Source organism: Lycorma delicatula, chromosome 12 (genome assembly GCF_047948215.1).
Source record: "Lycorma delicatula isolate Av1 chromosome 12, ASM4794821v1, whole genome shotgun sequence".
Taxonomy (NCBI): domain Eukaryota; kingdom Metazoa; phylum Arthropoda; class Insecta; order Hemiptera; family Fulgoridae; genus Lycorma; species Lycorma delicatula.
Window position 1 is genome coordinate 76,691,945 of NC_134466.1, and position 131,858 is coordinate 76,823,802.

The window sequence follows — 131,858 nt, forward strand, 5'->3', positions numbered from 1 at the left end:
AAAAAGAAAATTGACGTTTGATGCCACACGATCTGACGAAGTATGATAGACTCAGGCGTGTACTGTCGACAAATAGCACGTTTAGTGCAATCATGCAATGGTAGGTGCTAGCAATTCAAAAGAAACGACCTGAATTAGTCAACAGAAAGGATGTCATACACCTCGCTGATAACTGCAAGACTGCATACATCTTTACCGACCAGTCAGCAACTGAGAGAACATGACTGGGAGGTTTTGATGCATCCATCATATAGCCCAGACCTAGCACCATCAGCATATCATTATTTCTATCTCTGCAACAGTTTCCTGAACGGTGTTAAATTAGTTTCATAAAAGGCCTGTGAAAACCATGTGTCGCAATTTTATGAACAGAAACCACAGAAGTTCTATAGCTCAGGGTATATAGTGTTGATGGAAAAATGGCAGAACGTTATCGAAAAAAATTGTGCATGTGGTCTCAAACAGTTATTTTTCAATAACAATACACATACTCTCAATTTTGCCCTCCAAAGTTTCAATACTTTTTAGACAACCTGATATAAAGGAAATATGAATCACGTAATATATAAGCTACTATAAAACTTTATTAATGGATTGAACATATATTACATAAATGATTCCGAATGATCTCGTTTATAAACTAATTTGTTTTGAATAATGTATACAATAATGTAAATAAAAAGCCACAAACTGCAAATAAAGACAATTTATATCACTCTGTCAACTTAATTTGACTTCATGTAAACGTTTTTAGATAATAATTACATGCAACATTTTGCTAATCAGTATGAATAGAGAGATGTGTTTTTAAACTACTTCTACGACAAAATGTTTTCTTACAAAAATTACAAGTGAATTTCTTCTCACCAGTATGAATAGAGAGATGTTGTTTTAAATTACCACTAACACGAAATGTTTTCTTACAAAAATTACAAGTGAATTTCTTCTCACGAGTGTGAGTAGAGAGGTGTGTTTTAAAGTACTGCTTTGAGTAAATTTTTTTTTACAAAAAAAACAAGTGAATTTCTTCTCACCAGTATGAATAGCGAGATGTTGTTTCAAATTACCACTAACACGAAATGTTTTCTTACAAAAATTACAAGTGAATTTCTTCTCACCAGTATGAATAGAGAGATATCTTATTAAATTATCTTTTCGACTAAATGTTTTCTTACAAAAATTACAAGTGAATTTCTTCTCAGCAGTGTGAGTAGAGAGGTGTGTTTTCAAATGACCCCTCTGAATAAATGTTTTCTTACAAAAATTACAAGTGAATTTCTTCTCACCAGTATGAATACAGAGATGTGTCTTTAAATTACTGCTTTTGCTAAAAGTTTTTTTTACAAAAATTACATGTTACGTTTTTTTTGACAACATGAATAAATAAGTGTGACTCTAAGGTACATCTTCGAGTGAAAGACTCCTGACAAAAAGTACATCTGTGAATAGGAAGATGAGAAGTTATGATGTTCATTTCTTCATCTGTTTTATTAGTAAGTTGCAAGCATTTTTCTTTAAAAGCAAAACTGTTTAAATTACCATATTCTTTACCAACAACATTATCACATATACAGTTATTTTTTAATTTATTGCAAACCACACATTTTGATGTCAGTAAAATACTTTCAGTACTTCTTTCCTCCACATCACCGATAGCTTCTTCACTATCCTAAAAAAATTACCATAAATTTTAAGTTAAAAATCAATCAGAAAACTTTGTTATTTTAACAATTTCAACTACAAATTGACTACTTATACTCTAATAATAAATATCTCATCTTCATATTTAACCAAGCACAATATGTTTGTTTGTACGGAGCAAAAATAAAAATTTCTTTAGTAAAAGCAGTTAAAAATAATTAACAAAATGTAACACAATCCCTAAACTGTGTGCCACATAGTATAGAACTAAAACTAGTCCGACTTTTTTTTTTTTTTTTGTCTTCAGTCTTTTGACTGGTTTGATGCAGCTCTCCAAGATTCCCTATCTAGTGCCAGTCGTTTCATTTCAGTATACCCTCTACATCCTACATCCCCAACAATTTGTTTTACATACTCCAAACATGGCCTGCCTACACAATTTTTCCCTTCTACCTGTCTTTCCAATATTAAAGCGACTATTCCAGGATGCCTTAGTATGTGGCCTATAAGTCTGTCTCTAATTTTAACTATATTTTTCCAAATGCTTCTTTCTTCATGTATTTGCCGCAATACCTCTTCATTTGTCACTTTATCCACCCATCTGATTTTTAACATTCTCCTATAGCACCACATTTCAAAAGCTTCTAATCTTTTCTTCTCAGATACTCCGATCGTCCAAGTTTCACTTCCATATAAAGCGACGCTCCAAACATACACTTTCAAAAATCTTTTCCTGACATTTAAATTAATTTTTGATGTAAACAACTTATATTTCTTACTGAAGGCTCGTTTAGCTTGTGCTATTCGGCATTTTATAACGCTCCTGCTTCGTCCATCTTTAGTAATTTTACTTCCCAAATAACAAAATTCTTCTACCTCCATAATCTTTTCTCCTCCTATTTTCACATTCAGCGGTCCATCTTTGTTATTTCTACTACATTTCATTACTTTTGTTTTGTTCTTGTTTATTTTCATGCGATAGTTCTTGCGTAGGACTTCATCTATGCCGTTCATTGTTTCTTCTAAATCCTTTTTATCGGCTAGAATTACTATATCATCAGCAAATCGTAGCATCTTTATCTTTTCACCTTGTACTGTTACTCCGAATCTAAATTGTTCTTTAACATCATTAACTGCTAGTTCCATGTAAAGATTAAAAAGTAACGGAGATAGGGAACATCCTTGTCGGACTCCCTTTCTTATTAGGGCTTCTTTCTTATGTTCTTCAATTGTTATTGTTGCTGTTTGGTTCCTGTACATGTTAGCAATTGTTCTTCTATCTCTGTATTTGAACCCTAATTTTTTTTAAATGCTGAACATTTTATTCCAGTCTACGTTATCGAAAGCCTTTTCTAGGTCTATAAACGCCAAGTATGTTGGTTTGTTTTTCTTTAATCTTCCTTCTACTATTAATCTGAGGCCTAAAATTGCTTCCCTTGTCCCTATACTTTTCCTGAAACCAAATTGGTCTTCTCCTAACACTTCTTTCACTCTCCTCTCAATTCTTCTATATAAAATTCTAGTTAAGATTTTTGATGCATGACTAGTTAAACTAATTGTTCTGTATTCTTCACATTTATCTGCTCCTGCTTTCTTTGGTATCATAATTATAACACTTTTTTTGAAGTCTGATGGAAATTCCCCATTTTCATAAATATTACACACCAGTTTGTATAATCTATCAATCGCTTCCTCACCCGCACTGCGCAGTAATTCTACAGGTATTCCGTCTATTCCAGGAGCCTTTCTGCCATTTAAATCTTTTAATGCTCTCTTAAATTCAGATCTCAGTATTGTTTCTCCCATTTCATCCTCCTCAACTTCCTCTTCTTCCTCTATAACACCATTTTCTAATTCATTTCCTCCGTATAACTCTTCAATATATTCCACCCATCTATCGACTTTACCTTTCGTATTATATATTGGTGTACCATCTTTGTTTAACACATTATTAGATTTTAATTTATGTACCCCAAAATTTTCCTTAACTTTCCTGTATGCTCCGTCTATTTTACCAATGTTCATTTCTCTTTCCACTTCTGAACACTTTTCTTTAATCCACTCTTCTTTCACCAGTTTGCACTTCCTGTTTATAGCATTTCTTAATTTCCGATAGTTCCTTTTACTTTCTTCATCACTAGCATTCTTATATTTTCTACGTTCATCCATCAGCTGCAATATATCGTCTGAAACCCAAGGTTTTCTACCGGTTCTCTTTATTCCGCCTAAGTTTGCTTACTAGTCTGACAACAGACAATTTTATAATGACAAATAAAAAAATAAATTTATAAATAAAAAAGAATAATTATAAAAAAAATTACTGTAATTGAGTACTACTCAATAATAGAGAATATTGAATATTGAGAATATTACTAGTTAATATTAAAACTAAAAAAATAGAAACCTAGCAATAAGTGTAAATATTTTACAAACTCATTCCTAGATTAAGATATTGTTCATTACATTTCTTCTTGTTAAATGAAACACAGAGAAGAGTAATGAGATCAGTTTATAATTTTTCTTACATTTTAATCCACTGGATTAGTGAATTACATGGAAAAAAAAAGAAAACAGGTTTAGTACTGGATGGATGAGTCAAGTTAATATAAAAGAATTATATACTGAAAATCAAAAATATATAAATTGACCATGCAAATTTCAAACAAAGAATTTTTTTAATTTCTTTTTAATCCATTCTGATACATAAAAAATGAGTGCCATAAGAAAAGCAATGTCAGCTGCAATGAAACTTAAAATAGTTGTTTAGTATTTATGTACAGGAGTGAGCTACATGTCTCTTGAGAAATGTTATGTTTCTAAATCACATATATTCAGATTCTACCAGAAGTATATAATGCAATTTATAACCTGCTAAGGCATAATTTATAAATTATTTCTTTTTTGACAAATTTTGGTTCCAGGTTTTAACTTAATTTCGTGACAGAATGGAAAAGTATACTTATGATAATTGCTGATAATTGGTATAAAATGCTGATAATTGGTATAATTGCTGATAATTGGTAAAAATAAAAAAACTTTACTTTTAGATGTCTCATTTAAAAACTTTTTAAATGTTTTTCTGATTTCAAGAGAACACTACTATGAGTAATAAGATTTAGATCTTTTCAAACATAAAAAAATTAATTAACATACAGCATTAACAATAAACATTTGGTGTTACCTACTGAACATCATTTTGACTCATTTATGGATTTGTGTTACCATCAACGCCGCAGTCCATTGTGTCAGGGTTTGGCAAAAATGTCCTGCACAGTTTTGGCCAAACAGTGTGATAAAACAGTACAACAGCATCTTAGCATGTCTTTAACACCTGATATCCAAATTTTATAAGAAATGATTTGGAAAAAATTACTTGATTATGAAGTTACTTATTTGTCTTCATCAGTCAGTATCGACCAAATTTGCAGTAATGATGAAAGCATAAATAAATTCTATAAATTTCATTGCTAAGCTCCCTAAAATTGGCTAATAGGGCAAACCAACCGCTGAATTGATGATTATGTTTTAGAGTAAATGTTTAAAGGAGGAAGAATTTTTCTCACTCTTTATAGCTTACAGAGAGCTTAAAAAGCCACAGAGATTTCTTTCACAGCTATTTTGGTGACATGATATTTTGAGTAACATGATTAGCATCTTTGTAGACAAAATATTCAGTAATATCACGTTTTGTCAATGTAAATTCATTGCTACCATCTAACCTGAAAATGTATCATTCTAAGCATGAGCTCTAACAGGATGTTTATAAACCAATGCACACCTATATAAACATGATTATAGGTTGAGGGATTTTATACTGTGTGCTATGAATAATGCTTTCACAAAGGTTGGTAATCCTGTATTGCGTGCAAATAAGCTTCCATGAGCCAATCAGGATGTTGAGACAAGATGTGTCTTAACATAAAAAGATGTGATTCTTTGTTGTCACTGTTTGTTCATTGTCTTTGAATGACTGAGGCTGTCTTTCCATGTGCACACAGAACAGTGAAAATTTCTCATTTAATACGTCTCATAAGCATGGAGAGTATCACAGATAGTAAAAGACTAGTATTTTATTAGACTTCCAGGTACACTGGTTCCTAATCGATATAGTGTAAGAACACTAATTGAAGACTTTTGGGAGATTGGATCAATAAAGAAATATGAGTGAAGTGATAGAGCATCAGTATTTGAAGAAAAAACTAAAACGTATTAACTAGTATATGACGTAGTCTCAACAAACCTGTGCAAAAGTTAGCTCAACACAAAAAACAACTGCAACAAGGCAATTTATAAGAAGCTCCGTCTCATCCCATATAAAGCGATTCAAAAGTTATTGTCCAGAGACTGTGGAAAGTGAATTCAATACTGGGAATGGTTTCAACAGTTTCTAGAGGATGTTTATGGACTGCCAACAATTTAAGCACAAATTTAATTTAAACTGGCATTTAAATATGAATTAAAATCAATGTGAAAGGAAACTCTTAAGAGTCTGCCTTATTTTGTGAAAGCTGATGCGCTCTACAGCTTCAAAAAGTCAAATTTTGTTTTCCTAATAAGTAGCGACATTTCAATACGTTCCACTAATTTTCAGATTGATATTATGCAATACTTATATTACGCTACTGAATAGTCATTTTATTATAATTACCGATTATAATTAAATATGCATGAAAAAAAGATTCTAATTAATGAATAATGAAAACCTTAGAGAAATGGCATAAAACGACATTAAAAATTCTTAGGAACCCTCAGAAACCTAATAAATTTCACACTACAAACTACACATCCTGGAAAAGTAGCCTCACGGCTCTTATCAAAGACCAATAGGATTGGCATAAAGATGTATAATATTTCTTACATTTATTTATTTCTGTGTTTCATGGATGTTTCAACAGCAATAATACAACACACTATCTGTTGGGAGATAAACAATTTGTTATGGCTGTGACACATGTATAGCACCATAAGAGATACATCGAAGTAGTTTTTTCTAAGGACAACAATGACAATCATATAGCTGGTTTCTGTGAATAGATTATAAATTCACTTGCAAGAATCTATCAGCTGCATTTCAGTACGTTTGTTATGTGATGAACAACAGTATATTTTGGCACTATGAAGAAGCAAACAAGAAACCTTTTATAAAACCTGGCACGGAATGTTTATTCTTTTTCAAAAGCCATGAATTTTCTGGAACGACTTATGACTCGTATCATGTCAGCTACAATCCTCCACATACTGTTTTCATCATTCTTTTTAATCAAAGTATCTAATGTTAAACAAGAATGCTACATATTAGGTAAGCCATTAAACAGTAAATGAAAATATATTACTTGTATAAATGTTGTCAGATCTTAGAAAAATGGCAAATGATACCTCTGTTGGCACTACAAAGAGAATCACATCAGATGCGACCACTCAAAAGCTTGTTGTTACCGGGTGTCCAATTATGGATGCACTGGATAACAGGGTGCCTGCACTATAGGTTACTGAGTTTATTAAGAACGACTGGCCTAAGAAGGCCTTCAGGAACACACAGGTAGGAACTCCAGATCGGAGAGACAGGGCCTAAACATGGTTGCAGTTATCAACATAAATGGTCTGGCAGAAAGTAAGGTATTGGATTCCCTGGCTCCTTAGTAAGTCTCCAATTAGGGCTGGAAATGTAGTGTTGGCGATGTTGGAGGTAAGACTGGTTGGAGACAAGGGAACAGACGAAACATCGGTCTCCAACATGTTTCATACTGCATGTGTTGATTCTGACGATGGAGGAGACCTTGAACAGGCCCTTGTACATGTATTTGCCAGAATCAAGAAGAACTGTGAAGATCACCTTGGGCCCCTCCAGGCAGAGATCAATTTGCAGGATACTGCCGTATACGTGCGCAAGATTTTAGAGTGTGAGTGGAGGTCGACTGGCCGCTGATGTCACATAATCACTCCGACTGGAAGACTCCCTACTGCATTGAGGCGCGATAACCCGGTAGAGAAAAAAAAGACAGAGATGATCAAAGTAAAGTCTGCGACTACCTATGCAGACTTGATTAAGTCAGTCAGGAAAGACATTGTGATGCTGCCGACTTCTATGATTCCTACTATAAGAATGGCAGACAACAGAATGGAAATTAAAGTTAAGGTGGAAAGAGAAGTCTGGGGCTCTAAGGCAAAATCTGATGTCCATCTTAAAGGGTGGGTCTATCACTATGAAAACGAGGATGGCCATTCACCACATTTGTGATTTGGAGAAAGGCATCCAACAGGGTGAGATTCTCAGGGCGCTGGTGGCGATTGCCGGGCAGGTACTGTCAGATGATCTAAGGGTAGCAGTCAGTCCAGGATATGGGAAGACCAGCATGGTGACGTGCTGGCTCCCGGCAACCATCATTGCAGCTGTTGCTCAGCGGGGACGAGTCAATATTGGGCTGACAGAGTGGAAAGCATCAAGCTCCCACAACGGTGTTATAGAGGCCTGGAGACTGACCACCTTGCGAGGAACTGTGAGGGCACAGACAGGGCGGCCTGCTGTTTTAACTTCGTAGGAGAGGGGCACAGGACAGATAGGGCTGCATGCCCTAAAATGAAGGACAACAAATAAAACCAGGAGAGGGCCCAACATCATTCTGGAGAGATACTGCAAGATGGTGTCCTTGATTTTTCGAGATCTGGTTTGTCGTCGACCTGCACTGCTGGCGGGAGATTTTAACACCTGGTCGGCCTCCTGGGATTCAACCTAAACCAACGCCCATGGCACCACCCTGAATGACGCGGTGGCGGCGCGCTACAGTTGTCTAACTGCGGGGGCACATACACCTTCAGGAGAAGAGAGTCAGGATCTGTGGTGGATCTCACATTTGTTACCCTTGATCTGGCTAGCAAGGTTTCAGAATGGAAGGTATTGCAAGGATTCACAGCTTGTGTTCACCAGGCTGTTATTATGGTGATGCGGAGGTTGATTTGCGACGAGTACAACGGTCTGGAGTACCAGAAATATGGATGTGGAGGCATTTGACGGGGTGATCAATCTTCGGGGAGTTGCTGGACTCCCGATAGCCGAGGAGAAGACGGCCTGTCTTGTTTAGTCCCTCACTAGCGCCTGTAATGAGACACTCTCCTACAGGTACCCGGGGGGAGACCACGCATTTCAATTAACTTGAAACATCAAATAAATTATAGAGAACATAGAGATATAACACATCCTTTATTGTGAGTAAAAAGTAGTTCAACATTGTGGACATCAATTACAAAATGAATACCACGAATTGTATTCATTATCAGGTCTATCTGTACTTAAAAATTTCCTTCCACTCTTTTTTTATGTTTTTATCAACCTATTAAAACTATTATTCAAGGGGAGAAAGTCTGTACTGTTTTCAGACTGAAAGCAGTGAAAAAGCCTCATAACTTTAATATGGCCTGCATTCATTCATTTATTGCAATGTTACACAGAATCTAAGAGCCCAAAAACATCTATTTTTCTTAGTCATAAAATAAATTGACTTCCACAGAAATAACTCATCTGTATGAGTGCTTACATAATAGTATGCAACTGGCATCTTTATGTATATAATGACATTTGATAGCACCAGAACACAAATATATTGCAGACATTGGCATTTATTAATCGACCAATACAAAAATGTTTGCACCTAATCACAATCTAAATGGCTTTGTATAAAACAATGTCACTGATGGAAACATAAAGAAACACACCAAGATTATTGGTAAAAAAAAAATACACTGACCTAGAATAAAGATTACCAAAAACTATAATAAACCTTCTCGTAACTGAACATACTTCACAAAGCAAGGATAGCTTTGTGCTCTTTTACTATCTTTGTAAACAATTTTGAATCTGGGTATAAAATGAATAATGTTTAGGCAGCTTTGTTTATACCATGAGGCATCATCTCACTGTATTTTCTTCATGTACTGTTGTAGAAGATGTTTATCTACCATAAAGTGTTAGGGGCAATCTGTTCATCATAGCTATTTACCTCCCTATACTCCACTAATAACTATATTTTTTATATTATAAATAAAATATCTCATGTCAGACAAGAATGCTACATGATATGTGGGCCATAAACACTACATAAAAGTATCCTGATGAATAAAAAATTGAGAGTTCTTACAATAACTAGATCTTATAACATAAACCAAGAGAAAATAAAAAAAAAGGCTTACATGTTTAAATATTGTCTGCTCATCATCTGTCTTTGCAAGAGGTACAAACAAATATTCTTTTTGCTCTGTTTCATGCATGTTTTCTTTTTTAACGGGCAAGGATAATGGATCTTCTTCCAAAAATGAATTACCAGTTTGTGCATCAATATTCTGCAAAAAATATAAAGTAATAATAATATTTTATTATAATAGTGGGACTTAAAATAAGTGTGGTTAATGAAATATTACTGAAATGTAACATCTGATAAAGTCAAAAGCTTGGAGCTAACTATGAGGGCAGTTAAAAAAGTAACTTACATTTGTCCCTAGCATGGAGACTGATGGGGATAGAGCTACCATCCTGGCGTCAAAACGTTTCTATACTCAGTACGCATCAAGCTGTGTAGCGTGTGAACTGTGATTTTTCTTTTTTTTTTATTGTGAATTATTGAAATGTACTCTTGAATAGAAATCCTGCAAGTTGTGAGCTGCGTTCAGTTATCAGGATTTTACTGGCAAAAAACCTCAAAGCAATTGAAATTCATCAGTCACTTTATAAGGTGTATGGGGATGGAATAATGACTAACAGTGCAGTGAGACAATGGTGCATTCAGTTTAAAAATGGTCACAACAACGTTCATGATAAGGACCGCAGTGGTCGGCCTAGCCTTGTGACTGATGAACTGACAATTAAAATCAACGATAAAACTCATGAAAATCACCATTTTATGATTATGAAACTATTGCTCATTTCACCCAAGTTTCACGTAGTTTACTGCAAGAAGTTGTAACAGGAAGTTGGCTATCACAAGTTATATGCAAGATGGGTGTCAAAAATCTTGAAAGAAGACCAAAAAAACAGCGTCTTGCTGCATCGCTGAATTACCTCGAAGCCTAATACAAGGACAGTAATGCACTACTTGATTGTGTCATAACAGAAAATTAGAGATGGGTAAAGCATGTCAACTGTGAAAAAAAAGACAGCCCATAGAATGGGGGGACACTGGTTCTCCCAGAAAACCAGTAAAATGTTTTCAACCATTATCAGCCATAAAGATTATGGCAACAATGTTTTGGGCCGGTGAGGGAGTGCTTCCGTTGATTTCCTTGAAAATAGCAACACAATTAACTTAGAAAGATATTGTGAGACATTGATAAATCTATGGAGTGCGATACAAAACAAGCGTCAGGAAAACTGAGCTTAAAGTGTTGTTTTTTCACAATGCACATCCACACACGGCTAATTGTACCCGATAGCTCTTGGATGGTTTTGGATGGGAGGTGCTTGATCACCCACAGTACAGTCTGGATCTGGCACTGGGCGATTACCACATCTTTCCAGCGATGAAGACCTGGCTCGCAATGCAACAAAGCGCTTTGACAATGATGCAAAACTTAATGCAAGTGTAAACCCGTGGTTGAAATCTAAGGCAGCAGATTTCTGCAGAAAAGGAATTGAAAAGCTTGTGCATCAATTTAGATGCACTTTAATTAAATGCCTCAATTTAAATGGCTACTATGTAGAAAAACAGTTTAAGATTGAAGATTGTTCCTATCAAATGTATATAATAAATTTTTGTTTTTACTTGGATGGTTTTTTATTTCAAAACTTAAGTTACTTTCTAGACAGCCCTCTTATAATGTCAAAGATAATTCAAGACATGTTATGGATTTAAAGTGTGTTCCAAAGCAACAACCTGTGTCAGTTATGTATGGAAATGAGTTACTATAAAAACAGTCTATGTTTGTAACAAACACCACATGAAAACCAGAGGCAAAATGATCAATGAGTTTCTAAATCTCAAAAAATACACATGAGTAGGCAATACCAGAAGAGGTCATTGTTTTTTATTACCTAAAAAGATAAAATTTTTATAGACTCTGATGCTTCCTCATCGTTGTTGCTGAACTTTTTTCTACGTAATGCCTCCTTGAGAGTAACAAACAAATGAAAATCCAAGGGAGCCAAGTCAGGAGTATAGAGAGGATGTGGTAGTATCTCCCAACCCATCTTTCCAATGGTTTCTTGGGTCAGCTATGCGGTGTGACGGCGAGCATTGTCATGTAAAAATACCACGCCTTTTCTTTAAGATCCGCGATGTTTTCTCTCATTGCTGGCTTAACATTTTTCATCAGCATGTCTGAGTATTGTACTGATTATTGTATGCTTATTTTCCAAATAATCACAAAAGACGACTTGCGCATCTCAAAAGACGGTCAATATGACTTTTCCTACTGATGTTTGCATTCTGAATTTCTTTCGGACAGGTGAGCTGGTATGCTTCCATTCCATGCTTTGTTTTTTAGATTCTGGTTCAAAATGGTGATCCCAAGTTTCATTACACATTAAAATCTTGTTTAGAAAAAGATCACCTTCCCTTTCATAACGGTTTTTTCAAATCAACACACACTTTGAGTCTTGTTTCCTTGTGGCATTAACTCCTTCAGGAACCACCTTGCACTTGTTTTGCTGTACATGAGCTTGTTACTGAAAACATTATGTACTGTGCCAACACTTACTGCAACTATTTTTTCTATTTGTTCAACTGTAATATGCCAGTCTTCACAAAAAATGTCATCAATGCAGGTTTCAAGCATAGGAATTGACAATTCAACTGGCCGGGCAGGAATTGCTCTTCAGTAATTGAGGTTTGACTATTTTTTAACTGTTCTACCCACTTACAAAAATATCCGCGGTTCATACAACTTTCACCATACTGTAAAATTATTCAAGAAAAAACTTTCACCTTCTGAAAACAAAAAAACAGATCACTGAACATTCTTTAACTAATGTGGAAACTTCAAGTGGGCACACCATTGTTAAATGCAACTTTGAGGTTATAAACAAAACAATTTTTATCCATCACCTGTTCTCAAATCATCCCAGTGATGCCAACCTAAAGTCATGAAAATACAAAACTCCTCCTACAAACTGTTTCACTTCTACATCAATTTATCTCTTTAATTATTGAATATCCCCCGTATTTCGCTTTCAGAATCATTCTGAATATCTGTCTGTTGTTCATGACCAATTTCCTGTTTGCTAACAGGGCGAGTCTGACTCTGTAGTAGATGAGATTCCATTATTTCATTAAAAAATACATAAGGTTTACTTAGCTCCTAGCTCCTCAAATATGATTAATGATTAAATGGGTTATTTTAGAAACTACTATATTATTATTTTTAAATATATTAATATACATAAAACATGGAAATAATGCACACTTATCTCACTCTGTAAAAACTGTAAACATAATCTTAATCGCTAACAAACGCAATCTAACAGAATAGATTTCATATGTTGGTTACTAAGGGTGTCAAAAGATGACAGCCCGTGAAAGGAATGCATATTAGTATTCCTACTGTGCTACAGGGGTGTTCATAATCATACATCACAGTCCACAATATATGTAAAAGCAATGAATAAGGCTGAGTTAGCAACCACCATGGATCCTGAAGGGCTGTACTGAACAGTCGTGTGAAGAATCAATGAGTTCCTTGCGACACCTAATGTGTTAATTACTTTATTGTACTGGTTAGAGAATAATTCAAAAAAGACTTATCAAATATATTGCTTGAAATTTTCTATACATTCTATTTGAACAATGTAGCAAGTGATATACTTTTATAAAGATCTTAAGTAAATTAGTTACTAAAAATTAATTTGAAAATTCAAATAAATTATCGAGAAAATAGTAGTCCTTTATTGCATGTAAAAAGTAGTTCAACAATGTGGACGTATAATGAAAAATGAATACCACTAAATTGTATTCACTTTCGGTCTACCTGCACTTAACACTATATAAGAATTTTCTTCTACTGAATTATCTGCTACTCTTAACTTAACTCTCAACCTATTAACTTCTATACAATTATTCAAGGGGAAAAAGTCCGTACTATTTCCAGAGTAAAGGAAGGGAAAAAGCCTCATAAGTTTAAAAAGGCCTCCATTCATTATTTGCAATACTATATAGAATCCACAAGCCCAAAAACATCTATTTTTCTTACAGTCATAAAATAAACAGATTTTCACAGAAATAATTCATCTGTATGATTGCTTCCATAATACAATGGTGATCCAGAAAGTAACTTACATTTGAGCCTATCAAGGAGATGTTAGGGATAGAGCCATGATCTCGGCGTCAAAACATTTCTACACTTAGTACGCATCAAGGTGTTGTAACCTTGTGGACTGTGATTTTCCTACTTTGTTCATTGTGTATTATTGAAATAAGTGCTTCAGTAGAAAATCCTGCAAGTTGTGAGGTGCATTAAGTGATTAGGTTTTAACTAGCAAAAAACTTCAAACCAATTAAAATTCATTGACTTTGTGAGATGTACAGAAATGGAATAATGAGTGATGATGGAGTGAGGCAGTGGTGCATTCAAAAATGATCGCACCAATATTCATGATAAGGACCTCAGTGGTCGGCCGAGACTTGTGACTGAAATTTGTGAAAATCACTGCATTACGATTACAGAACTGTCCCTTTATTTACTCCAAATTTCACAAAAGTCTACTGCATAAAATTATATTGAGAAAGCTTGCTTATCATATGTTTTGGGCAAGATGGGTGCCAAAAATCTTTTCTTTTTTTTTCTGTCTTCAGTCATTTGACTGGGTTGATGCAGCTCTCGAAGATTCCCTATCTAGTGCTAGTCATGCCAAAAATCTAAGGCAGCAGATTTCTACAGAGAAGTATTTGGAAAGTTCATGCATCGTAATGATAAAAGCCTCAATTTAAATGGCGACTACGTAGAAAAATAGTTAGATTGTCCCTTTCAAATAGATAACATTTCTTTTTTTTATTTGGTTGGGATTTTTATTTAAAAATGTAAGCTACTTCCTGAACTGCCCTTGCAGTTTGCAACTGGCATCTTTCAGTATACAATCACACATGATAACATTGGAACACAAATATGTTGTAGGCAATGGCATTTATTAATCGATCAATAGAAAAATGTTTGTGCCTAAGCACAATCTAAATCGTTTTGTATAAGAGAATGTCACTGCTGGAAACATAAAGAAACCCACGAATCCTTTTTGTAAACAAAAATGCAGTGACCTAGAATGAAGATTATCGAAAACTATAATAAATCTTATTGTAACTGAACATGCTTCACAAAAGAAAGGATAACTTTGTAATGTATTACTATCTTTGTAAACAATGTTGAATCCGGGAATAAAATGGATAATGTTTAGGCAATTTTGTTTGTACCATGAGTCATCAAACTCACTGTATTTTCTGTGTTTTGTATTCTTGGAAAAATGGTTATGTACCATAAAGTGTAAGGGACAATCTGTTGTTCATCATAGCTATTTACCTCACTACACTCCATTAATAACTGTTTTTTTCACTATAAATAAAAATATCTCATATCAGACATGAATGCTAAACGATATGAGGGCCATAAACATATATCCTGATGAATAAGAAGTTGAGAATTCTTACAATAACTAGGTCTTATATTTGTAAATTAAACCAACATAATAAGCAAAATAGCTTACTAGTTTATATATTGTCTGACCTTCATCATTTGTCACGGAAAGAGGTTCAAACAAATATTCCTTTTGCTCTGTTTCAAGCGTGTTTTCTATTTTAATAGGAAAGGAAAGTGGAACTTCTTCCAAAACTGAATTACAAGTTTGACCATCCGTACTCTGCAAAAAAATATAAGGTAATATTATTTTATAATAACAGTAGAACTTAAAATAAGCATGGTTAATGAAATATTACTGAAATGTAACATCTGACGAAGTCAAGGTAACAACGAGGGGGCGGTCCAAAAAGTAACTTATGTTGTGTCTAGCATGGAGCTGATGGGGATAAAGCCGCCATTGGCGTCAAAACGTTTCTACACTTAAGGTAGCATCAAGCTGTCATAGCCTTGTGATTTTCCTACTGTATTTATTGTGAGATACTCTGGTACCTTGTGCGTCTCAGAGTATCCTTGTGGTATACCTTATTATCAGTGTCTTTTTGGCTGTCGGTCGTGTGTGTACCTTCTGACAGTATCGAGGTTTGCTGATCCTAAGTCTGTATTCACTAACAGCGCATTTTAAATTAGACTCGACATCTGTAGCTTTGCTGCGGTGTGATTGGCGTGGATTTATACGACGCGTACTCGCCTCAACGCGGCGAAAGGGTGGCAACGACTGCTGGTCGTTAGTCCCCGTGACAGAAAAAAGGCTCTGCCTTTTAGTCCTTCTGCGCTCTTGTCAGAGCGGGGGCCGTTATCAGTGGTTCATTGTCAATCAATCGTTCCAGTAGCGGCGAAGAGGTACGTAGCGTGACAGGAGAACGTAAGGGTCTCCAGCTGCCCGTACTCGCTGCGGGCAGTCGTCACATCGTGGGCTTGCCCAAACCAGTTTATAGGAGACAGCGAGATTTCGTCAGCATCCAATTACGTTAGGGAATCTTCGGCCATGTCGGAGTTCCAAGTTGTAAAGAAGTCCAGGCGGAAGAGGAAACCAGCGCCGGTGCCGTCGACTAGCTCCCCAGAGGACGAGGTAAGCGACGCGATGGACACAGGGGCACCCACCCAGGTGCGGTCCTCCCCTGTAGTAGAGGCTTTTAAGAATTCAAAGGGCAGACCTGGTAGTTCTGTCCTGCTGTTGAAGGTAGTCCAGGAGGACCTGGACTACTTGGTAGATTTTGTTTCTCTTCCCGGCGGAGTCCGCTCGGGTGCGAGGAAGACAATTCTCCACCAGCTAGGTAAGCTGAGGGAAGCTTTTGTGGCGGTAAGCGAGGGTTTCGAGGCCTTGGCCTCCAAGCCCCAAGAGGTTAAGGCTCACAAGGTGGTTATTCAAGCCCCAGCAAAGCCCAGGCGCTACGCTGAAGTCCTGAAGACCAAACGAGAGGCCAGCAAAGCGGTGAAGAAGCCGGAGGTACATTTTGTTAACAAGGCGGAGGGCTCCAAGACCACGAGTCAGGAATTGAAGCGCGATTTCTGAGAAGCCCTTCGTGGCGACCGGAATCGGCTTAGGATTCGAGATAGAAGGGAGACCAGCAAGGGTTTAGTCGTCGTTGCGGATAACAAGGAGACGGTCCAAGTCATCAAGGCCTCTCCAGCGGTGCAGAAGCTTGAGGTCAAGGTGGACCCCAAGCGATTAAGAAAGCCCCGAGTCATTATATATGACATCGAGCGGGGTCTCTGATGAGGAAGTTCTGTCTCTCATTCGAGAGCAGAATACTGATTTGGATGCGGCCACGTTCAAAGAAAGAGCAGTGTAGGTTAGTCTTTAAGACTGGAAAGCGTGATGCCCCTCGGTATTACGGAGTTTTCGAATTAGGTGCTGGTCTCCACCAGAAGTTTTTGTCCGAGGGTAGGGTCTTCGTCGATTTTGCCTCTTGCCGCGTCAAGGAATTCCTTGATGTGCAGAGGTGCTTTAAATGTTGTAGGTTCGGCCATAGGGCCAAATTCTGTAAATATGCGTCGGTCTGCGCGCATTGTGGTGAGGAGGGCCACAAGCGTGACGATTGTCCGAAAAAGAAGGAGGCTCCGGTCTGCGTTAACTGCGAGCGGTTACGCAGAAATCATAGGCACTCCATCAACAGTAGGGAGTGTGGTAGTTATTTAAGAGCGGTTGTGGTCTACTTCAACTCGCTCGATGGTTAGGTTCGGTCAACTCAATGCCCAGGGTGCCTATGCGGTCCAAGTCGAGTTAGGTAACGTCGTTGAAAAACGGAGCCTCGATGTTTTACCTCTTCAACACCCGTATGTTGTCAAGGGTGACCTGTCAGGTTTTTCAGGCTAGAATAAGTTCCATGTAGGTGATAGTAAATCCGCCGTTCTGTGCAGGAAGTCTATTGATAGTATCTTTATACGGCAGGCCTCTGACACGCATCATGTCGTTGTTAAGCTTGCTGTGGATGGTTTCGACCTAGTTGTGGTTAGTTCGTACTTTCAGTACAGAGATCCCACTGAATTACATTTGGAAAGATGGGATAGAATTATCAGGCTGGTAGCGGTTCGTCCTATTCTTATAGGAGTTGATGCGAATGCCAAATCGCTTCTTTAGCAAAGTGGGATCACAGACGACGGCGGAGAATTGCTAGAAGGCTTCATCGCGCAGCATCGTTTTGAAGTGTTCAATGTCGCCGGAAAGTCGGCAACCTTCGCCGGCGCGCTGGGATTGCGGAGGACCTTCCTTGGTACCAACATTGATATTACCATAGGCAAGGATATCTCAGGTAGGATTCAGAACTGGTCTGTAGTAGATGATTGCGGAAGCGACCATCGGCTCATAGTTTTTGAGTGGTTAGGTGGGCTGCGCGATGTCTTTAGGGCGGACGCCCCTGTTCAGCAGGGGCGCTTCTTGCACAGGCGGGCGGATTGGCCCAAGTTTTCAAACATTCTTGCGGCCAGGATGGGGGTGTTCACTCGTACCCTGGACGAGGTCCCTCTAGATAACCTGGCAGAGAATTTCTCCCCTGCGGTGGTTGAAGCCGCAGAACTCTCAATCCCTCGGAGTACGGGTCGAGAGAGAGTAGCTGGTTGGTGGTCTCGGGACTTGACTGCGATAAAGCAGGCCGTGGGCTGACTCAGGAGAGCCGCACAGCGTGCGCGTGATCCTGACCGGCGTGAGGCCTTGTTTGCGGAGTACCGTCAGAAAAGGAACGAGTATTTTCATAGAATTAGGACTTCTAAACGAGATTCCTGGCGCTCTTTTGTTCAAGAGCAAGGGAATAAAGACCCTTGGGGTGTTGTTTATCGTGTGCTTGGTCACAAACGTAAAAAGGACAGTCTTCTGTCGGCTCTCTCGACCCAGGACGGCGTTGTTGTTGAGAAAGATCGTGTTCTATCTCTTCTGATGGACGATCTGCTCCCCGATCGAGGTTGGTGAGACCTCGTATCACCGGAGAGTTCGAGCCGCGGTTGTAAATTTCAATACGGACTCTGTGTCTTTGGAGATTACTGAGGCGGAAGTCCACCAGGTAATCTGTAGCCTTGCTAGGAACAAAGCTCCCGGATATGATGGTATCACGGTGGATCTCCTTGTTCGCACCCTGCCTGTAATTCTTGGCCCGTTGACTAGGGTATTCAATAGGTGTTTGTTTGCCGGGTACTTCCCGGCTTGCTGGAAGCGTGGAATCTTGAAGCTGTTGTTCAAGGGTGGCGACAAGGACCCCACCGTTAGTTCTTCTTACCGTCCTCTGACGCTCTTACCAGTTGTTGGAAAACTTTTCGAGAAGGTACTTTAACTCCGCATTAATAGTAGGCTTACTTTGAATCACTTGCTGATGGACGACCAATATGGCTTTAGACCCGGTAAGCGATTAGCTGGGTATCCCCCAATCGGCATACCACTCAGTTCCTCTCAGGACATGGTGCCTTTAGGGATAAATTGGCAAAGTTTAGGTTGGTTGATTCCGGCTTCTGTCCGGACTGTAGGTTCGATGACACCGTGGACCATGTCCTTCACATATGTCCCCGGTACGAAGCTGAAAGTACCAGAGTTGCTAGGGAACTCGAGAGAGTAAACTCTATTTTGGATCTACGAGTCAACCGGAGGACTCGTAGAGAGTGGACAATAGTTGCTGGCTTCCTTTGCTTCCTCGCCCTGAACAGGGCTGCCGAAGGGATCTAGTAGGTGATAGGAACCTGGGTGGCTAGGGAGCGCCTGGGCAGTTGACTGGCCGAAGGTAGGCGCTTAAGGCAGCGTGCCTCGGTTAGATGTATTGGTGTTATGTATTTAATCAGGCTGTCGGCGCAGTTGCGGCCGTTGTCGGCGGGCGGGATTATTCTTGCCCGTTGGCGGTCTGCGAAAGATGGTGAATGTCACGCGGGATTCCGTGATGGCGCTGTTCGGGAGTAGGCGTTAATTCTCCTCTCCCGGGCAGACCGGAACGGAGTTAGATAGAAACTCATTTTGAGTATTAAGCGGGGTTCTTAAGGGAACTAGGTCTAAATTTCGATGTACAAAACTTTAGTGGGAAAGTTTATTGTTGAGGTTGTTAGTACGGATCTGAGACATTCAGAAAGTGGCTCTTTAATAGTTGGATCTAGGTGCGGGGTCTTCGTTCCGCGGTTAGGTTTCTAGCTTAGTTCCTGAGGGCGACGTGGTAGCTGCAGGTGTCTGTTGTCTTCATTCTGAAGGCATAAACACGTAAATCTATCTCGGGGTGAATTTTTACTGATGTAGATGTCCCTCGGGGCATCTGCATCGGTGGCATCTCTGCGGGGCCTGGACTGAAAGCTGTGTGGCACAATCAGTTTGAGGGCGAGAAGATGTCCTCCGTTAAAGCCACTACTGGCTAGGAACGGAGGGGGTGGTGAGGCGACCGGACACGCTATGAGGTGGGATCTTCTCCCCTCGGGGGGGAATCGAGATGTATTTGTTGTGAATTATTGAAAAGTGCGCTTCAGTAGAAAATCCCACAACTTGTGAGGTGTGTTCAGTGATTAGCTTTTTACTGGCAAAAAACCTCAAACCAGTTGAAATTCATCGGCAACTTTATGAGGTGTACAGAGATGGAATAATGAGTGATGGTGGAATGAGGCAGTGGTGCATTCAGTTTAAAAATGGCCGTACCAATATTCATGATGAGGACCTCAGTGGTCGGCCGAGCCTTGTGACTGATGAACTGACAATGATAACCAACGATAAAATTTGTGAAAATGGCCGCATTTCGATTACAGAACTCTCACTTCATTTCCCCAAATTTCACAAAGGTCTACTGCAAGCAATTGTATTGGGGAAGCTTGCTTACCACAAGTTTTGGGCAAGATAGGTGCCAAAAATCTAAGGGGGCAGGCCAATTTCTACAGAGAAGGATTTGAAAAGCTCGTGTCGTTATGATAAGTGCCTCAATTTAAATGGCGACTACATAGAAAAATAGATAAGATTATCTCTTTGAAATAGATAATAACATTTCTTTTATTTTATTTGGTTGGTTTTTTATTAAAGGACATAAGCTACTTCCTGAACTGCCCTCGTAGTTTGCAACTGTCATCATTCAGTATATGATCAGACTTGATAACACTGGAACACTATATTGTAGGCATTGGCATTTATAAATCGATCAACAAAAAAAGTTTCCACCTAAGCACAATCTAAATAGCTTTGTATAAGACAATGTCACTGCTGGAAACATAAAGAAACGTATCAATGTTGTTTGAAAACAAAAATGCAGAGACCTAGAATGAGGATTATCAAAAACTATAATAAACCATTTAGTAACTGAACATGCTTCACAAAAGCAAGGATAATTATGTAATATTTTTGTAAACAATGTTGGATCTGGGTATAGAATAAATAACATTTAGGCAGCTTTGTTTATACCATGAGGCATCAGCACACTGTATTTTCTTTGTTACATACTGTTATCAAAATGTTTATCTACCATAAAGTGTTAGGGGCAATCTGATCATCATAACTATTTCTCTCCCTATACACCAATCACTGTTTTTTATACTATAAATCAAAAGATCTTGTGTCTGACATAATTACTAAACGATATGGGTTCCGTAAACAGTAAATAAATGTACCCTGATGAATAAAAAGTTGAGAAGTCATACAATAACTAGGTCTTATATTTATAACTTAAACCAACATAAAAGACAAAATAGCTTACTTGTTTAAATATTGTCTGTCCATCATCATTTGTCTTGGAAAGAGTTACAAACAAATATTTTTTTTGCTATGTTTCATGCGTGTTTTCTATTTTAATAGGCAAGGAAAATGGAACTTCCTCCAAAACTGAATTACCAGTTTGTGCATCCATAGTCTGCAAAAAAATATAAGGTAATAATATTTTATTATAATAGTGGAACTTAAAATAAGTGTGGTTAATGAAATGTAACATCTGACGAAGTCAAGAGCTTGGAAGTAACAATGAGGGCGGTCCAAAAAGTAACTTATGTTTGTGTCTAGCATGGAGATGATGGGGATAGAGCTGCCATTGGTGTCAAAACCTATCTACACTTAGTACGCACCAAGTTGTCATAGCCTTGTGGACTATGACTTTCCTACTGTATTTGTTGTGAATTATTGAAAAGTGCGCTTCAGCAGAAAATCCCACAAGTTGTGAGGTGCGTTCAGTGATTAGGTTTTTACTGGCAAAAAACCTCAAACCAGTTAAAATTCATTGGCAACTTTATGAGATGTACAGAGATGGAATAATGAGTGATGGCGGAGTGAGGCAATGGTGCATTCACTTTAAAAATGGCTGTACCAATATTCATGAAGAGGATCTCAGTGGTCTGAGATTTGAACTGAACTGACATTGGCAATCAACGATAAAATTTGTGAAAATCGCCGCATTTCGATTACGGAACGCTCGCTTCATTTTCCCCAAATTTTACAAAAGTCTACTGCAAGAAATTGTATTGGGGAAACTTGCTTATCACAATTTTTGGGTAAGATAGGTGCCAAAAATCTAAGGGGGCAGATTTCTACAGAGGAGGAATTGTTAAACTCATGCTCGTTATTATAAGTGCAATTTAAATGGGGACTATATAAAAAATATTAAGATTGTCCCTTTCAAATAGACAACTTTTCTTTTTTTTTATTAAAAAATGTAAGCTACTTCCTGAACTGCCCTCGAAGTTTGCACTGGCATCTTACAGTATATAATCAGACTTGATAGCATTGGAACACACGTATATTGTAGGTATTGGCATTTAGCTATCAACCAATAGATAAATATTTGCACCTAAGCGCAATCTAAATGGTTTTGTATAAATTAATGTCACTGCTGGAAACATATATAAACAGTCAGTCTTGTTTGAAAATAATTATGCAGTGACCTAGAATGAAGATTATCAAAAAGTATAATACACCTTCTTGTAACTGAACATGTTTCACCAAACCAAGGATAGCTTTGTACGGTTTTTGTAAACAACATTGAATCTGAGTCTAGAATGAATAATGTTTAGGCAGCTTTGTTTACACCATGAGGCATTAGCTCACTGTACTTTCTTTGTTATGTACTGTCGTCAAAATGTTTATCTACATTAAAATGTTAAGAACAATCTGTTTATCATAGCTATTTATCTCCCTACACTTCGTTAATAATTTTTTTTTTATATTATAAATCAAAATATCTCATATCAGACATGAATGGTAAACCATATGAGGGCCATAAACAGTTAATAAATATATCCTGATGAATAAAAAATTGAGAATTCTTACAATAACTAGGTCTTATAATTATAACATAAACCAAGAGAAAATAGAAAATAGCTTACTTGTTTAAATATTGTTTCGTCACCATCTGTCTTGGCAGGAGGTACAAACAAATATTCTGTCTGCTCTGTTTCACGCACGTTTTCTTTTTTAACAGGCAAGGAAAATGGATCTTCTTCCAAAAATGAATTAACAAGTTTGTGCATCCATACTCTGCAAAAAAATTTATGATAATAATACTTTATTATAATACTGGAACTTAAGATAACGTGGTTAATGAAACCGTTATTGAAACCCACGTGTTACACTATAATATAGTATAGAAATTACTATATTATTTTTTGGTACATTAATATGCTTACAACACGTAAATAACAAATACTTCTTTCACTCTGGTAAATCTGTAGGCATAATCTTAATCACTAGCAAACAATCGCGGGATAAACAATACTAATATTAGTCCTATTACTATATATTTAATTTTAGGTTTCTATTATTATTACTACGTTATTATATATTTTTTGAAATTTATTTATTTTAATATACTTACGACACGTAAATAATATACTCTTTTTTCACTCTGTAAAACTTTAAACATAATCTTATACGCTAACATACAATCATGGGAATAGTTCGACTAAAATTAGTCGTACTAGTCGATTATTAAAATTAATCGATTAATTTAAAATTCAATATGTATTAGTCGACCGTTTTTTGAAAATCAGCAGTTGTCAACTACTAAACATCTTATAATATTATTTACAACAACATAAAACATTTAATCTAATGAACTGCTTTTACGTAGAATTATAAATTACTCGTTGGTCGAAAACGTTAATCGCTATAGTTATGAACATTACTGCGTAAGCAAGAACGTACTTAGTAGCTTATTAATAAAAGTGGCTTTCAACATTCCATGCCACCATAACTTCATATCATTACAACTAATTTCACAGGACGAGTTGTATACCTGTATGGTACTTAAATTCTGCGGTACGTTTGTAATTTTGAAAATATTTTAACCGCAGGCGAAAATTTAGGTGTTTGGGTACTTCTACATAACAAATTCTTAGTTATATAAATATATATATATTTTTAATTTATCTTAATTACAAATCTTAAAATTTCTATTTATAGATTAAGTTAAGATAAACAAAAGCAAATTATTGGTACAATTTAATTAATTAATCTGAAATACTAATAATAAAATACAAACAAGAATATGAAAAGCTGTAATGCCCACCTAAGTGAAAACTTGTGTGTGGACTATTTCCTGTATACAAATTAGAAATAAATATTGATTTTTTAAATTAAAAATTTTAGAAATAGTCAAAGTGAATTTATTTAAACGATAAGACAAATATTTTATTAGAACATGAATCAAATAGCAGCTATCATTTTATAACTAAGGAATGAATAATCATGATCACCTTTAAAAATTATATAATGTATAAAGTAAAAAAAAAAATGTATAAGCAATATGATGTGTAAAGAATGTGTGTTATAAAGTATATTATGTATAAAGCATATAATATATTCAAGTAATAAAGCAATTTAAGACTACAAATCACCTTAAGTAAATACATTTAAGTCAATACTCGTATAAGAAACTTAGCAAAAGAAACAGAGAAAATAAATGGTAGGAAGTAATCAATTAACTTCCCAAATATTTTTGTTTACAGTATTACAGTATGAGTTGAGAACAAAATTCTCTCGTTTTCATTTCCAAGCCACAATTTAAAATGTTTTTTTGAAGACATAATATTTAGAACAAGATTTCAGGAAGACAGGAAGAACTTTGATGAATTTACTGAAGATATAGTCAGCATGTCATTGACCAATTCTCTTGTTTTGGAAAGCTGATCTACTACTATTTCTGAGGTCTTATGATTGGTTATTCATAAAATAAGTATTGTAAGTATGCATAAAGAGACATATATTCTATTATATAAAGAGACATATTACATACAGACACTATTATATAAAAACAACCACCATGGATTCTCAAGGGATGTACTGAACAGTCATGTAAGGAACTAACGAGTTGCTTGCAGCAGGCAATGTCTTAATTATTTTATCCAAAAAAATTACAATAAAATTGTAAACCGTATGGTGAGAGACTTGCAGATATCACTTCTACCCCTCAGAAAACAAAGATTTCCGAAATATAAATAATTGGAGAATAAACAATGTTTAAATGTTTAATCATTCCATATAATAAACAAAATATAGAAAAATTTGTTGTAAAATTCTTCCCAGCCCAATTTCATTTATTAAACAGAGAATAATACCTATCACACTTACAGAAATAATGCAATTATTCGTTGTTTAATAAATTAAGTCAGGCTGGTAAGAGTTTTGTAACAAATTTTTCTATTTTTTGCATAGAATGCTTAAATATTGTTTATTACCTATTATTGTATATCTATTGTCTATTACATATATTTAAAATGTATTTTTTTTAAACAAAATTCTAAATAAATAACAGATTTTGATAATAGAAATGTAACGTCTTACTTTTTTTGATATCAATATCATTTGTTAAAAACAGTTTTATTTATATTACAGAAATTTTTGTTTTTAGGGGAAGAAATGATACCTGCAAGACTTTTGGGAGGTTTGACAGAGTGTGTCAAACCTCCCACAATTATTTAATTATTGATTTCCAGTTTAGTTACGATTCGTGGCAATGTTGGAGTCTTACCTTTTTAACACGCAGTCAAACTTGAAATTCTCCGGTGTCCTCACATGATGGTATCTCTGTACACCAACTACAACATATAGGATTTAAAAATCTTACGTTCTGACTGTCAGAGCTTCCGGTGTTTTCATTTGGTGTCACATCTGTGCCTTACCTAAACGCAGTAGCTCATCTCCGGGTCTGGTAATCTCGTACCCCTCCTAAAATAAAGTATGCAAGAATCTTACTTCTGACTATTGTCTTCTGGTGTCATATTCTTGCCTAACCTAAAATAAATCGGACTTTGAAAATAAATTTTCAAAGATTTGTTGCCGTGGCTTGTATTTTTTCCTTGTTTACAAACAACAGATTAACATTGGAACAATTTTTCTGCTCTCTCTCTCTCAGCATTTGTTCTTGTAACACTTTGTCAGTTTTTTTACCAACTGGTATTGGGTGTTCAAGAATGTCTGTAAAGCGCTGACATACTTTCATTCAGATGTGCGTCACACCTACCTGGATAATATTGTTCCATAATGGACAGGACAAAGGTACCTGATTGTGTACAACTCCGTTTGCCTAATTTAACCCCCCAAGAATATTACTTGCGGGGGACAGTCAAGAATGCAGTGTACAGTAAAAAGCCAGTCACTAGTGGAACTACACAATGAAATTGAAATGGCTTGGTAAGCAATTCCTGTGTCTGTAAATAAAGTTTACAAAATCAAATCAAAATTAAACTCTCATCTGATTATTTTGCTAAATAGATTTTTTAAATGTATTTATTTGTTTTTCTATCTTAACTTTTTGCTCTTAATACATAATGTGAATTTGTAATGTGTTATTAAGCATAGTTTATGCTTCAACTTTATTGAATTACCAGAACTGAACTGTTTGTAACTATTTTTATACTATCATTATAACTAGTACTGCTGTTATAACAATGGCGGAGTGTCTCTGAAATTCATTTGGAAGGTTCTGGTTTTGAATCCCAATCAGGCTTGGATTTTTTCTTTTGCATAAAATTTATTATCATTCATCAGTAATTTTTAATGGGTGTCAGCCTATTACTAAATTAAACAAGCATCCTGGTCGCTATATGGTTATTTGCATTTTCCATTGCAGTCAATATTTTTATTTTATTACATAAATCGAAGGAAGGTGCAGTTAGGAACGTCGCACCTACAATAACAGTGGCGGTGGCGTATTTGTTGACCCACCATACTGTACACCTTTGGCACTTTAGATATTCACATGAAGATTTTTACATACCAAAAATTAAGGTGTTATCTATTAGTAAGAATTAAAAAGATATATATATATATATATATATATATATATATATATATATATATATTACTGTTGCTCCAGTTTAACTCTAAAATATGAATTTCAAAAAATCCTTTCTTAGTCCACACTTGCATCATAAGAAAAATGTGTATACAAATTTTTGACAACTTATCTTCATTAGTTTTTAATGTTATTTAACAATAGTATATTGTTCCATTCTCCAGCTTCTTTCTTTTGCTAGACAAATAGCTATTTGTATGTAGTAGAGACAGATCATATCCAGCTTTGTTCCATGCTTACCTGTAATATCCCACTGCAACAGCAATTGAGTATGGCTGTCTTGCAACACTCAATGTCTTATTGGAATATTTGTCTCCTATTGTGAATTACTCTTTTATATGATGTATTCTTAGTGCAAAAAGCGTCGTCTTATGAATATAAGGTTGTAATTAAAAATACAAATGGTATTTTTAAAAATCTTGCATTTCACAACAAACATCTATCTCTACTTTTCTCATAAACATGGCTTACATTTTTCCTTCACTATGTTTAGCAGTAAGGTAAATTATGTTTACCATAAAAAAATGTATATTTACCTCGTACTTTTAATTGTAACAACTGGTGATTTTTTTGACGCAGTCTTTTTTTAAGAGTTTTAATTGTAAAAGTAGCACAAGGCTATTGCTGAAATTGTAGTTTTAGAGCAACCCTGTTCTGCTATCACTATCATTTATTAATCTATGTATATATATATATAGATTAAATGAACACAATTGAACGTTTGATAAAACATTAACGAAATGAACATTACAGTACAACAAATTTAACATTTCCCTTTTTCCGTTTTACCCTTTCTCCCTTTTCCCCATTTTCATTTTACCATATTCCGTTTCCATTTTCCCACTTTCCTCCTCATTTTCCTTTCCTTCTCTCATTTGTCTTTTCCTTATTTTCCTTTTCCCTTTTCTTATTCTCTTTTCCCCTTTCCATTTCTTTTTTCCATTTTCTCCTTCTTCCCTCTTTCTCTTTTCTCTTTCCCCATTTATCCCCGTACCTAAATCGGTCCAGTAATTTTTTATTCTATAGCGGACACACATATCGGAAACACTGAAATGGAATCGTTAAATATTTAGTATAGCGTGTGTTGCTTTTACGTCCAACAGATAGCCCTGTTTTTCAAAAAAAGCATGTTTTTACCTGTCACAGGTGTGACATCTTAGATATATATAAATAGTAGGCATATAAAAACACGTGTATATTTGAATACAACGTCGTGTCAAAATTTCAAAGCAATCGGTGAAGAACGTTCGGATATTTAAGATTTTGAACAAAGGAACGTTTACATTTTATTTATATAAGAAGATATCAGCGATAAACATGTTTGTTAAATTGATTTATTATTTATTAAAATATAGGTAATAAACATTATCCATTTTATTATTTTGTTAAAATGCATTTTTAAAGTAAGCGTAATTTTTATTTCATTAAATAAAAAATACTTGTGTTATTTGAAATTAAAATTATTTTCTACGGCAATTAAAAATTTAAAAGAATATTCTTTTGAATATTTTGTTTCGTAAAGTAATATAATTTATTCTACAATGTAAAATAAGTTGTTTACGATGACTTAAGCATTTTTGAAATACAGAAAAAAGAATAAAAACATGTATTAAATATTCTCCACCAAACGTTAGGTAAAAACAAAATCGTGCTAACACGTTTAAATTTCTAATTAATTTGAACTCCTCGTTTTTATAAAAATAAATAAAATTAAAAAGTATTTGTATTTCACGAAAAAATAATTTTGCAAGGCACTTTCTAAAAGTGAAAATAAAGGGAAAAACATAATATAAATATAGTTCCGAGACCACTTCGTTTTCGTGGTATAAAAATTTCGCCCTAATTTCTGATTTAAGGGGGGTAAAATGAAGCCATTAGAACTTAAATTAAGGAGTAAATGTGATCCTTTCCTACAATGTAAAACAAAAATTTTATTTTTCATAAAATAGCTTGATTAAATTGCCAATTAATAAATAATTATAAAAAATTTTGTAGAGAATTTAATCTATATAAAAATAACGTTAAACTGAAAACGATGAAGATGTTAAAAATAAAAGATAGTTGTTCAGACGCAACTCCGTACAATTCACACAGCTCCTGGCAATCCCCTCTGTTCCTTATGATTCACATAGCTCCTTCCTGGCGGTTCACTCGGCTCCATGTACATTATATAAGCCGACTCCACACTAGATTCCGGCAATCTCTATCCATCATTCAAAGACTCATTTGTGTGTGTTACAATATATCTAATTCTAATACTTTTCAGTCAAAATTAAGTATTCATAAAGTAAACAGGTATATACAGTAAATTATACGAGTATATATTTTTGCAACCTTGTAATACAAAAACAAATTAAATCATAAATACGTTAATATATAACGATTACTATCGCTTATGAAAATATATCCTTTAAAAACAATCGAACAATTTACTTTATTTACTACAAAATATGAACCGGCAAGATCAATACACAGAACAAATACAACCAAGATATGGCAACAAGTTGGTTTTCATTTGACATACTTTTGGTCCTTCAACCGTAGATATTGAAGGTACTTTAATTTACGATTAATACCAGAGAAAGGAATTATTGGAAATACAGAGATACAGACATTATTCATCATTAACAATTCATATTATTTTATCGTTTTAATTTAAGTACGTTTCATTTATCTTTATTAATATTATTATCATCAAAGAGCGATTGCTATATAAAGAGGTAGTTCCATTAACTTTAAAGAAGGATATTGTAAAACTTAACGTTATTTCAACTATTTTATCCAAGTGCTTTTCAGGTATTGTAGAAATAATATTAATAAACTAATTTATAACAATACAAGACCGTGACCATCAAAGGTCATTTCTGCTGTAGTAATTTATGCCGTAGTAATTATTGTCATGTCAGACATTGTAACCCAGAAACAGATATTTCTTGTTATAATCAAATTAAACGACGAGTCAAAACAAACAATAGTAACTTATTGAGACAGGTTTTCTTGCGTAAAACAGAAAAGATATTGCGTTAAAATAAAATCAGGTGTACTGAGAACGGACCGTATAATATCTAATAGTCAGATATTGTTTGCAAATAAGTTTTCTTTAGAGAAATTTAGTTCCTTCAAATATTTCATATTATTATCGTACACCTATTTCAGAATTAAAAACACGGTTTAAATAAAGAGAATAATTTAGAATTTAAACATTTTTATCGAGGTAGAAAAAATCATTTACAGAGAAGATATCTAAAAATGTTAATATCGATTCATTGATTTATACATATGCACAGTCACAGTAAACGGTCTAATTTGTACGTCGAGTACAATTATGTATTTGATATTGTCAGAACACGGAAAAGGTATCAAATTCCATTGATTTAAAGAAAAACTATTAAGGAGATTTTAAATGTTTTCTATCCATTAACAAGAAAATATAAATTACAAAATATTTTTGTGAAAAAATATTATCTAATATATTTTGCAATAAGGTAAGGTTTTTTTTATGGATTACCATTTTCTTTGACAATTACTACAAATATAAATTTTTATATAAAAATAACAAAATGGCGGACAGGGAGAGAACGAAGGAAAAATTTCCATTTTTCGTAAGGATATTTTTTGTTTAATTTTACAAGTAGAATCCGAAAAGTATAGCCAGCCCACCGTTTTAGAAACACTCTGTAGACTTTTTTTTTGCTGTTTCCTTTACTGAGATGTAAAGTATATAAATGCACTGTTTCTTGTTACAAGGAGTTCGTTTATTTGCTGCTTTTCATTCCCGATCGCAGTCTTTCTTATGGCTGTGACGCATGTAAACAATCTGAGTTATTAGAGTTACTCATTGAAGAATACTGATCTTTCCTCTATGGTGAAAACAATGTAGTTGACGATTATAGGACTGCATATTTTCTGCATTTTGGTAGGCTAAGCATGGCGTACCAAAGTACAGCATTAAGTTTGGCTGAATGAAGAAGACGACGGGAAAACCTTTTTTCTTGTCACTTTTCATAGGACGTTTTTAGAAATGAATTTTATTTGATGAATTTTATCTAACATGTTTTGCACGTCGGTTCAAAATACACGAGATTCAATTAATACGGTCTAAGTAGAGAGAAGACGTAATTACTCTGTATATAATGAAAGAATCTTTTTTGGGGTTCCGATGGATGACATTTTTTATATGCGTTACATTCTCAAATTGTCCAGAATCTAATAAAACTTACATAAATTGGCAGATTAGATTAATCAAATGTCTTTGTTAATTTCGTAAAATATTTTTTTTATATTAAAAAAGAAATGTTTTGAACGTTAAAAGATTCAGAATATGTTGTTTTTACAATTTTTCATAATTATTAAAAGCTGTTTTTATTCTAAAACATGTTCGCAAAGATATAGAAAAAGATTCGTATTTTTCTTTCGCGGTTGTGCTAGATAAGATGCTGCAGTGAATATATTATTTCCGAATATTAGGGACTTGCATAGAATTAAAGTCTCCTCATTATTGTTATTATTTGTTCACTACTTTTTTTTTTTAAATAACTTGAATCTTTGTTTATTTATTTATTTTCTTAAATATAAATTAATATAATATTTAGTCACCTTACGTGACCAAAATGTTTAATTTTTTTTCTTCGCTTATATAGTTTTCGGCAGTTTAATATGGCGTGTAAATTACAGGTCCTAAAATATAATTCTTCTATTACCAGAAAGAAATAACAAATTTTTAATCTATAAAATTACCTGTTAATATATACAGAGTGTTTCTAAAATGATGGGTCGGCTATACTTTTTCGAATTCTACTTGTAAAATTAAACAAAAATAGGAAAAATTGCAATTTCTCCTTTGTTGCCCCCTGTCCGCCATTTTGTTATTTTTATGTAAAAATTCATATCTCGAGTTTGGAGAGAGGAATCAGAATAATACTCGGTAAGCATATTGGCAATAAAGTTTTAAAATTAGCAAAAAATCAGGACTTAAATACCTTCGCAAAATTACAAAATGGCGGCCATGTTTATTTTTCAATCCGTTATATTTCCATAAATATCAATTTTATCGAAATTTATATTATTTGCTAAATTAAAACATACCAAATATTAAAAATACACCCTCCGCTGCCTATCCATTTTGCATGGAAACTTTCATGCAGGAAATCTGATACCGACTGACTGAAACGTGCTGGAGCTCCATCGTGGTGAAACCACATATTTTCTCTTAATTGTAGAGGTAGGTCTTCCAACAAATGCGGAAGATTTTCGGTCAAACGAGCAAGATAATTTTCTCCATTTAAACGATTTGGTAGAACGACAGGATTCAAAAGATAGTCGTTAAAAATACCTACCCGTATATTCAGGGAAAACCTTTGCTGATAGCTACTTTGGAAGGTACCACGAGGATTCTCATCGCTCCAGATATGCTGGTTGTGATAGTTTTGAACACCATTCTTGTCGAAAGAAGTTTCATCTACGAACAGTTACCCCGTACGTAAAATAAACTGTCTTCAATTAATGTTCTTCGAAACCGGTTACAGAATGCCAATGTACGTGGAAAATCGTACTAGAATTAACAATAAATAAAAACAAATAATATTTAATCGAATTGAACGTAAAGTGGAGGGCATGAAAACATACACAAAATTACATAATTTTTCTGCCGTAACGGCTATTTATTACCCGATTTAAAAATTAATAAAACGTCATCCGATTTAAAATAAAAGGCTTAATAATAGATATATTTTGATAAAATAATATTTATGGAGGTATAACTGATTGAAAAATAAACATGGCCGCCATTTTGTAATGTGCAAAGATATTTAACTTCTGATTTTTTGCCAATTTTAAGATTTTATTACCAAGACGCTTAACAAATATTAAACTGATTCCTCTATCCGAACTTGAGATATAAATTTTTATATAAAAATAACAAAAAGCAGGACAGTGGGAGAACGAAGGAGAAATTGCCATTTTTCCTAAGGATTTTTTTACTTAGTTTTACAATTAGAATCCGAAAAAGTATAGCCAGCCCCACCATTTTAGAAACACTCTGTATATATACGGTGTATTCTATGACGTGAAATATAACGTTATATTTATTGTACGTGTGAATTTAATATTAGAACATATTTATTTTTTTCGTTAGTGGCCTCAAGGATATACCGATCTACAGCTGAAAACGGGTAATACATTAGGATCTAATTAACAGTATTACAAGTTTTTCATCGCTGAAATTTGTGAAAATTAAATACTTACAATAATCAAAATTTTGAGGGAAAACTTAGAGATCACAGGAAATGTATTTTTAAAGGGAGATTTATTACATCAGAATCTTTGTAAGAACCGGTAATTTTTTCTGATATACGCTGATTTTTTTCTGGTTTAAGGAAGCCAAGTGATTTTTCCTAGGCGTTGAAAGAGCTGATATAACATTTTTGTTATAATTTAATAAATAAATCATATGTAAAAATAAAATTAAAATTCATGTTTATAAAACACCATCTCCCCCAGAAAAAGAATTACCAATATAAATTTTTATGATCTATATACGAGATAATTTCTGTGAATTTATATATATTCCATAGTAATATTTTTATAAAACGAAATAATTTTTTATTAAAAATCGTGGTATTTTTTCCGTTGAGTTACAACGTTACTTTTTAAATAGAGAAATTGTTTAATCGTTTTGAGAATTTTGACGCTTAAAAAGTTTGTTATAAGTTTTCACTTGTGTCTTGCTTCATTTTAATAAATATAACGGTTGAAATGGCTATTTGAAAGCTATGAAACATAATATAAATAAACATTATTTCATGCTCTCTCTCAAAAAAAAAAAAAATTATAATATATCAATATTTCTAGTAGTATATTAGATTTTATAATTACAACTAAAAAATTGAAAAAAAAAAAATGATTCTTATAAATCACCATCAGGTATACTTCAGAAGATAAATAAGGGTGATATGTATGAGTGTAAGTGAAGTGTAGTCTTGTATAGTCTAAGGTCGACCATTTCTGAGATGTGCGGTTAACTGAAATCCAACCACCAAAGAACATCTGTATCCACGATCTAATATTCAAATTCGTATAAAAGTAACTGCCTTTACTAAGATTTGAACGTTGGACCTCTCGACTTCGAAATCAGCCGATTTGCGAAGACGCAAATACCGCTAGACCAACCCGGTGGGTTTGTAGAAGACTATCTAGTTTTGAAAAATGTTTATTTATTTTTTAGTTTAAAGATCGGGAACGAGGCAGCTAGAAAAATTGGAGAGTAAAGAATGTATTTTTCACCACCATTCATTTTTTACTTTTCCATTTATTTAAAACACGTATTGAAAAATAAAATTAATATTCACGAAGTAGCGCGGGGGTATGCTGTTTTGTGTACTTGCTGAGTGTATCTGTACTGTTCATAAGCGTCATATTCAATCCTATGACGTCAAAGTATGAGAATATATATAAGCAATAACACCGTATATGGTGAACATATAATATTGGATTTAGCAGTAGATCTATCTTGTATTCTGAATAGATCAGGTTATAAAATTTATACAATTATTCGTATTCTACGAAAAACTTTTAAAAAGTTTTAAACATGCGAATCTTACTCTATGTTATGAGCTTTTTTATCTTCAGTGCGGAAAATGTTCCTATGGCAAAACGGTAAGTACTTTATAGATCTGTGTGTTTGTGTGTGCGTTTAGAATTATTGAACGGAGAATATTCTTATAAAATAAGAAGTATTTAAAAACGACGTTAAAAAAGTTTAATTCTAAATACCTGCCCTGTGTTTATTGGTTAATCAGAAGGGATACTTCCCTAAAACAAAACACTCAAGATTACTTTGGTCAGAATTTAGTTTGAAATAGGATAGTCTTAATAGATTTAATACTACAACCGTTTAAAATCACATATGAAAAAAGTTTAAAAGAATAAATTAAAAAAAAAAAACTAATTTAAAAGCAATACAAACGTAATAAAAAAAAGAAAAATACTTTTAGAACTCTAATTTAAATTTTGACTATTTTTTAAGTTTGCACCAGTAATTAATTTTTTTTTTGTAGTTGGTGTTATTCAGCGATCTCTTTAAAGAATAAAAAACAAAATTTAAATAAGAATTAAAAAAGTATTTTTAATAAAAAAGACATTTGCAAAAAATACTTTTTTTAACAATTGCTTATTTGAAACCTGTTTAATTTAATTTAAATATGTTATTCCATTTACATCTTTTATTTAAATTTCGGGTAGGCTTGCAAACGTTTAACATAAGTCCTTCGAATGAATCTGATAAAAAATAATTTTTACGTTTCCGGCTGTTGTGAGTAACGGACGGAAAATAACTTTTTCTGTAAAAAACCTATTCACTTCTTTTTTTACATCTATGCGAATCCAAAATTTCTGGAATGATGGCTACAAAAATTTACGTGAAGTATATGTGTTTGAGGGTTGACGCTGTTTCAATTTTCGTGTACAGTTTAATGTACGATAATTATATTATCATAATCTGTAATTATGATGCTATATTAGGAGAATTTAAATCGGGGTATGAAAAATGCCACGCCTGAGCTGGGTTTTACTTTAGCTTTTTTTTAGTCGAATAAAAAAAAAGTCGTTGAAAATGAAGAAAGAAAATAAAACAACTAAAAATTGTTTCTTATAAACCATTATTTTTCCTTAAAAAATAAGGTTTTGGTTAACATTTCTTCTCTTTTACTTGGATGAGGGTTCTCAGTGTACAAAGAATTTTCAAATCTTGTAAAAGGGTTGAAGGTTACTCGTAAAATTGCACTTTACAACATTTTATAACCTTCCTCATTCCATTTTATCAATTAAGTTTTTCATTAATAAACTTTGATTTTTGCTTCCTTGTACGAAGTAAAAGAAGTATTGTGATCGCGATAAATTTCGGTTTTCAGATTTCAACGGAAATATCCATTTTGACTAGTTTCAGCGTGCCGTCTGTACATACGTGTGTATCTCGCATAACTCGAAAACGATTAGCGGTAGGATGTTAATATTTTGGATTTAGGACTGATGTAACATCTACCCCCCTTTGGATTGCTATAGGAAGAATGTTAAAAATCAAACGGGTGATAAAATGACAAATGAAGAGGTGTTGCGGCAAATTGATAAAGAAAGAAGCATTTGAAAAAATATAGTTAAAAGAAGAGACAGACTTATAGGGCACTTATTAACGCATCCTGGAATAAATGCTTTATATTGCAGGGACAAGTAGAAGGGATAAATTTTGCAGGCAGGCAACGTTTGGAATATGTAAAACATATGTAGGATGGAGGGAGAATATCGAAATGAAACGACTGGTAATAAATAGCGAATCTTGGAGAGATGCATCAACCCAGTCAAATGACTGAAGACAAAAATAAAAAATAAATTTTGAACTTTTCTTTAATCAAATTTTTCAAATACCCGAAGTTTGTTCATTTACGGGATTTTTCAATTTGAAGGTTATTTATTTACATTAAAAAATTTAGTATAGAAAAGATAGTCGTTAGATAATTGGTCGGTATAAGGAATTATAAAATATGTTGACAGTCTTTTAAGGAAGAGTCGTTCATCCACGATTTATATATTATGAATCGGTATTCAGTTTATGTATTTTATGTTAAAATATATTTTTTTGAACAGAAATATATTTCTGTTAATATATTTTACGGTTACAGGGAAACAGCAAATGAAATTTAAACGAGAACGTCGGTCAAACAGAAAACATTTTTATTATGTTAATTTTTATAACAACATTTTTTGTATGTAAGCTTTTTTGTATGTATCTTCTGTAGATCCAAATTTCACGGATAAATCGGTACAAGATGAAATATTTTTTCAAAAGACGAGCAGTTTTAACTAAAAAACTTTACTCCGTTGAATAATTATTTCCACTCTCCGATCATAAGTTTAGGTAAACGTTAGGTTTAGGTTCTGACGTTAAGTTTTAAGTTAATCTTTTCACTCGCTGTACTCTGAATCACCATGTAATAATATATAAAAACCTGTTCTACGGAATTCCACGGACCTATTCGTACTATCTCTCCTGATATACGTTCGAATTATTGTGAAATCTCTGCTGCCTACTATTAATTAACGCTTCATATTTAAATAATGAAGGGATTTTCATTACTGATCTTAACATAACGTAAAATTTATTTGATATTTAAGATACAAGGTCTCGCAACAAAAGAATTGAAAAGATATTCCAAATATAAAACTGATATTCAGTATATAATTATTATGTTCAGAATATAGTAATATGTTGCGATGTACGAACAGCGCATGAATCATATTAATCACAAACAATAACTTACATATTCGGTAATCAAAATAAGAAGTCATTACCGCTAAATTTATCATAAATTAGCTCACATAGCCGGCGTTGCTCGGGGTGATAATTTCTTCTAGACCCTTTCAATTCTTTTTTACAGAAATTGTCAGTAACTTTTATCAACAAACATGAATCAACTTTGTATTCCTTCTTTTAGTATTTTTTTTTTTTTTTTGGCTTCAGCCATTTGACTGATTTGATGCAGCTCTCCAAGATTCACTATCCATTGCCAGTCGTTTCATCTCGGTATACCCCCCACAACCTACATCCCTAACAATTTATTTTATCTATTCCAAACGTTGCCTGCCTGTACAATTTTTCCCATGTGACTATTCCTGGATGCCTTAATATGTGTTCCTCTTCTCTTAGTCTTCCTCTTCTTTTAACTATAGATTTCCAAATGCTTTTTTCTTCATCGATTTGCCGCAACACCTCTTCTATTGTAACTTTATCCATCCATCTTATTTTTAACATTATCCTATAGCACCGCATTTCAAAAAAGTCTAATCTTTTCTTCTCAGATACTATGATCGTCCAAGTTTTATTTCCATATAAAGCTATGCTCCAAACATATACTTTCAAAAATGCTTTCCTGACGTTTTAATTAATTTTTGGTGTAAACAAATTACATTTCTGACTGAAAGCTCGTTTCACCTGTGCTATTCGGTATTTTATATAGCTCCTGCTTCGTCCATCTTTAGTAATTCTACTTCCCGAATAACAAAATTCTTCTACCTCCGTAATCTTTTCGTTTCCTATTTTTATATTAAGTTGTCCATCTTTGTTATTTCTACTACATTTCATTACTTTCGTTTCGTTCTTGTTTATTTAAATGCGGAAGTTCTTCCGTAGAACTTCATTCATGTTGCTCATTATTCCATCAAGATCTTTTTTACATTCATCTAGAATTACTATATCATCAGGAAATCGTAGGATCGTATGTTTTAATCGTTCTATTTTTAATCTGAGCTCTGAAATTGCTTCCCTTGTTCCTATACTTTACCTAAAACCAAATCGGTCTTCTCCTATAATACTTCTTCCATTTTCCTCTTAATTCTTCTGTACAGAATTTTAGTTAATATTTTTGATGTATGAGTAGTTGAGCTAATTTTACCGTATTCTTTACATTTATCTGCTCCTGCTTTCTTTGATATCATGACTATAATACTCTTTTTGAAATCTGACGGAACTGCCGCTTTTTCGAAAATATTACACACCAGTTTGTATGATCTATCTATCGCTTCCGCACTTGCAGCGCACAGAAATTCTGCAGGTATTCCGTCTATCCCAGGAGCCTTTCTACCATTCAAATCTTGCAATGCTCTCTTAAATTCAGATAACCCCTTTCATCCTCTTTGACTTTCTCTTCTTCCTCTACAACACCAGTTTCTAATTCATTTCTTACGTATAACTCTTCAATATATTCCACCCACTTATCGACCTTTCCTTTCGTATTGTAAATCGGTGTACCATCTTTGTTTAACACATTATTAGATTTTAATTTACGTACCACACCGTTATGTAAATAATATTTTAAATATAGCTTATTTATTATTCTAAAATAGCATGGATAGAATAAAAACGCGAGGAGTTTGAAGAAAGAACATGTATTTTCCACATTCAAATAAAATACAGTACAATAACTATGAAACTACTCAAATGTGTACAAATGTATTATATACATGCAGCTATATAAATATGTAAAATTAAATTTTTAATTTGATTTAATTTAATTAATCAGCAAAGCTTAGATCCGCTTTGTCTGAAGACGGACGTTCACGTCGGTTCTCAAATTCAATATCTCGCGAAGTGATAGCGTATGCCTGCATTTCTTGAAGACTGCATTCACGTTGGTCCCAAATTCAGCCGTCCGCGATGTTCTGGCGCGTTCCTTCACAGTCTGAAGTCGTTGCTATAATTCATCATCTGTTTCGTCTGCTCGCAAAAGCTTTGCTTTCTTCGCTTTCGTTTGTATTTCACCGTTGGATTTACGTTTCCTTTTAAGCCCGTCAATTAACTACGGTAATTTTATTCACTTCTCAATTTTTTACAAAGTTTTACATAACAGTGAATGATTCTGAATTCATTCCATATCACGAAATTAAGTTTTACACTTCCATCTTAATCTACGCACATTTATGTGATACTACATCCCACACCTCGTTTTATATTGATGAAGAACTTTCGAGATCTTCTCTGTAGCAGGAATAATGCGGAATATTCTACAAACATTTCGAAAATTCAATATTTTCTAACAGTTTCAGTTAAAAAATGTGCTATAACATAAAATAATCTAGAATGATCCACAGTTTTGTACAAACGTTTAAGAAGTCCTAAAAATTTCCAAAACGTGATACTGTTCAAAAATAATAGTAATAATGTAACGTTCTCTTCCCTAATCAATCCCTCAGCAGTTGCGATACGGACGTCTGACAAACAAACATACACACGTACAATGACTTTTTTATCGTGTATGTATCATGAGACAACAATAAGAATAATACATACTTAACCTAATTTATTTACATTTAATATCAAATTAATAAAATTTAAATAAAAACAATATCAAATAACAAAAAATACACTACATATATTTATGTAATTATTCCCATTATTTTATGCATCGTTTAAAATAAATTATCTGATTTTTAAAGACCCAATAGTAAAATAACTCGGTTTGTTTACACGATCAATATTCTTTATCAGTAATTATGTTCTATGTTATGTCACTTATCTTTATTTTCACATGTGTAACATAGTAAGTATTTATTCCTTTATGATCGGTACAGTGGACTTTCTAATACAAACCTTTACCATGTTTTGAGGAAACTATAAGTTGCTTACTGTACAATTATCTTTATACTGACACTTTTTTAGGGTATTATTATTCAAATATAATCTAAAAATTTCTTTTCTGATATCTTTATCTGGATTATTAACCTGTGTATTTATCATTAGAAAAAAAAAACGGTTTGCGCAGAGCATTTGTGCCGATTATTTATGCTTCGAATTACGAACTGTTCAGTGTCCAGTAATCTGTGATGATTATTAAAATTATCTAACATCCATTCCTTTTGTGTAGCTAAAATTTGTTCTCCAAAAAGCTTTTTGGAAGTATTTAATGAGCGCCTGTTTAAGGAGAGATTCCCAACTCTCACAAAAAAAGATTTTTTTGTGGAGCACACCTTCTTTGTATTCCCCAGATGAAGACAGGAAATACCACGTGCCAATGAATACCACGTAACGATTTGAACTCGCCGGAGGAAGTCATGCGGTCGATTCTCTCTTCCGGTTAGGGATGGACAGCGTGATTTAAAAGGGTGGTACAACAGAAACTGATAGAGGAGGACCGCGAGGCGAACAACGGAGATGTCGGTTGAGGGCAGCGATAGGCGCCAGCCTTCGGAGTCGGGTGGCGGGAGTGCCTCGGCACCCGTGGCTCCCGCGGGACGCTTTTCTGTTGTCTGAGGCCGGCATAGCTGTGGTGTATGTATTCTGAGCTGTATTATTGACTGTAAATGTTGAGTGTAAATGGTGTCTGAATGTTTTATGTAGTGTATATTTATATTTTTGTAAATAGAGTGTAAATGAGAGGTGTAAATATTTGTATGAATGTGAGGTGTGCCCGTGACGCGTGTGGTGCTGAGGTTATGCCATCGGCGGCAATTCCAGCATCCCGTTGCGTGAGAGAGTTGTTTTTAGTGGATCCCACTGCAGTACGCGGTGAACCCCACACCCAGTATGTACGGAGGACTAAATTTTCCTACTTGCGACGTAAAAAAAAAAAAAAAACATTTGTTCTCCGTTCCAATCTGCTTGTATTTAGTATTTTCTGAGTTGATTGTAACAATTGTAACGGAGTACATTACTGTATCGATTTTCCTGCGTCATCTGCCGTAGCATAGACAGTCTACCAACTGATATTTTAATTAACCATGATAACAATCTTTTGCATTTGGCATTTCTTAAATGCTGTACTTCCAATTCCGTTCCAATATAACGGTCAAAAATCTGTATTTTTCTTTATGTAATTATTCAAAACATAAAGGTGCGCTGATTTCGGATGCGTATAGAACTTTGACTCCACCATCGAATTAAAAATCGTATTTTTCTTGCAATGGCTTCGGCCTGTAACATTTCTTTGCGAGCTGCCAGGGTCTGCGCTGCAACTCGCGCATGGAGTCTTGCCAAAACTTGAGTTTGGCTTCCTTGATAGCGTGAACGTATTCGTTACGGGCACGCCGGTAGATCCGTTAACGGTAATCCCCGTTAGGGGCGTCGCTGGTATCTATTCCTGGACTTAACCCTACAAGAATTAGGTCCAGGTCCTAACCCTTGGTAGGGTGGACCTAACCCTTTGCGCGCAGCACGCTTAGGTCAGAGGACCACCACTTCTTACCGGGCCATCATCTGCGTTCCATAGACGCCCCCCCCCCCGCGGAAGAAGGGGTCATGACCGCTCCAGGCACGCTAAGATCAGCGGATGGCTGCTTATGATGGGTCCGTCCAGGCCGCCGTAGGAACACATCACAGCCAGTCTTGATGGCCCGGCCGAATTGCTCCGCCATCAACACTTTGGGTCAATTTGGTTAGCTGGCATCTCTCCCGTCACCACTCCATTCGGTCGCCCTAGAGCATAGAACAAATGTTCCGTGCCAAAAAACGGCTACTGTGCCTCAAAACAGATTTGCGACTTCGTTATTCCTAATGCTCCTAGTGAGCTCCTATCTTGCGTGAGCGGTTAAGCTGGGTGCCGTATAGCACCCGCTTACGTGTCCCTACCGCTCACTTGTCAAGTTAAAACTAGATCGGGGAGGCGCACCCCTTGTTACAAATTAAAACTAAAAAAGTTACAAGTTAAAAAGACGGCAATTTATGCCACCACGCCTCGGTCGCTGTCAGCCAGCTAGTGCCTGTCCACCATTTAAAGCGCTTGGAGCTTTTACTGGCTGGTGGCCAGCCATTATTTCGGATAAGGACTTCCCACAGCTCCGTTAAAGGAATCAATAAATCCCATTTAAATTTAAAATCTAACGATGACGGTTGAACATCGCAACCTCATCGAGGAACCCCCACACGGTCCGACAATGCGGCTCTCGCCACATCGACTCGCCGTTTATGAGCGGCCAGTTTTCCCCCTGACCTCTAAGTTCCAGGGTGGCCCGGTCTCTGGCCCCCCCAAGAGCAGGGCAGTCGAACATAAGATGTTCGTTCGACTGGACATCCCCGCAGACACACAACTCATCAGCCGCTAGGCGAAACCTAAACAGATATTGCATCAAATTCACATGGTTGGTGAGCACTTGGGCAACCGACGCCTTTAAAAATGAATTCGAGGCATACCATCCCCCAGATCCTGTATAAATCTATATAGGGATCTTCCCTTATTTGTGGTGTGCCATTCATGCTGCCATGCATCCATCGCGCGGCTCCATAGCCTCTTCCGCAGGCGGGAAATGGGCAACTGAACGAAATTTGGACCCGGTGCATTGTGATAGTCGTTCCGCTCCGGTTCTAGCCCGGCTCGAAACCGCATCCCAAATACCTCGGTTTCCCGACCTCTTCGCAACTTCCACATAGCTGCTCGAACTTTCACCACTAAATCGATTGGGAGAGCCTTTCCCAATACGGTGGTAGCCTCGTAGGAGGTTGTTTTAAAAACACCAGTGCATACTATTAAGGCTCTGCGCTGGGCACTCCTTAAATTTTGAAGCAGTGCTCTATTTCTATTCAACCTATGCGCCCAGACTGGCGCCGCGTATGCGATCATACTCTCGAAGACACCTCGGTACACCAAGTACATTTGGCGACCCGACAGCCCGTAGTCTTTCCGAGCAATCCTTCTAAGTTTGTGCATCACAGAGACAGCGTCTGCCGCAACTTGTTTAATGCGGTTGCTAAAAAGCAACTTATCATCAAACAAAACACCTAGGTAGTTACGAACCCTTACTCGGCTGATTACACAGCCTTTATATTTAATGTGGGGGTTTCGACTGGTTGATAATTTGTCTGCACCCTTCAGAAGCATAAACTTCGTCTTGGGCACAGAAATCTTTAAATTTTGCATGTCCATCCAGCCCTCGGCGGTTGACAAAGCCGCCTGCGCTCTACTTTCTAGCTGCGGTCGTGAATTACCACGAACTAAAAGGAGACAGTCATCGGCGAAAGCCTGGGCCGTGACCCCTTCTGGGAATATCAACCCCAGAAATCCATCAAACACCAGGTTCCACAGCAGGGGACCGAGAACGGAACCCTGCGGGCTTCCCCTGGTGACGGATTTTTCCACAACTAGGTGCGCATCTTTAAACAGTGCCGTACGGTTAGACAAATAGTCTCTTACCACGGCCTGCAGGGCTCTGGGAACATTGCGGCGTTCCAAAGCACAGAGGACAGAACTCCAACACAAGGAAGGAAATGCTGTCTCTATATCAATAAAAATAGCCAAAACATATTTGCAGTCGGCGCTTTCCACCTCGGTAAGAGCATTTAAGATGTAATCCTCGGTGCCAACCCCTTTCATGAAGCCATATTGGCCTCGATTTAGAATACAGCTCATATCGATGCCTTCTTCGAGCCGTTCCACAACCACCCTTTCAAGCAACTTGCCGAGAACCGGCAAGAGGCTGATGGGTCGATAACTGCCGACCTCACCAGGATCCTTTCCAGGTTTCAGGAGTACCCTTACCAAGGCCACCTTCCAGCAAGCCGGAAAGCAGCCCCAGCTTAGGCATCCCGTGAACAGTCTGCCAAGCGGCTCTCTTATGACAGGCAATAGATGGTAAAAAATATCCGGGTCAAGTCGGTCAATCCCCGGTGCCTTCTTCAGTGCCATTCGAGAAACCACTCGGTCTATATCATCGGGTTCCACGGTCCGAACGCCAGGGAATGGTGTTTCACCCGCCCTAACGCCGATTTCCGCTTCACCCTCCGGAGCATCTGGAAACAGAGTATCCAGGAACGCCCGGTAAGTCGCCACAGATGTTAAAGTGTGGTCACGACCACATTCGGGTCAAAGAACTCGTCTCTAAATTCTTCTCCCCGCATTCTTAATCCATTTAATACGTCCAATATCGTTCAGAGAATGAAATTTAATTGCACGCAGTATTTCTGATCTCACTCCTTTGCAATAATTACCTATATTTTTCTTGTTTGAAATTGATTTCTTGTTTTCTGATAAACGCTAGTTATAGTTATAGTTATAGTTACACGCTAGACACTTCCTTATTTCTTATTTTACAGCGACCCTTTATTTTAGTTACTTAGCAAGGTACACTTTCCCAAGTACTTGACTTTTTTCTTCGCTGTACTTCTCCGGGACGAATTCCCCGAAAATTTAAGTTTTGTAACCGTTTTTGTTAGAGTATCCTTAATTATCTTTACTGATTTACTACTTATCGCAACTTCTAATATTTTAAATAGCGATTCACGATTGCTTATCTTAGAAAAGATATATCGGCTTAATCGGCAAGGAAACTTTGTAGTGAAGAGATACGATTGAGTATTAACGAGTAAATAATAAGCGCGTATTTACCGTAACATGTTTATTTTAATAATTGCAATTAAACAAACATTGTTTATCACCAAATCAAAAACTTTTGGAGTTTTTTTTTAGCCCTCTGATTCTGAAGACCTTACATCGGTGAAATGTTTAAACCTACTCCCTATGGATAGCATAAAACCATATTACTTTCTATTTCAGTCATGAAAGACACGAATCCATATTTATTGTATATTTATATAAAAAATATGATTCTGCAATTTTTTTACTTGCGTTTATTTTAATATATAACTGTAGTAACTTTAATAATTAAATCGACAGTAGGATTAAAAATATTTAAATAAAGTCAAAACTTATTTCTCCTACTATTTTATCAAATTTTTAATCGGTCCAATAAAAGGATTTTCCTCGAACTCCCTTTTTATATTTTCAAATAATCCTTTCAGAGTGTACGGTAGATCAGCTTTGGCTATATTTCCTTTTCTTCAATTTTCGTTATTCCCACGCTTTTTCATCCTTTGAGAGTGTTGTTACTTCTTCTCTTAATATGTCCACTTACTTCCATTTCTTGATTTACAAAAATCAAAAACTCTATCGTTATACTTTTTTTTTTAAATTTTAAATAAAACCAAGTTGAGATATCACAAAAATGTATACAGCTTAGGAAAATTTATTCGGTTTTTATTTTCTCCTTGTTACCTATTTATTATTATTTAACATACGGGGCAAATAAAAAAATAATAACATTAATATTGCTGCAAAAGCTAAAGCAGAATTTCTACAATTTTAATAATACTGATTAATCTCATAACATGAAACGAGTTACCATTGAACCGTGGAAAATATTTCTCACGATCATGATCTGATATATTGTTATAATTTCTATTAGTTATATTGGTTACTATTAGTTTATATTGTAGTTGTTGATGATATATTGTATAGTTTCTTATATATTGTTTATCTTGGCAGCGTTAATTTAAGTTATTAATTAAATATAGTAAATATCGATAAAAAAATAATACATTTACTTGTATAAATTTCAGACCGTTTAAATTTGAAAACTACAGTCGTCATGAAAAATACCCGAATCTTCAAACGAGGTATTTATAATATATATGTGATATATATAAATCCATCTGTTCATTGTTATCTATATTTTTGTAAATTATTGTTTAAATTATGGCATCGGCGGTAGACCTTTAAACGAATAGTACTTTCTTAATTTTAAGGTATGCCCGCTGCGATTTAAATGTAAAAAAATGTTCACACAATGTTTACAAAACAGCTTCACATTAAACAGATTTTAGGATTAGTACGTGTGTTTACTTCCGGTCTGTTTAATTTAATTACGATTTTGAATTACATAGTATAAATGAATTATACGAGGGATATCGCTAAAGTAATTTATCCGCTGGTAATTTATCTCCTTAAGGTCGGTGAACCTGTGTCGTGTATGGCCACGCTAATAATGAACACACCGCATTGTTATTTGTAAGTTGTCGCGTTGTAGTATCTTTGTTTACGTGTGAGTTATTACGTTATAAAATTAATAAGAAAATCGATGTTGCCGCCGACTGTGAATTATATGAAGACACGTTTTTTAAACCGTCAAACGGTTAAGTCGGCTGAAATTCATAGGCACTTGGTTGCTGTGTTCGTTGATTATGTAACGAATGAAAGAAATGCCCGAAGAAATAAAAGAATTAATGTGCACGATGATGAACGTTCGGGGAGGCCCTCGATAATCACCGAGGACTTGTTGAAACGGGTCGATGATGAAATCACAAAACATCGTCAACGATCGTTTATCGCATCGTCACGATCGCTCAACGATTTCCGATCTCGCCCTTTTGTTCCTGATGTTTCAAGAGCTGTTCGCATTCTTTACGATCGTTTAGTCTTCAAAAAGGTTTGTGCACGTCGGGTGCCGCACGGCTTAACGGAATCTCACAAAAAAATCCGAACGGTATCTGCTTTGGAATTTTTGATGCGCTATATAGAAAAAATGTGATGAGTTCCATAATTCAATTGTTACCGGCGATGAAACGTGGATTTCGTATTACACGGCAGAGAGAAAACGGCAGTCAAGTGAATGGCGTCATCCTCGATCACCATCCAGACCGACAAAGGTCAAGCCACAGCCGTTTGGACGCAAACTGACGGCCTTTTGGGATCGGTTTGGTATACTGCTGATCGATTTCAGGCCGCAAGGAACGACTCTAAACGCAGAAGCCTACTGCAAAACTCTACGTAAGTTACGGCGCGCTATGAAAAATCAGCGACGTGGACGGCTGACCGACGGCGTCATCCTACTGCACGATAATGCACGTCTACACATTGCACATGTCCACATCCAGAATATTTGCGATCACCCACCATATAGTCCGGACAGCCCCTTCTGATTACCATTTGTTTAGAAAATTGAAAGAATTATTGAGTGGTAAGCGATTCGCGGGGGACGATAAACTTAAAAATGCTGTTAATCAGTGGCTAGATAGGCTGGCGGCAGAAGAATACGATGCGGGTGTATTGAAGCTGATGTATCGCTACGATAAATGTCTTAATCAACGTGGCGATGATTAGAGAAGTAGTATAAAGTATGTAGTTAAAGATAAATAAAAAAAATTTATAAACTTTTCAGATTACCTTTTTTTACAGCGAAACGGTCTTTACTTTAGAGATAACCTCTGGTATAACTAAAATTTTAAACTAATATACATATATAAAAGTTTTAATGTTTTGCTGATGGTACACCTATATATAATACGAAAGGTAAAGTCGATAGATGGGTGGAGTATATTGAAGAGTTATACGGAGGAAATGAATTAGAAAATGGTTTTATAGAGGAAGAAGAGGAAGTTGAGGAGGATGAAATGGGAGAAACAATACTGAGATCTGAATTTAAGAGAGCATTAAAAGATTTAAATGGCAGAAAGGCTCCTGGAATAGACGGAATACCTGTAGAATTACTGCGCAGTGCAGGGGAGGAGGCGATTGATAGATTATACAAACTGGTGTGTAATATTTATGAAAAAGGGGAATTTCCGTCAGACTTCAAAAAAAGTGTTATAGTAATGATACCAAAGAAATCAGGGGCAGATAAATGTGAAGAATACAGAACAATTAGTTTAACTAGTCATGCATCAAAAATCTTAACTAGAATTCTATACAGAAGAATTGAGAGGAGAGTGGAGGAAGTGTTAGGAGAAGACCAATTTGGTTTCAGGAAAAGTATAGGGACAAGGGAAGCAATTTTAGGCCTCAGATTAATAGTAGAAGGAAGATTAAAGAAAAACAAACCAACATACTTGGCGTTTATAGACCTAGAAAAGGCATTCGATAACGTAGACTGGAATAAAATGTTCAGCATTTAAAAAAAATTAGGGTTCAAATACAGAGATAGAAGAACAATTGCTAACATGTACAGGAACCAAACAGCAACAGTAGCAATTGAAGAACATAAGAAAGAAGCCATAATAAGAAAGGGAGTCCGACAAGGATGTTCCCTATCTCCGTTACTTTTTAATCTTTACATGGAACTAGCAGTTAATGATGTTAAAGAACAATTTCGATTCGGAGTAACAGTACAAGGTGAAAAGATAAAGATGCTACGATTTGCTGATGATATAGTAATTCTAGCCGAGAATAAAACGGATTTAGAAGAAACAATGAGCGGCATAGATGAAGTCCTACGCAAGAACTATCGCGTGAAAATAAACAAGAACAAAACAAAAGTAATGAAATGTAGTAGAAATAACAAAGATGGACCACTGAATGTGAAAATAGGAGGAGAAAAGATTATGGAGGTAGAAGAATTTTGTTATTTGGGAAGTAGAATTACTAAAGATGGACGAAGCAGGAGCGATATAAAATGCCGAATAGCACAAGCTAAACGACCCTTCAGTAAGAAATATAAGTTGTTTACATCAAAAATTAATTTAAATGTCAGGAAAAGATTTTTGAAAGTGTATGTTTGGAGTGTCGCTTTATATGGAAGTGAAACTTGGACGATCGGAGTATCTGAGAAGAAAAGGTTAGAAGCTTTTGAAATGTGGTGCTATAGGAGAATGTTAAAAATCAGATGGGTGGATAAAGTGACAAATGAGGAGGTATTGCGGCAAATAGATGAAGAAAGAAGCATTTGGAAAAATATACTTAAAAGAAGAGACAGACTTATAGGCCACATACTAAGGCATCCTGGAATAGTCGCTTTAATTTTGGAAGGACAGGTAGAAGGGAAAAATTGTGCAGGCAGGCCACGTTTGGAATATGTAAAACAAATTGTTAGGGATGTAGGATGTAGAGGGTATACTGAAATGAAACGACTAGCACTAGATAGGGAATCTTGGAGAGCTGCATCAAACCAGTCAAATGACTGAAGACAAAAAAAAAAAAAAAATGTTTTGCTGTTTTAAACAGGATTCAATATTTTCAAAATGGATAATTGACAGAAACATTAATTTGAGGTTTTAAATTAGTTAAGACGGCTACGATCCAAAATGTTGCTTGCTAAAATCGTATGAAAGAAAGTTTTTGCAAGAAAAGCAAAAGTGAAAATCACGTGTCTTCATTAAAATAATAAAGGAAAGCAAAGAAACTGTGTAAAGAGACCTTTAACGCACAGGTAATCCTGATTCCTTTACCAAGAGCTAAACATCTCTGAATTCAAGAATTTGTGTCTATTTAATTCTTAAATTTTCTTAATTACAATTTTTCTTGAATTATCTTTTTAGCATATAAAATATACAAGCATAGCCATACTTAAAAGAGTACATCATACTATGCTTCGGGTAGTGTATCATTATTCTGTAAAATTTCATTAATAAAAAATTAAAATGACGAAAATAAAAAAATATCACTTTCTACAATTTTACAATTACATAAAAAAATTATGTTTATATAATGTCAGGATTAGCTAATTATCCGTTTTCTTTTTTAAGTCATTCTTTTAGTATCACTTGATTTCAAACCGTGCCAAAGTAACCTGAAACGTGAGGTAGTTTGTCGGTGTCTTAAAAATTTTCATTTTTTACTTAATGTAAAATGATGGTAAAAAGAGTTACTTCAAAGTTTGACAGACCACCGTTTTCTAACTAATCGATTTATCTAGCTCTGGTTAGCATCAGTCGTTTTATTTATGTAGCTTTTAATAAATTTTCCACAGTCTGTATCTTTACACTTAAAAATTTCTGATCTTTCATCTTATCTAGCTCCCTATAAACCACGGTAACATCAGATAAAATGATAGTTATTAAGGAAACTATGAAAAATAAATTTGTTATCTTCAGCGTTAAAACGTTAAGGATAAAACTACTGAAATATAAAACATCCATGAATGCATATGACCTGTCAGATTATATAACAAGTTTGTTCACCCTCTATTCGATTTTTTTCCGGTTTACGGAACAACAAATAATGGAGATTTCAATGAATTTACTGTTATCAGTGTACAAATATTACATTACAACAGTAATACCGCATTACAGCGTAAACAGATTTGATCTCCTTTTGACAGAAAATCTATGATCTCAGCGGGAATAGGTGTAAAACAAATTTTATTATTCTGTCCCGGGACGATCTAGTGATAGCCAAATTGCAGACAGTGTCGTTAAAATATTTGTGTTGCCAGGTGTACATTTCCAGTAGTACTTGTAATGCTTTCCAATGATTGACGCTTTCGAGGTCCCACTATAGGGAAACCTATAAATTTCTTCGGTTTAAACTGTTATAAACAAACGTTCTACTCGATTATTAACGGAATCTGACCTCAGGCTCACTGAAAATAGTTAGTGCATCTTCCGCCAGAATAGAGTATCGATATTGTTTATGGTAATATAATTTTAGATTAGCGTGCGCATTATTTTATATTACGTTTTTATCACGTTTTTTATTTTGGTAGTCTGACTTCAATTTTAAAGTACGAAGGATCTCAATATATTACAGAATAAGCTAATAAAATATACTTATTACGTAGTGGTAGCAACATAATTGAAGTTTTATTTTAATAATAAAAATTCTTTCCTCCTTTTGAAAGAGATGAAGGGATGTTTAAAAATACTAAAAATATGTTTATTCTTGTGCTTATTTTATAATAATCATTTAATTTACCATTTATATATTTAAGATCACTTTTTGTTACATTCTGTTGATGGGTATTAATTAATTAAATATTCATTTTCTATCACAGGTGTCATATAGTTGAAAAGAAAAATGGATTTGTAGAGTAAGTATTCAATCACAGATAGTTCATTTTATTTATTTTTTAAACGCACATGAACAAATAATTTTTTTTAAAATCAATTATTTACTTAACAATATTTTAACGGTACAGATTTAAAACATGAAATTCATCGCTGTCTACAAATGGTGATGTCATATTTTATCGTGATTAACATTCAGCTCAAAATCAATTACGTAAATGAGAAAACGATTTAAAGCACCTGTTCTTAAATTTCAATCTCCAACCCTCATTTATTTATTCAACACATTTCTGCAAACTAAAAATAAATATTGCTTATTTTTAAACTCTAAATAAGCTGCCGCAAATTTGTCGTCATCATTTTTAAAATTTCTCCTTCGAAAATTTTTCTCATTAAAGTATTAATCTATTCCGTACTAAAATTTGAAAAAGGTGAATATAGATAATAGTTATTAGCTGTCTCAAGGATCTTTAATCGATTTACCTTACCGCTGAACAGGTTAATGTATTCTGAGTGATTCTCCAACATACAGCTCGATTTAGAGAAATAACACTAGTTTAAAAATATCGATTTGAATCGGTCCAATGCTGCGCGTAATTAAAAATCCATACCTGACAAGAATAAATTATGGTAGGTATGACGGTAGCCTCAAGCAGGCGATTTTACAAACCCAGATTAGAGTAAACCTTTTCCCATTGCACATAATATTTAACAGATTACTGGTTTTGTTTTACTGATAAATAAAAAATATATTACTAAAGCAGGTTGGCATATTAAACTGTACTCGCAGATATGGATAATTCTTGCAAAAACAATCTTTTTGTTATTATAAAATGTTTTTAAGCGTTTAGATCAGTTCTTATGGAACATTCTTTTTTAATATTCATTTCTTTTTTTTTCATAATATTTTTTTTTATTGATTCCACAGAAAAATTTATCAACAGTCTTTATGCTCGTGAATGTAGTTGGTTGATAGTTTCCTTTCACATATTTTTGAGCTATCATTGATTTAAGTTCCCGCAATCAATGGTAGGCCAAAAACTCCAACCACTGATATATACATATATATATATATATTTAAGTTTTAGCATTATTTCAAACAGTCTCATTGGAAATCACCACAGATTATTTTTACTGTTTTGGTTTTACTACCCTCAATTTTTATGAAAAGTTTGGCCGGATCGTATAAACTAGCGATGAAGTTTGTCATTTTACGGTCACGCCTAAGTTGAATAATTTTTCCTGTAATTTTTTATGCGCTAACGAATCCAAAGCGATTTTAAAAACAACAAAGAGGCCAATTAATTGTTTTTTTAACCCTTTCATACGCGCACTTCTATCGATATTGCATCTTTGATTTCTTCTGAAATCCGCCTGCAACTTCGGTATTATGTTACATTGCTCGTCTGGAATTAGTTGTTTATCAGACGAATAGTTGTAAAAATTTTTTTATATGATTTCTCGAAGACAAACCTGACAATTATTAACATTTATTTTACGGTATTTATTATTTAAAAGAATCATTTTTATTTTTACCCGTTAATAAATAATTTACATAAAAATAAATTATTATTTAGTAAATAAATGAATAAAATAACGTCGTGGAAAGCGCCTTAAAAAAATTCAATTCTTCCGACAATGTAGCACATAGATGTACGTTCTATCTGAACGACGAGCTGATGAGCGACCGCAATCGAGCAAAATAATTAAAATGCGGTTTCTTTACAGAAAAAAATTATTAATAATCTTAATAAGTAAATTATTAATTAAAACTTAATTTAAAATAAAAGCATTCTTACGAAAATTTATATAAAGGATAGCGACGTAATGAGTCACGCAATAAAAAGACATTACAACTTTTACAAACTGCCATCTATATCTCAATATTAGGATTTTTATTTACATTTGTCCACTTACTGCAACGTAATAATGATTTTTCCTGATTGTTATATATATTTTTACAAGCATACACTAAGTTTTTAATGATTTTTATTGAAATAGCTGCTATTTTTCAAAGCCGATAGTTAAGAAACTAATAGTGTCATACAGTTAGCCTTTCTTGCATGTGAAATTAAATAGATTAATAAAGTTACCCTTCTTAAAATTATAATTATAAATTACAATATCCGAAAATTTATTTTTCAAAATACATTGCGGCTTGCTTCAGACATTTCCAGACATAAGAAAGGGCTCTCAGAGCATTGTTTGGTGCCCGTGATTGTGAATGTTGTAGACTGATATTTAGTATTGTAACAATACCGGTATAATGGACCTGAACAACGGCTTCCTACCGATTAAAAACAAAGTAGTAGAAAATATAATAATGAGAGAATCAAGAAAGGAGTAAAAGAAACCCTTTTACTAAAGGTAACAGGTCCGTTTAACAATCGTCTTTTGTAATACTGTCCATCGACACACCTGAACAGATGTTGTTCCGGGAGATAAGTTACCGGACTCGGGTTAGGAATGTACGGGAACGAAAGGGCTCGGGCGATCATTTTCACGATTTGAGGTGGGTCCGATCCGGCAGGTAAAGAGGATAGGAGTATAAATACTTCGGGGAAGATCAGTTGAAGTCGGTCCAAGCGAGATGTTATGATGTCGTCTACGAGAAAAAGTTGTAGAAAATCAGTCTAAGCGAGACGTTATAATGTCGTCTTCGAGATGACAGTTTGCGGGATGCGAGTCGCTAGGAGAGTCTGCAAGATAGTGCTACGATAGAGTTATTATTATCTGAGTTGGACGCGATTAAGGTAACATCACAAGTTATTCCAGTATACGAAAACTACCAATGGTTCGATGAGATACTGTAAGATTATAAGTAAAAGAGGTAATGTAAGAAATTTCATTCGTAAATTGTTAGGGTAGTTTTATTGGTGAGCAGTATAGGTATTTGCAGTGAAAAAACTTTATACTTGTCTTATCTATTGTTCTATTGTTGTTAATACAACACTAATGGGTAAAAGTGTTAAGACGGTCATGCTAATGTCTTTTGTCAACGAGACAGAATTCTGCTTTTCATTATTTATATATCTGTAAATAAATCCTGACGATTACTTTAAATTCAGTTTTGTATGTAATCACAGCTTATTATTATTATTACTATTACTATTGTTATTGTTGTTGTTTTGGTTGTGATAACTACAATTATCGTTTGTTAATTATTGATATTTATTATTATTATTATTGATTTGTCTTGTTTTACTTATGTTTTTTAACCAATAAATTGTAATTATATAAACATTTTCAACCGTCAATCTCTCAGTATATTGATCGAGCCGCGAATACGCGACAGTATATTAAAAGTGTTTACTTATTTATTAAAATGTGTTTTACATATACATAAATAAGTTTTTTATTCAGCCACCTCTATTAAACCGGGCAAAAAACATGTTTTCAAATAACTCAACACTATATATAAGATTACGATAAAATGTCTCATTATCCTTCTATTGCAATTTGTAAAAAAAAAGAACGAACCGTTTAAAACATCTTCCCACAGATTTATTTAAAACATAATTAAAAGATTTTCTTTTACGAGGCGGGTACATTTCCCTACGCGGTTTGGGATGTTCCCCTACTCCAGAAGCCGGGGCTCAGTCTTTATGCCTTCGCATCTAGAGGAGACACCCCAGGAGGGGGCGTCTCCGCCGGAACTGCGGTCTTTTAGTGCTCGGGGGCTCTGGAGTACCCGTGTCTAGTAGCTACTGCCCGCCCGTACAAGCACCGGCAAATAGCAGCTCCCCAGGGGGCAATCCGTCACCCCCTCGCTTTCCATTCTTTTTCCCATATCATATTTCTTATGAATCCTGTGATGTAGCTTAAGTTTATTTGTAAGGTATCAAAATGTAATAAAACTCTCTGTCCTTGAATGATGTCTACTGCATGCTCTATTACTTCCTTAGTGTATGACAAAGTGTACTCAAAAACTTATTAAATGTAAATAATTGATAATTGCGTTATCGGATTAAAATATTATTAATAATGATTGTGAATTAATTACAGTTATATAAAGGACAAGTATTCTGGATTTCAAGAATCTAAACTTTCAAGGTGAGGATATATACTTAAAATTGTATTTACACTGTTTTAAAGTAATTATTTTTTATCTCTTATTATTTAATTGTTATTCTAAAAAATAGTTAATAGGAATTTTATCGGTTTGTCTTTTCTTAAAATGTTAAATGGCCAAGGTAGTCATTTTCTGATTAAGTATGATTCAAATATCAATGAGAACTTTCATGCTCTGATGCTAAAATAACTTTAAGATATATATGCATATATATATATATATATATATATATATATATATATATGTGACTATATCACTTGAAGAGCTTATTCGGAAATATCAACAAATCATTATCACAGAAATTTCTGAAAACTATTAAGTAATGGGAGAGTAGAAAAAATAAATAAGTTCATTGGCTTTTGCAGCCTCATCATAAAAAAAGAGAGATCTATTACTGTTCTAACTAAAACAGAATAATTTCTGCAGCAGAAACGCATAGAGTTAGGTCATTAAGTCTGTATAATAGCTTGCAATGAAAAATAATAGTGACATTTACATCCATCATAGACGGTGGATGAACCGCATTTTCATTTTGAAAAATAATGATAATCATGCAAAATTTATGGAGAATATGATACCTTGTCTTTTGAACTAAAAACTGTCACTCCTCAATAGTATACCGTGATTTTAAAGCATAAATTGAAACGGGGAATATTTCCAAGAGTAGAATCACCCCGTTCACAGTTTGCTTCCTTTTACGACAATGTTTGCCTTTACATGCTGAAATTATACGAAAAAACTACATAAGATGGAGAAGGTATGCTACCTGCAATCCATAGTATCCAGATTTAATACCGTACTATTATAATCTCTGGCCAAATTAAGAAACTGTTGAAGCAACTCATTGATGCTATGCGAGGGCATGTCAACATTCACCAGACAGACCTCCTCTTCTGGAATCAATAAGCTTCCTGAGTACTGAATCATGAGCATCACAGTCTCTGGAGTTTGCACTGATAAAATAGTAGTTCACCTCATTTTACTCAAATTGTAGCTATGTAATTCTTGTTTAAATTACAAACCTCACCCTATAATTAATGTCGATATGAACTACTATATTTTCATCATAAGCATGTCAGCCCTGGGTCAGATATTGTACTGCTACCAGATGCAACAAAATTTTTTGGGTGACACATTGCTGATATTTTGTTGTTTTATTATGAACACAGACCCTAAATATTAACTTAATTTTAATGAGATTTCTGCATTTTATTGTTGTTTTTATTTTAACATTTTTTTATTAACTTATTAAAATCGCCATTTGTTTATAATTTACAGACTTAATGGAGAAACTGGACTTGATAAATTAAAAAAACAGTAAGTAGTCTTTATAAAACAATTGTATTTAAAATTGGCTAGTTTATAATATGATGCTTATGTCTCCTTTAGAAGAATTATCTTTTAGTAGGAGGAAACTGGTTCTTTGCATTTCTCCTCTCCCCCTTCTCTTTCATCTCATAAATACAGTTGAGTCCATTTCAAGCTGTTATTACTTTTCTGTTTCCTTTTACATTTTTATTTTAAAAAATTCCTATTTGAATACAGATACATCTAAAAAACACCCGATACATAATTTTCCTCTAGTTTTATGGCTTATTCGTTTGTTTTTTGTATTTTAGTTGTATTTTTATATATATTCATTTATAAATGAATTTTTATGTTATATACTGCAACTTATTTTCGTTGTATTAGTCAAAAAAAAAGAAAACCATAAATATACCTTCATAATATTGCAATATTATGAAGGTATAAGGTAAGAGATAATTCAACTGAATGTACTTGGACGATTATTGCCGTGCATTTTAAAGCGCTTAGTAAATGAATAGTGCACAGTTGCCGGTCGGATAAATAATGAAGCGAACAAAATATTTATAGTTTAGACTAATTTATTTAAATTACTTTATAATGTTTTACAATTTTTTTTTATTTAATATTTAAGAGTCGGTGCACCATATAAAGTTTTACTAGTAAAGATTTGATACGTTGTTTAAAATTTTAGATAGGTTATCTAAATCGTTTGGTAAACCGTTTTAGACTGAAGAAACAAAGAACAACACGATAAAAAATAATAAGAAATTATATGAACACAGGACTCTTTACAAGATAAAAAAGAAATCATTACTTGATTTCATATCTGAACGTAGTGCCCGCCTAAAAATCTGACTTTTTTTATGTATGTTCATCGGTGCTTGTATAATGAAATAAGAAGTAATATCACTCGAATAGATAATCTTGAATAGAGAAAGCTCTTTAAACACGTAAATTATTAAACAAATAGAAACTTATATCGAATAAGTTCTTTAAATAAATAAACCTTGAATTAATAATTAATAAACCTTGCGTAGAATAAGCCGATACCTTGAAGAAGCAAATCACTTGAACCGTTAGAATCATCGAATAAATGATTAAATAAATATTTTGAATAAATAATTTACGCGTTTAAAAGTACATCTCGATTAAGTAAACACATTGGATATAAGCATTTCTTCGTATCTTTAAAACCGGTAACAAATATATGTTGTGTATTCGTCAACCAAGTGTTTCAAAAGACTTTATGACGATCGCAACACGTACTAAATTGTCTGATCCTTTAAATATTTCTATTAAGCCATGTTTTCACTGAAAAGGACAAGTATTTTCATCAGTTATTAATACTAAGTCTCTTTTACAGATGTTCCTCTTAGGAGTTTTCAATTTATTACGTTGTTGCGATCGATTTAAATAATCCTTCGACCGTTAATTCCAAATGGATTGCGTAAATTTTTTCGTTAGTTGCCAACGGTCTAAACGATTAATAGAAATCTCAGTAAAATCGGGGATAGGAATCGAGGTGAAAGGTGATTCAATAAGAAAGTGTCCAAGTGGTAACGGTTGAGGATTCCTCGAATCTGAAGATATGGCTATAATGGACGTGAATTTAAATAATTTTAAATTACTTGTATAATTTTTGAAAATTAATAATAGGATATTCTGTAACAATATAGTTATATCGTTAAGATGAAACTTAAACCCTTTTATGCCGCTTTCCCACACCCATCGAAATGCGGTGATGAAGCACGGATGAACGTCCAATTTATACCTTGTGATGTGGGAAAGGAATGAATATTGACCGGTTTGATTGGAAGTCCTTTGATTTAAATATTGTAAACAATATCCACGGAATATATTGTTTGTAGCCTTAAAAGTTTGTTTGTTATCATAAAATATTTGATTTGGTATACTCGCTTTGGTATACGAGAAATACAGCGCTTTAATGCGGCAATGAATGCTTCCGATGTTAAATTGGATATTAATTCTAAATGCAGCCTTGGGTGAAAGACACATGAATAGCCATGAATAAGTTTTTGGTACGGCTTTTGATCTCTGTCCACCGAATCATTAATTCACCACTATAATCACAGCGCAAAAAGAGAACGGTTTAGATGGAGTAATTGGATAATTGATCAAGTTGCTGATCTAATCTTTTAGCGATGTAACGAAAGCATTTTATACATTTTTGATTAACAGGTCGTATAAATATCTTACCATTGACAATCCAGAATTTTTCACGTTAAGAATTTTGAAGTAATTGAATGACGGCATGAAAAAATTAAAAATCAAAAAAATTACAGTCCACTTTGGACTGTAAATTTTGTTAAGCGTGCATTAGGATGTAAGATAAATTTATGTTTATTATTTGAAGATAGCTTGAATTTTGAAGGCGACCCCCTACACGAAGCATTCCTGATAAAACTACGAATGGATCGAGAGAGAATAATCTACTTTGTTTTGAAATCTGTCTCCGCATTGAATTCTGAAGTATAATATTTTAACTGCGGTAATCGTACATAGGTACGAATTAATCTAAATAAAGATGAAAAATATTTCTGAGTAACGTAGAATCAAACGAGAATTTAATCCCTTACGTTCCTCAGTCGATCACTTAGGTGAAAAATTAAAATTATTAGAGAAAAAGTTATTGGCCCGGTGTATTGACTCTTGTAAAAACCGAAAAGGTCGGTGCCACCATAAATTAAAATTTTTGAAGCTTTACAGGAAACAACCTTGAGACAGGATATCAACAGGATTATCAGATGAATTGATGCGATGCCATTTGGGATAAAGAGTTAAAGTGTTGGATTTTTAAAATGGTATTAGCATCGAATATATTAAACCTTCATGGTTCAATGTGAATTCAATAAAGTGCAATCATGAAGTCAGAATACAAGTGAATTTCATCGATGTGAGTATTTAAAGATGTAACCGCTTGAATAATCCAACGAGTTAATAGTAAAAAAGCAAATAACTTAAATCTGGTGGAGAGATCTGTGAGTGGTGAAACCATAGAGAACCTTGAAGAGATTGGATGAAATATTTCAATTAGAATAAATGGTTCTGACATATACACATCTCGCATTACCTTATACGTTAGTTTATGCGTTGGCAAATCTAAGAGTTTGCCAACGCATAAATGTTAGCCATTGCGTTAATGATGGGACGCCTACATTCGAGGCCAGGGGACGTACCTCTATCCTGGACCTCACCGTACTTGACAATAGATGGAGGAGTCAGCAGTGGTATTGGGAGGTGATACCGCATGATATAGCTAGCGACCATTATGCCACGATGATATCATTGAACGATGTCAGTTTTAAGACGAATGAACAACCCTCGTTGATTAGATTTTCGGCGTACCAAATAGAAGTAATTACAAATAGAGTGGCTACAAGACTAGAGGCGGCTGAACATCTTACGCCAGATACTTTGACCAATATTGTTATGCAAGAGATGGATAGAGAATCGCGCAATAGCCTCAGGAAACACACGGTCTATTGGTGGACAGGTGAAATAGCGCTCCTTAGACAGACGCTACAAACCAGGAGACGTGTAATGCAAAGGCTCAGACCCGCGGGTGACTCGAGATATCAGGAGGCAGTTAGCAACTATAAAGAGGCTAGAAGAGCTCTCAATAAAGCTATAAAGAAAGAGAAGAGAATACACTGGTCGAGGTTCTGTGCTGAACTAGACAGTGACCCATGGGGCATAGCTTTTAAAATTGTTACAAAGAGGTTTGGCAGAAGGCTTCCGATACTCTCCAAGGATTGGGCTGAAACACAAGTATCTAGTCTTTTCCCGCATATAACTGTTGAGGAGCGCAACCCCACTGAATGCGATAGCAGAAGATTTGCCTTATGCGAGTTGCAATGTGCTGGCAGCATGCTTGCGACTAAGAATAGCCCCGGACCGGACCAAATACCAGCTGCATTAATTAAGAATCTTATCAAGAAAGCACCTTGGGAGATACTCGAGGTGGCCAGCTACGGCCTGATTCACAAGACTTTCCCGGAGTGTTGGAAGGAGGCAAAAGTTGTGTTTTTGCCTAAAGGCACAAATGATACAGGACAATTGACATATAGACCGTTGAGCCTCCTCAACACGATGGGAAAAGTGGTTGAAAAAATGTTGGCTGGCCGCATAGTGCAGGAAGTGGAAGATGGTGCAAAAATAAGTGCTAATCAGTTTGGTTTTTGGAAAGGCAGGTCAACAGTTCAGGCAATTAGTAAGGTGATTAGTTGGGCTAACGAAACTAGAAGAGGTACTTGGCGGACAAGAAACATTCCTTTGCTTGTCTCTTTAGACGTGAAGAATGCTTTCGGGTCCATTCCATGGAAACATATTAATGCGGCCATGGTTGAAAAGGGAATTAGCCCGTACTTGAGAAGGCAAGTAGAGGAATACCTCAAAAGTCGCAGCTGTAAAGTCAAGGCGCAAGAGCAAGAGATATCCTTTAGTATGAGCGCCGGAGTACCGCAGGGCTCAGTCCTTGGACCACTTTTATGGGTCATTGCCTTTGATTGTGTGCTTCGGCTAACATTTCCTGAGGGTGTACAAATTATAGCATACGCAGATGATCTGGTAATCCTTGTGCAGGCCAGAACGATCGATGAAGTTAAAAACAAGGCAAACGCTGCATTAGAGACAGTCGGTAGATGGCTCATTGATAGGGGATTGCAGCTTTCGATTGAAAAATGTAAATACATTAAATTCACTGGAAAACGTGTATTGCAGCCAGTAGATATACGAATTGGAGACTATAATATTGAGGAAGTAACAGTATTAAAATATCTTGAAAGAAGTATGGGTTTCTAGTATGTTAGGTCGGGTGGACAGCCTCAGCGGTGAGAGCCAGCATGCTTAGGTGTGCTGGTTTCAATGATCCGCTGAGGACTCCTTGGGGTGTGCTGTAGGGACAAGAAAGTATTATGAAAGTTCCGGGGATCACATCACGACTTGTAGGTATGATGTGGTTCCATAGAGGACATAATAGAGAATAAAAAATCTTAAAAGAGCCACCGGTAGGTCTGACCTGCCATGCCGGTATATAGCCGGTAGGTGGGGAGGGCCTATAGAGTAATGGACACTCCCCTGGGTGGCGTAATACCATCAAGTCGGTCCGGCCCAGGGGAGTAGAGAAAAAAAAAAATCTAAGAGTTTAAAAAGATTTAATAGAATTATTGTTAATTGATCTGTTAATGACAACTAACCTAAACTTATTGTTTAGATCTATCCACTGGGAGAATAAATTATCCCTTAAGCTGTCAATCACGATATCATTTAATTTGCCGCAGTTGTTGAGTAGAATGTTGGCACAAGAATACTATCGGCCCAATCAAGCCTAATGGGTTGTAAATTACAGCAATCATAAATCACTCTTCCATAAAATACCTAATTATCGTTTAATTGAATTATGCTTGAATTATTAGTTAACAATTTACGTATTGGAGACCCAAATTTAACAAATATCTTATATCTGCCTTGTACTTCTTTAATACATGTAGGTTACCAGGTTCTGTTATAAGATTATTACCATAAAAGTCGCTTAATATAGTTTCACAAGCAGCAAGATTATTTATTTCTTTTAAGCGCACAATAAAGTTGCTATCTCAGCGCCCGGTCGTAATATTACTATCGTAAGCAGGTAAAAATTAACTTATAAATTTAACCGATTTAAAACTTTTATTGGATATGAAAAAAGCAAAATAAAACCATGCTATTCACTTTACCACTCATCACGAGCCACCTTCTTCAGAAAACCAACAGTATCTTCAGAAATAACACGATCAATGAAAGGAGGCTGAAAATAAGCCTTTTGCCGCACTGATTGCCTGAAATTCAAATGTTGTTGGGGATCCAACAGAAGCCTGGAGTACACGCCACTAATCGCCTGCAAGGCATTCATGGAATCTGAGCAGAAAAGTACGTGTCGGAATGTCGGGCCAAGTACATTTAAGGCTTTATTAATAGCAAACAACTCCGCAGCGAAAACACCGGTGGTAATAGAAAGGCCAATCATATATGTTCTATTGTAAAACACAAAAGCACAACCAGCAGTTATCGTGTTTAGAGCCGTCTGTATAAACACAATATCATCTGGATTCAAGTTATGTACAATATTGTAGAATGTTTCGCGTAAGATAACCGGATTCATGTATTTTTTATAATATCGGCAAAACTTAAAGCAATAATTCACGAAACAAGGCAGCAAATAGGGGTAATAATGTTGAGAAACTGGAGGTAATTGTAGACTTACAGATAAGAAAAGACGATTAGCTCTAATGCCTAGCGGGGCACTAGATTTTGGCCGTTCCTGATATCGATTACGATATCATAATCGAGTTGTTTGGAGAACACCATGCCAAAATTTGTATGATTTTGTTGCGTTTTAATGCGGGAAACATAGCAACAGATCGTTTGGTTTCGTCTTTACCAAAGACATGGCTAATCGTTGTTGACTTACCCACACGACTTGAACGAAACGAAACTGTAGCTTGCCAGATGTTAGATGAATATATTCACTTGCACTATCAAGTGTCAGATGTGTAAACGTGGCAAGTCGGTAAATCGCGCTACCACTCTTGTCGTATTGGCTAAAAAAATCATTGTAGCAGATGCCATCTGCTTTTCCAAACCCTCATCTGCGTGGCTGACTGAAGCAAATTACTATTACCTACCGAGAGAACAATCGGTCTGTGGTCGCGACAGGTAAGTCATGGAAGTAGGAATGATAAACACGAGAGATCGACGAACGAAAATGTACCTGATGAAGATGGCAACGTGTACGACCCACCGTTCAATAAACAGAGATCTAAGTTCTGCCTCAGTCGATCAACGATAGTGCCTCAGGAAGAACATGATGATGGGGCCCATGAATAGCGATGGGTGTTGAAATCACCATTTTTTAGGCAGGGCAAATGAATCTGTGAAAGCAGATCGGATCATCCTCTCTGACATCGTAATTTGGGGAAGATTCAAGTTGCAAATATTTATTTTAAATGGCACCGATATTTTTACTGAGACTACAGGGATGTATGTATCTAACGGAATCCGCGTGGCCAACACTACTTTATTAAAACAGCCACACTTCGTGCTCACCTACAGCTGGATGATTTCCCTACAGTTGGACATTTCTCCAAGTCGTATCGGCGAAAAGACACTTCATCCTGGGGACGGAAACGAATGGCCTACATACACAATATTAAAGGATTTTCTTCCTTTAGAAGAATTTCTATATCTTCACGCCAAGTATGGAGACCGAAAACATTCCATCGGCTAATACTTGTACACATAAAAAATTAATGTTTCTTGTTATAACTTCTGTGGAAATTACTTATTATTATATGCACGGTTTTTTTAATTTTAAAGCCATTAGGAAGTGCTTCGCTTTTTTGGGCACTTCATCCGACATCATATGCTTGTAGAGGTCTAGGGATGGTTGGAAGCTCGGTAGGACGGAAATGCTGTGCAAGGCGATGATGGTTTTATAAATCACTTAATAGCAAACAGGATCTTAGTAGTTTGCTGCGTAATCGGTGCAGCAGAAACCGACTAATCGGTGGTGCATCGACTGAGCTGAGTTTTTGTAGATCACTACCGGTCTTTCTTGCAGCAGTTACCTTCTTGCCAGTACTCAATACAGCAATAGTAGATGAGAGGGACTTTACTTGTAACAAAGCTTCTACCAGTTTGGTTAGTTCTTTACACAACGAGCATTCTTTTTCTTTTTATACGTTGTTTGAGAGAGCCTGCACGAAACTAATACCAAATTGTATGGGATTTCTCATGCTGAGGGATTTACTATTCCCGACGTGTCACAAGAAAGGACAATTTCTGCTTAATATAGCTTTTATTCCTTATAAAGGGATCATTCTTGGAACCTTGCTGAGTGTGGACCTTTACAGTTTATACATCTTTCTTCTTAAGCACATGTGCTATCATCATGTCCCGTACAACTGCAACGTGCACAAACCTGTTCCATTTTGCAACCGATATTGGTTGCAACCAACCCAGACATTGGAAGCAGCGTCTGGGGTTTGGTATATATAGTTTCACACGAACAGAAAGGTAACCGTTTTTCGGTCAAGAACGGCTGGATTGGAAAAAATCAGAACTAGCGATGATGATGGCACATCAACACAATTCCCCTTGTCATAATTCAGAGAATTATGAGAAGAGAGAATGACTGCTTATGACAGTAAATCCCTTTAGGGCTTTGAACGGAGGGGGTGGAGTGGTGACCGATAACGTCAAAAGGTGGGTGTCTTCGCCTACGGGGCTGAGATGACTGCTTATGACAACTCTTCCGTAATTACCGGTAACTCAACGTCAGCCACGTCACGACAAAAAATCACTTAGCTAAAATTTAGGGTGTTATGGGGCTAAACTATCATTCGGTTAGTCCATGTATACTTAAGGGATACTAGCGGTTTTCGGCATTGTTCTTCCTTAATTACTTTAACGAGCAGGGTGCCACTCCTGAATTTTTAACAGGTTTAGGAGACCCAAAAACTGTTTGACGCTCTTATTTTTTATGAAAGGATAAATTTTTCCAAAAGATTTACCTTCCTCGTATCTCAAAACAAAAAACAGTATACAAGAAAATTTACAAGTCTCCTAACATTTTTAGTTTCCTTATCGCTACTTAAATCTTCGGCTGACAACGTCGATCGAAGTCTCTTCAAACCCTTGTTTTTGTTGGTTTTTCAAACGGTTCCACTACCGGTGATTTAACAAACTACTCCAGTAGAGTGCACGCGTACTGGAGCTAGAGCTTCGTACAACTGGGTTCACACTGTTGTCCAGAAGCGATCGTTTGAAACTCAGTACGTAGAGCCATCCACCCATCGATACGATAGTTTCCACCTTGGATTACGGTTGCGTTGCGTTATGTATCGCAACTCCACCGAGTGTAGGTGTGAGAAGAAACAGTGTAGGATGTTGTTGTGTAGCTGTGTAAGTGTATATGTTGTAATTTGTATAGTGTTCTTGGTGCGGTGTATTTGGTTTTTATGAAAGGTTCAGCAACTAGGTGTCTAGTTTAAAGAAACTCTGCAGAGCATAGGGCCGTGGGGTGCACAAACCCCGAAAGTCTTATAGAGTATAACTCCAGGAGCAGGAAATTGATCCTTGTTGTCCTTAGATGACTAACCCATCTATTAGCCAAGAAGGACGCACTAGCTGAACTATAAGTTACAGTTCGTAATGTATAAAGTTTTAATTCACGGTCAGCGGGATATCGCCATTCTTAGTAGATTGCTGTCTAGGTGTGACCAAAACTTGGCTATACGATTTCATTGTCTCAGTGTGAAAACAATTATGTCGTTTAAATCTGAGAAAAGACTATCGAACAAAAGGATCAACTAGTAGTGTGTCTTTAAGTGATAAAAAAACTTTAATGTTTAGCTGAACCGTGAAAAACATATAAATCTGAAGTTAACCAAACATGTAAATTCAAACACACGTTCTAAATTTAAGTTTTCATCGATTAAGTCAAGATAATTTTTATTGAGAAAAGATTGACGTTAAGCTTGCTTTCCCCAAGCTTAAAGATCTTTGCTTGTTGTTAAGAGAATCGACTAGTTTCATTGTTAGCTTACTTCGGAATATTACAGTGAAACTTGCATATTCATTTTTAAATGTGTTCTCTGAGAAGAGGTTTTTGCAAATGTTTCACGAATTAATAAATCATGTCTTTCCAAAAACATATTACACGTGTCTTTTCCGACACATTCCTTGATAAAATGGCCAAGGTGTAAACAATTAAAATATTTGTTTTTTCTTAAATTCCTTGCAATCATCAATAATTATTTCTGAATGTTGTTTTACGTTTATAAATATAATGACTTGAATTGCACATATGACAGAAAATTGACTTGATATGATAACCATGAGCTAGTTTTTATGACTTCATTAAAATATTACGGTAAGTTGCTTTGGTTATCCTTTATAGTAACGTTAAATTTATGTGAACTACTGGATGCGAGTGAAGCATGGTTTTGAAATCCGATTTAAAAGTTACGTTTTCCAATATTTGCCTTATTTTTTTTTAATTTCTGAATTTTTTGAACAAATTAATCTTTCCTTCCACAACTTATCTACGATAGGGTCTAGCTTGGAAGTTAGAATCTGTTACGATAAGTTCAACGTCAGTTGGAAAATTCATGGCTTTAAGTGGATTTACGGATAACTGATCATATTAATAATCAGAAAAGTATTAGAAAAGACTCTTTGAAATGAATCTCTACAGTTTCTCTACATGATGAATGGCTGTAAGTTATTACTAAATCTACTTTCGAATAAATTATTTGTCAGTAGACAGTTCTCATTTGTGACGGGCAAATTTTTTATCGTGTCAAATACTGTATTTTTAATGAAGAATAAAGATAATGTAACTATTAAAATAAGAGAGATAACTTGTAGAATGAAATAAATCGTTAAACATAGCAAACTAATATTACCGCAACAGAATATTACTTTCAAATGATGGTAATTTGATTGGTGGCAACTGAATAGGATCGGCTAAAAGCGTGAGATGTATTTTGACTTGAGTTTAGGTTATCACAAATATATTTATTAATCCATTTGGTTTACATTCTAAGGTACATAAATTATCTTCAATCTGAGCCTATTATTTTCAACACCTTCAACAAAATTTAATTCTTCAATTTAGATTGAGTAGTATCATAGTTTTGCGACATCTCGCAAATTCCTTAACCAAATATTTAATGTGTAGCTGCCATTAATTTAAGGGTCAATTGTTCTGGATTTTTGGAGGATCAACCACAACACTTTTTTTTAAAATTAAAAATATAACAAAATAATTTCTATTCGATTAAATTAAAATTATTTTCAACTAATTATCTTTAATTTGTGTAATAATATTTGATTCATAAAATATAATTTAACTTAAAATTCTGATTTATGAATCGCATCTGTAGATATAAATCCAGTGAAAATGCGTTAATGTAATATTTTAGCAACTTTATACAAATTTGTTAATGTTTTTCATTTAACTTTAAAGATGAAAATTTGAAATTTTTTTTATAAATGGAACATTATATGATGAATTTAAGGGAAGCTATTTTTATATTTGCTGTACATTAGGAGTATTTTAAGTTCAGAATATATTTTTTTTAAATCTCCATAATTTAATACGATTATTGTAAGTTATTCATTTGAGCAACTGAAGTATGTAGATTATAACTACATGACACCACTTTCATTCCTATGACTTTGTGAGAGTGGTGATGTAAAAGATTCCAAAACATTGTATTCGCGTATTAGTGTGAACATAAGTACATCAGTTTTTTATTTAAAAAAAAGAGTGAAATTAAACAAGAGGATTTTCAGAAAATATTAATTGTAGACGTACGCATAGTTATTGATCTGTTAGATTTTTTACGTTATTCATTATTATTGAGGTTTGGATCAAATTATTTTATGTATTTATTTTTGTAAGGTATTTGTTTTTATATATTTTGTTTGTTTTGCAGTAAATATTATAAGAGTGATTTGTAAGTACCGATACCATTTATTTTTCTAATATATAGACCTTAAAAACTCCTTAGGTTTACAAATATTATATCATTTGTTATTTAATCAATTTGTACATTCTGTAATTTACAAAAGATTAGTATTTAGGTAGATTCATAATAAAGCTACCTATTATAATGGGTACCATGATTCGACTTCCGAAAAATTTCAACTTATCTTCGCGTTTCACATCCCCCAAACCCCAAAACCACCGTCAGTTCAAAAGTTTATATATATTTAAATTTCACTTTCTTATGGAAACGATAACTGCCGTAATTTTGCGCCAATCACTTTAAAATTGATACATAAAATATAACTACCAAAATCTCGATCAAGTACGTTAACGGGCAAGATCGGAGCATGGAAATGGGAGAGATTTTTCGAAAAAAAAATATCGCTATAACTTTCTTATTAAGTAAAATATGAGCGAGTTGTGACTTCTCCACTCCAGTCTCCAGCTGGTGTTTAATTTCCGCCGCCGTCGCTGATGTGCTGGGCCTCGTAGCCTGGGTGGCCACCTCCACCGTATCCCGAGGCGTCCACTCTTCTGCCAGTCTCATCACCACGTCCACACGTTTATCAAGGACCCATACAGACTCCTTAATTTCCCGTTTCGTGGTGACGGTCTCCTGAATCAACACCAACAGCTTATCCATTTCTTCTCGCAAGGCCAGCAGATCCTGGTGAGTAGGGATCAGCGCCATTTCCACTTCTTCATCCTCCGGACTCTTAATTGGAGAGCTGCACGCCTTTTCCTGGCTTCAGGGGCATTCATTAAAAAAAAAAAAAAAAATACCTGTAACTCGGCTTAGAAAACTCCGTTGTAAAAACTGACCAGGCCGTAGGCACACCGGACCCAAAGAAAGAATTTCTAGGGAGAGGAGTAAAATTTTGGGATTTTCTCGGGGATACAAAAAAAAAATTGGGGGGTCTGGCCCAGTGCCCAAACGGTTTTGGGCTTGGGGGCAAGGTCCGAAGATATAAGGAAAACAAGATTTTACTATTTAATCCTTAAAATTTCACTAAGTCCAATATCGTTCACGAACGAATCGTAGACTTATAAAAATTTTCGAAAATTTTTTACTCATGTAATTCAGTCCTATGCCCCTAGGGGCATGCTAAAAAATATTCACTTATAAAATACGTAACTTTAAATAATAGAATATAAAATTAAAATAAAAAATTAAATTAAGTATAGTTCACAATTCAATCGTACGATTCACTGGAATTTAATTAAAAGACAGTTGGTAGCACTGCCAACACATGTCTTTTAACAAGCTCTTTGCAGAGGTAGCCACTCTTGGACTCTAACTTTGGACATAAAATGGCCGCCGGAAGCTGTCCTACGAGCACGTGGTGAAAAAGTCACAAAAAATGCTAATTAAAGTTGTAAGTAAACTCAGTAATTTATACGGAAACGGGCATAAGTCGATCAGACATTATGCGCTACAGGACCACAAAATATTATGTGCAAAAAATACAAGTCAAATCAAAATATAGAGCAGTTTTATACGTATTTAGTGCATACGGATGAGCATGTGAAACAGCTCACATTAACATTTCATTGTTCTGAAAAGCTGTCGATATTATGTAATGAGGCTACAGTTCTCATTTTAGTCCAGTTTCATCAAAACTACTTAATGTACGCTGAAGTTCAGACAGCTGAGTCCGTTGTTATGGATTATCAGTTAACTTGCATTTCTCTCGCTACATATTCTCTGGGTACCTAATGACAACCTGGATTCTGTTTCTGGAGACTTAAAACTCATTATAATATTAGTCAGTTTTAATTTTATTTTGGCAAACTTAAAATCTCTACTATGTTAAAATATAAAATATGCTGGAGGGTGGATAGTCTGGTAAGAGCGAATGAAATATTTGACCAATATGTACCACGGTGCTATTCTAACACCTACAATAATAGGTGATAGATTGACATCTTAATTACTGCCCCCAACAGTGCAGTCACATTAGATATTTATTTGACTGGAGAATTCCTTGACAGGCCCAAGATCCGTAAGTCGCTGGGCCAAACCTAATAAATGACCAAAATTTCCACGGTTAGTCACTGTTGTATAGACTTGTTTCATACAATCCTTTCCAGCCTGGTGTGAAATAATACACAAAAATCCCCTTATTAAAGAGCGTTATCAAATCATACTGATCTTTTTATAAATTAAATATATTAGGAATCAAATTTCATATGTAAGACTAAACTAAAATTTGTTCTTTAAAAATATGTTTATAACGGCCTATCTCTGAAATGTTGCCTTTTTCAAAAAGTTATTTCCGTAAAAAATAATGAATGGCTAATATCAAGATTGGCCTATTTTTTCACAAAAATATATACATAACTTAAGAAAGGGCATATCCTGATTTATATCTCTATAACAATTTAGCTTGGAAATTAGGACTTGTTACCCCCCTTAAAAATATAGCTAAAAATAAGCTGAATAAGACAGTAAAATACAAAATGTGGTGTAAAAAGCCCTTTTGGCATGAAGGTAAAATTAAAAAAAATAGTTAATATATATATATATATATACACACAAGTTTCTTTCTTAACAAATTACGCTTTAAAAAAACTATTTTAATTTATTTACAGTTAATATGCTTTTAATTATAATTATTTCTATATTCCTCAGTTTAAAAGATTTAGCGTAACCTGCTACTGCTTATTTAATAAACGTAAATGTTATCTTGAGAGAGGTGAGTTCTACAGAGACTAACTAGAAATATTACATAAAGACCAAGGTTCTAATACAATAATAATTCTTAGAAACAAATGATTACTAGGAACACATTCCATTATTAACGCTTATATGTAGTAAATATCATACTCTTAACTTATATATATAATGTCCTTAAAATCTTTCCATGACTACAAAAATGTGTTACAGTTATAGCTGTGCGGGTTATGGCAAAAGAAAGCAAAAATTATCGTTTTTTTTTAATATTGATTTGTTTCAGGTAGAGGAAGAGTAGAGGGCACTGTGATCTATTTTTTATAAGATGGCGTCAATCCAGGAGAAAACTCAATGTATATCGCGAATCGAAATCACCCGTTACTGTGCAGCGAAATTTTAGAATGGAATACGGACGACTAGCACCCGATAGTAAGAATGTCGTTGCGTCGTATGCAAACTTTAAGGAAAGTGGAAGTGCAGTTGATCTTCCGCAAACAGGGCGGCCATCCGTTATGTTTTTCAAACGAGGCTACTTTCCACACCTCAGAAAAAGTAAACAGGCGTAATGTAAGAATAGGGGTTCAGAAAATCCATACTTTACCAGGGAAAAAGTAGAGATTCTCTTACAGTGAATGTGCGGTGCGGTGGATGCACAACAGAATCATTAGTCCATTCTTTTTCATCGTGCAATCAATAACAGCTAACATTTACCAGGATATGCCGCAACATATAACCCCGACAGATTCTATGCGATACCTGTACCTGATCTGGACACATTGAGAAGGAGAATAACTGAAGTTGTTGCTAGAGTTACCGAAGAAATGTTGACCAAGACATAGCGTGAAATTCATTATCCGTTGGGCATTCTACGAGCGACAAAAGGCGCATATGCTGTTGTACTTTATTGGCGTGGTAAATAAACTTTGATAATTTTTTTTCGCAAACCGCACAGCTGCAACTCTAAAAGTTTTTTTTTTGTAGTAAATTTTTGTAATCATGGAAAGACTTTATGAACACCCTGCTTTAATTTTTAATTATCAGTCAAATTAGTTAATTGTTTTTTTTTGTTTGTATAATTTCATTAATTACCTTTTAATTTCTATTGAGTTTTCACAATTACTTGTTATAAATTTATAATATTAAAAAAAAAAAAAAATACAGAAAACAGAAATTAAAAAAAATTTTTAACACTTATTTTGCCTTAAATTCTCGAAAAGAAAAGAAAAGAAAAGAAAAGATTAGAAGCTTTTGAAATGCGGTGCTATAGGAGAATGTTAAAAATCAGATGGGTGGATAAAGTGACAAATGAAGAGGTATTGCGGCAAATAGATGAAGAAAGAAGCATTTGGAAAAATATAGTTAAAAGAAGAGACAGACTTATAGGCCACATACTAAGGCATCCTGGAATAGTCGCTTTAATATTGGAAGAACAGGTAGAAGGAAAAAATTGTGTAGGCAGGCCACGTTTGGAATATGTAAAACAAATTGTTGGGGATGTAGGATGCAGAGGGTATACTGAAATGAAACGACTAGCACTAGATAGGGAATCTTGGAGAGCTGCATCAAACCAGTCAAATGACTGAAGACAAAAAAAAAAAAAAAAATTCTCGAAGTAGAGAAGTGAACTGCTTGGTTGCTGGAAAGAAAATGAAGGAAGAAGTGCATATCAAATTAAAAAATAGAACAGAAAGGGTATTATGAAACGTAACTCTCCTAAAACTGCTACAATTGGACGATCTATTTGCAACCAGTGATGACACAAATTTTGGGAATAATCTCAAAATTTCTATATTCAGTTAAAAATCATTCTTTCTGTTTTAATTAAACTTTTCATCAAATTTTAATTATAATTAATAATAAAAGTACAAATGCATAATCAAATATTTAATTTCTCTTATCAACGTATTTTTTTTTTTAAATATTGCTTATGATTTTGATTTATTATATTACGAAATCTAAGAAAACATATCGCTAGAATTTTATAAAATATCAGCAAATTTGCTTATTGCATTATTTGTATCGATGAGAAAGAAATGTTAATAAGAAAACTTTTTTTATAATTTTACTATCTAATGAAAAAAAATTGAACATAATTATTTGTTTTTAATAATTTCCTTTGTGTTGATTTTTATTTTAGAATTAAATTAACGATTGTTGAGGATCGTCGCGGTCAAAATGAAGAAATATTATTACCGACACTTCTTAAGCTTCTTAACGCAATCCCGGATACAATTATGTAAGAAAATATTATTTTTGCAATAAATATCGTAAATATACGGGCGGGCTAAAAGTGAGTCTCCCCATCACTAGAAAGAAAGAAATTAATATATAAAATTTAAGCAAAGCAAATACCGATACCTTCCTTATATCCAAAAAAATTACAATGAAATTGTAAACCTTAGTCTCGCAGATATCATTCCTTCCGCTCAAAAAATAAAAATTTCTGTAATATAAATAAAACTATTTTTAACAAAACGATACTGAAAAGGTAAGACACTACATTTTATTATATCTGACATTAATTTAGAACTTAAAAAAAAGTAAATGATAAATATATGTAATATGCAATAATAGATAATAAACAATGTTTAAGCGTTCCACATAATAAGCAAAGAAAAAAAAATTGTAACAATACTCTTCCCGGCCCGATTTCATTTATTAAACAACGAAAAATCATAAGAATTGTATTATTTTTGTAAATGTGATATGCATTACGTATAAATGAAATCGGGCCGGTATGAAAAATTTGTACAAATCTTTTTATTTTCCTTATTATATGGAACGCTTAAACATTCTTTATTATCTATTATTGTACATTACATATATTTAACGTGTATTTTATTTAAAGAAAATTCTAAATTAATAACAGATATAATAAAATGTAGTGTCATCTTTTTTGATATCAGTATCGTTTTGTTAAAAATAGTTTTATTTATATTACAGAAATTTTTTTTTTGAGCGGAAGAAATGATATCTGGGAGAATCTTACCGTACGGTTTACAATTTCATTGTGTAATTATTTTGATATCATTGCGTTTAGTTAGATTATTATTTTATTTTTTTATGAATTACTGATTGTTATCTTATGGATTTATTATTAAAGTTTATTGCCTTACAACAAAAAAATTGAATTTCACAGCCAATTTTTTTTTTGTTGACAGCCATATCATTTTTCTTTTTTAATAAAACTATTATACTTACTTTGTAAGTGTAACCCTCGATTTTTATCGTTAAATTCGATTTTACCAGTCGAATTTATTCTGTTTCATTTATTCCTCTTTTAATAATACTAGCATATCTCTAGTAAACGAATACTTTTAATTTTTTTTAAAGAAGTTGTGAGAATTAAACAAATTGTTTCACGTTCAGTACTTTCTTTTACGTAACAGCATTTACTATTAAAACAAGCTATAATATACTTTCTTTTAAATTTTATTATTTCCAGTACGTTATCTAACAAAATTCGAGGTATTTTTTGAAAGTATTGTTTATTACTAATCTAATTTAACTGAAATATAATGTTTTCCCGCTTATTTATTTTTTTCCCCCGTTTTCATTTCACTGCAAGGTCAGGTCATGTTTAGAACTATAAACGTAGTTCGTTGACTTCGTCGCGTCTTACCGCCGAACTCCGTGATAATTAATATTATTGTTTTATACATTGCGTTGTAATTTTGCTTTTAATAATTCGTGGCAACATTTAACCGCCGAGTTATACATTTTCTAATAGTTTTGTCAAATTTTCTAAAATCGACTGTTTGAGATGGTTCCGGACAATTTCATTTGAAGAAACCATGCGGTTAACAATTTCGCAGGTTGAAAATTTTCAAGGCATTAAATAATATGAACGCGGTGTTCCTTAACGCCCTGTCCGTTCAGGAAATGATTTATCGAGATAAACTTTTACTAAGAACACAATAAGGAGGATTCCCATCTTGCTGTAAACAAGATAAATGATCTTGTAGCTAGTTTTTTGCCGATATTTTCAAATTTCATTTCAGCTTTTGTAGATGCTAACCGATCGATAGTAGAAAATTAGGAAATCTCGCACGGGATTCGTCATGGATTTCAATAGAATCCTCTTATTTTTCACAAAGACCGAAGAAAAACAGCTTCTGGTTTCCTGTACATAAACATCAATATAATCAACTTAGTTATATATAAATTAATTAATACAGTTGAATATATCAAACGCGCCTATTACAAAAGATACTGATCTTTTAGCCCGCCGCATACATACATTGATTTTAATATAAAATATAATTTAAAGTGAAAAAAAAAATTGCATTCAAACTAAGTCACAAGTTTAATATTTTGCAGGATTCTTTTTCACTTGCACTTTTGCAATAAATAGATCAGTTAAATAATCAAATAAATAGATCAATTTTTATTAACGTTTTATAGATAAACGACAATGCGAATAATGAATTAAGAGACAAACCTAATAGCGATCAAAATAACAAAAGCCAATACCTGAGTGAGGTTCTTTAGAATTTACAAATTAATTTTCATCTCGGCTGCATATTTTAAAACATAAATCCAAATTATTCTAGCGGACGCTAGAATATTCTTCAGGCGATTAAACTTTGTGCGTACAGTAATATTATATATTATTTAAACATGAAATTATTTAAAAGTGCAGTTTGTAATCGGTTAGAATCTTTCATTTGAATGGAAATATAAGGATTGCAAAACAATATTGCTTCGGTAAATGAAAATTAACAATAATTATTACATCGATATTGTTTATAGAAAAGGTTATGGATGCGATGGACAAAGGAGAAAAATCCTTACCGATTACCTCGGACATAATAACTTTTATACGAGAATTAGAATTAGAGTTAATAAATTTCGTTTACATCGTAACTTATCGGTACCAAAAAATTCGTAAACCTACGGCTAAAAGTAACTACGTCACTGGTGTCTTGTCTTTGGCATACTACACGGATGGTTCATTCAATCGTATACAGTACACTGTTTAAATGTACGAGAGATAGCGTCTCTCACTCGTCATTGCCTTTTTTTTTGTCTATGATACCTCATATAGTAAATAAGAGGCGAAGACAGAATAAGAAGTTATCGTCCCCAGATTGTAAAATTTAAGTCTTAGTTCTGGGGATTTCAATACTAAATTCGCATTATTTTGGATTAAAGTAACGAATGATAGAAAGAATTAAGTAATACGAGGCTCTGCTGATAAATTTTGCACACACGCGTAGCATCGGAATGAAATAAAAAATGAATAAAGAACAATATCTTAGTTAAAAGATGCTGTATTTATTTTCAATGTAATCCCTGTTTACAAAGATACACGTTTCCCAACGTGTGACAAGTTTTTGCATTCCTTTACTGAAAAATTCTGGCGGTCTTTCTAGGATCCAAGCGGCCACAGCTTCCTTTACCTCATCGTCGGTGATGTAATGATTATCTTTGACATCCCTCTTGTGATGACTGAAGAAGGGGAAGTCGCACGGAGTCATATCCGTCGAAGTAGGTTCAAACCTCAGCTTGTGGAAAGCGATCAGAGAGTTTGCGCGGTACCCATCGTGCACAGATTTTACGGTAACCCAGTTATTCGATAATACGGCTTACTCGTTCTTTAGATGTGTTGCTGGGTGATTCGCCGGTCAATTTGAAGCAAATCGTCGTCCTCCCTTCGATGTTTCTCACAGTCACAGAAACAGGATGTCTGCTGCGAGGTGCGTCTTCAATTGTCGCTCTACCAGTTTCATATTCACTAAATTTCAACGCTCACCTATGCACAGTACTCCAGTCAACAGTTTCACAACCGTAAACCGCTTTTAAACGATGTAAAATATTCGTAGGATTCACATTTTCTACTGTTAAAAATTCGATCGCTGCGCACTGTTTTAACCGTGTTGACCTATTGGCCGTACTCGAGTCCAATTTAGTTGCTACTGAAAACAAACCGGTAAACGGATTTCAACGCATTATCGCAGTTTTGAAGAGGACGATTTTAGCTATCAACTCTGCACGCTAGCTACTGTGGAAAATTTATCAGCTGAGCCTCATAATTTATACAAATGATGCGACACTGATGCGATCCACCAGGTTATAATATCATAAAAATACGATAACACAAGTTACGTAATTTTATAGATACGCATGCAACTATCGAAAAACTCATTCGTCAAAATTTAGTAATTAAAAATCATAAGTTCTTCGTAATCTTTAAAATAAATAAGGCGATCAATAAAATAATGTTTTTGACACATTACTGACACGAACCTCTTTTCGCTTAGAATAGTCATAGACAGAGGATTCTTATACCTCTCTTAAAATAATCATTTGTGTTATTTTTTCCAACCTATATTTAATACCGAGTCATTAGTGTACGGAACGAAAACAGAAAGAAAATATTAGTTAATAAAAAAATAAGATTGTGAATTCCAATAATATTATACTAAATTAAAGCTAATATTTTGTTTCAGAATAAGAGGAGGAATAATATATACGTAAGTAATAAAAATTAACATTTAATTAATAGATTCTATTTACTGGAATTATGGTCTGCAAAATGCCTTCTTTTCTACATAGTTCATATAAAACCTCTTTATTTTCATATATTTTTTTCTTTTTCTATACCAATATACAAGTATTTAACCCTAAAATTAGCACAAGCGTACAATAGACTTATGTTCACATCTCCAGCTGCAACTTCAGAAAGTCTTTATCAAAATAGGGCTTTTGTTGAACGTAATCACACTCATGAATATTATATATATTTTTTAATCAGAATATTTTGATTTAGAATTTTAACAAAATTTATTCGAATATAAAATGTTGTCGAACAATCTGATACGATCGACTTTAACGCAATTGAATACTCTGCCGGTTATTTACTTATCATTGTTTTCTTGAATGCGGCCTGCATTTCAGTATGTCTGTACTAATATATTACAAAACAGATCTTTTTTAAGAACTTTACAAATCTTAATCCGTAAATAATAAGAAAAAATAAACTATTTATACCGGTACAAATCTTTTTGTCTGAGAGAAAACATATTCTGCAAACAACATTTATTCTTACAGATTGTAATAGATTATGTTTTGATTAAGCTGGTACATTTTACTTCAAAATTTACAAAATATTTGAGTATAAAAGAAGATTGCAAAAACAACCTTAACGTAGACCGCTTTTAGGAGCATTTTAAATGCAAATCAAATTTTCAGCTCTTCGATATAATCCCCCCACGTGTAAATGCATGCTAAGCAACGGGTTAGTATCTTTTGGGTTTCTCTCAGGAGACGAACCTTTGTTGAAGCGTCGAATTTCCTGGATCGATAACTTTTCAAACTCTAAAACGTTCACCTAGGAACGTTCTTTCAGCTTAGGAAAGAGATCACCATGGCAACAACTGTGTTGCAGTTATTATTATGATGTAATACGGAGTGAAGTCCTTATTAGATTCAAATTTCCTTTTGTTGTATCGATTAATATTCTTTTAATATTTATATTCGTTTTTAAAAATATTACTGAAAAGTTCCTTTTTATTTTACTAAATATTCTGTTCCTAATAATATTTTAGTTAATGAAACCTAATGCAATTCAGGATTCTAACAGTCGTTTTTATGGGATAGCCTAAGCGGCCGTCTCCAAAGTTCAATATAATTTCATAATATGAATACAAAAATAGCGAATAGATTATCCACTGAATCGTCTTTACGACTACGCAAATTTTCACAATTTTCTTGAATCAAAAATTGCTGTAATAGACTTAAATTAAGTTTTTTCTTTACCTTTGAGTGTTTTAACATTATATTCTGTATTTTGATTGCTGTCATAACCGTGGGGAAATCGATTGAAAAAGCGATCGGTTATAGTAGCTTTAAAAATATTTCATAATTAAATTATTTTCCTAAATGTTTACTAAATTATTTTTCTGTTCACGAGTCTTCATATTTTTCATTAAAATTCGTATAACCATAATATATTATTGTAGCACAACTTTGCTCATAAGTTTTATATATTCATAAATTAAATGGTCGTTAACTTAATATGAATGTTAATATCGCCAACCATATTAACCTCATATTCCACGTTAAGTCGCTGATGTAATTATTTAAACCATCCAGAAATGAGTTTCCGTCAATTTCGAAAGGCGATATGTAAATCACAATCGGTTGTAACCAACCATAATTATCGAATTTTATTTTAATGCTTAATTCGTTACATTCCAATAACAATTCACATGAAACGATATGAAATTTAGATTATTTTTGACAAAGATACATGACCCATCATATTTATTAAATTGACAGCATTTTTTTATGACAGTGCAAGCCGTCTGAATTAAAATAAAAGCGCATATCACGAGTTATCTCAATTTCTATTAAAAAACATATTTTTAAAATTCAATAACCGTTAAATCAATTTATTTTGGTTCTTATTATTGGTAAGAATATTTATGAGTAAATTATCAACAATTTTAATATCGTGCTTACCTAAAATTTGAATCCACGGTATTACCCAGATAATTAAATCCAAACATCATAAAATTTTATGGATTAGCATACCAAACATCATTAAAGTTCAAAATCACATTAACTGACAGCAGACGAACCTCTTGCAGTCAGATTTGTCGCTACATTTCCGAGTGATTCCAAATCCCTTAAATTTGATATCCACCGATTTCTTGGACCGTTCTCCTTCCTATTGCAAATATTTTCCGATTTGGAATCTTCACAATTGTTCCTTTTAATAAACAGTCTGACTTCGATGAGAAAGTTTCGATAGTACTGCGAGAGGATCTCATTAATGTACACCGGTCCGTCAGGTAAATTTCCTTAAATATGCGAAGTTCGTAAGTTTTTAGGAGAATTAAAATATTTATATATATTTTTTTCAGTTTTTGTCTGAATCTTCAGCGTTCAATCAACCATTTTTCATCAGTAATGAAATTACAGTAAATAGGAAGTGTCAATGTTGGGGGAGGTCTTGATTTCTCTTAAAACACAGCCCATGTGGTGCGTTAACTTCAGGTTCATATATTTCAGTATGTAGTGTTTTTGCCGTTTTTTTTATTATTTTAAGGACTTCGCAAATTCTCAAATCGTTCAGTCCTACTATACTGTCGTTGTTCGACTATTCGTTTTTCTACTTCGTAAACCTCGGTCACTAATAATTCATTTTCCCTTTAAATATTTTATCTTCAGCTTCGTAAGATTCTGTAAGTTATGAAAACCCTTTGATTCTTTTAATAAATAAAAAACGGCTTTTCGCAGTTTAAAAATATTTTATTTAAATTTTCAGATTTCAGCTTTTATTTCCTTAACTTTTTCCCATTTATACTTTAGTATATATACTATAGTACTATAGTATATACAGTATATAAAATATGTTTCTTTCGGTTATGACTCGCTTCTCTCGAAAAATTCAGCGTATTGTAATTTCTTTACAGCAAAAGTTCTATACCCGAAACATTGAGTAATCTAAGAATGTGGGCTTCAAAACATTCGGCCTTCATCTTAAAAATATTAGTTATAATTAGTTACTTGTTGTACCTGTAAAAGTTTATTTTTCTGACCGTACTTAGTTTCTCTTTTTTTAATTACTTTTATTTTGTTTTTACTGGCTGCACCTGCCAGTAACGTTCAGGCCCCGCGCCGTACATCGTTCACCACTTAAACAATCGAAATTCAAAAAACCCGAAAATGATTTTTAGATATTTAACTGAAAAGGCAGTTTACTTTTATACAGATTTGAGTACTAGATCGTGGATAGCGGTGTTTTTCGTTAGCGGTTGTAATTCAATTAACCATACAACTCAGGAATTGTGTACCTGAAACTGTATAAGACTAAACTTCATTTACATTCATACATTTCATCCTCTAAAGTAATACCTTACTGTGACTCCAGAGGCTAAACAGAAAAAGGAAAAAAAGGAAATATTTATTCGAAGAGTCCAGTCTCAATGTAGTTAATATCCGTTTATCGTAATGGGAAATGAAGAAAATTTGCAATGATTGTTCAAATTTTTTTACATTTTCTCACCGCTTTCAAGGTCGAATTTCGAAAAATCTATAAAATGGCTTTTAGGTATTTATAAGAAAATTACACACATTAGAAATTAAGTCGATATCTTCACTTCTTACCAAAAAATAAAAAAAATAGTAACTTCATTGTTATTCCATTTAAACTCTTTAACTCGGAATTTCATAAAATCCCTTTTAGTGTACACTTACACCGTAACAGGAAGATGTATACAAATTTTCATCAATTTATCTTCAGTAGTTTTTGATCGGCGTTGATTGATCAGCGAGTCAGGACAATTTGCTTTACAGGTACAGATATATACATATATTCAATATATAGAGAACGAAATTTCTGGTATTTTACTTTCGTTAATTAATTAATTTTGAAATGGAAATGCAACTATACTTGTGACCGTGAATATAAGATTAAAAAATAAAGGAAATATTAAGAATTTTTCATGTTTTAATCGCTTAAAAATCGAAAACTTTAAAATTATTTATGTAAAACATAAGAAAATTTACTATAACAGTTTCGTTATTTCAAAATCTATATTTTATGTTGTACAGAAGAGCAGCGGATACAAAACTTGTATGGCACCATCATTTAATGAAAATATAATTTAATATTTCATAAAATACCTACACAGTTTTTGAATTATGTATTTAAAATTATTTATAAATGAATTTGAAATTACATTTAAATAAATTTACACTTTCTTTCAGCGAGGCAGATTCAATAGTATCAGCGATCGATATTACTGAAACGTAAGTTTTATTATATTCTTAACATCATGATGAACGAAGAGGTTGAAATAGCAACAAGAATTTCATTTATGGAATACACTCAAATAATTTGCTTACTAATTTCTATGCGATCTCCCACTATTGCGATTCATACATTCCAGTTCTCAGGAAGTGAAACTTTCTTTTTTTTCTCAGAAGTGACAAAATCGACATACATTATACATTTCGATAGCTTCTTATTAGAATCGAATTTCTTCACTTTTGATAATTCCTTAAGTCGACCAAACTTGATGGAAAACGATTAAGTCGATGATAACTTGATAGAACGATCTCTACGCCGTGCAGCGGGCGGGTAGCACATGCTACTTGAGCTGTTACAGTACATCCAAGTTAAAGCAGAAATGTAATGATGAACTTTATCCTCTTGGAACAAGACCTTCCAGGCTTCCCTTCATCTTGTAAGACAATGGCGTAATACTTAGTGATGATTGTTCTTTGATCTAGTATCCATCGCCAAAAAGAATCCCAAAGTACATCCCCATTATTTTACCAGGTAAAGATCTGGTTTTTGCTTCGTGTGATTGAGATGTGCTCGAAGGTTGCCGCTGGATATTCATGTTTTGATATTGCGGCAAAATAGTACATCGGTATTTCATTTTAGTTGCTTTATACGGAGTCTATGAATTTGTCTCTTCCTTTTCATATCACTACAAAAGTTGTGAGAAACGTATTTTCCCATATAACAAAAACTATTTATTAGGATGGCATTCATCATTTAATGAATTCTTTTTAATTTATTTATTTGAAATTTTGTTTTAACAAAGCTTAAAATTTTCAGTACCATCATTAGAAATATCTTTTGAAACTGAAATGGTACTCTAGCACCCCTACATTTACCAAAGCATTTATTTTTATAATACATCACTGTACCATCGATTTTGCAAAATTACATCTGAAATAAATCAAACGTTTAACGTTGTTGAAAATTGGCGATGATTCATTTAATAATTTAAATCATGATTTCTTGTTGTTATAAATATTTTATTGTGATTGAAGTATATTGTATTTGTATATTATTAATTGTTTGAATGTGATTGAAATATAATTTTAATTATAACTGTTTCATTGTAATTGTAATATTTCTGTAAGTAAAATGACTGGAATAGAACTGAAACTGAACTGATGCTGAGCGTATAACTAGCGTAGGACTGAACTAATGTAACGGAACGGAACGCAAGGATGTCGGAGGGTTTAATGCCCTCCTACTTTTCGCAGTATGCGGACTTGCCTCCTTTGCTGCTGGGTGATTCTATTATACTGGTGGGTTGGGTTATTAATAGGAGATGGCGTTGATTCGTTTGGATTGCGTTCCAATCCAACGGAGGTTTTTAGCGGTACGGATCCGGCGGAACGATGTGCTAATAAGCCTGTCTTCCGAGACGCGCTCCCTTTCAGCCTATAGCGGGCTGAAATCGTTTCTTTAAGGACTGGACTAATATAGTGTAGAGCTTGCTTGTATAATTTTCGTGAGGCCGCTGATTCGTCAGGAGCCGAGTGCATCCGAAACGATCCGAGTGAAGTGTTAAGAGCCGAACGAAGCTGAAGTCTTTTAAATTTAAAAGTCCTATATTAAATAAAAATGAAACAGCAGAAAAAAATGTAAACAGCAGCAACAAAAAAGTGAACATTAAAAAGAATATAAAAAATTAAATAAGTAATTTAAATAACTCAGTCTCAACAAACGTAACAGATTTTTTTTGTTGTAATTTTGGCCTAACGAAGATCGTTTTTATATTGAAATTAGATAAAAATGTTATTTTTATTTTTCCCCTTACATTTTATTATATAAATATTTATCGCTTCTATGAATCTGTGGTGGCAGGATAGTGCCCTCTGCCAAAGGTCACACCATGTAGTTCAGGGAGATATATTTCTCATGCGTAGTAATGGAAAATATTTAGATTTGGTTAACATATCAGAGTAGCTTTGAGATAAGGAATTTTTCCCATAACTTGATTTCTCTATCGTAAAATTTTTTATTTTTGATTCAATTGAATTCCATTCCGTTTAACATAAATAACGACAACATTATACAGATTTAATACAGAATATGTGATGACTTATTGGACAGATTTTACGAAAATCTCTTTCCTGCATTAAAATTATTTCAAAGATATATATAGGTGAATTTAATAGAATGGAGAGGGTAAATGTGGTGATGTTATTGGGCATTTAGCTCGATATAAGAAATATCCATGGAAGCGTACTGAATGTGCTTATATGCTTGAAATTTTGGTTGTAATTAATAAATTTTATATGTTATCGCCGTAGATGCTTAATGCCTGGAATCTCCTTGCAACACATCAGATAATGTCCTGATGAAGTATTGGAGAGAAATATTCTGGAATGCTTTCTCAGCAATAAAGACTTTTCATAATGCAGGCGCTACATTTAATTGTTGTCTGATCTTTAGTTCCTTAAACGGCAAACTAAAGAAGTAGGTAACAAAATCTTTAGGAGGATGTACAAATTTAAAAATTATAATCAAGTAGATGCTGTTTTCATTTCAGGCGTTAATTCAGCACTTTACTGGTGTTGGATTTAGTTTGTAAACTTGCTCTATCGATTAGTGGAAGATATTGGACAGAATTTTACATGAAAAAATGATGGGAATTACTTGTTATTTGTTCTGGAATGTTGGTATTAAAGTAGCAGTCTGCTCAGGTAAAATCCTTATACATTTTCTGTTCACTGGTATTGCTTCTTGCCTTTGGAACAATAAATATAGAAAGCATTTATAATTTTGAACACGTAATTATTTTTTTATCATAGCTAATCATAGGTTGTGGATGTTTCATATACATTTAAAGAAAAAAATAACATGAAAAAGTGCCAAAGCCTCACCAGAATATATAGATAGCTGACACCATTCAATCTAAACGTTAACATAAAATACACTATAGTAACTGATCAGTCAGACTTTTAATACCCTTCAAAGGAGTGAATATGGGAGTTCTAGCTTACAGTATTGCACGTGAAAAAGGCATATTAAAGTCAATATTTTGGTCAGACATTCTTTAGAAACTGTAGATATTTCTGAGTTACTATTTACTATGGTTTTGTCCATAAGGCTTGACAATGAAGATTATTTAAAGACATAAATTTCTGAAATGATAAACCGAACCAGATTTTATATAAATAATTCATTTTTTATAATTTATTTCCAACTATTTTCAGTCACCCTTCAGTGAGTTACTGGTTAAATTTAAAAATTTGTTCTGGTTAACGCTTCAGAAGTTTGTAGTATAAATGTTGAATTGCCATTTGATAGTGATGTATGATAATTGATTTCTTATAATGATAATAATTACGCATTTTAAAAAATAATTTATCTTTTTTTAACAATAAAAGTGATTTTCTTATTTACCCTATTTCACTAATTTCATCAATGAATAATAAACCGATTGATTGGTTTGTGTGTCTTAGAGAAACTAAATAAAAGTATTTTATACTGCATTTTAGTCAGGCCTAGCCATGATTAAATAGATTGTAAGTTGTTTTCAAATTTAATCAATTTTTTGTGTACAGATAAAGTCTGTTATGTATATAACAAAATTATTGTTTATACATCCGTTTCAATAATTATTTATATATTTATTTTTAAATTAAGCAAAAAGTTTCATTCTATTAAATAAATAAATTGAATGCTTTTAAAAAACTATTATAATTTCAGAATTTCAGAACAACCTACAGATAAATCCATAAATCTGTAAGTACAATTTATAATTTATTAAAGTGTTCTCATATTGGATAAGCATGTGTGTGTATGTGTGTATGTGTGTATGCATGTATGCATGTGTATGACATCAAAACACATGCGCACACTTCTATAGATCTATGATATCCATTGTAATGTTCGATGTAAGCCAGATGCATACAAAGTAGACTGGAAGTTGAATACTTTTATAAATCAGTAGTAAGTGATTAATAGTTTGATATTTATTTTTTTTAGACTTTACAAAAAAAATAATTAATGTTGTTCATTAAAGTACATAGTAGTACTAATAAATAATAAACAGTAAATTAAATATCTGAACCTTCTAAATAAAAAATAAAGTGTAAGATGATTAGACTTTATGGAAGAGATTAATAAAAATAATTTGAAAATATATTATTTTAACAAGGTAAACAAAGATGCACCAAACACAAGTGTGTTTAATTTTAAAAAGTATTACTTAAAAGCTTACTGACAGAGGAATTTAAAGTATTTAATTTTAAATATTAGTAAGGTTACAACCTTAAACAAATCGCAGAAGATTTGGCCTCAATAAAACCACATAAAAAGTATCAGAGGTGGAACAACAAGTGCTACGAAACGGTGGAGAAGAGATATCAAGCATTTCTATTTCACCAATCCAAAAAATCAGAAACATGCTTCCAAAACCTAGTAAAACAAAGAAAAATAACCACTCCTAGCCTAAGGAAAATAAGAAGACAACACCATAAGGACACACTTAAATCTATAAAACAAGAATTCAGCAAAACACAGTCAAGAAACTACCAAAAAATTTTCAAAAAACAACACCAGATCATGACTCTCAAGTTAATAATAGATTAAAACAGTAAAATAAGCGGAGACATGGTGATAAAAATTGTGGACTTCAAGGAAGCCACAAAGAATCCCTATAAAAATTCTGAAACACCTCAGACTACATCCAAAATTACTAAACATGATAAAACTGTTCCACACAAACACTCAAAACACACAAACAAGTCAAAACTGAAATTCAGAGGCAAACTCTCGGAAACATTTGAGATCAATGCAGGACGGTGCCAAGGAATGAACTCTTACCGCTACTACTTAACTGCACTCTGGAAATTGAAATGAGGGAATGGCTCAAAAAATGCCCTCTAAAAATAAAAATAGCCCAAAATTCAAAACCAACTGCCTTGGTTTTGTCAGTGACTTGGCAGTGCTAGCAAATGACATAGACAAAGCTAAAACACAGTTATTAAAACTACAAAATACTGCAAATAAAACTGGCCTCAAAATATCATTCACAAAGACAGAAATTGTGCCACAAAAACCAAAATTTTAAAAGAATAAACATAAGTAAATATAAAGTCAAAATGATAACTCGATTTAAATACCTTGGAGAAATAATAACAAACAAGGTAAACGAAAAAACCTCAATCCAAACCACAACAAACATACTAGCTGATGCACAAAAATTAACCTGATACACCTACAGTAAAATATGTCTATCCATAAATGCAAAAATAAGACACTACAACACAATTATAAAACTAAAAGACACATATGCAGCAGAAACACTAACATCTGAATGAACAATCAAAGACTGACAGATTCCAGAAAATTGAAAGAAGAACTGGAAGAAACTGCATCAACAAAAAGTACCAGAAAAATGGGCATTGGTTGATCGTGCCCAACAACATCGTGTGCAGAGTTAGAACCAATACAGATATCATACATAAGAGGCGACTAGGATGTCTAAAATGAAGATTTAAGATTTCTGAAACAGCCGGTGTAGTCCAATCTCGACTCGAAAAAACCAAGACAGGATGCAGGTGGATCAGATAAATAGGAGAGGATCTCAAGGAAATTGGCCTTACACCAGAAGACACCACAGCCAAGAAAAAATTACACAAAAAAAATAAAGTACAAAAACAATCGCTTCACACTCTCAAGAAAGATATTCACAACACAAACCTTTTCAACACCAGAAGACATGAAGATTGGAATGTATGAAAAAGTAGTGGGAGGACCGCAAGGCTCGAACAGTCCTTCGAAGAAATTTGGATAATGGACTGACTAAAGTGATCATATGCGGTCATAAAAAATGAAAAAAATTATTGTAGATTGATGTTCAATAACTATTACATTCTATTTCTAGCAGAATAATATATTGTTTTTCCAAGAATAATAATTTCTATACCACAAAATATCACTAGAATTATATGATTTGCATAATTACTTTATTTTAGCACTGCATATATTTTTTTATTACGGTCACAGTTAAGTGACTGGATTGTTGATTATCAATATGTTTCTTTCACAACCAACCACATTTTGTCTCAGATACTCCAACTTCAGCTTCCTATACAGTTGTAAATTAATTTTGTCAATAAAAAATATTAAAAAATGTCACATTTTATTTATTACGATTCATTTTAATATTATTTATCTCATTTTACAGCTCTAAAAATATGTTTTCAAGACTACCGTATAATCACAGGTATCTACCTACTATAATTTAATAATATAGGTTTAATAATTAGTAGTTTTTAGTAATCTTTTATTTCCAATCTCTATGGTGTTAATTTTTATAAACTAAGTTTACTTTTCTGTAGAAACTGCTTTACCTAATGATAATAAATTGAAATATTAACCATTCAATTTCTAAGACTGTCTGTGAATATTTTAGCGTACGATTACAATTATAATTATAGCGTATCGAATGCTGATGTGTGGACTATTCTGCTTTTAAGTGTAGTCAACTTCAGAAACAATTAAAATATTTGACCTCTAAAGGCCTATTTTTCTGGTCCCCATAATTAATAAAAATATGAAATATTGATATTTGAATCGATCTTTGTTAAATTACAATCTACCATAAAAGAAATATAAAATATAATCTGGGAGTTCCAAGCTTTGTCGCAGCTGAATTGTCTATAGCTCAAAAGCTTTCTCGATCAAATTAAAAATATTTGCATCGCTGAAGTATTTGTATCATTTTTTTTCTGCATGCAACTTCAGTTACGATGAGTTTTGTGATCGGCATAAAAAATATTTATTTACTTCATAGCAAGTATTGATATAATCTATATATAACTAAAATTATGGCTACAACTCACTATGTATTTTTTATTTTCTTCTGGTGAAGAAAACTTCATCTTGATTAAATCACTACATCACATGCTATCTGAGAAAAACACCAGCCACCATTTTGAAATGGAAAATCTTCTAAAGACTCATGATGAACATCTTTTACCTAATAGCAAAGAGCCTTACTGAAAAATTTTATTAAAATTGGAATATCTGTTTGGCTGTAGATTCATCACAAACTCAAAAAGTCATGTTAAAACAGGATCTCAGGTCATTCAGTCAATAATTCTTAGTTAATTTTTATCTTTTGCAAATACTGGGTATTTCAATACGCAAATATTGCAATCAGCCATATGCAAACACTGCAATCAGCCATTAACTCTGTATATTTAATACTGCTTCCTAGTACATGATTTTTGTTATATGATATTAATCAGAGTTATGTTTTCACAAAAATATTTCTTATTAAATTTGATATTTAGATTGTTCCTATATGACTTCAGTTTTCGTATTTAAAATTTGTTGTCTGTTTTAATTTGAGTTTCAATGAGTTTTATTTAAAGCATGCTTCAGTATAAAGTGTTTTGTTGTTTCTATGTTGATGGTAATTCACCAAAAATATATGTGTTTCAATATTTTTTTACTTTGCCATTTAGAGGGATATATGTTACTAGCAACTTTTGCTAGTACAGGAAAGTACATATAGCGATAGGAAAAAATAAAAAATAAAATCGGTCTATAAGAGACATTCTTTTTTTCTTTTTGGTTTTGGTGTCTCCGAAAGACCACCTTCTAATCTTTACCTTCTTTGCAGTTTTCTCTTTGCCCAGTATTTCTCTCATTCCTGTTGTTCTCTTTTTTCACATTTTCTTGAGCACCGTTATCTTTTTTCCTTTTTTTCATGAAAACCCAGTATTTATTCAATTTCCTCTCTATAAACTTTTTTGTCTGATATATAATTTTCTGAGATGTTTTGGTATTTTATGTCGATTTTAGGCTGTTTCACCCAAATAATTTTCCGTTTTTTTATAAAAATAATTAAATATTTGTTTTGTAAGACGACTGTTGGTCATTCTAAAAAAATCTGCAAAGAAAAATAATCTTTGTTTTTTTATTGTTATTAAATTTTCTGTAAATTTCTTCGTTATGTCTGTCTATAATTTCCGTTTTCATAAGCCGGGCCTAGAATTTTCTGAATTATTCTTCTTTCTAATTTTTAAGCCTTCCGTTTTTAAATTTAAATTTAAGCATTCGCAGGCGTAAAAACATTGTAGTGCCTGATATTTAGATTTTTTCAAAGGTATTTTTTTTTTTTGTAATTTCGTTGCATTTTCGGGATTGGAGATCCTGTTTCTAATGAAAGGTAACTTTCTTAAATTTATTTTAAATTAAAATCGGTCTCGAAAGTTAACCGTTGCATTTAAAATTTAAAAATCTTAATTTTGTTATAGCCCTTACTCTTTAGTTTTTCTTGAAAAAAAAAAAGATCAGCCAAAATTTTAACCCCCTTCCTAGAAAATTAAAAATTTGTTCATTTAGAATTATGGTTGTTTCTTTTTACTTTTTTAACAATTAATTTTTTTCTACATTATTATCACCAATTACGAATTATTTTCTAAAAAATTAATTTTACCCGAACACTTACCCTTGAGTATGGGAATCCACAAAATTCAAAAGAAACATGTTTATACGATTTAAAATTTTTAATGCTCAAAACGTATTTTGTTAAATAATAGTTACAATACCTCTCTCGTGTTGGGCAACTCCCAAATGTTTAATAATTTATAATTTATTTAAAATCAATTTTAAGGAATAATTTAATCATAAGAAATGCTTCCTGATGCATGGAGCCTCACATTTTCAAAAGCCAAAAACATTTTTTCAAAATTTTGATGCTAATATACTAATATTAAACATTTTGGTTATCGCTTTATAACAGCTATAATTCAAAAACGAATCGAGTAACTTGACCGGCTTAGCCGAGAAATTTATGCAATTCATTGTTTTATTTTGTTTTTTTTTTTTTTCAGTAGACAGCATCAAATGTGAAAGTTCATTATATTGTTTATGTTTATTACGATTATTAATTCACTTTTATTTTACAGCCTTCATTTTCAAAGACTCCAGATGTTTCAGGTACTGCGGAATCATTAGGAAGTAAAGAGACAAAACTGAATATTAATATCATTTTTATCTTGGAATATTTCTGTTTTAGGGTTTCAGAGGTACTAAAATATGGTGATGTTGAATTCGTAATGTAAGTATTTATATTCTATAACCATGTTATCATCAAATACGTATCCTAATTGTCATAATTTTCATTTGACATCGCATTTCAAAGTATTCTTTTCACGTTTTCATTTTTACCTGTCATTCGTGTTTCAATACAATCCACAAATTTATTTAAAAATGTCTTTCTAATTCTGAGATCTCTTTTGATTTCACACTGGCTTTTTTCCTAAAAGCCTCCTTCTTCTGGGATTCTAGTCTGCTTTCAATCACTTCAGTACTTCACTCATCCGTTTAATTTTAATGCCCGATTTAAAAATTCTAGCGATACAAAATTATATTATGTTTCCTTGAACTAGTATTTAATTCTTTATTATTACTACCTTTTTAATTACACTTCCTTATCGGTGTTTACTGTTGTTTTTTTTTAAAATTGATTTTTTCCCGTACCAGTGAATATATACCCTTTGCTATTTATTTCAACCGGTTTTGGTTTCTGTTCAAAGAGTAGTGTCGTTAGGGAATCTCAATGTATTTAGCTTTTCTCCTTGGACAGTTACTACCTTTCACCTTTAATCTTCCATTTCTGTATTTTTTTCTTTGTACAGATTAAAAAGTAGCAGGAACAGAATGCACACTTACTATTTCTTTCTGTAACAGGGCTTCACTTTTATACATGATCTACTCTTTATCGTCGGTCCCTAATGCTTCATACGGTTTGTTCGTAAATTAAATTCACAATGTTCAGTTTGATAATCATTTTTAAGATGTTATATTTTTTTTTTTCTTTTTATAAATGAATCAATTTGACAAATGAGAAAATAATACCGACTTAGCCATAAGTTATTTTAACAGTTATTAATTCCTGTCAACATCGATCATTTTTTCGAGAACTTTTTTTTATATATAGAGAAAATATCGGTTATTTATTTCTGAAATATTTTTTAGGTAATCAAGGAACAAAATAAATGCTGTATGTCATCCTGTTAGTAAATTTATTTCATTTATGAATACAATAACCGATACAACGTAGGCTGTTCCTTGGCAAAAACATACAGCCGAACATGTTTTACCCAAAAAGTAATATAATTCTTTTTACGAGTACAATTTAACTAATTTATTTACTGGCAAGCCATACTTTTATGAACGTCAACCTTTTTATGAAGTTATTACACGTCTTATTTGAAAAACATAACGTCGTCTCATAAATAATATATTATTATAAATAATAATAAATATGCACATTATTATGCAAACCACTATTAATAAAAACGTAGAGCACTCATTATTTTGTCCGTTTTCGCTGAGATCCTTCTTGGTGTTTGATTTAGACGTGCTTCATAGAAAACCTTGTAAAGCGATCGAGTTTTTGTTCTACAATGAACATAGCGAAGAAGCGGCAATGACTGCTTGCGGTCTGTAACAAGCAAGGATTCGTCCAGGTAGGGTACGCCTTAGTCCTGCTTGAACCCTTTTTAGAGCGGGGACCGTTATCTGTGTTTTCGTTATTGCTCTCACTTGCGTAAACAATCCAGCAGCAACTAAGAGATGCGTAGAGTGACGGGAGGACAATCAGACCTTCGGCTGCCCGTATATCTCTGCGGGGAGTTGCCAACACGTGTGGGGTTGCCTGAAAAAGTAGTAGATATTAGCGAAAAAGCGCATAGATTAACTTAGCTTACTTTATTTACTTAGTAAAGCATCGGCGAAGATGTCGGTTATAGATTCTGGAGAGTCTTAGAGAACACCCAGGCGCGTTAGAAATGAAGACGTTATCGGGAGGGAAGTGAAGGATGTTTCCGTCTTCTCCTTCTCCGACGAAGACCAAGCTATTCAGGCAGGTACGTCCACCCGGGTACCAAATATTAGTCTAATTAGTGATTTCGTTAAGGCTGGGGACCGAGCTGGTAGTTTTTTCCTTCTAGTAACACAATTTGAGCCGTTGTTGGGGGTTTCTTGAAGGCCCTTGTAGCGCCTCTGCAGCGGTTCGAAGACGAGTGATCCCGAGGCTTAATGAGTTTAGGGCGCTTTGGCGAATGGATTTGACGTCCTTTTCTCTATGCCGACTGAAGTAAGGGAGGTTATAGTTAAAGGTGCAATTTTCATCCCAGTACCGGGACCGGAAATGCTACGCCGAGGTACTTAAAGGCAAGCGGGAGGCAAGCTAAGTCCGCAAGCAATCTCCCTAAACACGAAGGGCTCCAAAGGAACAATGAAAGAAACCAGAGAGACATTTCAGGTTGCCCTTCAGGACAAGAGGTCAAATTTGAGAATTAGGAACATAAAGCACAGTAAGAAAGTTCTGGTTGTCGTAGCGGATGGCAATAAAACACTCAGCTATTTCAGAATCTGTCGTTAGTAAAAGGTTGGAGGACAAGATGGATCACAAGTACATTGATGTTCAGAGATGTTTTAAGTGTTATAGATTTGGTCATAGTACTAAATTCTGTGAATATTCTTCACTTTGTACGCATTGTGGTGACGACGGTCACAACCGTGAAGTGTCCTAAAAAATTTGAGGCTCCACTTGTGTAAGGTGAAGAAGACTGCGCAAGGATTGCAAGCATTCGGTCGATTGTAAACGCTGTGGTTGTTATTTGAGAGCTGTTGAGATGTATTTTAATTCATTGCACGGTTAAGGTTGGACAAACAAATTCTGAAGGGGCTTACATTGCTCAACTCGAATTAGATGAAATTGTTAAAAGGAGGTCCCTCGATGTAATTATGCAACATGCACACTGGAAGTAACAGTATGTTCGCAGTACTGTGTAGGAAGACTTTGGATTGTGCCTTTTTGAGGCATGTTTCTGATACTCTTCAAGCCCCTGTTAAACTTGTTAGTGATGGTCTTGAATTCTATGTTGCTAGTATTTTCAATATAGAGATCCCATTGAGGAACATTTAGAAATGCGGGATAGAATTCTTGCTCTAGTTGATAACTCTTCTATAGTACAAGTCACTCCTTTAGAGTAGTGAAGCCACAGATGATAGCGGTAAATTAGTTGAAGGCTTTGTTGTGCAGTATCGATAATGGTCGTTAATGTTTTCGGTGAGTTACCAACATATATCGGAACGGTGGATGGAAGGAGATTATTTGCCGGAACGAATATTGATATAACTGTTGGTATGGTTGATACTTGGTCTGTTGTTGATGATTGTTCTAGTGACCGTCGATTAATTATCTTTTGAGTTGGTTAGGGAGTTGCGAGGTGCTTATAGATATATTGTGTTCAGGAACATTTTCTTCACAGGAAGGCTGAATGGCCTAAATGTTTTAATAGTTTCTCTGCTAGACTTCATGTCTTAGACTGAAGTGTGGATGATATTCAATTGAAAGACCCGGTAAAAAAACTTTCTATATCTTTCATCGATGCCGCTGAGAATTCAATTCCCCGTAGTTCGGGTTGAGAGAGAATTTCCCCTCGGTGAACTATAGACGGTTGTCTTTGTTGAAACAGTTTGTGAACCGTCTCAGAAGAACTGTTCAATGGAAGAGTCATCCTAAACGGCAAGCGGTTTTGGTAGGTGACTATCGAAGGCAAAGATCTGAGTATTTTTATTCGGTCAGAACATCAAAAAGGGATTGATGGAGTTCTTTTGTTACAGAGCATGTAAATAAGGATCCTTGGAATGTTGTATACAGAGTTCTAGGACATAAGCGTAAAATAAATATTCTTTCGCTGAAGGCTATAAAAAAATAATCATAAACAACAGACAGGAACTAGCGTTGAGACGTTTTGATAATGTTTAAAATTAAGAAATTGAATAGTTTCGTTGATTTTCCTAAATATGCTACCGAACAAAATTACCAGAGGGGAAAAAGGTGGTACATTCCCATTTTTTAATGTAAAGTAAAAGGGAAATTCCCAGAGGGAAAAGGGAAATTCCCTTTTCCCCTTTCTTTATTGAATAGTATAGATAGGCCGAGGCCACCCTCAGCGCCGCTCTTCTCTGGAAGGCCTCCATCTTCTTCCTGGATCTTCCTGTTTCCAGCGCCGACGCCCAAATCGGCGCCGCATACAGCAGGATCGACGTAGCCACCGCCGCCAGAAGCCTTCTCTTCTTTTCTCTGGGACCCATCTTGTTTGACATTACTTTAGCGAGAGAGTCCAACACCCTGCTGGCTTTCGCCGTAGCTTCAATTATGTGTTCCGTGTAGAGACCGTTTTGACACAGCCATACGCCGAGGTATTTTACCTTCCTCGACGCATGTATACGGACTCCCTGAGCCAGGATGCTCAACTCTCTCACTCGTCGTCTCTCTACCATGGCCACCATCGTCGTCTTCTCTGGCGCCAGGCTCAGACCATTTTGTTGCAGCCATCCTGCAGCAATTCTCACAGCCTCCACTGCCCTGTCCTCTACATTATCCTCCGTGGCACCTGCTATCAGGAGAGCCAGATGATCCGCATAGGCCACCGCCTGGACCCCATCCGGATAGTTCAACCTCAATATTTCATCATACGCAATGTTCCACAGGTACGGCCCAAGGACCCTGTGGAACACCCGCCCACATGTTGAAGACCTCCTTGGCTTCTTCCGTGTCAACAAGTACCCTCCTCTCGTGTAAGTACTCGTTGATGATAGATATCAGATATTCGCTGAGGCCTTTCCTCCTCAGCGATTGCATCACTACACGCCAGGGAATGCTATTAAAAGCATTTTTGATATCGAGGAGGACCACCTCCTCCTAGTTCCTCCAGGTTCAGATCAGGAGTTCAGATCCTCCTAGTTCTCCAGGTACCTCCTCACACTCGTTGGCCAGTCCACAACTATCCGAATGGCATCGAGCGTCGACCTTCCCTTGAGAAAACCAAACTGAATCGGGGAAAGACCCCCTGCGTTCGCCACCTCCTCCATCAGTCTTTCCGCCAGCAGCTGTTCATACAGCTTCCCCATCGTGTTTAATAAACACACAGGGGTCTGTACGCCGGCCTCTCCTGGAGAGTATGACTTGGCTTCAGAAGGAGGACCAACCGGGCCTCCTTCCACACCTCCAGAAAGCTAAATTTCTTCAGCGCCTCTTTGAAAGCACCCAGGACCATCAAGGGATGCCTTTCAACTAACATTTTCACCATAGCTCCTGGGACCCTATCCGTACCCGGGCTCTTCTTTGGATTGATTTTGGCCGCCGCCCATTTCAACTCATCCAGGCTGAAACGCTGCTCGTGCACGCAGGCGATCCTTTCCCATTCTTCCTCCTCCAGCGGGAAAAGTCTCTCAATCGCTTCTCGTGTCTGGCTCTCTGATAGCACGGGGAGACGCCTGCCAAACTTCTTCATCACGATCTGGTAGGCGCGTCCCCAAGGGTCCATGTGTCCATGTCCTTAACCAATCGGCTCCAGGCATCTCTCTTTGCCTGCTTCACAGCATTACTCAACCTTCTCCTTGTTTCACAAAGTTCCTCCCTCATCTCATCAGCTAGCACTGGGTTTCTCCGTTGAATCCGTTGCACCCTCCTCCTCGCCGCCGTAGCTTGCGACCGCAAGGTGGAGAGTTCTTCATTCCACCAGTATGCCATTCGCCGGGGACCACAGTACCGTGGCATTGCTCTTCGGCATTCCTCTTCGACTACAGTCGACAGCTCCTCCGGTTTCTCTTCCAGTATTCGAAGCACAGCCACAGCTGCCACGTTGTCAGCATGACGCCGTAACTGTACTTTGGACGGCCTCCATCTCACCTGCTCCTTTACTCGAGCTGGTCGGTCACACAGAACGGTAAAAAACACCGCCCTGTGGTCGCTTCCAAACTCGTCTGGGGTTTCCTTACTCTAAGGAAACACAGGGAAATAGTGGGGAAATTTTGCACAGCAAAAATTTCCTATACATCCGCCACGAGTCCGTCAAAAAGCACTAGGCGTATAAAATTTAAAAAAATAATATTTAAATAACTGACGGACCGATTTACTTCAAACTTAAAACTACAACATATCTTATCACTATCTTAAAAATTACACAGCGTTTATCACGGTAACACGCCTAGGAAAAAGTTTCGCTAGCACGTGGTCAAACTTTCAATAACAGATTACTCTAAAACCACTCAACCAATTTAGTTGAAATTTAAACTGGTGAGATGAAACATTAAACTCTAAAAAACTGTCACCTCAGAATTCCCAAAAAAACACTCCGTTTTAAAGTTGAAAAACACGTGGCAAGGTGCACGAATTTTCACACTTACACTAATAAAAACTTAATTAAACGTTAAAAGGTTAATTATTACTACTCTTACCTTAGCTACCTAATATATAGAATTCTACCACTAATAACTAATAGAACACTGTTTGAAATATATTAAAAATCTTAAAATAGTACCAGTAACCTACAACATGTAGGTTAGAAACTTTAAAGAACGAAAACTTCCGATCCCGTGAACCGATTTCGTTCCGCACTTCAGCGTTTACGCGTAGACTCAGACTCTACCACCCTGACCACTATAAATCCGGAAAGAGCCCAAAAAAACCACTTTTTTGATAACTTCAAAAAGGAGCACTACAGACTTCAACCACCTCTTACCTCGTTTCGTCCGCGCTTTTTGACCCAGATCGGCCTGAGGGCAAGGTCCCTACTAATGAAGAGGGATTCTCTCCGGTTGTAGGTCGGAAATCCAGCAGAAAGAGATCGTCAAGGGTCACGGTGCAAGAAGCCAAGTCTGATGGCAGCAGAGGTGACAGCACTGGAAAAATGATCATAGAGGAAATTCGGCACACTGATTGGCTGATTTCCAACAGTAAGAAGAACACGGCGGGAAAACTTCGGTTCAACACCAGAGGAGGGTTGTTAATTCATTTGGTCCATCTAGTAAGTATTATGACGGAGATTTTCTGTCTCTCCCGGTCGGATTAGGAGACGAAGAGGACGATGGGCAGAGTCTGACTAAACATTCCGGGAAACGTCGGCTACGTGATTCTCCTCCAGCCTCTGAGGGGACGAAGAAGCACATGATCGGTTGAAGTTCCTTGAACTCAACGGAGGAAATCTCCGACTTGGAGAGAAGCGAGTCGTTGGTGGATGTCTCCTGTATGGAGGAAGAAGAGTCTGCAGGAGAGAAGCGTGTAGGAGGTATGAAGCAGAGTCTTACATCGCGGAAACAGTGATTTTCCCATAGTCTGAGGCTTCTATTTCTCAATATAAGCGAGCTGAACCTGTTGGTTCGAAAACCAAGGTTGAGATCAAAAGATGTTCAGAGGACATGGACAGAAATTTTCATATGTTGGGAACATTCGAGGATGTTCTAGACAGAATAGATGAGGGATCTCAAGGGGGGAGGACTCTTCGACCGAGTATGATGGATAAGGCTACGCAGATGTACCACATTGTTTTCGATGAGTCATCGCAGAGTCCGGACCGTGGATTAGAACGGGCCACGGCTTGGTCGATTGAAGAGCTTAGGCAGGCGGTCGAGAATGGAGTTGCTGATACCGATTTTGAGCGGCTGGTCCTCAGGGGTTAGCCCGAAGATATCTTTCAGTACTCTGCTTTGACGCGCTGGCACCTCTCGGATCTAAATTTATGCTTGTGGATGCGGATCCGAGGGGCGGGGAAAATAAAGAAGAAGACTAAGAGAAATAAAAATAGACGAAATAATTTGTGAAGTTAAAAAACAAATAGAATCATTTAACAAAATATTAATTTGGAAAGTTAATTAAAATTTATTTTTCTTTTAATTTCATTTTTAACTATTAAACAACGTTGCAGAAAATTCAAATGATTTTTAAAGTTTGTTATCAAAATACATATAAAAGTAATATTGCTAGTGTAATAGGATGTTTTCTTTTAGTATAATTTTTAATTAATTAGTCAAAAGAAATTAGTACGGGTTGGTAAATTTTTGTTAAATAACGATAGAAGTACAATAATCCGTTTGTCTGTAAGTCGAGATATTAGGTAAGCAGTTTTATTATTTAATTTGACAGACATGTTTTTTTTCTCTAATATCAAATTTCTCCGCTTATTTATCTACAAGTATAATGTCATTGAAATTATATAATATTTAATTATTCTTTGTTCCAGAATGGATAGCAGTGATCTTTATGCATTCTATAAATGGTAAGCTAATAAATAAGCTTATTTTATCGTAATGAAAAACAATAACATTTCTGTACAAAGTGTAACTTTTATGCCAACATTATTATTAGTTGTCTTTTGTCAAAGAATTAGGCAAATACAATTAGTAAAATTTAACATTCACATCCGTACTTAAGTAATGATGCTTTTACTTGAGCCAACAATACTGTGAAATCTACGAAATCACGTAAAGTACCGTTGAAAAATTTAAAAACCGACATACATAATATTTCGTTCGTTAAAAAAAATGTTATGGGTCATAAGTTACTTTCCACGATGATAAAAAAAAGGATTATTGAATTAACATCTTATCAGACATTATAAAACTCTAGTGACTGAAAGTTTTTATTCATATTTCATAATCTCATTATTTTTCTTGCATGTTAGGTAAATTTAATAAGAAAGCTATTTATTGTAACGGGTATCATGATTAGACTTCCGGAAATTTTCGACATATCTTCGCGTTTCACATTCCCCAGACCCCAAAACCATCATCAGGTCAAAGGTTTATATGTATATATTATTATTATACAGCTGTTTCAATCTTTTACAAGATGTAGCCTCCTCAAGTCTAGTTCGACAGGTAAACCCTCAACAGTTCTCGCCTTGCTTGTTCTCCCAATTTATATATATATATATATTTTACTTTCTTGTGAACACAATAACTGCCGTAATTTTGCGCCAGTTACTTTCAAATTGATAAAGAAAATATAACGACCAAAACCTCGGTCATGTTCGTTAATGGGCAAAGTCGGACCATGGAATTGGAAAGGGGGGGGGGCTTTTCCGAATAAACTTAATATCGCTATAACTTTCTTATTAAAGTAAAATATCGGATTCATTTAAAGTTCCTACTATAAGGATTCCTATTCTTTGGATAAAGGTCTAAAACTTATATAAGTAAAGTTTTTTGATATCACCAACCATTGGCCCAGGCGGTAGAAAAAAATGGGGTTTCGAAGACAAAAAAATCATATCTCCCTTAATAGGTACAGTATCGAATCGGTTTAAAGTGGTCGTTAATCCTCTAAACAGTTTTTGATATGACGAACCCTTAGGGTAAGGGATCAAACCTTTGCTGGAATTGTAAGAAGATGGGGCTTGTCGAATGCTAAATACGTGAAACTTTTTTCACATGCAACCATTGTCGTATCGAGTTAATTTGAAGTTTTTCTTAACTTTAAGGTGGAAATATTTTTTACACCCTACTTAGCACCGGTGAAATCTAATTCCGCCTTCTGGTGTGCCGAAAGGAATTTTTTTAAAGTTTTAATCTGTCTTAATTATTTTTATTGCCATCTCGGTTAACATATGCCTAAATTCTTCCTTAACATTTGATTTAATTAAACACAAGAACGACCTCAAAAAATAATAAAAAATAGGATTCAGGCAGACTTAACAGGGATTTGTATGCAAGTAAGCGATAACCCACTGGCCTATTTATTTTACATAAAGTATAGTTAATATTGTAAAAATAAGTATTTTCGGTAGTTACATGTTAACAGTTATGTTACAAATTTTAGTCTCTAAAACCCTCTACATCTGCTCCCAAATTCCTTGCGAGCCGAGCTTTATGATATATAATACGATATCAACAGATATTCCGTATCGACTTAATGTATTTACTAACCGGTGAATTAGAAGGATTTAGAAGGATCAAGTGATTTTTTATTTAATGATTTTGGATTTACTGTCCTAAGAAAGGAAGAATTGTTCTTTCAGTTCATAAATACAAAAAAAAGCATGTGTTCGTGTTTACGACTACCACATTTCAGTGTGTATATTACCACATTTCAAACTGGCGGGGTTCCAACAATTCACAGTTAAGGTTCCAACAATTCACAGTTAACTTACTGGTATTATTTTACAAACAAGACAGTCATACGGATAACCCAGATAATGATAGTCATAAGAAATGAAACGACCAAAGAAACAAGGGCAAACTATTGTCTTGATTCATATGTATCCGTGATTTTATGGATTCATATTTTTTATGATTTAGTGGAGTTCCAATGGCAGCATCATATCACGGATGACTCTTTATAATACTGCGAAGCCTCTCAAATTTTGTTTGCCATAAATTGACCGGAAATAAGTAAATTTAAGTTATTTATAACTTATAGAATCGATTACACAACATAACAATGAAATAAAAAAAATGAGTGGCTCTTGTAATGCGCTTAAGAAAAAAACTTCGTTAGATTAATATTTTCATATGTCTGCTCTTGACTAAGAGAAATAAAATATTGTGATTCCCTCTATGAATCATGAGACCTTGCCGATGGTGAGGAGGCTTGAGTGCTCAGTGATACAGAGTAAGCAGCTTTTTCAGTAGTTGTTAAGGACGTAAGTCAGGACGACTTAAACGGCCATATCAACATCACTCAATCTTCTGAGTACTGCGAAGCAGAAAACAATGGAAAAGTGCAGCTGCTCTTTTTCTAAGAAAATGTAGCTCTCTGCATTTTCATATAACAAAGATGGAGGCGCCTTCCTTGGTATAATATTCCGGCGGTAAACTAGTCCCCCGTTCGAACCTCCGGGTGGGGACTAGTAAGGAAGGGAACACCAGAAAATTAAAAAATAACATTCTACGAGTCGGAGCGTGGAGTGTTAGAAGACTACAAAAGGTTGGTAGGTTAGAAAATTTAAAGAGGGAAATGGACAGGATAAGTAGATATAGCAGGAATTAGAGAGGTTCGGCGGGAAGAGGAAAACGACTTTTGAACAGGGATTTTACAATAATCAACTGAGCTTCAAATAACGTGCAGGCAGGAATGGTTTTCGTAATGAACAAGAAATTTTGGGGTACATAAATTAAAATCGAATAATGTGTTAAACAAAGATGGTACACCGATTTATAGTATGAAAGGAAAAGTCGATAGGCGAGTGGAATATATTGAAGAGTTATACGGAGGAAATGAATTCGAAAATGGTGTTATAGAGGAAGAAGAGGAAGTCAAAGAGGATGAAAGGGGATGAAAAATACTGAGATCTGAATTTAAGAGAGCATTAAAAGATTTGAATGACAGAAAGACTCCTGGAATAGACCGAATACCTGCAGAACTACTGCGCTGTGCAGGTGAGGAAGAAATTGATAGATTATACAAGCTGGTGTGTAATATTTACGAAAAACGGGAAGTTCCGTCATACTTCAAAAAGAGTGTTATAGTCATGATACCTAAGAAAGCAGGAGCAGATAAATGTGAATTATACAGAGCAATTAGCTTAACTACTCATGCATCAAAAATCTTAACTAGAATTCTGTATCGAAGAATTTAGAGAAGAATGTAAGAAGTTTTAGGAAAAGATTAATTTGGTTTCAGGTAAAGTATAGGGATAAGGGAAACAATTTTAGAGCTCAGATTAATAGTAGAAAGAAGATTAAAGAAAAACAAACCAACATACTTGACATTTATATACATGGAAAAGGCATTCGTTAATGTAGACTGGAATAAAATGTTCAGCATTTTAAATAAATTAGGGTTCAAATACAAAGATAGAAGATTAATTGCTAACATTTACAGGAACCAAACAGCAACAGTAATAACTGAAGAACATAAGAAAAAAGTCGTAATAAAAAAGGGAGTCCGACAAGGATGTTCCCTATCCCCGTTACTTTTTGTCTTTACATAGAATTAGCAGTTAATGATGTTAAAGAACAATTTAGATCTGGAGTTACAGTACAAGGTGAAAAGATAAAGATGCTACGATTTACTGATGATATAGTAATTCTAACCGAGAGTAAAAAGGATTTAGAAGAAACAATGAACGGCGCGGCTGAAGACCTACGCAAGAACTCTACCACATGAAAATAAACAAGAACAAAATGAAAGTAATGAAATGTAGTAGAAATAACTTTAATATTGGAGGGACAGGTAGAAGGAAAACATTGTGCAGGCAGTCAGGCGACGTTTGGAATATGTAAAACAAATTGTTAGGGATGTAGGATGTAGGGGGTGTACTGAAATGAAACGACTAGCACTAGATAGGGAATCTTGGAGAGCTGCTAAAAACCAGTCAAATGACTGAAGACAAAAAAAATGTATGGCATACGAAGGGTTTCTTCCTCTTCACTTGTTGAACAGATTGCAACGTACTTATTAGGAAAGAAGAACAAAATTTAATTTAATGTAAAATTATTTACGACTATCCATAAGAATTACAGATATTGTTTACCTCCTCTTACGAAGTGAAGGAAGTATTGTGATCGCGAAAAATTTCGGTTTTCAGATTTCAACGGAAATATCCATTCTGACCATCGCTGAATCCATTTTGACTAGTTTCAGCATGACGTCTGTACGTACGTACGCATGTATGTATGAGCGTATATATCTCGCATAACTAAAAAATGATTAACTTTAGGATGTTGAAATTTTGGATTTAGGTCTGTTGTAACATGTACTTGTGCACCTTCCCTTTTGATTGCAAGCAACTTTACGTAAAGTGTCCAAAAAAGCCCAAAATCCAAAAGAAATCTGGATTCTGGACTTTTTTACCTGCAGTAATAAGCCCTCATTGAGAGCTTTTCAACGACATATAATAAGTGGTATTTACGTTCATCGGTTCCAGAGTTATAGCCGAATAACATTTTAATTAATGAAATATTATGACCTTACAAGAGGAAGGCCCATCAGTACGAATTCGACTTCATTTCCTTTTTTTTAACACTTTTTTCTTTTAATTTAAATATGTAATATACAATAATAATAATTTACATATTATTATTATTAATTATTTACCTGTGATTGTAAAAAAAAATTACAATAATAATTCAGTAATAACAATAAAAAAATACATGAAAAAATATAAGAAGTTATTAATGAAATAGAATTTTATATAATTTTAATTTTAAAAAAATGTGTACATGTAATTTAATAGGTGTACAAGGAAGTTATGTGGTGTCCACATCAGATATTTTTTTTATTTTAAAGTTTGAACCGCATTCTATTAATTAGAGCAAAGAAATTTATTTTTAATTACTAAGTAAATCATAAATCATATGTTAATGATGCAATAAATATTTTACCTCCATAACCGGTTACCGTTTAATATTTTTTCAGCGAACATCCGCCGTGCGTAAAGAAATATTTGTTAAGGTAAGCATTATTTTAACAAAATTATAGGTACATAATAATATTTATTTTCTATATTATAAAAAAAGTTTATCAGGAGTCCTCTTTTTTTTCTTCTTTTTTTTTCTTTCTTTCCGTAGGGGGAGGAATGGCCTGATGGTGGCTGGCAGGTCCGCACTGACGGCAGTGCGGGGCTCTCACCCGCTAAAAAACCTCCCCTCCTATCATGCAGGGGCCGGATCTAAGCGATATGGTATGTACAGCCCCTGCATGATCACCCAGGACCGGGTAAATTCGTAACCTGTGTTACCGTGCTTTCGCTGCAGCCAGTTCCTGACGTCGCTTATGAGCCCATAGGTCCACCTTCCTTTGTCTGATTCTCGTCGTCTGTCACGCCAAGCCATGTAGAGACCGTCAATCGCCTCCTTTCTGTCCCCTCCATTCATTATTGAAACTCTCATTTGCGCTTGTAAGTCTATGGGCGGTACTCCAGCTATAACTGATGCCGTCTCAGCGCTGATCGTACGATACATAATCAAAGTATGACGTTTGTAAATTTAATTTGACTGAACAAATTTAAAAAAGTGATTCCACAATCGCTACAATGTGCAATTGGGTCGGATGAGGGTCGAACTCCAATTTTGCGAAAAATTGGGGGTTTGGATTTTAGGAGGGGTTTGCGGTGGGGGCCGGATTTAAAGGGGGCCCAAAACGAATACAATTCCAAACAGATACGGTATTGGTTAAACAATTCTCGAGATATAGCGCAAAATTTATCACAAGCGTGGATAATTCTTTCGCTAAGAAAATATACATATAAACGAGGTTACATAGTTTGAGGCTTTTTTTCACTTAGCAACTTAGAGGCCTGAAAATGTTGCTGAAATATGTTGTCATCAGGAGTAAACCTGTATGAAAAATTTCAGAGCGAATGGATAATCGGAAGTGCTGCAAAATTCGACTGAAAGATTAACGAGGTTCCATAAGTTCAAGGGGCATTTCTTTCACTTAGCAACTTAGGGGCTTCTTAGCAAATTTAAAATGATGCTAAAATGTGTTGTTATCAGGAGCAAACCTATCTGAAAAATTTCAGAGCGAATGGATAAGCAGAAGCGCTTCAAAATTTGACTGAAACGTTCCGTACCATGAATCTCACATACATAGAGAAACAGAAAGTTAATATAGAGCGGTAAAAATATGTCTTAACAGTAGCTTATTATGTAATAGAATTATGCCATTAATTTCAAGTTTTTAGCTGATTTGGACTCAGCACCATTTTCTCATTTAACTCTCAATTGAAAGTAAAGATCGATTACTTTTCCTGGACACTTTTAATTTTTATTTTTTATTTTATTCATTTAATTTAATTGTATGTGTTATTTGAATTTTTACTTGAATGAAATTTTTAGGAAGTTAAATATTTTAAACAATATATTTTAAAAAAAAACGATTTTTGAAACACGGTTACCTCTGATATAATTAATAAATTATTATAAAAGTGAAAATCCACCTTACCGGCAAATTAAATGTGTCGCTCTAGATCTTCCAGTCCTAGACCATCGTCAGGAGAATAAAATAAAGTCAAAAAATTAAAATTATTAAGCAGTCATGACGGTTAACTAGTATAGTAGTTGAACTAGCAAACGGTCATGACTGCTTAATTATTTTAATTTTCTGACTTTATTTTATTCTCCTGACGATGGTCTAGGACTGGAAGATCTAGAGAAACACATTTAACTTGCTGGTAAGTTGGATTTTCACTTTTATAATAATTTTTCAAAAATACAAAAATATAATTATCATATTTGTGCACCTAAATTTGTTTGTTTGTTTAACGGTAAATAAAAATTCTATAATTTCTTAAGTTTTGTTTATTCTTACATTTGTTTTCAGATGTACTTTACGTTTACATACCAAAGAGAAAATGAACAATTTTGTAGAATATCTAACTCCTATTTTAGATGAAAATTTACAACAAGAGTTAAAAACGAATTCCAATGTACAGTTTGAATTACATTTTTCATACATATGTAAATTTTTTAGCCCTGTAAGTATACACTTATTCAAACATACATATGTAGCAATTAAAAATGGAAAAACTATAAATGCAAGTATTTAGGAAAAGAAAAATATATATTATAAAATATAAACTATTTGTTTCAATCGCGCGCTCGCACACACGAATATATATATATATATATATATATATATATATATTTATATTGAAATATAATGGCTATTGAAATATATATATATATATATATATACAAGACGGGAAAGTTATATAACTTTCTGGTTACCAAGATCTTATCCATCAACAAACTGCTACATAGGAGGAAATTAAAGTAGAACATTGAAATATGTGAGGATGCATGTAAAGAAGATTAATACATAAAAATCATTCTACTCTCTGAGTAAAATTTAGAGAAACGGAACTTAAGGTGATTGTATCTCTCCATGATAAGGTACTGTGCCAAAATGAATTGTTATCAATGCTCCATACACAAAAACCATTCTCACAAATTCCATCCAAATCCTTCCCTCTGGTTTGAAGATATCTATAAAAAGAAAAGTAAAAAAAAAAAAAAAAACATATACGTATATCTTTCTGAAAATTTTGAATGCTAAAATTATAGATACTTTTTTTTTGTTTTTGATGTGTGAAGATCTGCCAAAACTTCGACATGAAACATTTAACCCTATTTAATACTTTCACTGGCATAGTATAATGTAACTCCAAACGCTGTTATTATGTTGTATTAATGAATGACTCGTATACTTTTATAGCTAAACGGTTCAAGTACATAGTCAGGAAATGAAAAATATTAAAGAATGTATATGTACTATCTGTCAAAGCCAAGTCTGCTCTTAACTGGGGCGAGCAGAATACTCCATCATAACAATCGTTAACACCGATATTTTTTTTTCTGCAGAAAGTAGTAAAATTTGCCCAAAACAAACGCCCAGCAGCCCGCAAGTACTAGTGTGTGGGGGTTCACCGCCTATGCGGTGGGACCCACTAAAAACCCACTCCCTCACGCAGGGTGGTTCTGGAATTGACTTAAAGGCATAACATCAGAACAACCCGCGTCACAGGCATACTTCTCATTCACACCAATATTTACAAATATTATTATATACAGCTCAGAATATAAGCACTATAGCTATGCCGGCCTCTGATAACAGGAACGCGTCCCACGGAAGCCATTGGTGACGACAATGCAGAGGCAACCGTGCCACCCACCCCTGAAGGCTGGCGCCCATCGCCGTTCTCAACCGACCTCTCCTTGTCCTCCTCTATTAGTTTCTGCTATAGCATCCTTATAAAATACCAGGCACACGCAATCCATGCCTCACCGGGAGAGAACATCAATCGTATGACTCCCCCCCAGCGAGTTCAATCGCCACGCGGTACCTTCTGTCTCTCTCTGGGGCACACAAAGAAGGCGCACTTCACTATATCCACATCATGCAGAACTGAGCAAGCCCTATACTCCTGTTTCCAATCCTATATAGAATTTACACGACACAATCATCGATATTTATAATTAATAATATTTACGACATTTAAAGCTCCGAATTTACACTTTGGCTGTGGCGGTCTCAGACAGCAGGAATGCGTCCCGCGGGAGCCAGCGGCGACAACAATGCCTAGACACCCCTGCCACCCGCCTCCGAAGGCTGGCACCCATCACTGTCCTCAACCGACATTTCCGCTGTCCGCCTCTATTAGTTTCTGCTGTACCATCCTTTTAAACCACCGGAAACACGCAGTCCATTCCTCACCATAGTCCATTCCACACCGTGGATACGGTATTGTCAACCGTATCCACGCCATCACAATAATGGCATAGTTCTCCTGTTTCCGATCCTACAGTGGTAGATTCCGAACGACCCGTGACCCAACAACCACTGAGCCTTCACAAGTCCACCTTTTCATGCAGTCTATTGACCCAGGCAGCCACCTTCGAGATCAAGGTGTAAGTCCAGTGCCCCTCCTTCGCACTCAGCCATCTCTCCTGCCAGTCAGGCACCAAGCGGCTCCTCGTCTCCTCTCTACCATCTGTAGCTGTATCTCTTCTCTCGTTGGCCAGCAGGTCCAACGGCGGCATACCAGCCACCACTAGTGAGGCATCCAATGATACCGTCCGGTAATGCTGCGCCACTCTTATTGCCAGCCTCCTATATATGCCATACAATCTCCGGGCATTTCTCACCACTCCAAAGGCCTCCCACCATACCGGTGCCGCATACAAAATCATCGATACCACGGTAGACGCCAGCATTATGCGCTTGATTGTTCTAGGACCCCCGAAATTGGCCAAAGCCTCAGCAAAACTGAGGACATTCTTTCCGCCTTCATGGCCACTTGCTGCACGTGAAGTGAGAAACTCCTTGACCTATAAAGCCACACTTCCAAGCATTTTGCCGTTTCCTTCGAGGCGATCATTTCTCCATCGACTTGGATAACAAAAGGAGGTATTCGCCGCCTCCCCGTCATCGCTACAATTTCAGTTTTCTTAGCTGACAGTTGCAGCTCCTGCGTCTGAAGACTTGATCTTCTCAATGGTCCTCGTAGCTATCCTCATCACCTTCTCCAGCTCCTTAGCCGCCATTCCTACCGCCAAATCATCGGCGTATGCCACTAATCGTACTTCAGAGATCAATCCCAAGATTGATCTCTGCGGCACCCCAAGCTGCATGGGCACGACGACCTCCTCCCCCTCCTCAGACGTAATAATCAAGTTTTTTCCACTAAGATACAACTGCATCATTCTCAAAAAGTAAGGTGAAATGCCTCGCTCCTCCAACTCCCGCAATATGGCCTCTCACCTCACCGCATTGAATGCATTAGCGACATCTAAGAAAACGACACCAGGGGAATTTTTCTCACATTCCTAGACTATCTGACAAAGCCAAGCCTGCTCTTAACTGGGACGAGCAGAATACCCTACCATTTTAACAATCGTTACCACCGATATATCGCTATTTTAGCAATCATACAGGTTAAAAACTTTTCTGACCGTTATCATTTTATTAAAAACAAACTCAGCACCATTTCTGTATAATGAAGCATTTTATATACCTATATTAATGTGATGTTAATTAAATAATTATTTTAATAGAAAACAACAATTTACTGAATGTATCAGTAATGCTCGGTGACTGTTCAATTGGTTTACCGCGATTTTATTATGAGAGTAGTTAACTCGGGAACAACATATGAAATATATTTTTTAAACTATGACAGGTTGTTTAGAAAGGAAGACAGTTTTGGAATGAAATTCGTTAATTTATTTGACTTAACACGGAAAAGTCATATTCTGACTAATCTTATTTTGTTAAACTAAACTACGTAAATAACTTTAAAGAAAAAAATTCCTAGTATATTTACTGTGAAAAAACAACAAACAAACAATACGTTTCTAACTTAGAATGAAAATAATTTATAGGTTATTTTGTAAACATCGATTAGTAGCAGTGCAATCTGTGCCTCGAACAAATCCACAGATTTTATTCAAGGTTGTTGATAGAACCGGGTTTTAGTAGTTTTTTACTATGGTGTAATACGTTATCTTATTTCAATAATACGGTATAGAATGCGGTATTGTCCGGTACTGTATCGTAGAAATAATATTATGAAATCAAATTTTGTCAACGATATGTCATTATTCTTTTGTTTTATATAAATCAGTAAATACAAAATATCTTTTCTAATCGATTCGTTGCAGTGATGAATTACTTTTAAAATAAATATATTACTGTTCGATTAATTACTTTATAAAATATTTGCGACTACACTGTACCTTTAATTGAGTTATAACACTGATGGAAATGTCTACCGAGGCATTTGCTTCGGTGGCATCCTGACGTATGTCAAACTGATGACTGTAATATCAGTCAGAGGATCAATAAGACGAACTTTGGTAAAAGTCTATCAGGGCTAATAATGAAGGAAGTGATGTGGCGATAGAAATCGTCACAAGGGAGTAAAGACGTGTCATATTACATCTGTTTATAAATATAACAAAACAATAAGCTGATTCCAGTAATATTTTATCTTTTTTTTTCAACAGAAGAAATTTGTTTTCAATCTGAAATCAATAAATTTTCTTGTATCATTTTAGTAAACAGTAAACAAAGTTTAAATTTTAGATGTAGTTAATGAAAAGATTTCTTTAATATAATGAGATCACTTTATCGTGTACAACATAATACTACGCACTATAACTCCACGTTGTACTATAATACAGAGATACTCGCATTTAATTTGATTCATGGAATGTAGTTATGCATTCCAATGCATAACTACATTCACAACACTTGCTGTGAATGTAACACATTTACAACACTTGCTGTAATTCAGCAAATGTCCACAATTTTCCTGAAAGAAAATCCTTCGCACTAAACTTTTTGAGATGAATTCCATTACCCCTAATGTCTTATGACAGGTGTCAAAAAATATTATTCTGCAAAACTACATTCCATGAATCAAACAATATGTATATCTATATTATAGTCCATTACAGTTTATAGGGCATGATAAATAGAACTCGCTATGTAATATCAGAAAATTGGCTTTAACAAAACCCCAATAATTCTAGTTAAACATAAGATGTTAATTACTGATAAAACAAGATATAAGCAAGAAGAGTATATAATATCAGTGACTTGTATATTTCTCTTGTTGTTATCGTGCCTTATAGTAAAAAAATTCACAAACTGTACTCAGTGACAATCAAGAAAAAATGACTAAAAATAAATAAATGTAACAATGTAGTGGTTGCTGATATGTTGTTGATTAGTTTACAAAAACAACTTTGAGAGCAGTTATAACATGTGGTTTATCTAAACAAAAAATAAAAACAAATCAAAAAGAAGCATCACATTTGTAAAAAAAGGAGAGGATGTTCCACATTCTTTCTTATGAGTTGTAACCTCTCTTATGATTACATGGTGATGCCTATTGTTTTAGGCTGTTGATTAAAAACTTAATCAAAATATAAATTTTCAAAATCCTCAAATTTAAATTGCAAAGAAAACTTAGTTCCCTTAGTTGCATATTTAAAGCTGAGCAAAATATACACATTACCTATGCAAAAAGTACATGCAGTTATTTTTTAAAGTTTATTATGCATAGGCGTAACCACGGTGAAATGCTTGCAGCCCCCTGGCAAGTCAAGCGAAAAATTATAGGTCAATTTCACTTGGCTATAATAGTATTGCGCGGCAAAAAAGCATGTTTGAATCGTGGTGGGAGCGCTCTCAAATAAACATTTGGGGAACTGGCAGTTCAAGGTTTGGATGGTCTGAGGTAAAACTCAAAAATTATAGAATGTTCAAGGTTGTACGTGGCGAGAATGTTCTAGTACCTTCTGTTCCTCATTTAGGCACTGCAATCAGTGCGAGTGTGTCGGTTGAGTGAGTAGATGAATTTGAGCTAGTTGAGGCCGCAATCCCATAACAATAGCAATCTAAGATGGATATTAGAAACTTATTTGGCACGAAAGATATGTATCTACATTATTTTCATTTGAGTCGACGAGTTGCAAAACCATCTAATTAAACCAACCTAAAATTTTCAGGAAATGCGAAGACTGTATTTTTGTTTGTAACAGTGAATTTGATCTTGTCTTTATTACTGAAATTTTAAGAAAAGTCATACAATATTAAAATAAAGAAGTAATAACTATACCACACTCAAATAATTTTAAATAACGATTGAAAATTGTAATTAGCTAATTTTGCAGCAGTTTTTCTTAATTAGATGCTTTCATTGCACCCTCACATAATGCTTGATATGACGTATGAGGATTTGTTAAACAAACTACAAGTTTTGTAGTTACTACAATTTTAATGATTTCCTTGGTGAAGCTGTACTTTAATACAACCAATGGAGAGGAAAAAATGTGTCAAATGCCGAACTGAAGGAGGTAATACTAGCTACATTAGTTAAAGAAACCCAATTATTCTACCCATCTATTTATTTCACTTGCACAATGTGTACCATCTAAAGATCCTTCAGCACCTTATACAGGACAAAAAATTGGTTACGGTCAACAATGACAGAAAATCGGCTTGTCAGTGTTCTGGAAGCTAAAAATAAATTTGGGAAAGAAATTTTGTCAAGATTTATCCAGAACTCTCATAGGCAAGTGCTGAGTAATGATCTAGATAGGTTTGAATAGCATTGCAATTAATTACTTTTGGCGTTTTCAAATAAAAACATTTTTTAACAAAAAACATTATCTTATTTTACTCCCCCCTGGAGAAAATCTTGGTTATGCCTATATTAATATGCAACTGCACTTGACATGTTGCCAGGTTTCTTTTTTTATAAATAAAGTAATAGTATTACATGTTTCGTAAACAGTGATCAACATTTTTGTGCATTTTAAGCAAAAATAAGTAAGACTGAGGATGCCTTGAAAAGATTCCTGTATTAAACGAGATATATAATAATTTAACAAGTTAAAGTTACACATAAATCTACTTTCATGGTAGTGTTACGAGTAATATTTTAAACCCTTATTTATTAAGAACAAATTTTATTCTGTTTTAACTTCAAATTACTGACTACTCTTTAATAGTACTAATTCTAATTTGATTATATCTCCTCTGGCTACTTTCTTGATAACTTTATCCTGCAATTGTATTTAGTAAACATATTGCTAAATTTTGGGTTTGGGTAAGTAGTAGTTTATATTCAGTTTATATGGTTCTAAATGTTATAAAATTAAAGTGAAGGTAATCAATTATTCATGAACCCCAAACCAGTCTTCAGCTGATTCCTTAATATCTAAAAGAAAAGCATATATTTGAGGAGGTCAAAACATTAAATAAATAATGCATAATTAATTTAATTAATTAAACTGGTGTTTTTTTGGAATTTGATCAGTACATTTTTGACTATGGATCTACCAATTGATTCTTTAACATACTTTGTTGCTGTACTATCTCAAACTAGGACTGTAGGGTCCATATTTAAACACACATTAGATTTGTGTGTATTTTATAAACACAACATTGTTATATCATTCATAAATTATTACATCAAATGCACCTATTGTTTAAAGAATATATTTTTTATTTTATTAATTCTCATGACCATTAATTTTTTTTAGGTGCCTTATTTAATATCTTAATTTATGTTTGTGTAAATATCCTTTAATTATTTATTTCTATATATAAAACTATTCAGTTGCAGGTCTTTTTAAACAACAATATTTTACAATACAAAATATTAAACTTCACCGTCAGTGGTTATCAGTTAACAAAATCTACACTTTCAACTGAATGTATTGGTCTTACGTACTGTTTGCAGCATCAAACTATTAACAATTATGTAAGTTTTAAGATATCTGATTAACCTTCTCTTCATGGTTAATACCATTACAACAAAATTTTTACTTGTAATGATTTACATTGTATATTTTGTGTAAAAAATTTTTAAAAAGATTTCCCATTTAGTAAATTATTTTATTTAGATAGTACAACCTATATATGAAAATGGTCACTGCTATTAAAAAAAAACAAAACCTTTTTATATTCCCCATAACTTTTATATTTCTCTACCCTGGTGTATATTTATTCAGTCCAAAAATTTATTTGTTGAATAAAATTAAAAAGCTGCTGTAACATTTTAGCTAAAACCTGCAGCTGTTGTAATTCTTTATTTTATTTTATAAAAAGTATTTACTTTGGAAAAAAACAATTATTAAATTTCAAGATTATTTAATTCCAAGCTATAGTCATATTTCAGACTGACCAGACTGTTTTACCGGTTGGCCACGACCGATCGACCTACCAGGAAATTTGTCCTTCAGAAATTTATGATTGGTTATACTCGATGTGGCAGTGGTGGGCTCAAAATTGCTGGAATATAAGTTGCAAATGTTGTATATGAGGAAAAGCAACATTTTCCAATATATCGAGGTAAATGTTCATAAAGGTAAAATAAAGTGATCTCACCACTGTCACTTGTTATAGACATTAATTTTCAAAGTGTCCTGATGTGCTCAGCATTGAAATGGGGGGTTTACTGAACCCCATAATCTGATGTTTTATTTACCTTTAAAAATAAATGTAAAGTAGCCTCGTAAGAATGAGCTATTTTATTAAGATAATTTTCATCATCAAACAAATCGAGTAGAATTTTTACGATTAATCCTATCTTCTAGTGTGATAGGTTGCACTACTTTACATGAACAAATTTTGAAAGGTTTCCTTAAAACATTATGAATAATTGAATGAGGAATGTTTAATTCAGGTGCTGCTTATCGTGTTGACTTGTGTGAACTGTATAAGTTCTTAAATAATAAAACAATAAGTACTTGTTATACTATTTCAGCATTTTTCCCTTGCAACATTTCATGTATTCAACAGTTTCCAGTGCTATTCACAAGCTTTAATTGTGGTGATCTTTAAATCACGTTTTACAGTTACATTGAACCAGTGTCCTATTCTTTCAAAAAAAACCAATCAATATATTTTCAAATTTTGTTTAATCCAGTGTCACTAGATGGACATCGATGAAAATTTGGTAGCGTATTCATTAGAATTTGGTCGATACAGTTTAGTACTTTTTTATTCCTCAGTTTATGTGGTATTAAAATAAAATTATTGATTTTATTTGTAACTATTATGTACTGTAATAAAATGTATGCAATTTACTCACAATATTGGTACCAATTTATCTATGCAGTATAAATTATTAATAAATGCTGGGAAAAGGGACAACTCCCACAGTTCTTCAGAACTGTTATGAGAAACAAAAATAACCAAACCAGTTGTCAACATGTTGGGACAGGATAAAAACAGAATATCGTAGTGAATTGATGAATTCAATTCAAAGAAGATCGCATTAATGAATTCAAAAATAAAAGTAGACGTAGCAACTTAATATTTAAAAGGCTTACTATAACATGAACGATGCTACTTATACATCTATTGTGCACAATTACTGTCAAAAATTTTAAGAGGCTCTTGATAACCATGTGCATGGTTTGGGAGCTGCTAAAGTAACAGACTTAGTATAACTCTCATATGCAATTCAGATAATAATTAAATAACCCATAATGACTTTTATCCAGATACATGGCAAGAAGGTCTTTGTTGTTGAACATGCAAGAAGAGATTACCGAATTATAGATCTTCAAGTACGTATTGATAATGGATTGTTTAGTATGTTTTTTGTCAGTGATCATTTAGCTGTGAATAGAACAGTGATTACCCCAATCAGTAAATTAAAACTGCAGTCAGGTGACTAGGACTATGCTGAAAAGTGATAATAAATGCTAGGGTATAAGCTAGGGTTTTAAAGAGGATACTGAAGAGAATTGAAAGTGGTGATGGAAAAAGGAATTAACTATTTAATGTAGGTCAACTGGTGGAAGAACAGGAAGGAAGTATAAATATTCAGTGATAGGATTTAATATTATGATGTCCTTTTTGTATGACTAGCCTAAAATGTAAAGATTATATTCAGTTTTTAAATTGTTGAAGATTTTTATAATCACTGACTGTTATATTCACTGACATATGTGGAACAGAATGATGTAGAGTGGTTTCTGCAGAGTTTTCAAGAATGTAACACTTTTGAGAGTTGGCATATTAGAAACCATTTGTACTGTAGAGCACAAAAGGAACTAGTAATGAATTTTATATAGGGATATGTTTTTTCATGATTCTTTTTATCTTACTTTTGAATGCAAAAGTGAATTTTAATGAATTAAAATTAATAACTACAAATATTATGTTTTATCAACCTGGTTGAGGTAATCAACAACTGGAAATCAGCAAAAACTGGAACGGAAATATGTAATGTAGGAACATTTTTGCAAACAAAGTTAGAAAATTTTAAAAGAGAGATGAACGTAAATGTAATAGTAATGAAATTGGATAAATAAAGTGAAATGAAAAGAAAGGATGAAGTTATTAGAGGATAATGCTACAATTCAGGAAATAAAAAGGAAGACATGATGTAGGAATAATTCTAAAAAAAAGAAATAGTAGTGTACTTAGGACAGTTTTTACTAATGATAGGAAAATTTCTATCAGAATAAGAATAAACCCAGGGACATGCTTTTAATACAAGTTTATATGCCAACTAATCAATGTGAAGATGACACAATTGAGGTACTGTACGAAGAGAAAGAGAAAATTATGGAAGAGTAAGATAAACATTGTTGTAGAATAATAATAAGGAAATTGGTGCTGTAGGGCACCCAAACATACTTTGGAGGGATGAAAAGGTGAAAGGAAACAACTGAGAACATGAAATGAAAGTGGAAGGATAATAAATACTACAAAAAAGACTAATGAAAATGCTAATAATATTGGCTGCTAAAAAAACTATAAAAGAAGGCTGAAGATTTCAAAATCTCCAAATTCTTTGGTAGTTTTTGGAAATGTGCTGGAGATAAAAACATATAAAAAATTGACTATATATTTGCAGAAGAGAAATTGAGAAATGCAATGAATCAGATATGTAGATGGCCCGGTGCTTTTATTGATAGTGATCATAACAGTGCGTTCAGAAAGTCACTGTACAGTATACTTTAGAATTATGTTGCTGCATTCTGATTTTTTGGTGTTAGATTGGTTGCCCTTGGTTCATTGGGTATTGTTCAGTGATAAACCAAGACATTAGATGTTGAGTTATGTTGTTTCATTTATCAGAATCAATAGTATTGAGAAAAGTAATGATTTTTTGATAGAAGAATACATTTTTCACGAAAAACGTTGATCATGCCTTTTGTGAAAGCGACAATTATAGTGATTTATTGAAGCACAATTTTTCTGAAAAATTTACAAATACTTGCTGTTCCTCAGCACAATGCATTTTGAACTATCAAAAAGTTTCAGGCAACAGGCTCTGTTGAAGATGCTGATCGAAACAGAAAACCACGTAAATTAAAAGACAGATATTTCAGATGCTATGGCTGAAAGTCCACCAAAGCTAATGAGTAGTTAGCACAGTAGCAAGATATTAGACTTGCTGCCGCACATAAAGGTGCAAGAAAGGAAAAGAAACTCTTCCCCTACAAAGTAATGCGTGTTCAAGAACTAAAAGCAACAAATCATGTCAAAAGACTAATTCATTGTCAATAGTTTAAACATTTTATTGACCAAACTGCATAGATATACTGAACATTATGTTTTTTACAGAAAGAGTGGTTTCAACTGGGAGGATATATTAAATTACAAAATATACAACTGTGGTTGACTACTAACCTCTTATGAATTGCATGAACAATCTTTACATGATGCAAAAATTGGAGACTGGTTTGATGTGAACAGAATGTGCATTGTGGGTCCAATCTTTTTTGAAAGTATACTTGACAGTGATCATTATTGTGATATTTTAACAACTTCATTACTCAGTTAAGAGAAGTGGAAATCAATCACGGTTATTCCAACAAAATGGTGCCACAGCTATCAATTCAATGGCTTTTTTTATAAAATGTCTTTGGTAAACGAATCATTCTGAGGGGTTTTTGGCCTGCACAATAGCCCAATCTGACTCCCTCAGATTACTTTCTATGGGGACTGCAAAAAGAGCAGTGTATCACAACAGACCATGCACAATTAACAAACTAAAAACTGCAATAATGGCATAAGTACAAGACATTCCAATAAATCAGTTAGTTAAAGTGTATGAAAACAAACTGAAACATGTGCAATGTTGTATTGATGTTTGAAGAGGTCATTTTCAACACCTTTTATAAACTATTCCAATTACTGTAATATCCGTTTCTATAAAATAATGAAATAAAAATGCAAAGTAATAATTAAGAAAGTTTCATCATTAAACTCCCATAATTCCAGTGCACAGCAACTTTCCTAATGCACTGTACTTCTTTCTGGTAGTAGAAATAAAAGTAATATTAAAGGGAGTTAGTTAAAAGAGCTGAGAAATTAACTAAATGGAGGATGAAACAAATTGCATCAATTGGATAAGAGAGAAGTTAGCTTAAGAATTAGAACGAACAAATGCAGAAGACCACTGTTTAAATGAATTTTTGTTTAATATTAAAGATGCCATAAAAACAGCAATGGAATAAAACAATTACCTTTATTAAGGGAAGAAGAATAAAGAAGCCGTGGGTTACCAGATAGGTGATTGAAAAAATGGAAGAAAACAGGCAATTAAAAAAAAACAGGAAGGTTGAAGTTGAGATGCTCTACAGCAAATTCAATAATGAATCAATAAAATTCAAAAAGCAAATGAGAAATGTCTTGCAGATGAATTATCAGATAGAGAAAATTTAGAAAGAAATGGATGATAGGAACTATGTATAAAAAAAAGGAAAAAGTAAAACGGATATACTTAAAAGGTGGAAGAAATATACAGTAGAAGTGTACTGATCTAATATAAAGCCACATAATTTTCCTGTAAAAGATCAAGCATAAATGTAACAGGATGAAGTAGGAGCATCAATCAGAAAATGAAAACGTAATGAGGAGAGTGAACAAGTTTAGAATCGTAATTAGAACGTGGACAAGCTTAATTCAGAATAGGAAAGCTAATCGGTCAAGAGATATCGTGAGAAGGATTGACAAAAACAGTACTAGAAGGATCAGCAGAAGGTGAAAAGAAGAGAGACCTAAAAGATCAAGAATGATAAAAATTAAAAGAGATGGATCGACAAAGAACCAAAATTTTTAGTTGAAAATATAAAGCAATAAGAATCATACATGGTCCAAGGGCCCCATATCAGACGGGTATGACAATGATGATGAGATGTAAAAACAATACATATGTTTAGCTTTCAAACTTAACATGCCGTTGAAAAACAGGTTAAAACAATCATTAATTTAATCCCTTCTATTTTTAAGAATTCCCTTTATTCTGCTATATTTTGTTCATTTGTCATATTTGACAAACTTCCAACATGCTTGACATAATCATTTAACTTGGTGAAAAGTTCAAGTCACTTTTCAAATCAAAGAATCGTTTTTTTATATGTATGAATGTAAATGAAGTGTAGTTTGTACAGTCTCAGGTCGCCCATTCCCGAGATGTGTGGTTTGAAATCAGCTGATTTGTGACAACAAGTTAACCACTAGACCAGCCCAGTGGCCAGATTCAATTAACTACTCTTCATCATATTAACTCACTTGTATATCTGATGCTATCTAAGGAACATTACAATACTTTCTTTATTATTTATTCATTGAATTTCTGAAAATTAAAGAAGATAAAGTATGTCTTTTATTATTATAATATAACTTTACATATAATCATTCAGCAATAATATAAAGAATCATGAATTTTAAGTCTTTTATGTTGTAACATTCCTTTCATTTGAAAAGCTGAAAAAAAAAATAGTACCAATACAACATTTATCAAATTCACTCCGTACTTCTATGCATACAAACTTAAATATAACAGTTGTGTTTACAAAGATGAATCAGTACAAATAAATTGTATTTCTAACAGAATTTATTAAAAAAATAAACAATTCGGCATTTTTAGATTAAGCAGCAGTTATAACAACAGACAAACAATTTAATGGCTTTTAATTGCACAAAATATCTTTAGATATATTACAATTACCGTTTTAAAATGCTACATTAAAGTGAATGAAAATAAATAAGTTCCTATAAAATCCACTTTAGGCAAGAAATTTGCCCTCTAGTAGCCCCTTTAAATAACTAACACCTGTGTAACAGTGCTTTAGCTAACTTACACTTTTTATACTGTCATTGTACTTGCAGATTTAAATTTCCAACTTCTAATAAGTTAAATCAGACAAAATCTGCAATAATTTAAACGATGAAATTTTCAAAATTTACAACATTTAAGAGTTTTTATTTCATCTGTAGCTTTTGTGTAAAATATAATTTAACTTTTCTGAGGGAGCTGTTTACAATTTTAGCCCAAGTAAATAGATGATATAAGTGGTTTTACAAGTGGTGTTGGTCATCTGGAGTAAAGATATTAGTACAAATATATGTAAGGTAATAGTGTAGACATATTAGAGCAATGTAAAAGGAATGCATATATTTGGATAAAGTCACTACAGAAAATAGAAGAAGGTTTAAGGGGCAAGATTACAAAAGGTGAGTAGTCATTTCAAACATTCTTCAAAAGAATTGTTGAGGCACAGATACATGCCTTTAGATTTCAAACTAGTATGCTTATAAAGCATACTAGTCACTGATCTGGACATATACATTTGGAACATAGGTTCAAATAAATAGTAAAGATAGAAGTAAGCTACAAATGCCAAAATAAAGTTTTTGAGGTGTGTAACAGGGAATACTTGCAACCAAATGCCTACTAATTTGTTTTGTTTCAAATCGTGATCCCCATTGGTGACTTAAACACAGTAAGAATAATTTGATAACTATTTCATGGAAACTGGTACAGCATTCATAGAATGGCAGTGATAAACAAAAATACAATGCGATTACATTTAACTCTGCAAGGAGTTATCAATTTAAAAGTGCAGAGCATTATTATTATTATTACTGGGAGACCATTGCCAACAAGGAACGCACTCACATGTTCCTCACATGACAAGAAACCTGGGACCACAATACCAGAGGACAATAGACCGCAAGGCTTATCCCTCTGGTCAGACCGTGGACAGAGCGGCGGCATGGAGAGGTGGAGTACTGCATGACCTAATTTTTAACGGCTCACAGCAGGTACTTCTGTGCTTACCTCCGTATCATAGGGAAAGCGCCATCCCCTGACTGCCTTTATTGCTCCGTTGTATGGGATGACACTGAGCACACATTTTCAAATGTGTTCGGTGGGCGGCAGATTGAGGGACACAGAGGCGGATCTTGGAGCACTGAGCCTCCCCGATGTGGTTGCGATGATGCTCCATAATCTGAGCAGCTGGAAAAGTGTAGTCTGATTTGTCGGCGACATTCTCGGGACCAAAAAGGTTGACCTGGATAGTTCTGAAAATTAGGTAGCACCTAATCAGGCTAGTATAGAAGGACTCGACTGGAAGTAACATGTTAAATGGTTCTGGGTCGAGTCCTGGTAGAAAGGGGGTTGGTTTTAGTTGGTAGTCTGCTGATAGTGATTGGATAATACCATCTGTGGGATCCCGACACTCTGTGCGTAAATGCATTTCCACCTCCCTTCGCAAAAAAAAAAAAAAAAAATTGTTATTATTATTATTGGTCGACCTGAGACTATACAAGACTACACTTCATTTACATTCAATGATATCATCCTCATCCATCGTCTGAAATAATATCTTATGGTGGTCCTGAAGGCTAAACAGAAAAAGAAAGAAGAACATTATTACACAAAAATCTCTAAGGAAATTTCCAACTCCAAACAATCAGAAAAAATTCCACTCCACTGAAAATTCTTAAAAACCTATAACATTAAAGGCAATGCAAATAGATTATAAATGATCCTACTTCGCGTAAGATGGTGCAATAATTGTTACCTTACCATTATAAATTATGAAAAATTTGCAAAATACTAACAATTTTCTACCACTTGTATTTGATGCTTCTATCATTTAAATTTCTTATAAGTATTGGTTCTACCTGTATCAAAAAGTTAATTTACTGAATTGTTCCTTAACAAATGACTGATTATTAACTATTTTCCCATAAAAATCACCCAGAAATATAACTCTTAATTATAAACAATGTAATTCATTAAATTACACATTACTTCATTTTAAATGTGTTTTGTTTAATTTTAGGATCCTTCTTTAAAGGAATACTTTTTATATGAGTTTGATGTGCAAAAATGACTTACGAGGGGAAGCACAGAAAATGTTGTGATGAATGATTCTGTTTAGTAGTAGAAGCATCCTACAGCTGTTACAAAATTAAATCTAGCATCCTATAAAAAATTAAAAAAAAAAATTAAAGGTGTAATTATATTAAATTGTTATATATTGTTATAATAAAAAAAAAGTAACAGAGAGTGCTTTATTAACTATCCTTTAACTGTTTCTTTCTTTTTATTTTAATTCTGAAGTAAAATAGAAAAGCATCTAGAGAACTTTACAATGCAGTGCGATCACAGCATCACCATGCTTATGATGATTAGCTAGCAGCAATCCCAAAATAGTGTAAGCATAACTTTACAGGCTGATGATAATTTATAAAATAAATATTATATATATATATATATATATATATAAATAAAAAAATAATACAATCACAATGAATTCTTTGAACTTTGATTATTTAATGATGCATGTATGATTCATACTCAAAAGCAAAGTGTCAAGAGAGATATTACAAGCATAATCCTGTACAATTCAATTCACTCTGTGTGCTGCAAGTATTCATACACAAAATGTCTCAGAAAGGAATCATTTTCTTATGTATGCTCTTCCCTGGAAGCTTTTAGTTATAAATACAGACAAAATAACTTAATGTATACACAAAATCTTATATTTGCACCATTCTACTGCTACTAAAATTTTAATTAAACTACTCCTGCGCTCAGCAATCACAAAGAAAAGATTATCAGCAAAAGGAAACTATGAAAAGAGTAGAGAGATTAGATCTTTTATTCCAATTGGTACATAATAAATTTGTCTAGCACTCGGACCAATTTACATGTATTGATAAAAAATGATGCTGTAATTTAATTTTTCAAAGATATAATGCAGCTCCTTCATCACAGAATAATACCTTTTTAGTTTAATCACATTTCATCTTGCTGATTAATCTGGCTCTCACTTAGTTCATCAAATCTATTTTCCATTTTTCACTCATTAAAAATCTTTTGATGTACTTTTTTTTCAAGAAGGCCCCATATCCCTGGACAAATATACATTGAAGGCTTAATATGAAATAATTTTATACATTTCTACTTAAGAATTATTTATCCATTGGATTTGTGTGTGCACCACCTGCTGAAACCAAAAAAGTATGCATTTCCACCCTTCTTAAAATAATGTGAATCATCTCTGGAGTAATAGTTCAAAAGGCTTCCTACACAATCACAATTTTTCATTTTATATATAATTATGATGAAATATTTGGGCCTTTATTCCCCACAATGAGAAATCAGATATGGTAAGGTCGATGCTTGGTGGTAGTCATTGCAATTAGGCTTAATTTATTGTGAACCAGTTTACTAGCACGGAGATTATACATTTAGGAAATTATGCACTCAAGCAAAATGAGGTGAAGCTTCATCTTCCTGTATTCAGACATGTTCCACTATTCCCTTATTTTAGAGTTGATGCATTAACTTTCTATCCATAACTTGCAGATAAGAATCACCATTCATGTGTTCTTTAAAATATTATGATCCAAACAAATACTATGATATCATCCCAGCTTCTTCCGTGAGATGTGATACATTCCTTTCCACCTTTCATCCATAATGAGAATTCTCCATAGTCCAGAAAATTACATTCCTGCCTCATGAACTGCAATAAACTGAACATTCAGAAAACAACATTCTTGTTCAGGACACCGCATTTAAAATCATGCTAATATGTCTTCTTTCATCCATTATGCAGCCTGTCTTTAATAGTATCAGAAGCAAATGCAAGTTTCATTTGTTTCAAATTTAATATTAACTTAAATTAACATTCCTATTTTAGTAATAGTACGTCAGGGTAACTGTTGGGGAAATTTACAAAAATAAAATTATAGATAGCTTGTTTTTGCCAGAAGAAAATTGGACTTTATTTTTAACAGAATGAAAATCAGAATTATACAACCATATTCATAAAAACAAAAAAAATGCATAAATACATTATTACGTATTATTGTTTTTTTAAGATAAATGCTTTGCACAAAATCTCCTACAGTGGTGTATCAGAAAATACAGAGATAACACTTTGTTACTAGAAATTGAATAATACGGAGCATCACAAATTTTTAATAACCAGTTTGGAAAGATCCTGCTTCAATAAATTTGGCTGGTTTATAGTAACTGAACTAACGTTTATGAATGCACAAAGGCGACGAATGATGATCAAATACTGTGATCAGAGACGATGGTCAGAAACGATCGCCAGAGAGAGAGAGCGACTGAGAGAGAGAAACGATGGTCTGAGCAAGACGACTTCAAAGAGAGACTGACTGACTCTAGTGGGGAGGCGGCTTATATACTGTAGATGGAGCCGAGTGAACCACCAGGAGCCGAGTTCACGCAACATGTTTACGTATTTTTATATTTTATTTTTTTTAAACATTATAAACATGAAATAATACAGAGTTAAATTTTAATAAATAATCAATACAAGAGGCATAAATAAAACTCAGCTGAGCATATATTTATATGTATGTTGAATGGAATGCATAAATTTCAGTGTATGAAAAATTTCTTATTTACAATTGAAATATTAATTACATTGAAATACTGTTAAATTTTAGATGAAAATAAGTTAAATACCAAGTTGAATTAAAACTGCTTTACGCATTGGCATAAACAGTAACATTTGTAATTCTTTATGGTGTGGCTTTGTCAAACTTCTGCAATACTTTTACCACAAACTCTTTATTTTTCTTGTAAAATTAACCATTATAACAGAAACAAAAATGGGCAAATACAGTAGTAATGTTTAAGCTAGGAGATGCAATATCACCAACTTAAGAATATGATGTTTGTTATTATAATGCAACATTTTCAAAATCAATTACAATTATATTCCTGTACAGGTAAACTAATCATGCGCCACTCTGAACACAAAATCTATATATCTATAATCTATACATCTGTACACATATTCAAAAACTAGTTATTTAAACATATGCCTTTTTTTATTTATCAAATCAACATTTTTACAATATTTTACTATAAACTGGCAGTTTCCAAAATGGGTCATAGAGAATAATTTGTGCATTGGGAAAATTTAAATAAACTGTGATAAGATTTTAAAAAAAAAATAAATTTATATCATTTATAAAACCTCAAAGAAGAAAATCACATGAGTCAGATCAAGTGGCCGAGTTGATCACCATAATCAAGATCTCTCATTGCAATATTTTTATTGTGAAGTCAGCACGCACACCATATCTGGTAAGCTTCAAAGCCAGTAACAGTTTTTAACAGTATGGATGCATATGTAAAGTTTCCTTAAAACATTCCACACTGATATTACTAGTTTGTGGCTGCCTTCTTAACGGATTTTTTAGGAACTGCAGTAAAGACTCCCTAACACATTCAACATTTTCTTCAGTCACCCTCAGTCGTCCCATACTTTTCCCTTTACACAGACGTTCAGTTGTCTGGATAAAAGGGAAAAGCATGATTAGTTTCCCTGTACAGGAATATATTGTAACTGATTTTGAAATTTTGGGAACTGCTGGTATAAATATGTATTTTAATCTTTCCTTTGAATGGTTAATCTCTCTCTATACAAACGTAAATTAACAGCATTTCCTTGTTCAGAATGTATTAAATGGAATGGGAAAAATTAAGATGCATAAAGTTTCATCAAAACATTTTGATACTTTACTTCACAATGTGAATACTTTGCAATACACTCAATCTGAAGCAATGTCCTTTTTATATTAAAAAAACTGATAAAAATTGGAACAATTTTTTTGGTGGTCATAAATTACTGTGTAGACTGAACTTTAATAAACGCAGCCATAATTCCAGAATTGCAGCTATACATCATTCAATTGGTTTACATTTATGTAGCACACAGTTTTTAACTATATTAATTTTTTAGTCTAAAGGTTTTTCTCAAGGTCTACGTGGTTAGCAAAAATTTTCCTTTAGAAATCAATCAATATATTTATCTAGAACATTACACTTATTAAACCTTCCATTGTATAAAAAAAATCCAAACATTAAAATTCATGAGTATCTTTTTAAAAAACATGGAAATAAATCTTTTAGAAGAAAAAAGAAAAGTTTTTGGCATAATTTTCTTGCTCAGATGCATTTTAATGAATTATAATCAGTACTTTTTGTTCAAAACAATATTTTAAAACTTTAACTGGAAACACAGCTATTTATAATATTCTTTTTTGTTTATAAATTTTTTTAAAAGGTTGATAAACAGAATAAATAGTTTCAGCAACAAAAATAATAAAACTGTACAACATGCAACAGACTGTGCGACAAATTAGAAGTCACTTTTAGATGTTTAACATTTCCTGTACAATACAAATCAGATTTAAAAATATAAAATTTATTGTAACATGTGTTAATTAAACATAATTGTAAAATTTTCGATAACAATAATATCTTATCATAGTTGAATAGAATTATGCACAAACAATTTCAGTCTGTTAACTAACTAGCAGCTAACTATTTTGTACATGTATTCTTTATTCGTTACAAAAAAAAATCAAATATTAATATCATATCTATGTATCAAAAAAATAAATGATTAAGCTCACAAATTCTTCAAATCATTTTCTTTATAGTTCAAAAAAAGAATAAGAAATGCCACAAGTAGAATTCTATATTATAATCAAAATAGCACATTTTTTCTTACTGATGGCAGGATGTTTATAATGGAAAAATAAATGTGCATATAATAAAGTAAACAGTTTAGTATAATTTTATTACACTATATCTGTAAAATGAGATAGAAATGAGCATTTTCAATAAATTAAAACTGATATGGTATACAATAACACAACATATTAAAAAAGAAAACTTAATCTAATAAGCATAAGTTTACAAAAAATCTGATGTGGACATCACACGACTTCCTTGTACATCTATTAAATTACATATCACATTTTTTGTGCACTTCATTTAAACTTATTTCATTTGAAAGTGAGATACGATCCTCCAATTCTTTAATAAAAGTGGATAGTTAGAAAATTGCTAAAATATTAGTTTTTATTATCAAATATTTATACAATAATTAATTCAACAATCTTACCTGAAATATTAGGTTAGAGTAAAAGTCCCTTGATTACTCTTTAAATAAATTGTTTACCGAATAATCCAATAATAAAAACTGATTATTCTACACTGTAAGGTCAAAATTAATATTTGTAACCAGTACACAGGAGTTCACTTAACAGAATAGTTTAATTATTATTAACTTTTATTTATACAACATACCAGAAATCTAAAATACACACCAGAAATCTAAAATACACACCAGAAATCTTGTGCACATTACACATAAGTGAAAAAAATGTTCAACAATCACTTTAAATTGAATAAAATTCAAAAATATATTTTATTTTTCTGTCAAATAATTAAGTAAAATTATTATTTTTTAAAATAAACGTAAAATTTTTATAAGAATTAGCAAATAAAATCCAAAAATAATACGATTGAAAATTTATAATTTTCAATTAATATTAAATAATCAGATGTGTCACCAAATTTATTACATATACACATATGTAATGACTATTAAATTTCATTTACAGATATTTAAAATTACATAAAATTTTAATTCACTAATAACTTATTTAATTTTTTTGGAAAGGCGGCAATGTTGTGGGACGCCAAGTGCTGTCCGTGAGGTATTTGGGGGACAGCGGCACTGATAGTTCATCGAGCGATATTGATTATAGTGGAAGTTACATTGATCCCCCTCCCCCACTGACTTCTTTTGTTGGGAGAATTTTCCTCATCGGCGAGAATATCTTCTAAACGCAGATTGCGGCTCTTCCCCCCGACGGTGGAGGAACAGAAGAAGCCTCGTACTGGGAAGTCTGGTCAGGATGTTGATGGGTCGGCAGAATCAATACGTCTTTGTAACCGTCCAATGTGCGATTCTATCGTCTAACTTGTTTAACTTTTTATCCAAAAGCTTACGGATATCACACTCGCTCACAACAATCTAATCAATGATGCCCGGTACCTCGCATTCGACATCCTCCACGTTAGTCCTGTATGGTAAACCTAATAGTAATGTATTTGGTAAATTATCGGTCACCGTGATTATTGATAAGAAAGACACCAACCGTGTAGACACTTCCGTCATCTCGATTTGAATGAAGCTCTGTTGCATAACCGTCTTTTAACATACCCTATTCCACCACCACAACCAATACGATGTCTATTATTAAAATTAATCTATTAATTTAACAACATGCAAATATGTATTAGTCGACCGATTTTTGAAAATCAGTATTTGTCCACGACTAAACATTCTTATAATATTATTTACAACAACATAAAAAATTCAATCTAATAAACTGCTTTTACATAGAATTATAGATTAGTCGTTAGTCGAAAACATTAATCGCTATAGCTATGAACAATACTGCGTAAGCAAGAACGTACTTAGTAGCTTATTTATAAAAGTTGCTTTCAACATTCCATGCCACCATATCTTCATAATGCACCTCCTGAACAAGAGGGTCACAATCAAAAAATTTGATTTTTCGTTTTATTGCACAATAACGTACTAAATATGGTGCTCTATGACCGAGCAATATAATATTAATTTTAGTTGTGCCGTTCGCCGGTAGTGTCTCTTTTCTTCGGGACATGTTTGGTGTCGGTGCCCGGGCAAGACAGTCACATTTAGTACTTGTTACAGCGAAGTGTTTCTAGTTTCCGAAGAAAACAGTTGTATTTCGAGTTGCTACACTTTTCTCGGTAAGTACTCAATATTATTTCTTATAACTTCCCTTCAACAGGGTATAATTTTGAGTTAATTCGATGTTGATGGGGCATTTAATGTGATTTGCGGTAACATTTTCGGTTTATGATAGAATTGTTTCGAGTTAATACTGTGTTCTTGGGAATGCTGTTACTATAATTCATAATAACGTCCAATCGACACAAAACAATTTTGAATTAATACTGTGTTTCTCGGAATTTGAATAAGTTAGTTATTACGCTCTGCTTTACATCGAATCATCTGAGTTAATACTATGTTCTTGGGAAATTTATTATCATATTCCGTAAGAGCCTTACTTTAAACCGATTATTATTTTTGATTTAATACTGTTTTCCTTTTCCATGTTATTTTATATATTGTTATTAACACACTTTGTGGTTATATTGTATTAAATAGTTCTCAGTAAAAAATAAAAGAGAAAAAAGATACTGTTTTCACCACGCTGTTGAAATTATAAAAGCATTATTATTAATGTACACTATTAGCGTAACTAAGGTTTACTGTCATAAAAAAATGGCATAGGAATAGTCCTAATTGCTTGCATCTGTACAATGATGTTGAAATAGAATAAATTGAGTTCAATTGTAAGTTAATTATTTTAAAATCAAAGTAAAATCTTTTGAAGAATTTGATTTTGTTTTTTACAGAAAATGGATAGTAGAGGCAAAGCATTTTTAAAACTGGTCATGATATAATTAATCCACATAAAAATGCTAATTCGTACAAGAATACGGAACATGATAATACGGAAAATACAGTACATATTAATACGGAAAGATACGGAACATGACAATAACATCCACACATCGTTGAAAAGTATAGGAAACAGTAGCCGTTCATTTCATGAAAGTACGTACAGTAAGGTAGATGACACAGACAACGATCTGAATTATTCATCACAATCACCATCAAGTTCATCTTCGTCATGTTCATGTTCATCTTCTAGCTCTGATTCTGATGAAAATGATATTCGTACTGATGTTCGATCTGATCCTTAAATTTTAAATTAAAATAACGATAATCATTTACAAAACACTCCGGTGGCTACAGAAACAATTGTAGAATCAAATGGTAAAAAGAATAATACCCGAAAACGAATTCCTCAACCATCAAGTTGGCGAAAAAATGAACCAAAACGGCTTCGCAGTTCCGGCAAAGAATATGTATCAATTACCACCAAAAAATAATCAAAGCAAAAGAAATAAGAGACCCCTGTAAATGCCAGCTCAAATGCTATGAAAAAATTAATTACGACCATAGGCAACGTTTTTTTAACGACTACTATTCGATACCTGACATAATCGTAAACGAGACTTCATTTGTAGACATTTACAAGCTGTTGAACCTAAATACAGATACACAAAGAGTAATATACAACTAAACAATGCTTACTACTTCACCTTTAATGATAAAAGAATTCGTGTTAGTAAATATTTTTTTAAAGCGACATTGGACATTAACGATAGGGTCATCAACACTCTAATAAAGAAACGACAATCAACAGGCGCTGTTTCTGAAGATATGCGTAGGAAGAATCTAAATCATAGAAAAGTAGATGATGAAATTAAGAATGGCATTCGGGAACACGTAAATTCCATACCAAAAATTTAAAGTCATTACCTTCGTTAGCAAATAAATAAGGACTTCATTGATGGCGGCAAAACCATCGCTGATTTGCATCGTGACTATGAAAGTATGTGCAAGGAAAAAGGAAAACTGCTGGTACATATCACATGTACACAGATATATTTAATACAGAATTTAATATATCTTTTTATATTCCACGAAAAGATCAATGTAATATTTGTTTTAGATTCAAAAACAGCAGTGATGAGGAAAAAGAAAAACTAAAAGAATTTGAATATCATCAGAGAGAGAAGGAATTATCGAGAATAGAGAAAAACAACGATAAAGAAAGACGTAATGAGAAGTTGGTAGTTGTTTGCTATGACATGCCTCAACCGTAACCTTAGAAACACCTGCGATCGCTGAAAAGGCAGCACAAGAGAAAGTACAGGCCTCTTCAGTCAGGCAACTGTAATTGACATGAAACAAAAGAAAAGGAACAATTGCCTAACGCTGAGGGCGAGATGGATGAATTAATCAACTATGGATGAAAAAACACTTAAGTTTACAGTGAATGCAGACAGCTTACAGACCGAAAATTGATTTTTTTTTCAAGATTCTTGGTAAAGTATTGGGATGTTAACTACTAAATTCACCGTCAAACTTGAAGTCCTCTGGTGTCCTCACTTAATGTTATCTCTCTACACCATCTACAATGTAAAGGATTTACAAATGTTACATTCTGACTGTTGGAATCTTTTCGGTGTTTTCATTCGGTATCACATCCGTCTATTACCTAACCGCGGTTGCGTGGCTCCCGGCCTGATAATCTCGTTCACCAACTCAAACAGAACGTATGTAAGAATCTCACCTTCTGACAATGGAGTCTTCCGGTGTCATGCTCGGGCCTACCCCCAAAACGGGGCAGAACTCCGGGCTGTTGCCCGGAGGCCCTGGGCATAGTTTGAGATTATCCGATTTCTTGTTTTGTCAATCACGGTGGTTCGTCAAGGACATCGTGCGGCCTTACACCTTGTGGGGGGTAGGATCCTGTAGACAGATATCTCTGAAATGCCAGTGTTCGGACACGGTGGCCTCTCGCAGAGTCTGCTATGTGTGAGAACAAATGTAACATTAGGCTTTTTTGGAATAGAATGGTCCATTTCTTCACAGATATTTTTGAATATAAAGAGTTCAGCTTTGTTTGTTATTAATGTTCGGTTCTGTTTTTTTTTTTTTTTTTTTTTTTGTAATTTTTGTTTTAAATTGCCATATAGGCTTTAAGACTATACGAGTACATTTTTGTTTATAGTATACTGGAAACTTGGGTATTTTGAAGACATTCCTTTAGATTGCAGAGGTTTCTTTTTTCTTTTGCTTATAATGTCATGATTTCTTATTCTCTGATTCTGTGTCCTCATTGACATGGAGTCTTTTCTGCGTAACATGAGAATTTCTGCTACGTTACTACTTTGCTTTCATGTTTTGTGTCCTTCACTCTGATACTGAAAGTGTATACGAACACTTCTTAACATGTTTATGTTTTCCTTCACGGTTAAGTTAGTACGCAAATGTTTTGTAACGTCTTGAAGGATATCTTTCATCTGAAGGATATTTTTTGATTTTCTTTTTTGAGTTAGTAAGGGTTGCAGAAAGCAATATTGAACCTTCGTTTTATACCCATTAGAGTTTCCAAAAATTATCAAAGACTGTCTTCCTATAAATTTTCAAAAATTTGTTGCAGTGGCTTGTATTTTTCCCTTGTCGACAAAAAAAGACTGATACGGTGGAACAATTTTTCTACTCTAACAGTCAGTGTTCGTACTTGTCTCCATTTTTTTCTTTTTTCATATGAATCCCCACTCTTGCCAATGATTTTGGAAAACTTTGTAAAATTTATTTTTAATTCATTGTTTGTTTTCTTTTTACAAAAACCAATATCTGGGTCACCAATAGTTAATCAACGCGATGAGATGTAATCAGTAGAGAAAGTGTAGCGATGGTGCAAACACGACTGTCATTTGAGACAAGAAAAAACATTGTGAAGTGATATTGGACATATGAAAATATCTGTAACAAACGACATACGATGACAATGGAGGTGGAAATACGGAACTGAACCATCTACTCGCCTTGAATCTTCAGGACTCAATGTCTGATGATGTTGGCTATTATTCTATCATTAAGAGGATTGAGCGGACCGTTTCTTTCAAGGTACAGTTAC

At 34.0% G+C, this 131,858-nt stretch overlaps 2 protein-coding genes across 4 annotated transcripts; one reads left to right on the plus strand and one right to left on the minus strand.

Moving 5' to 3' along the window:
• Positions 1-688: 688 nt before the first annotated feature.
• On the minus strand, positions 689-23,555 carry LOC142333190 (uncharacterized). The gene is made up of 6 exons (XM_075380154.1): positions 23,487-23,555; positions 22,999-23,149; positions 21,384-21,536; positions 15,334-15,466; positions 9,826-9,975; positions 689-1,669 (listed from the first exon to the last, which is right to left on the minus strand). The coding sequence occupies exons 4-6, from the start codon at positions 15,340-15,342 to the stop codon at positions 1,328-1,330; spliced, it is 501 nt and encodes a 166-aa protein (XP_075236269.1). The 5' UTR covers positions 15,343-15,466; positions 21,384-21,536; positions 22,999-23,149; positions 23,487-23,555; the 3' UTR covers positions 689-1,327.
• Positions 23,556-34,435: 10,880 nt separating this feature from the next.
• On the plus strand, positions 34,436-121,467 carry LOC142333189 (uncharacterized). 3 transcript variants are annotated; one of them, XM_075380153.1, is made up of 17 exons: positions 34,436-34,619; positions 45,835-45,891; positions 50,979-51,014; positions 54,997-55,044; positions 56,342-56,380; positions 67,873-67,893; positions 72,737-72,835; positions 77,052-77,075; positions 81,319-81,360; positions 85,073-85,108; positions 87,558-87,596; positions 90,402-90,443; positions 98,425-98,460; positions 103,542-103,577; positions 105,447-105,552; positions 112,756-112,899; positions 121,241-121,467. In XM_075380153.1, exons 1-17 carry the CDS (start codon positions 34,552-34,554, stop codon positions 121,289-121,291), a joined length of 924 nt encoding a protein of 307 aa, XP_075236268.1. In that variant the 5' UTR covers positions 34,436-34,551; the 3' UTR covers positions 121,292-121,467. The 3 variants fall into 3 exon arrangements, with proteins under 3 accessions (XP_075236268.1, XP_075236267.1, XP_075236266.1); XM_075380151.1 differs by having other exon boundaries at positions 34,437-34,619; positions 105,447-105,600; XM_075380152.1 differs by lacking the exon at positions 67,873-67,893 and having other exon boundaries at positions 105,447-105,600.
• The last annotated feature ends 10,391 nt before the right edge of the window (positions 121,468-131,858 follow it).

Bases quoted from the DNA above. Each gene is read 5' to 3' on its own strand.
- LOC142333189 (XM_075380151.1), top strand. From the start codon at position 34,552: ATGCGAATCTTACTCTATGTTATGAGCTTTTTTATCTTCAGTGCGGAA. The intron at 34,620-45,834 runs GTAAGTACTTTA...TATAAATTTCAG, and splicing joins AATGTTCCTATGGCAAAACG to ACCGTTTAAATTTGAAAACT. The intron at 72,836-77,051 runs GTAAGAAAATAT...ATTTTGTTTCAG, and splicing joins GCAATCCCGGATACAATTAT to AATAAGAGGAGGAATAATAT.
- LOC142333190 (XM_075380154.1), bottom strand. The intron at 1,670-9,825 runs GTAAGCCTTTTT...TAATTTTTTTAG, and splicing joins AGCAGACAATATTTAAACAT to GATAGTGAAGAAGCTATCGG.